General features: G+C 46.6%; 3 protein-coding genes across 24 annotated transcripts; 2 read left to right on the forward strand and 1 right to left on the reverse strand.

Moving 5' to 3' along the window:
* Positions 1-611: 611 nt before the first annotated feature.
* On the forward strand, positions 612-24,075 carry NAXD (NAD(P)HX dehydratase). 8 transcript variants are annotated; one of them, XM_024257612.3, is made up of 11 exons: positions 658-745; positions 3,348-3,454; positions 7,282-7,432; positions 9,295-9,340; positions 10,289-10,377; positions 12,547-12,655; positions 17,764-17,814; positions 17,891-17,995; positions 19,250-19,370; positions 21,229-21,349; positions 22,476-24,075. In XM_024257612.3, the coding sequence occupies exons 2-11, from the start codon at positions 3,421-3,423 to the stop codon at positions 22,624-22,626; spliced, it is 978 nt and encodes a 325-aa protein (XP_024113380.3). In that variant the 5' UTR covers positions 658-745; positions 3,348-3,420; the 3' UTR covers positions 22,627-24,075.
* Positions 24,076-25,489: 1,414 nt separating this feature from the next.
* Positions 25,490-98,227, reverse strand: CARS2 (cysteinyl-tRNA synthetase 2, mitochondrial). 6 transcript variants are annotated; one of them, XM_054529227.2, is made up of 16 exons: positions 98,021-98,227; positions 93,353-93,639; positions 91,386-91,436; positions 87,075-87,192; positions 73,568-73,639; positions 73,342-73,447; positions 68,583-68,666; positions 61,355-61,484; positions 51,732-51,865; positions 47,841-47,908; positions 35,169-35,235; positions 31,132-31,270; positions 30,045-30,168; positions 28,463-28,684; positions 26,427-26,633; positions 25,490-25,680 (listed from the first exon to the last, which is right to left on the reverse strand). In XM_054529227.2, the coding sequence occupies exons 4-16, from the start codon at positions 87,126-87,128 to the stop codon at positions 25,519-25,521; spliced, it is 1,569 nt and encodes a 522-aa protein (XP_054385202.2). In that variant the 5' UTR covers positions 87,129-87,192; positions 91,386-91,436; positions 93,353-93,639; positions 98,021-98,227; the 3' UTR covers positions 25,490-25,518. The 6 variants fall into 6 exon arrangements, with proteins under 6 accessions (XP_054385202.2, XP_054385200.2, XP_024086810.3 ...); XM_054529225.2 differs by lacking the exons at positions 93,353-93,639; positions 98,021-98,227 and adding an exon at positions 91,736-92,234; XM_024231042.3 differs by lacking the exons at positions 93,353-93,639; positions 98,021-98,227 and adding an exon at positions 91,736-92,202 and having other exon boundaries at positions 28,463-28,561.
* A 282-nt stretch (positions 98,228-98,509) lies between these two features.
* On the forward strand, positions 98,510-107,071 carry ING1 (inhibitor of growth family member 1). 10 transcript variants are annotated; one of them, XM_063715042.1, is made up of 3 exons: positions 99,936-100,297; positions 101,103-101,186; positions 105,225-107,071. In XM_063715042.1, the coding sequence occupies exons 1-3, from the start codon at positions 100,162-100,164 to the stop codon at positions 105,926-105,928; spliced, it is 924 nt and encodes a 307-aa protein (XP_063571112.1). In that variant the 5' UTR covers positions 99,936-100,161; the 3' UTR covers positions 105,929-107,071. The 10 variants fall into 10 exon arrangements, with proteins under 10 accessions (XP_009247061.1, XP_054385209.1, XP_009247060.1 ...); XM_009248786.4 differs by lacking the exons at positions 99,936-100,297; positions 101,103-101,186 and adding an exon at positions 98,510-98,989; XM_054529234.2 differs by lacking the exons at positions 99,936-100,297; positions 101,103-101,186 and adding an exon at positions 99,172-99,193.
* Positions 107,072-143,797: the final 36,726 nt, after the last annotated feature.

The raw sequence follows: 143,797 nt of genomic DNA on the forward strand, positions 1-143,797 counted from the left end.
ATGTTACCCAGGCTGGTCTCAAACTCCTGGGCTCAAATGATCCTTCCATCTTGGCCTCCCAAAGCATTGGGATCACATGCGCGAGCCACCGCACCTGGCCCCACAAGTTTCCTCTAGCACCATGAGGGTGGCTTCAAATAGGGTGGCAGTGGAGGTGAGAGGCCATCAGCCACAGGAGGAGCGTGGGTGGCAGGGCAGGAGAGGTCAGGGTGCCTTCCAGGGGTTTGGGCCTCAGCGTTGGAGTGACAGAGCTGCCATGACCTGAGACGGTGGAAAGCGAAGGGGCCTCGCAGTGAGCTGGTTTGGCCTCGTGGTGAGCTGGTTTGGGGTTCAGGGCAGAGGCTGCGCCTGGAGCAGAAAGGCACCTGACTGCTACACTGGGGGCACATGGTGGGCCTCGGCACTCCACCTGCCGGCAAAATCATTTTCTATAACGCCGCATGCCTAAAAATGGGCCGATAAACACAAACCAGACCACTCTTCAACCTGCCTTCCAGCTGAACTCTCTCAGGCCAGAGCTGGGGCCAGGCCGGCTTGGGCGTCGCGCTTGTCAATCATCTAGAACGGGGTGTGATTTGAGCGAGTTGGGATCCCACTTCCGACAGCGGGGCGGGGGCGGTCGGGAAACCGGAAAAAGCTTCCAATGGCTGCGTTTCCGGCGGCGGCGCGGGGGCAGCTGGGAATCCGGAATGCTGCCCGATGGCCCTGGGTCCTCGCTGTGGGGCAATCCGGGCTTGCGGGCGAGGTAAGGTCGACTCCATTTGGCCCGGGGATGGTCACACGCGCGGGGGCCGGGACTGCGGTCGCCGGCGCGGCCGTTGTCGCATTGCTCTCGGCCGCACTCGCGCTATACGGGCCGCTACTGGACGCAGGTACCCGACCGCTGAGCGCCTCTGCTGGCTCGCGAGGGGGAAGCGCCGCCGAGGGGCAGCCCGCGCGCGGGGCCAGGGCGCCTTGTGGCCTGCGGGGCGGAGTAGGGAGAGGCAGGAGGCCTCCTGGAACGGCGCGGCGACGGCTGGGCGCGGCTCGGGGTGACGGGAGCCTCCGCGCGGGGTGACAGAGGGGCAGAGAGTGGCGCCGGGCCGGAGCCAGTGCGCGTCCCGGGAGCGGGCGTGAGCGGCAGAACCCGCGTGGTGGCCGGGGAACGGGGGGCCGAGGGCCGGCAGGAGGACCCTGGGGCGCCGCGGGGCGCTGGTCGGATCCGTTTGCTCTGCTCTGCCCCCGCTCCCGGTCTGGGAAAGATGCTTGCCAACTCCGGGCTTGCTGTTTGGTCCGAGCTGGAGACGGGGGCCCTTCTGGGGCCCAGGGACGCGGCGGGCGTGCAGGCGAGCTGGTTGGCTGAGCGGGCTTCGCGCACACCAGGAGCAGGGCGGTGTCTGCATCCCCAACTTGAAGCCCCAGTGCGACTGGGCAAGTACAGACCCTGCACGTCCTTGGACCAGCTAGGCCTCCTTCGCCCGCCCCGTGTCAGGGTGTGTGTGTGCGTGCAGGAGGTCCCTTGGGGAGGGAGGTTCACCTGAGTCATCCCCAGAACCTGAAGCGCTGGCCAGATGTACCCGAGGGCCCTGCCCTGGCCTTGGCTGGTCCTTGCACGCTGAGATACCTTTTCAAATAGAACGGGTTAGGTAGAAAGAATTTAAACAGGAGCTGAGCAAGTGCTTGGAGCCCCATCTCTTCATAGGGTTTTTTGTCTTTCTGTTTGCCTTGTTGGTATTGGTGTATCTGACATATTTTATACAGGAAGTAGTTCGTGTATATCTCATTTCTCATTTCTCATAAGGAGAGATTGCTGTTATCCACCTTGGTATGGAAGATAAATAGAAGCTCAGAGAAAGTGACTTAGCCAGGATTCTCCAGCCAGTGAGTGGCCGAAATGGTTAAATGCACCATTTGTTGCTGTAGTCATTAGACAGATTTTACCTTGTGTGTATGTTGGGCATCGTCAGAGAGTTTTGGCTTTTTGTTTTCATCGGCACACACTGAGAATGCATTGGGTGGTGCTGAGAGAGTACCCTACACTGCACCTCACTCACACCAGCAGGGAGGCTTCTTAACACTTTATTTATTTATTTGTAGCTCTTTACCTTAAATTAACCCACCTTGATTAGTAGCAAGATTTTTCATTGCACTTGGTTGAGGATTTCTTATCAGACTGCCTAAACTTTTACGAAAAGCCAGGTAGAGTTGTATATTACTGAGGCTTTAGGGAATATTTCAGTTAACTTAGGGATTGTTGTTAGATGCTCTAAATTAGTTATACTTCACATTAACTTAAAGTATTTTTGCTTTTTTAAGTAGAATTTTCCAGTACTAAAAGCACTTTTAGCACAAAGCAGCAGTGATAGTCTTCCCCAGACATGGTTCCTTAAAACAAAAGCCAAACAAATTTAACTTGTTCTTCCAGACTCAGAATTGTCCTGAAGAGTTACTGAATGGGATACATCTTAAGTCACCTATTGTCAAGGCCTTTTTATCCTTCAGAACTTTGATGTTTATATGTAAATGTTTCTGTGTTAACATTTGAAATGTTAAGTTCAAATGGTGACGTCAGTAAGTCAGCTGGAACTTGCTTCACTGCCAAGTGCTGGGAAGTTTAGTTGACCTGCTTTGGCCCTTTTGCTAACAGAAGCTGTTTATCTTAGGTGAATGCTGGTGAGCAGCCTGGATTTTACTTTGCGTTAATACAATTCTAGTTAAGTGAAAATGCTATACTTCTTATTTTGCCTTAAAATGGCAGCATTTTACACCTACTGTGTGCCCACAAAAATAAAAACAAAAACATGGCAGCACTTTGGTAAAATAGTGTCTTACGGCCTGGCTTGTCCATTACTAACCACAGCATCTGCACAGGTTTCTCTCTGGGCCCCAGTTTCCTTATCTGTAAAAGAAAGATAAACTGGCTGTTAGTGAGGAGAGTGAATCACGATGTCTTTACTTCATCAAACATTTATCAAGTGTCTTGTTCTGTGCCAGTCTGTGTTCGAGGTGATTGAGTCCCACATGGAAGCAGTCAGTGCTGCAGCTTGCGGATGGTGCCACGTTCCCTGTGGGCAGACAGTAGTAGGTGGTGATTCTCCACCAGTCCAGACATAAGAACTTCCTTCTTATGTCCAGGTCAACCCCTACCATGTAGGTTGTCTGTGTGCTTGAAAGGTTTCAGAACCCCACATGTAATAATAGTTACTTTTGGTATCACTTTGAATTTTTAAAATTATATAGCAAAAAAGTTACTATTAATTATGTTATGACTTTAAAATAATTTTAAGCTAGCTTACATTTGAGAGCCATCTTCCTCATGTGTAAATCTTTAAATATTCAGTTTCTAGATGATGCTTCTTGTTCTCCAGGTTTCTTAGACCCAGCCCTTAGAGTAGCATCATGGCCAGGGAACTGGGAATCTGACAGTCTTGAGATTTCACAATGGAACAGGAGCAGGAGGAGGCGACTCCCACTGGTGGGTTGATCAAGTTGCTATGAAGGTGATTTGCACATTTTGGGCTCCAAAACACGACCTTCTATATAAGATAAAGGAATAGCTCAGAACAGGATTCCCCCCTCCCCATGTTTTCTTCCTAGGTATTATGAAGATTGCTATGTGAATGTAGTGTGTTTTTACACAATCAGAATTGATATTTTTGGCTTGTGGTAAATGGGACTTTAATGCTTAACCTACTGTAGATAAATCTGCCTTAGAAAGTGGCCCATATTTGTATATTGTATTTGATGTTTAAGTCCCCTGATATCTTATCATTTTAATAAAGATTACCTTGAAGTGGAGGAAAAATTGTATGTGTTCTTGTCGTTATTTGAATAACAACAAAAATTAGTATTAGCTTTAAAGCCTGTAGGTTTTAAGCGTATCCATGCCTGGACTCTAGCATATCTCCTCTTTCTCAACCAAAAAGATCAGAAAGGTGCTATCCCAATACCAAAAGTACTGGGAGGACTTTCAGCAAAGTGTGACGCAGAAGGGAAGCTTTTCCGCTCTGAGGCGCAGATGCGGAGAGGACGAGCACTTGGAACAGAGCATACCTGGGAGCTCTGGTGCTGCAGTTGTGACCCTGAGGTGGCCCTGCCGTGCCCTTCTGGGGGTGTTGGGCGACACTGGTTGCAGAGGGGCAGCAGCGCTCCCCTCCACCTGACAGGTGCTCCACCTTGACTCATGGATGCAGCTTAATTTTGTGTCAGATCCTTTCTGGCAATGTATAGGTTATTTCAACTATGAGGCAAAGTGCAAATGGGTAGTTCAATGTGGGTTTATGATATTTGCCCTTTTTGATATAGACATTAAATATTTCATACCTCACCTATAGTACTTTTTTTAAGACTTAAATCTGAAATTTAAGATACAGATGTTTATAAGATATGAATCTTGGATATTGGGAGAAAGAAGCCTCCTGGAAAATGTACAGTATTATCTGGTGGAACCATTTTATTTCTTTTCTTATTGTGAGAAATACACATTTATCAAGTATTACCATTTAGGAGTTGTTTTCATCAGGCAGGGTACATTGATATAAATGTTAATTTTTAACATCCGTAAGTTGAAGTCTGACTAAATTGTTTTTCTCTGTGATTTCATAAGTCACAATTTATATTTTATATGACCTTAAATATTTAATTTGAACTACTGGTATATTTAAAGGTGCTAAAACTACACGCATGCATCTCTACTAGTGGTTCTTAACCCAGGCTCATTTTGCCCCGCCCAGAAGACATTTGGGAGTGTTGAGATATTTCTGGTTGGCACCACTGGGTGTGTGCATGCACTGCTGACTGGGTAGAGGCCAGGGATGCTGGTCAGCATCCTTCAGTGCATAGAACAGCTCCCCACGACAAAGACAGGGTGCTGATCGATATCCATAAATGGCTTTTTTTTTTTTTTTGAGACAGAGTCTTGCTGTGTCACCCAGGCTGGAGTGCAGTGGCATAATCTTGGCTCACTGCAGCCTCCACCTTCTGGGTTCAAACAGTTCTTCTGCCTCAGCCTCCGGAGTAGCTGGAATTACAGGCGTGCATCACCACGCCCAACTAATTTTTGTATTTTTAGTAGAGATGGGGTTTCACTATGTTGGCCAGGCTGGTCTCGAATTCCTGACCTCAAGTGATCCACCCACCTTGGCCTCCCAAAGTGCTGAGATTACAGCGGTAATCTCACTGTGCCTGGCCCCATAAATGTCTCTTCTAGACAAGTGTTTTGTTTTAAAACCATAATTTAGCCCACCTGGAGGGATTTCAAGGATGGGTGCATCGGTCCCCTGCAGGTAGTGCCGCAAGCCTCATTGTGTCTGTCCTTGGCCCACAGTTTATAGTGATTCTGTGCCGGGTCTTGTGTGTGGGTCTGGAAGAAGGTGAAAAGGTTTGGGGTTGGGCTGAGCGCGGTGGCTGACGCCCGTAATCCTAGCACTTTGGGAGGCCGAGGTGGGCAGATCACAAGGTCAGGAGATCGAGACCACCCTGGCCAACGTGGTGAAACCCCGTCTCTGCTAAAAATACAAAAATTAGCTGGGTATGGTGGCATGCGCCTGTAGTCCCAGCTACTCAGGAGGCTGACGCAGGAGAATTGCTTGGACCAGGGAGTCGTAGGTTGCAGTGAGCCGAGATTGTGCCATGCACTCCAGCCTGGCGACAGAGTGAGACTCTGTTTCAAAAAAAAAAAAAAAAAAAAAGGATTTGGGTTGATGGGGATTCATAGGATCTTTTTATCTTGGGGGAATCCCAGCATCTGCTCTATCAGCTAAGGCAGTTACATCTACTCATAAAGAAAATTCCTTCAAAAATTTTGTTGAGTAAAAAGTAAAACTGTAAGAGTTAAAAGACAAAGCTCTTTTGCCGTGAAACACTCAGTCAGCTTTGGGCTGCAGTCAGTGGAACTTGTGACACTGGTTTTTCTCTGCTGCTGAGATAATTGGAAGGATAAAAATATTGAGTGCCTTGTTTGAAAAAATATTGTTTATATTTGCAAAGATCCTTTCATTCTAGGGAGAATGTATGCTTTATTCATTGAGCTCTATAGAACATACCAGCATTTCTCTCATAGCCGAGCTGTTTTAAATATTAAGGTAAAATATACAACACAGGAAGCTCTTCAAGAAAGGCCAGTTGAAGTGTAGCTGTTTAGAGACAACTCAAGATGATGAAATTACTTTAAATGCCACTTTGAACCCAATTTAAGAGGTGTGCCATATTTAGAATGCCATTTCTAGGTTATTTAATTAATACCCAGTTGAGTGTTGGAATACAGTTGGGAGTAATATGATGAATCTGTCGGACTTCTGAGCATCCCAGTGGATTACAGGTGGGAGCTTGCTTTCTAGTTTGTGAGGAGAGAAAAGACCTAATAATCCTAAAGGGAAATTGAAATGAAGTGATAGTTTATTAAGTAATCATTTTTTTACTTGATAAAACTTTCTGGAAAATTAAATGGTCTTCCAAAATTTCAGATACATTTCAAAAATAAACCTGATAGAAATAGCATATGTTGTCCTGGTGGGGTGGCTCGTGCCTGTAATCCCAGCACTTTGGGAGGCTGAGGTGGGCAGATCACTTGAGGTAAGGAATTGGAGACCAGCCTGGCCAACATGGTGAAACCCTGTCTCTACTAAGAATACAAAAATTAGCAGGGCAGTGTGGCAGGTGCCTGTAATCCCAGATACTCGGGAGGCTGAGGCAGGAGAATCGCTTGAACCCAGGAGGTGGAGGTTGCAGTGAGCAGGATCGTGCCACTGCACTCCAGTTTGGGTGACAGAACTAGACTGTCTCAAATGAATAAATAAATAGCATGTGTTACTATATGTGTTAATTACATGTGTTCAGGCTGGGCATAGTGGTTCACGCCTGTAATCCCAGCACTTTGAGAGGCTGCAGCTGGCAGATCACTTGAGGTCAGGAGTTCTAGACCAGCATGGCCAACATGATGAAACCCTATCTCTACTGAAAATACAAAAATTAGCCAAGTGTGATAGTAGACGCCTATAATCCCAGCTACTCAGGAGGCTGAGGCAGGAGAATTGCTTGAACCCGGGAGGCAGAGGTTGCAGTGAGCTGAGATCACACCACTGCACTCCAGCCTGGGTGACAGTCAGAGTTCGTCTCAAAAAAAGAAAAAAAAAAATTGCATGTGTTAATGTAATTTTGAACATCATATTTGCTTACAGAAATCCACTGGGTACAAATCTATAGCATTCATAATAACTGGAGAGGGTTTTGGCTAATGGGCTATTATGTGTACTAACAATATCTGTTTACCTTTCTGAATTATTCATTTTTCTTGTCTTTCAGTTTTAGAAAGAGCGTTTTCGCTACGTAAAGCACATTCAATAAAGGATATGGAAAATACTTTGCAGCTGGTGAGAAATATCATACCTCCTCTGTCTTCCACAAAGCACAAAGGGCAAGACGGAAGAATAGGCGTAGTTGGAGGCTGTCAGGAGTAAGTAGCTGATGTGCAGTGTTGGTGTTTAAAAAGTCAGTTGCTGGCTGGCTGCTTACCTGCCTGTTATTCACGCTGTCTAGTTTGACCTCAGTAATCATTTCCAAATGCAGCCTGATAGGACACTCAGTATTTTTCAGTGATCCACTTTTTGATTAACTAGGAAATAACTCTGAGGAGCCCTGACTGAATTACTCCCTCGTGTGTGTCAGTGTGAAGTTTTGTTGTAGTGGGGAAATGAGCCTGTTTTTTCCACTTTCTGCTTTCCGTATTTAACTGGACTTCATACCACAAGCATGTTTTTTGTGTTTAGGATAGAAACACTCAGCAACCTCTTGGTTTACTTTGTCAGTTTAAAGATGTTACTGAAAGTCATTTATGAAATTTGACAGATCCCTAGCTTGCTTCTGTTCTGTTTTGCTGCCGTGTTTGGTACGTAGCTATTTGTAAGTTGTCTTTGGGTGTGAAGGATACCTTCTGCCTCTGACGGAAAGCCTGTCGCGGCTCCTCTTTCTGTTTCTGCTTGCTTTCTGTTTGCATGTATGTGGTATCTCTCTTTACCCATCCCTCCATTTGCAGCTGTTGATCGTGCCATAGGGTGTGTTAGAGTTGTTACTGGATCAGGTATGTGTGCATTTTACATGCTGGTGATGCTGCTGAATTGTCCCCCCATTGCGTTAGTGTGTGCTGCCTCCCAAGAGCACCTGTTCCCTGCAGCCCTTGGAGGACCTTTGCTAGTCAATTCGACAAGCTTTCTTGTTGTTTTAATGCATTTCTCTTATTAGTGAGGCTTGTTTTCACATGATGGAAGAGTGTGTGCCTGTATGTTGCCTGTTCTGTACTGTCTTTTGCATTTACAACGCTTTCTATTGACACCGCTTTGCAGGAGAAGGCCATGTAACGTGACGTGTATGAGCATTTGCCCAGGTCTCTTTTTCTTGGGTTAGCAAAACATTTCACTCCTCGGAATGGACATAAAGGTTGCATTTGCCCATCTGATGCAGGGCAAGGCTCTTCCTTTCTGTGCCTGAAGTGCCCTTAGACCTGGAGAGCCAGGGATTCCAGAACAGTGAGGTGGAAGCAGCTGGGTGGTGGGTGCCATTTCTTGTTTGTTCCAAGTGGCCCCCATCTGGCCTCTGCTGACTGTTACTCTTGGAGGACCGGGTCTGCCCACTCTGGGACCCTATCCATGCCTGACTGCTCCGAACATGTGGTTGTCACTTTCTTCTCTCCAGGCAGAAGCCTGCGGTCAGCTCCTTGAACATTCACATTGCAGAGAGACTGCAGGCATTACTGCCAGAGATTCACTCTCCTGAAATGCATGAAGGTTTTATGTAAAAGATTGACATTTCTGGCTGGGTGCTGTAGCTCATGCCTGTAATCCTAGCATTTTGAGAGGCCAAGGCGGGTGGGTCACCTGAGGTTGGGAGTTTGAGACCAGCCTGACCAACATGGAGAAGCCCTGTCTCTACTAAAAATACAAAATTAGCGGGGTGTGGTGGTGCATGCCTGTAATCCCAGCTACTCAGGAGGCTGAGGCAGGAGAATCGCTTGAACCCAGGAGGCGGAGGTTGCAGTGAGCCAAGATCGCGCCATTGCACTCCAGCCTGGGCAACAAGAGTGAAACTCTGTCTCAAAAAAAAAAAGACATTTCTAGTCGAACCTGGTTCATGTTCATTGAACATTTGCTGAGCATCTTCTAGGTGTTGGATTTGTGCTGTGTGCTTCATGTCTCTGTTATTTATTGATAAACCATGTCTATATTATTTTTGCCTGTTTTTTATTGATAACCTATTTATTGATCAAGGTATGCTTGATACCTTATTCTCAGAAGTTTTTGACTCTAAATACCTTCTTTTTAGGTACACTGGAGCCCCATATTTTGCAGCAATCTCAGCTCTCAAAGTGGTATGTTTACTTAAAATTTCTTTATTGGGATTTTTCTGGTAGAGAGTTTGATTATTTAAATATGATTAAAGCAAATGTTTTCTGATAGAAATCTAAATAACATCTTAGGGTAATCATAGGCAATAGAAACACCTTTAAGTCTATCCTGACATCCTGTTCATGAACAAGATCACTTCAGTTGAAGTCCATTTTTTTTTTTTCTTTTTTTTGAGATGGAGTCTCGCTCTTGTTGCCCAGGCTGGAGTGCAATGGCGGGATCTCGGCACACAGCAACCTCCGCCTCCTGGGTTCAAGCGATTCTCCTGCCTCAGCCTCCTGAGTAGCTGGGATTACAGGCACCTGCCACCACACCCGGCTAATTTTTTTTGTATTTTTAGTAGAGACAGGTTTTCTCTCTGTTGGTCAGGCTGGTCTCGAACTCCTGACCTCACGTGATCCATGCACCTCGGCCTCCCAAAGTGCTGGGGTTACAGGTGTGAGCCACTGCACCTGGCCTCAATTGAAGCCCATTTTTAAAACCTGCAGCGTGATTTGTATTGTGCTCCACCAAAGTGCACCTGGGATGCCTTTGTAGGTCCCAGTTGAAGCAGCTGATCCTGCCGTTTCCCACGCGCTGAGCAAGTGCTAACGGCCGGCCTCTTCCTGTGACCCTTCCTCCTGGAGGGTGACCAGGCCGAGCTGGGCCATGCTGGTGTGCGTGGCTCTGGCCCTGCCTCTGCAGTGGCGGCAAAGTCTTTCTTGTTAGGTATTGTGCTCTGCGCCCTGGCCCTTTGCTGAGCCACCTGGCTGGGTGTAACCCGAGCTAGTACGTTTCTCATGCGTGTCGGTGTCACCAGGGCTGAGTAATGAGCGCTGGACGCCTGTGTCTGGCGGGTGGGCAGCGATGCCGGAGCCTTCTGGAGCCTGTGGACTGGGTCCCTGAGTCGGCCTCTTGTGCTCCTTCCTCAGGGCGCAGATTTGTCCCACGTGTTTTGTGCCAGTGCAGCCGCACCTGTGATTAAGGCCTACAGCCCGGAGCTGATCGTCCACCCAGTTCTGTGAGTTGCTCTGCGCCGGGTTCTCGTAGGTTCTCTTTGCCTCCTGCATCGTTTGGGGTTTTGGCACTGACACCGACAGCGTCCTGATGGATTTTCCATCCTCAGAGTTTGTCAGCAGGTGCTGTAGAGGAAGTAGGGAAATGAAGGAGCCCATTCTTCTGTGGTCAGAATAAGACAGACACGGAGGGGTGGAGAGGTGGGTGAGGGGAACTTGGGCCTGTTGGAGATGGCCGGGGCCCAGCTCCAGAGGCAGGGAGGCCCTGTGGGCTGTGTGTGACAGGTTTGCAGAAGGTGGAAACGAAGGGCCTCTGAGCAATAACAAGACCCTTCCTGCACTCGGCACATATGTCTGGTGCCAGGCCCTAGCCTGCGTTCCATGGGTCAGTGTGGAACTGGGCAGGCAAATACCTGCCCCTGTGGGGCTCCCCAAGACAGCCTGTGCTGTAGAGCTTGCTGTGTGGAGGTGTTCTGTGTGCCGTCCAGGATTGTGGCCACTGAGGGCTTGAAACGCAGCTGGGAGGCGCGGGAGCAGAGCTTTTGCTCTTGTTGACTTCTCATTGTGTGTGTCTGCACCGACTGGATTGGGCTGTGCTGCTCTGGAGACAGAGAGGAGGATGGCAGGTGGTGAAGGAAGCACAGAGAGTGGCAGCAGGGAGGGGCCGTGAGAGGGGGCAGAGGGGCGTTCGGGGCAGCCGCACAGTGTGATGACGCCTGGGTTGAGCCCGGCCTCTCCACACCAGGGAGGAGACGGCGCGGAGCTCCAGGTGGGGTGCTGTGATGTGTCGGGTGACCAAGAGGTGCAGGGCTGGGCCCCAGAGGGTGCGGGGCTGCTGTTAGGGCTGTGGCTCTGGCCCTGAGTGAGCAGGGCAGGGCCAGTGTGGGTCATAAAGGCTCCTTGGCGGCTGTTGGGCTGGGCCCCTGGGGCCGGGGTGGAGGCTGTGGTAAGGACCTGTGGGAGGGAAGGGTGCAGTCAGATGGTGAGAGGGGCCAGATTCTGGGTATGTTTGGAAAGTTTGGGGGCAGAATTTGCTGACAGATTGGATTGGAAAAGGCAAGTGGCATGGACTCCACCAAGGGTTTTGGTCTGAGCAAGTGGTCACTCCATGTGGTGGAAACGGGCTTGGGTGGGATGAAGATGAGGCGTTGGGTGTGGGGCGCAGTTTGGCTGCCAGTTAGACATCCAGGGAATGTGGCTAGTGGGCACTGGACAGTGGGGACATGGACTTGGGAGTCATGCACAGGTGGACGGTGCTTAAAGCTGGACGACGAGGGAGCAAGAGGCGGAGGGGGGCTGGGGTTGGGGGCAGGGGGACTTGGCACTCAGATGCTGGGAGCACGGGCTGGGGAGGAGGCAGCAGGGGCTTCCAGGAGTCAGTGAAGCCGCTGTTTCCAGACAGCTCTAGAAGGGCCTGTGTGTGCGACTCTGGGTCAGTTGGAGATGAGGCCTGAGAACAGTTGGTGCATCTCACAGTGCGGGGTGACCCTGACAAGGGAGCTTGTCGGGGAGGAAAGGGGACAGAAGCCTTAATAGTGTGCTCTAGGAGAGGTCACACCGAACAGGAAGGAGTTCTCAAAAAGCAAACCCCTGCCTTGTTCTGAATGAGAAACTGCAGCAGGATCAGTGCGTTGTGTGGGGCCTGGTCTATGAGCACACAAAGTAGGCTTTACAACCACACATGTATGTGATGGAAACAAACTGGCTAACTTTAGAGGGCAAAGATGATTTTGAAAATAGCCATCACTGTTTCTAACTTGTCTTAACTGTTGAAAGCTAGGCATCTAAATCTGGGCATTAAAAGACAGATCAGGGAGAGGCAATGGCCACATGCAGTGTGGGGCCTGGTTTGGGTCCTGAAACGGGAAGAGGACATCAAGAGGAAATGGGAAATTTGGAAAATGCTGTGGTTTAATGAATAGTATTAACCAATGTGAACTTAGTTATGCTGATCCGGAATGTGGATGTGTGAGGCGTTAACCTCAGGGGAGGCTGGGCGAAGGGTACATGGGAGCCTTTTGTACTGATTGAATAATAAATCTAAATTACAGAAATTATTTAAGAGTCATTACTATTTGTAAATTATTTTTTCAAAATAAAATGTAAACAAATACATGACAGTAAATAAATGAGAAATTGTGGGTAACCATCCTGGCCTTCCTTTCCTTCTTTAGCGACAGCCCCAGTGCTGTTCATGAGGTGGAGAAGTGGCTCCCCCGGCTCCATGCTCTTGTCGTAGGACCTGGCTTGGGTAGAGATGATGCGCTTCTCAGAAATGTCCAGGTAATGTGTATACTCACTCACTTCCCTCATGACAGGCTTAGCCCTTAGGCGTGAAGTTGGAACAGAGGCATTTCTCTTGCATTTTGTGTAGTGTTCCATGTGCCTCTTCATGGCATGATTGAGATAAGATTTGAGGGATGGAGGAGAAACTGAATGCAAAGGTGGTGAGGAACTGTGCTGAGATCTGCTTCCCTCCGGGCCCGACTGTTTTCTCACGGAGCAGCTGCAGGAGGTGTGTGTGTGGAGTTGCTCAGATGTTTTATGTCTGATGTGAGGAGAGGGTGAGCAGGACTGAGGAGCTGACAGAGGTTTGGGGTCAGGCCTGGGTGTACCTCCCAGGCCAGCTCTGTGTACCTGCCAGCTCTGTGTTCCCTGCGTCCTCTGACGCTCCCTGGGCTGGTGTGTCTCTGCTGGGGGTTGTGCTCCTGTGGAGATGCATCTCAGGGATTGCCCTCTGAGACCCTTTCTCGAGTTCCAGGGGACCCCTGTTAGAGCTCCTGGGGGAAGACACAGTGTGCCAGATGGCCTGGTGCCACAGGGTGCTCACTGTGCAAGGCGTGGTGACTGCATGGGGATCAGAGGCTGGGCATTAGTGAGGGACTACGCTTAAAGCCCTTAGAAGGTGCCTGGCCATTTTGTGTTCCCCAGATCAGCAGTCACCCTGAAAATGCCAGCCATCTGCATGGCACTCTGTTGGGTGCTTAGTTAATGGAGGAGTCTCTGAGGCTGCGGGGCTTGAAGGCGGCGAGTGACGGAGCCAGCAGTGCAGGATGAGTCCTCTGAGGGGCAGGCAGACGCAGGCTGACACTGCACAGACCAGGGAAAGCGGCGTAGAGTCGGCACGGGAGCCCGTCTTTGAGCTTTAAGGTCTTACCCGCTCACCGGGAAGTAGGAGGTGGCCATGTTTAGGAGCAGTAGAACCCTCTGTCATCCCCGGGGAGAGGCTCTCAGTGGGGAGTCCCATCTGCAGGCTGCAGGTCTGCAGTGCACGGCTGCTGCTCCCTGTCCAGCTCTGCAAGCTGGGGGTGCGGATGAATTAAAGGTGAACAAGCCAGAGTTCTCTGCTTCAGGTTATTTTCTTTGTGAATTTAAGTTCATAATTTAAAAACTGGTATCTTAAAAAACCACTCTACTGCGTGGAAGTGTGAAAGGTGGGAAGTGAGGGTGTGCGTCGCTGTCCCTGCAGCCCAGACTCCGGACCTCGCATTCTGGTTCCCGCACACTCTTGCCGTGGTCTTGAGAGCCCTCAGCTCATCTAGCGTGGGCTGCCGCCTCCTTGTCAGCTTCCAGCTCGTGTCTGGCGCGGAGCAGAGGCTTCCTACTTCGTCGACATTCCTGAATGAGGTCATCATCTGGTGTAGGCCTGAAAACAACCCGATTAGGTAGATTTCTATTCATAGCCCCATTCTTCTGATGACAGATTGAGTCCTGGCAAGGATTCAAGACGCCCGTGGGATCTTGTAGCAAAGAAACTGCAAAGATGGTTTTTTAAAAACGACTTTATTTAGCTGATTTACCTACCATACCCTTCACCCATTTAAAGTGAACTATTCGGTGGCTTCAAGTATATTCATAGTTGTGCAACCATAACCATGATTAACCTTAGAATATGTTTATTGCTTCTAGAAGCAGCCCATCCCCGTTAGCATCTGCTCCCTGTTCCCCAGTCTCCCCAGTTCCTGGCAGCCACTCAGCTAGTATGCTTTCTGTCTCTCTGGATTCGCCTGTTCAGGACATTTCATATGAATGGAATTACGCAATGTGTGCTATTTAGTGACTAGTTATGTCACTGCATAATTTTATATTTAGAGCTACCTGTGTTGTAGCATGTATCAGTATTCCATTCCTTTTTGTATCTAATATTTCACTGTACGCATACACCACCGTTGGTTTATCTGTTCATTAATTTATGGAAAATTGGTTTCCACTTTTTGTGTGGATGTTTTCACTCTCCTAGGTGTCAAGTGTTTCACATTTTGAGGCCCTGTCGCTGTTTCCTATAGCGGCTGTTTCCCATTCCCTCCAGCAGTATGCGAGGGCTCTGATTCTCCACATTGTCCCCAGCACTTGTTACTGTTGTCGTCTACTTAGCAGCCACTCTAGTGGGCGTGGAGCGACCTCATTGTGGTTTGGTTGGCGTTTTCCTGGCAGCTGATGCTGTTGAGCATCTTTGCATGTGCTCATTGGCTGTTTGGGTATCTTTTTTTGTTTTTTGTTTTTTTTTTGAGACAGATTCTCACTCTGTCACCCAGGCTGGAGTACAGTGGTGTGATCTTGGCTCACTGCAATCTCCACCTCCTGGGTTTAAGTGATTCCTTTGCCTTGGCCTCCAAGTAGCTTGGACTACAGGCGCCCACCATCACACCCAGCTAATTTTTGTATTTTTAGTAGAGATGGGGTTTCACCATGTTGGCCAGGCTGGTCTCGAACTCCTGACCTCAGGTGTCTACCCGCCTCAGCCTCCCAAAGTGCTGGGGTTACAGGCGTGAGCTACCACGCCTGGCCTGTTTGGGTATCTTCTTTGGAGAAGTGTCTGTTCATACCCTTTCCCCACTTTGAAAACTGTTTTTTGCCTTTTTATTTATTACTGACTTTTAGGAGTTCTTCATATACGTTCTAGACACAGGTTCCTTATCAGAGAGACGATTTGCCGATATCCTCTCATTCTGTAGGTTGTCTTTTCACTTCTTTGATGGTTTTGTTTACAGCACAGGTTTTTAATTTTGAAGTCCAATTTAGCTGTTTTTTCTTTTGTCCCTTGTGCTGTTGGTGTCTTATCTCAGAAGCTTCTGCCTACCCCAAGGTTTACTCCTACATGTTAAGAGCCTTATTGTTTTGGCTGTTACTTTAGCTGTGTGGTGCATGTCGAGCTGATGCTGGTGTGGTAGAAGGAGGCTCCAGCGTCAATCTTTGCTTGTGGGTGTCCAGCTGTTGCAGCACCATGTGCTGGAGAGACTCCTTTCCTCCCAACTTGTCATCCTACCTGACAGTCCGTTGACCCTAAATGTGAGGGCTTATTTCTGGACTCTTGTTTCTGTTTTGTTGATCTGTACAGCTGTACTGCAACTGCCTGGTCTTGACTGCTGTGGCTGCGTAGGAAGCCTTGACATCGGAAAGCCTGAGTCCTCCAAATTCGCTCTTTTTAAGGTTGTATTGGCTCTCCTGGGTCCCATGCATTCCAGTTTTGGATCAGCTTGCTGATTTGTGGAATAGGCAGCTGCAGTTTTGGTAGGGATGATGTTGAAACTGAAGATCAGTTGGGGGTATGTCTAACAACATTAAGTCTTCTGGTTCCTGGGCTTGCTTTGAACCCACGTTGTCTGAATCTGGAGCGCAGGCTCTTGACCAGTGCACCTGTCCTCACACTGTGCTCTTTTCACACTCATTAACAGTGTGTCCTGGGGACTTTTTCATGGAAGGATATGTGGATACTCATTATTTTTAACAGCTACATCAGAATTTATGGATCTACTACAGTGTATTTAGTTCATTTACACTGTTTTCAGCTTTTTTTTCATGTTAACATCAGTGGTGTCCTGAATCTATGTGTTTTGTCCACTCTTTTGGGTGAAGTTCCATTGCTGAATCAGAGTGAGGACGTTTAAATTTTTGAGAGATGCCCCCAGATTTCTCCTTAGTGTACCATGGTTTGCTTTCCCATGGGTGGGGACACCCTTCTACACTGGGTGCTCTCATGCTGCAGACCTTTCTAGGAGACCCATGTAACATTGCATTTTCCAGGGTTTGAATATTCACTTTTGACTACTATTTGCAAATACATTAAAAGAAAACACAGAAACAGATGAAAATGTCAGATTGTTACCAAATACTGCAACGTGAAATCAGAAACTGATCTAAAATCTGAATTAGCAGCAAAAGCCTGCCAGTTTTAGCAGTAAAGCCAAACTCAGGGCAAGCAGACAAAGAATTTTTATTGTTAATAAAGGGAATAAGCTTCCATGAAGTCTTAGTTACCTGCCTCCCTGGAAGGGGCTTCAGGACACACTGCTAATGCTCGGACCAGTGTCAGAGCCAAATACACACTTTCCTACGGCTGGAATGTGCGTCATAAACAGGCTGAAATGAGCACTTTGTTAGGCGAGCAGCTAATGCTTTGTTAGCTTTCAAATTTCATGTAATATACATGGCTTTAGTTTTCAATACTTTATTCTTAGCATGTATTTTGTTTAATGTTTTCTATCAAGTCAAGATCACTTTACATGCTACTGCAGTGTATAATCTTGTCACAATGTATTGGTTCATAATAATAAAAACCACCAAATATTGATTACATATATGTGTGTGTATCTATACATGTAGTTTTTTTTTTTTTTAATAGAAAACCTTTGAAACCTTCACAGTAATCCTATCAGGGAAAAATGATTCCCTGTTTATTATTGTTGTTATTTTAAAACATGTAAGTAAAGTGATATGAAAAATACATAATGACTAATGATTTGGGGAATTTTCAGGAATTCAGATTTCTTGCCTCCGAATGCTGCATATTAGTATCTGTTGGAGAACTGGAAGCCCTCGCTAGGGCGGGGGGTGTCTTCATGGGTTAGCCTAGGAGCCCAGCTGTTGTTTATAGTGTTTCCACTGGGCTTCGTCTTTCAGAGTTCCCCGTGTCCTGCCTTATTTAGGGGCTCTGCGAGTTCATTGGGTCTTTCTGCTTCTCTATTTTATTCATTTACTTGATTATTTTCCATTTATTGTTTGATGGCCTGATGTTGCATTTTATTAAGAGTCTGCTCAATTTTCTTTCACTCTTGGGAAAAGTGTCTTAGTCTGTTTTGTGCTGCTGTAGCAGTACCACAGACTGGGTAGTTGATAATGAACAGGCATTTACTGGCTCACGGTTCTAAAGGTGGATGTCCAACATCAAGGTGCCGGCATCTGGGGAGGGCAGAAGGGCAGGAGAGAGACCCTTATGCCCCTTTTAAAGGTCATTAAATCCACCTATGAGGACACTGCCACATCACCTTTTAAAGGCCCCACCTCCCAGGACCCTTCCATTGGCAATTAAGTTTCACCATGAGTTTTGAGGAGACACATATCCACACCATAGCAGCAGGCGTGGTGCTCAGTCTGGTTTTCTCTTCTGGCAGGGCATTTTGGAAGCGTCAAAGGCCAGGGACATCCCTGTTGTCATCGACGCGGTGAGTTGACCTCTCTCCTCCTGGCTCAGACTCCCAGAAGGCCTGTGCAGTGAGCACGGCTCCTTGTTCTGTGCAGGATGGCCTATGGCTGGTCGCTCAGCAGCCGGCCCTCATCCAAGGCTACCGGAAGGCTGTGCTCACTCCCAACCACATGGAGTTCAGCAGACTGTATGACGCTGTGGTGAGTCAGTGGACCCCCTGGAGGGTGGACGCAAGCCCCATTCATCCTGAAGAGGGTGAAGGACGAGCTCCATGCTTCTGCCCAGCCTGTCCCTGTGGGCACATATGCAAGTAATCGCTGTACCTCTCCCAGCGGATGGCGCGTCTTCCCATTAATGCGCTTGGATTGGATGAACGATGGTGTATTGGGCTTGGGACAGGCAGGGACTCGGATCAGCCAGCCCCTCCTGCAGTGCACTCTGGACAGATCACTTTGTCTGTGTCCTGAGTGCCTCATCTGTAATGTGATGATGGCATCTGCTTCACGGGGTTGTGAGGATGAGATGAGGAAACCTGTGTAAAGCCGTGAGTCCCCACATGGTAAGTGTCCCATCAGTGTTAGTGCCCAGTACGACTGGAATTTGTATTACTCCTGCAAAGCTCTCAGAACCCAGCCTTGGGTGGTCCTCCTTCAGCCTGCTCTGATCAGGTAGACGATGGGCACTGGAGCAGGCACCGTGTCAGGATTTGCTCGGAAGACTCACTGCAGGTGATAATCCTGGGCATCCTCCTACCTACGCGGCCTTTAACAGGTGCCTGGGTGATCCCGTTAGACACGAGAGCGTGAGTCTCATGGCGGATGGGACAGGTGCCTGGGTGATCCCTTTAGACACGAGAGCGTGAGTCTCATGGCGGATGGGACAGGTGCCTGGGTGATCCCGTTAGACACGAGAGCGTGAGTCTCATGGCGGATGGGACAGGTGCCTGGGTGATCCCGTTAGACACGAGAGCGTGAGTCTCATGGCGGATGGGACAGGTGCCTGGGTGATCCCGTTAGACACGAGAGCGTGAGTCTCATGGCGGATGGGACAGGTGCCTGGGTGATCCCGTTAGACACGAGAGCGTGAGTCTCATGGCGGATGGGACAGGTGCCTGGGTGATCCCGTTAGACACGAGAGCGTGAGTCTCATGGCGGATGGGACAGGTGCCTGGGTGATCCCGTTAGACACGAGAGCGTGAGTCTCATGGCGGATGGGACAGGTGCCTGGGTGATCCCGTTAGACACGAGAGCGTGAGTCTCATGGCGGATGGGACAGGTGCCTGGGTGATCCCGTTAGACACGAGAGCGTGAGTCTCATGGCGGATGGGACAGGTGCCTGGGTGATCCCGTTAGACACGAGAGCGTGAGTCTCATGGCGGATGGGACAGGGCTATCTGTCATGTCGTGTGTCTGAGGAAGACTTTGCTTTTTCTGTGTCTTCCTGTGTTGTCATAGCTCAGAGGCCCTATGGACAGCAATGATAGCCATGGATCTGTGCTAAGACTCAGCCAAGCCTTGGGCAACGTGACGGTGGTCCAGAAAGGAGAGCGCGACATCCTCTCCAATGGCCAGCAGGGTAAGTGGCGGCTGCCCTCTGTGCATGGGCCGGTGCCAGGTCAGTCAGTATGGCCACACCGAGCGTGAGCCCTGGAAGACCTCTCCCGTGCACACCCGTGTTCACACGCATTCACACAAAGGGATTCCTAATGAGCTCGTCAACCACACCTTCTTCAGAGTCCATGTTTTGACTTTTCACTGTTTTGCCAGGGGAGGTGACAGTGATGAGGGCAGGCTTTCGAGCCGTGGGCCTTACCCGTTGGTTGAATTCCCGTGCCTCAGTTATGAGAAGCAGTCTGGCAGGAGGGTGCCTGCAACAGCAGGGCACAGTGCGGGGTCCCGCGTCTCCAGCTGCCACTTTCATCTCACCTGTGGCATCCACGATCCATGCAGTTATTTGGGTATTTTATTGCATTTCATTCTCTTTTATCAAAATGACTGGAAAGTGCAGAAAAGCCCTGAAGCTGATGCTGGTAGTGGAATCTCAGGCACTTAGTGTGGCGTGTCTCAGCCGGCCAGTCCCACGGAGCCTGGGGAGGCTTCAGCAAGAGCCAAGTGAGAGCAGGGCAGAAGCCGGGCCCAGCGTTAGCGAGGCATCTGGGGAGTCATGCCCTTGTTAGCTCTGAAAATGGAAGCCCCCTCCATTCAGCTCTGAACAGATGATGAGCAGCGAATGCACTCACCTGCTGAGCTGGGGGGCTGCTGACTAGGTACCAAAATCAGGGTAGAACACTGAGGCATCTGTGGGCGGGTGTGTGCACATCCACACTTGTACACTCACGTTCACATGCACATATGTGCACACGCATGCACTTATACACATGCACAGTTGTGCTCACAGCCTCACACACGCCCTCGCACTCACACACATGCAGTTGTGCTCACAGCCTCGCCCTCGCACACTCACACGCAGTTGTGCTCACAGCCTCACGCACCCTTGCACACTCACACACACATGCAGTTGTGCTCAGCCTCACATGCGCCCTTACACACTCACACACGCAGTTGTGCTCACAGCCTCACACATGCCCTCGCACACTCACACACACATGCACAGTTGTGCTCAGCCTCACATGCGCCCTCGCACACTCACACTTACACACATGCAGTTGTGCTCACAGCCTCACGCGCCCTCGCACACTCACACATGCACAGTTGTGCTCATAGCCTCACACACCCTCGCACACTCACTTACACACATGCATGGTCATGCACACAGCCTCGCACATGCCCTTGAACACTCATCCACACACAGCTGTGCACAAGGAACACAACAGATGTTCTCAGAGGGACTCTGACACCTTTGAGATGAGAGTTTTTAATCACTGGAAGGCTCTCTTGGGTCTAACAGGTTCAGAGAATGTAACACCTGGTTTTCAAAATATTTTCCAAAGAAATAGAGAATTCCCACATACATAGGCATACGTGACATTATGAGGCCGGTGGAGGCCTCGCTCGGTGTTGCCCTGTATGGCTGAGCTGTGGTTTAAGGTGAACTCTGGAGTAGTGAGGGCTGGTTCCCCGGGAGCTGGTGGGAGGAGCTGGAGGCTGGCGCTGCCCTGCTCAGAGCTGTCTGCTTGGGCTCGTCTGAGGCGGTTCCAAGCTGCGGGTGTCTCCACCAACCTTCTGTGCTACACAGCGGGGTCTGGGGCAGCCTCACCACTGCGTGTCTTGGTTTCCCCTTCTGTAAAACAGAGGCTGCCTCCAACCCTTGGAACAAACAGGGAAGAGCCGTAGCGGGCAGGATGTGAGTGGAGCCTCAGGCTGCTCCTGGAGGGTGTGGCTCTGCCTGCCGTGTGGCCTTCCACAGCCGTGGCTACTGTCACATTCATACACATGGCCGTGCTGACACCTGCTCTCATTTCTGCCCTGTGTAGTGCTTGTGTGCAGCCAGGAAGGCAGCAGCCGCAGGTGTGGAGGGCAAGGGGACCTCCTGTCGGGCTCCCTGGGCGTCCTAGTACATTGGGCGCTCCTTGCTGGACCGGAGAAAACAAATGGGTAAGGCCACATGTCTTCATTTATTCTACTTTGAAACCGTCTGATTTTTCTAAGCTATTTCAGTAGCTCATGCGTTGAATAAGTAGCCCTGGAAACACTGAGAATGAACTCTAGGCTTCACTGGAGAGATCTCGGCACAGGTGAACCCTCTTGGCAGAAGCTTCCACCCCACACTTGGGCCTGGGCCTGTCCATCATTCACTGTGGATGGGGCCTGGGGCAGGGGTGGTCTTCAGAGCTCTCCAGAGAGTTCCGAGATGCAACCAAGGCCCAGCAGCATGCTGTTCTGGGAAGTTGAGTGGTTTACTCTCTGTAACACAGAATACTAAGATAGAAAACAGACAGGGTCAAGGCGTACTTAGACACTTGTTCTTAAAGATATGAATTTTCTTAAGAGACAGCAGAATTCTAGGACCAGGGCCCTTGGCCCAGTTCTGTAGTCAGAGAATTTTATGAATGCAAGCAGTTCCCATACCTCTAAGCATCTCCATTTCTCTTCTGTGAGCCCATCAGGGTGGTGGCTGCAGGTGCTAGGTGTGGCAGACCCGGGCTTCTGGAGGGTGGGCAGGCCTGTCATCCAGTGGCCTCATCTGTCCTCATTGCCGGGATGGCAGAGTCTGGGACCATCCCCCAAACTAGGTGTGTCCACATGAATTTGACAGCCAAGGAGGCAGGGTGTGGGCAGTAGTCTTACTGTTCATTCTGCTGGGTTCACTCTCGTTCCCTCCGCCCCCTCCCAGGAGATGGAGCCTCGTTCCTGGTAGCAGGAATCCACATTCTCAGACCTCAGAGGCCCTCCACACCCGGGCACTGAGAGCACAGTCAAACAGGGCTAAGCAGCTTGTGCCGCCTGGCTTTCCCCGGGAACACCTGGCCCGCTGTGTGCCCTGGCCCTGTCTCCGAGTACATAGACGTTTCCCGTGTGCCTCCTGCAGAGAGTAGTGGAGGGTTAATGGTGGTTTTTGCTGTGATAAACCTGCTTTCTCCTCAGAGGCCTATCAGTCTTGAAATTGACAATTTGGGGTCCTGAGATTGAAACAGGAGTCAAAACCAGAGCCCAGGGTAGCTGCAGCCCCCGGACCACGACGCCCACTTCCCCACACCTCCTGCTGTCCCCTTTTCTGCAGGTCCAGCCCTCTCCTGGTGGCTGCGTTTGGCGCCTGCTCTCTTACCAGGCAGTGCAACCACCAAGCCTTTCAGAAGCACGGTCGCTCCACCACCACCTCCGACATGATCGCCGAGGTGGGGGCCGCCTTCAGCAAGCTCTTCGAAACCTGAACCCACGCGGACCAGAAGTAAACAGGCACCTCGGATGGGGGAGAGCGTGTGTGATGGGAAAATCCGGACCCACGCGTGTGCTGAAGGCGCACGGTGCTTGCCAGATTTTCAACTTGAGCGTAAATTGGTTGCTGTTGAGAATTTAAGAATTTGGAATATTGCAGTTTTTGGCTAAACTTATTGCGTGGTTGGAGATGTTATGGTGACACTAAACAAAGTATTCCTGAACTTTCCTTAACTCCTTGGTAGTAACTGGGAAGACAGAAATGAAAATCACATGAGAATGAAGAATTCTTTAGCAGCTCAACAGAATTTCTTTTTCGGCCTGCTCCCAAATCGGCGAAGTTTCTACTTGTTACTCTCTCTGCCGACGCCCTTCATTTCTCCCCCGCTTCCCTTCCCTAGTCTTTCCTCCGGCAGGGAGCTGGGCAGGGGTCCCCAGGTGTCTCCCTGAGTCCCGACTGCACTGACTGCGTTTCCTCTGACTGGGTCCCTCAGAGGGCTGTTTCGTTCTCCAGCTCATCTTTTAAAGTGGTGACTGGCTTGGTGGTATGTGGCTGATTGACATGCTCCAGGGTAATCAGTGGTGACTTTGTTTGGAAACCCTTTTGGAGGTACCATGGGAACAGAAGGAAACATGAGTGACGCTGACCCTTGAGTGTGTGGGCAGGGAGCTCTGAGACGCTCTCCGGTGTCCGTGTCTACACAGAGGTCCCCATGACACCCACCAGCCCCAGCAGGGCAGACCGGACCAGGGATGGGCATGGTGAAAGGCTATAGCCTGGGGTCTGACGTGGCCCCTAGTGCTGTCTCAGGAGAAGGCTCTGGAGGACTTGGGGCATGCTGGGCCTGGTGCAGTGATGGTGGTAAGGAGACCCGGGGAAACACAGTATCGTGGTCATGTATGTTTAGGAAGCAGCACAGCCGTGTCCTCAGGGATATTCGCGTCCAGTAAAGACACTGGTAACTGCAGTTTCAGCAAACACGCTTCATGGCAGTGTCGACCTCGGGTTAGCTTCTGTTTGTGTGGATGGTTTTCCTGGAGCGGCCTGACATTGACGTGTTCTCTGGTCCCATGTCTTAGCGGGGTGTGGTACGGTTTCGTGCCTGACCCGCGCATTAGGGTGTTCTCTTATACTTTCAGTAGCGTCTTTCCACAGCAAGGGCCAAACCCTCCTGGTTCCCTTCAGAGTCTTTTTGGCCTGATGATGACTCTTGAGTGATACCCTGTGATGCAGACATGCCCCAGATGGATTCTACTTTCTTTAAAACTAGGAACTTTCAAGATTAAAAAAAAGACTGTCACTACTAATTTGACGCCTAACTTCAGAAGCTTCACTGTCTACACGTGAACTTTTCCAGAAAAACTGTGCCATGGGCATTTTTTCCTCTGGGGAATTAACATCTAAATTCTGGTAACTATTAAAAGACAGATCTGGTTAATTTAAATCGAGTGTTGTATTTTTTTCCTTAAACAGCTAAAGCTTACCTTTCAACTTTCTTAGGTGAGGATATTGTGAGATACCTGGGAGATAAAAATATCTAAGCCTGTCTGTGTGAGATTGGCCTTGAAGGATAAGCCCAAGGCAGCCCCTTCTTTCCTTAGGAAATACGATTCAGCAGTCACAGGAACTATTTGTATGGTTTTTGTTACTAAATTTTTGTTCTAAGTAAAACATCCCTTTGCTTAAAGGAGAGAATGAGTTTTTTACGAGCAGCTCATTGCTTCCCTGTTCTTTCTCAAACCCACGTATTTCATGCACTCGCTCCAGCCAGACACGCTCCCAGGAGCTTCCCTGGACCAGGACAGCAAGGGGAAAGTGTGTGTGGGTGGGTGGGCGGCCCGTGAGGCAGTGGCCTGGCTGTGGGGGACAGAGTGCCCCAGTACTGAGCAGCCCTGTCGAGATGCCTCATTGTAAGGAGCCCTCTGGGGACTTTTTCTATGTGGGTAGCTTTACTAGGGTGATTTTCTAGGTGAGTGACTTCTGAACTGTAGACAGGAGACCTGTACCTCAGGGTCACGGTTAAACGATGAGCAAGGCTGTATGCCCAGTCACGGGTCCCGCTGTTGCCTGTGCCCTTGGGATTCAGAGATGCCAGTGCGACAGGGAGAGGCCTGGCCCAGGGTCTGCGAGCGGGAAGAATGGAGAGGGGTCACCCTGCTGAGTCACTGACAACTGTGGCGCTGGACTTACCACAGAAAGGCGAGATCAGGGGCAAGGCGGGTGCTTCAGAAGGCCACCGGTCCTGTAACCCAGGCAGCCTGCCGTGCGCTGGCCGCCACCTCTCGCTCAGGAATCCTGTCTGTCACACCTCGCCAGCTGGCTTTCAGCCTGGCTGCCCTGACTCCTCCGGAACCAACCTTTCCCTGGCCCAGCTTGACCCCATCACTGCTCTGCACAGACCATGGCCACCAAGACGGCCTGCGGCTGTCAGGATGTTAACTGCAGTGGGACTGCAGACGGGTTCTCAGCTGCATTTTTTCTATGGTGAATACGTTACTTTTGTACCCAGAGAAAAAACATAAGATTGCGTTCTTGCTGGGGGACGGTGTCCCGGGGTTAGCATTGCCTGGCGTCCCACCTCTGCTTCAGACTGTGCTGCTGTGTGGCCCACCCACCTCACCCATCCCCAGCCCCTCCCTCAGGAGGTAACAGGCTGCATCCTGCTGCCTCCCAGGGTCCCTGCTCGTCTGTTCCTGTGTTTGTTCCCTGGGCACAGGGCCAGCAGGTCTCACGCACAGGCTCATGTGCTGCCGGATGCTACTGAATGTCTGACACCACTTCACTCAATCAACGGTGAGTCTGTAGCCACAGAACGCAGTGAGTGTTTAGGCTCAGTGACTAACAGACGCCAGTGGGACACTGTTGGTTGCCTTACTTTAATGCTGACCTAGCAGCCCCGACAGGAAGCTTTAACATAAAGCCTTGACTGTGAGGAGCATGGGTGCGTCTTGTCGTGAGCAGGTTCGTGGCTGTGCTCCATCCTCAGCCCGCTGATTTTTGTTTTTTTGTCCTTTGATCCAGCAGTTCCCACGTGGATGTTGTACTGCTTCTGTCCTGGAGAAGAAGAGTGAGGTCCAACTCTGAACAGACACCACATCACGTGGCACAGGGGGCTGATGGGCGTAATCAGGTTCAGAGTGCCTGTTCCCTCACCGGCCTGTCCCAAAAATCTTGCCGGGTGCTTAGAAAGGGCCCCGCTACCTCCAGCAGAAGGCCAGGAGCTGTGCGGCACCTGCAGGAGGTGGCGGGGGCCGAGCAGGACCCACGTCCCCGTGCTCAGCGTCCCCTCCAGCCAACTTGGCCCCTCCCTCATGCCCTCCCACCTCATTTTTCATGGGGGGGGCAGTTTCTCTACTCAGAAAGAAGCACAGGCCAGGCGCGGTGCCTCACGCCTGTAATCCCAGCACCTTGGGAGGCTGAGGCAGGAGGATCACTGGAGGTCGGCAGTTTGAGACTAGCCTGACCCACATGGAGAAAACCCGTCTCTACTAAAAATAAAAAATCAGCCGAGCGTGGGAGTGCATGCCTGTAATCCCAGCTACTCAGGAGGCTGAGGCAGGAGAATCCCTTGAACCTGGGAGACAGGCAGACGTTGTGGTGAGCCGAGATCACGCCATTGCACTCCAGCCTGGGTGACAAGAGTGAAACTCCGTCTCAAAAAAAAAAGCATGGTCACGGGGGATGTCTGGGCCTCTGACGGCCCCACGTCTGTGTGACACCTACCTGTTTGAGACCAGGTAGGTCTCATCCACTCGGCTCCTGGGGTGATGTCCCTGACCTGGGTGCGGCACTCACCTTGATGTTGATGCCGTGGGCAGTCAGGCCCCGGCGCAGGGTGTCGCATGCCTCCAGCAGGGGCTGCCTTTCTAGGAGCTGCTGCCGCCGGGCGTCCCCCGTGGCCTCGGGCATGGCCAGCACAAACTGCCGGACCTTCTGCCGGAACCGCACCAGCTCGTCCACCACACCATGCAAGGTAGCCTCGCTGCCGTCTCCTGAAACGCACTGAAGCCAGCAGGGCACGGTTACATCCCCTGCAGACTGTGGATGCCTCCCTCCCCACCCCATGGTTGGGCTCTGGGCCGAGACCCACCCAGCCCAGCTGGGCCTCTTTCTGGGTCTGGCAGGGATGGGTACAGCCCGCAAGCGCTGGGCTCTGGGCAAATCTCCACTCTCAACTCTGAGCATCTGTCGTTCAAGCAAGGCTGCGTGATGCTCACTTAGGAGTTGGAAGAAAGGGCTGGGGGCTGCACCCCACTCCGCCCTGAACACAAGCGCTCCCTGGGTTCCAGACCCCACGCAATTGTGGCCGAGGTATCAAGCAACCTGAGGATGAGGCTGAGGGGCAGCGACTGAGTGCTTGCACACGCGTGTTTCGGCAAATGGTCTGAGATTCACAGCCTCAGGTGCTGAGGACGGGATTTGCGCAGAAGGCCTCGCGCTGTCCTCCCACTGAGAATAGATCCTGGGACAGTGTGGAAGGGGCAGCTGTACCTATTTGTTAAATCCATGTGTGTAAAATAAGAAACAGACACATTTTTCCTTGGTGTCAAACTACTTAAACCTCATACACCCCTCAGTTATTGCTTCCACAATAAAAGACAATTTTTGTTATTACAAAAATGAGTCCAGAGTGGGCTCAGACATTGGGCCTTGTGGCTGGAGGAAGGTGAATGAGAGATCTTTGACAAGGGCTAGGCAGAGCTTGGCCAGATCCCACTTTTCTTACTCAAAACAGACTCTGGGAAGCCACCCCTAAAAATGAACATGTACATTGCAAAAACTTGGTCATCTCACACCAGTCGACTTTTATGTGATTGGCAACAGATGCCGGACTGCCGGAAAGGGGAGCTAAGTCTACCAGGTGATTAACAGGTATACAAATGAGCCAAACTTGGAAAAGACACTATAGTTCTCTGTTGAGAGCCAGTGAGATGTGTTTGGCCTGGAGCCAGGCCTCCAGCACACCTGCTTGGGCCCCTGTCCCAAGCAGCGGGACCCTCGGGGTGCCGGGCAGCTGGTCTAGAGTGGCATCCCCCGTCCAGGCAGCAGCAGCTGAGCCACACCCCAAAAGAGCCAGAGTGCCTTGTGCTGAGAATTCTACAAGGGTGTGCAAAGAATGACAGGGATGTTCAGGGACACAGCGCCAGCTCCAAGGGGCCTCCGTCAGCCACATACAAAGTGATGGTGGGGGACTTTAAGAATAAGGCAGGAAACCTCAAATCTGTATTGATACAATAAACGAGTTCCAGGTGAGCCTGGTAAGGAAGGGGACATTTTCATAGGATCCAAGTCTCTTTGCAAAAATGCTCTTGAGTTACAAGGGAAGAGAAGGAATGTGGAGAAGCCTGGCAGCGTCCACCTTCACTGCACAGCCAGGGTGAGCCTTGCTGGGAAGGTGCAGGTGACTCGTGCTTGTCGGGGAGCCCGTCCTGTCCGTATGAAACATGCGCCAGGCAAGGGGGCTCAGGCCGCCAACTTGCCCTCAAATGGGTCAGGAAAAAATGTTCTCTTACTGTGCCTGTGACTTCTGCACATTCTGAGAGTCTTTCAACATAAACGTGTGTGCAGAGCTGGCGACACTGTTGCTGAGATGGACTCATCTCTGGTTCTGCGCACAAGAGTTTGCCAACTGCAGATGTAGAACTGTGCAATTCCAATTAATAAGTATTGGCTCTGAGTGTGTTTATTTTTCCAGGAAAGTAACATGTTTTTAAACAGGTAAATACATTAGTGTGGCATCATAATGATCTATTCCAAGTTAAAAGGGTAAAGGTTATTGTCCCAACCTGGAGAAAATTCCAGAATTAAGCATTTAAAATAATAGGACCTACCTGTTGATTTGCCAGAGAAATTCCAACAGTTTCAAAAAACTGTTCAAAGTAAGAGATGATGGCACCAAACACAGCAGGACTTCTCGGCCCTCCGGGTTCCTGTAAGAGATCATGCCGCGGAAGCTCCTTAAAAGCAGTCTTGATGGCAGTGGGCAAACCGAATTCAATGTCAAAAGACAAAGGCTTCAGCAGGTCACTTCGGTCTGGCCTTTCTCCTGGCTTCTATGGAGGGAGGACACAGCTCTGGCATCGGCTACCTCACTGCAGACCATACAACTATAGGTGCATGAGGACTCTCTTGTGCCTCAGTTTACCCATCAGTCATGTGGGTGGTGACTAGCTCATCAGGCTTTGCGGGTGAAGCATGACTGTAGAGTATGGCAGGTGGTGCATGGTAGGTGGAGGCTGAGTGGGCACTGGGCTGGGTTTCTGAGAAAACGAGGAAATCCTGGTACGTGGCTCACGTCAGTCACCAAGCACAGAGACCCTTGTGTGACACTAGCCTTAGTTTGCAGGTGCCCCAGAATTGCAAAGGTTGGGAAGGAAAAGCGCAGGACAAAAGCCAGCCTCTTTACTTGTCCCCGCCCCTTGCCACAAGAGGCCCCTGTTGCCCTAGAGCTGGGCCAGCCTGGTAGTGCCAGCAGCAGCTGCAGTGAAGGCAGGAGGCTGCAGACGGGCTGAGGAGGAGGAGCTCCCGTGCAGGAGCAGCCTGGCTGCTGGACCTGCCCCAGCCCGGCCTGGCTGCCTTCAGTGCGGGGCAGCCTGTTCCTGCACCCAGCTGTGACTCAAGTGCCTGCTCCCCTCAGAGGCGAGCCCTACGCGTCTGCAGTATTTGGACCGAAGGCACCCGGCAAGGGCACATGGCACCCTGCCCCACCTGCTGGTGCTCTGAAACCCAACACTGCACGCAGCCAGGGATGGAGCCCTCCACAGAGATGCTCAACTAACAGAGCACGTGGCCAGAACCCACAGGTGTTTCCAGAGGTGGGAGAGGCACGAACAGCCTAGGCTTCCCGGGTCATGAAAGGTCACAGGGCTCCCGACGCAGCGCCTCCCAGGGCCTGGCAGGGAGACCCTCAGAAGTGCAGGAACCAAAGCCTGCCGCCACCTTCACGGTCTTTGTCCCACCTGCCAAACACTTTCAGTGACCCACGAATCCAGGCTCAGACCCCTGGGTGCTTGGTGTGGTCATCACACTGGGGTGCAGATTGCATTACAGTGCATTGGGGTAAATGGGTCTTTCCTTAAAAAGTTCCCCACAAAAGCTCTCTGGGAAGGTGCCACGAATGCAGTGGGGACATGAGATATGTCCCCTGAGGATCAAGCACACAGAATTTCTTAGCCTCAGGGGCTCCTGAGAGCTTGTTCCCCAGGTGGCCCTGAGGCCCAGGAGGGTCAAGCCCCAGGCTGGATGCCATCCCGTGTGTCAGTGGCAGACTCAGGTTCCATGAGTCCCTCCACAGAAGCTGTGGGAGGCGAAATCAGCAGAGATGCCACCCAGCCGACGTGAGAAAAATCCACCAGAGGACCCGACCCATGCCCCCAGCAGCGGGACCGCGAGGCCACCTGCTCGTTGAGCTACCTTCGGGGACGCCCTGAGCTGTCCATTCCCGTGGTGTGCAAGGCCCAGGATAGCATCAACCACCCTGGGTGTGTCAAAGTCATCTGCCAAGGCCGCCTTCACGGCCCTCTTGGTGCTGGAGAGCCTGAGGGAAGAGGAGAGAACAGTCGCAGCAGAGGGAGCTCCACTCTCCCCAGGAGGCCCCCACGCCAGTCCTTCCCCAGGGAGAGACGCTGGGGGCTCTAATTTGGGGACTCTCTCTAGGTCATATTCCCAAAGACTTGTGAGTTCCTGAGTAGCAGAAAATTATGTAACATCAACTGCAAACTGTCATGTTACCCCAAGAAAAAGTCCCAGAGCAGAGGTCACATGTGACACTGTATTTTAACACACAAGACACATGTGGGCATTTTCATGATGGTTTTAAAAATCAATAGATATTGAGGGGAGTGGCAAGGAAGACTCGGTGGGGGAGAGACGGCGCGGCCAACCACTCACAAAGAGGTTGGGGAGGCCCAGCCCGGGGCTCCTGGATCTCAGCCTCCTGTGGCCACTGGCTGCCTGCCCTGCTGAAGCGGCAGGGGTGGGTTATCACCAAGACCATACGGAAGACTCTGCACGCCGGGATGAATGTGCAGCGCTGCCCAGGACACCCATGCGTGGGGAGTGGAGGCGATGCTGTGGGCCCAGGCCTGTGTGTTTCATAGCTTTTGGCTCCTCACAGTCAGGAATGGGAGGGATGAGCAGCTCCGCTCCTCGCACAGGGAAGCCGAGCCCAAAGCCACTCTGAGCAGGGGGCTCAGAGCCCGAGGGCCCCAGGCACACTTCCTGCCCAGCGCTGTCTCCCTGGTACATCTCGGGAGCCCCTGACCCCACACCTCCTGTCCAGCCCCCAGTCTCCTGTGGCCTCTGGGGAGCCCCTGACCCCACACCTGCACCTCCTGCCCAGCACCCTGTCTCCTGGGGCCTCTCTGGGAAGTCCCTGACCCCAAACCTCCTGTCCAGTGCCCTGTCTCCTGGGGGCCCCTCTTCACCTTCAGGAGCCCACCAGCAGCACCCAGCAGGCCGCAGGAGGGGCGCCACGCCGGGTGCCAGGCGGGCCTCTTACCTCTCCCACAGCATCGCTTCCCTGACGGAGCCGCAGGCCAGCTGCCCCTTCATGTAGGCACGTGCGTCCTCCAGGAAAGAGCCCAGTCCCAGGAGCAGCTGCTGAGCTTGGAGCATGGCGCTGTCACTGTAGTCGATGGCTGAGGAGGAAGAGATGGTCACTGAGGCGGTGCCCACCATGCTGTGCTCCTGCCCCTGCCCTGGTCCAGCAGAATCACAGTGTTCTCTGAGGGCACTGCCACCCAGGGACCACACGGAGAGCGGGACATGTGGCCCTCACTGCCCTCCAGTGACCGCGAGTCCCTAGGCCCACTGGGCACAGACCACAGGGTCTGTCCCAGCTCAGTGGCACCTGCCCTGGGAGAACAAGGTGGCGGTGGAGACATGCTCCCAGTGCTTCCAGCCAAGAGGTGCATTTCCACTGATGGATGGATGGAGGTATGGATGAATGGCTGGCTCTGAAAAGAAGGAGCCCCGCCCTGGATGGATGGAGGTGCGGATGAATGGCTGGCTCTGGAAAGAGGGAGCCCTGCCCTGGGGTCAGAGGCACCTCTAGTGAAGCCCCCCCACCCCGGGGAAAGTACCCGTGTGTGATGGGACAGCCCAAAGTGGGAGGGAGAAGCAGTCCCCAGACCTGGCTTTAGAGTCTGTGGATGTTTCTTAGGCCACCTGGATGAGGAGCCCAAAGTGGAAGGGAGGAGCAGTCCCCAAACCTGGCTTTAGAGTCTTAGGGTGTTTCTTAGGCCACCTGGATGAGGGGCCAGTGTTTCTGTTTACATCTGTTCATTTCTTGTGGTTTCTAGTCTACTGCATTCTGATGGGTAAGACAACAGGAGTGAATCGCTTTGCAATGATCACATATCCTTGGATATCAGCAGAGCCAGCCACACATTTCTAGATCCTTCTCGTGCCTACTCTGTTTCCTAGGCTGTCTGAGTCCACAGTCCATGCTTTTGAGGAGTGCTGCTTCAAACAGCTCTTTGAAAACCACAAGAATAAAAAGAGCCTATCTGGACACATATGCTGAAAATTACATCTCAACATGCCTAGAAGTCCTGACTTCAAAACGAGAATTCCAAAATCAGACATGGCTTCAAGCTGGAAGCAACACAGTGAAAACCTCCCCCAGGGCTAATATCTTACTTAACATTTTTCCTTTTTTTCCAAATTCACTTTCAGTTTTTGCTTTGAATAGCTTGATAGAAAAGAGAAAAAGCCAGAAACCCACAAAGCGATCTGACAAAATTTAAAGATAATATTCGGGGACTGATAGAGTTGATGCATGGGAGGCTGTTAGAATAAGATTACCATTAATGATACAGCAAGATGAGGCATCCAGATGGGGAGGGGCAGACAGATGCCCAGCATGGAGACGCCCTCTGCCTCAAGGTCAAGGACAGCTGCATTTCTCCAATGAGGATTCTGCTCTACAGATGGGAGACGCTTCTCCAAAGTGTCAGTGCAACACAGACTGCACGGGATGCCGCCACCGTCCCCTTCCATCTTCCCAAAGGTGAAGAAAGCATGTCTGGGAAGATCCTGAACTCCCACACCATTCGTGGACAGAAGCTCAGACAGCAAGAGACGGCCCAGCTCCTCATGGCCACCTCCGGCCTCGGGGGGGTGGGGCAGTCGTGTCCACTGTGGGGATCCACGTCCTGACTAACCTTGTGTTCCTAGAAATCCCTCACCGGCAGATCGGTGCCTGCTGAATCCCACCCAAAATTCCCACTGGGAATGTGTTCCTGAAAGAGCTGCCCAGGCTTCAGAAAGCCTCTTTTCAGACCAAACTTTGTATTCAAAGCTCAAAAAGAACTGCACACAATTAGGACAGTCATACAAGGTGCTGCCCCTAATCCTGCCACAATCTGCGAGAAGGGGGGCAGAGGCTTCCGAGGGCAAAGAGCCCCTGGGAAGGGATCCGCAGGGAACAGCTTTGAAAGGACCACAGCCCCCAGCCACGAGGGGAGCAAGCATGAGCCGGGGAGAGAGCTCTGCGCTTGCACACGGGATTCATCTCCACTGCCTCTGCCCGTTTCCAGCAACACAGAGCCAGGCAGAAACAGTTTCTCCAGCCCATTCACCTCCCCAACTCTTCCTCTCATGGCATGGCTGGGCTGTTTTCATCGCGCGTAAGTGCACACCACACACAGATGCCTGCACGAGGCCAGGCGAGCTCAAGGCTGGCGATACTTCTTTTTCAAGCTCGTGCGCCTGTGAGCGCAGGTCCCCTGGGCCGGTGCACTGCAGTTCCACCCAGGGGAGAGGTTCAGACCACGTCTCAGAAAACCTGAGTTTGCAGTAGAAAGCCAACAACGTGGCGTCAGAGCCAGGATAAAGACATGGCCCAAGGTAGCCTTTCGGTGGTCAAAGGTGCAGATGTCTGTGTGCCCCACTCAAGCTGTCAGAGCTGCAGGCCGGGTGGGCCCTGTGCCAGGCCGCAGCCCGGGTGAAATTCTGCAGGCACAGCACAGGGGAGGGAGATGGATGGGACCAGCCCAGGGGCTCACCCAAACCCACCAAAGCTTTGTGTGTGACATAAAGTGTGCTGGCCAGATAGATTCACCGAATGGGGGAATGAGAATAAACTATGTTTCAGCTGCATGTCCCCACCCCCATCGTCTTCATTAAAAAGGTGAAATCATCAATTTGGAGCAAGAGAGCTACGTAGGAGGGACAAGAAGTGGGAGAGGGAGGTGGCATGACAACAGCAGCAGCCCAGGGCCTCAGCAGTGTCAACGGAGCAGAGGGGATACCAGAGGCCAGGACAGCAACCCTCGCTCACCAGGAAGGAACTGTCACCATCTCCAGAGGACACTGGCCCTGCTCCTGTAGCACTAGCCATACACTGGGACCTTACTGCCAGTTAGGCGGTCAAGCCAAGCAGGGCGGTACCGCTGTCCCCAGCCTTCACTCGCCACCAGGGATGCAGCTCTGGATAACAACTTTTTTTTTTCTTTTTTTGAGACAGGATCTTGCTCTGTTACCCAGGCTGGAGTGCAGTGGTGCGATCTCAGCTCACTGCACCACCGCCTCCTGGGTTGAAGTGATTCTCCTGCCTCAGCCTCCCGAGTAGCTGAGATTACAGGTGCATGCCACCAAGCCAATTTTTTGTATTTTTTTCAGATGGAGTCTTGCTCAGCTGCCCAGGCTAGAGAGCAGTGGCATGATCATGGCTCACTGCAGCCTCTGCCTCCCAGGTTCAAGCAATTCTCCTGCCTCACCCTCCTGAGTAGCTGGGATTACAGGCACACATCGCCATGCCTGGCTAATTTTTGTATTTTTAGGAGAGATGGGGTTTCACCATGCTGGCCAAACTGGTCTCGAACTCCTGACCTCAAGTGATTCACCTGCCTCAGCCTCCCAAAGTGTTGAGATCACAGGCGTGAGCCATCGTGCCAGGCCTTTTGTATTTTTTGTACAGATAAGATCTCACTATGTTGCCCAGGCAGGTCTCAAACTCCTGACTCAAAACATCTGCCAGCCTAGGCCTCCCAAAGTGCTGGGATCATACACGTGAGCCACCATGCCAGGCCAGTGCCAGACAACTCCTGGCCAAGAGCCTAGCCCGGGGCAGCAGGCAACTGTGCAGCATGGGAGGGACCGTCGTCACCCATCCAGGAGACCTCGCTCTGCTACACACTGTTCGGGGAAGTGCTGTCCCTGGGCAGGACAGGCAGGGTCACGTTTGAGGGCTCCCATGTTCAGGGGCCGTGCCAGGCTGGCCCCTTCCAATCTCCCAGTTCACACAGCAGGAAGCTAAGGTGCTGCGGGTTCACGATTTGTCCAGACCCACAGAGAAGGAGTGGAGAGGACTCGAGCTTGACGAGGAAGCCCATATCCACTACGGGCTGAGGCCGGACTGGCACTGGGAGCCCTCGTCCTCTGGGTTCGCTCTCAACCCGAACCGTAAGGCGCAAAGCAGCCTCACTCACAAGGTTCTGCTTATTCTCTGGCCTGCATTTTGCTGTTCTCAGTCCTGTCAGAATGACTGTCTCCAAGCTGGGGAGGAGTCCACTCCATGTGTGCTCAGCTCACCTGAGCGGTAGCTGCTCCGCAGGCAGAAGAACCGGAAGACATCAGGAGAAAAGGTCTTCAGAAAGTCCTGGTAAAGCGAGAGACAGGCAGTCACGAGGCTTTGCTTTTACACTTCACACTGTTCAGAGAATATGTTACTTACTATAATTACATAAGTTATCTCTACCTATCAAGAAATCAGGAATCTTGATGAAAATGAGCCCTCCAAACTCACAATTACCACCTGTTTCCTGGTGATTTCCTCACTGAACTTTCCACATTTGATGTCAGTATTCGTGGAAAGAGCAAGAAGAGAAAGCCGGTTTGCCCTGAAAATCTGCACCTGCACAGGCTCCAGGAGGAGTGTGTCCTGTGCTCAGCCTGGGCTCTCTTTCTACACGACAGGGACGTGGGACGGACAGCATGGAGCAATGCTGTGCTCAGGAAGAGACCAGGTAGGTGGCGGGAGGCACACCAGCTCTGGCTGCCTGCGGGCCCCCAGGAGAAGCTTGCAGTTAACGTCAGACCCGGCTGACCTCCCCGGCTCAGCCCAGCCAAGGGGCAACAGCATCACTCATCCTATTTGGCGGCACAGTTCTCATAAACACTGGGCTAAAGCATGCGCTAAGTCTGTCTCTTGAAGACTAAACCACCCAGCTTCTGATTAAACGTAAGTAAAACTCAGAACCCAACCGGTATCCTCCTATAGATCATTTAGAAAACGTTTGTCCAGAAAGAAGTGGAGCTTTCTACATGAGGAAGCTTAGGAGAGGCATTAGAGGCACTGCAAAAGCAGTGCAGCCCTCAGCAAAACCTCCTGTGGGGCGCTCAGGGTTCAGCTCTGGCAGCTACTTTTAAGAGATGGGATGAGATGAGTGGGGGAGAGAAGGAAGAGGGCTCTGCCCAGCTTGGGCTTCCACCGTGGCCCCAAGAAAGCAAGCCGAGCTCCGGCTGCACCCCTGGCCAGGGACGCGCTCCGACAGGAGCCCGAGTGGCTCCTTGCCTGGATCTGCAGCACATGGTGGTAGCTCTGACCAAAGCCCCCTTTCCAGCCACCACCTCAGAAGACAGAACTGGCTCACCCCATGCCTGTCCTCTGCGCAGGAAGCTGTCACCGACCTTGCTGGAGTGAGGACTGCGTTTCCGTCTCCCTCGGGTAAACCTCATCCCCTCTTCTCTAGGCTGATGGGCAGCAACACAAGCCCACAGCACAGGGGCTGACACCAACCCGCAGTCTGCACCCGCTCCTCAGAGCTCAGACACTCACTTCCTCTGCAGGGTGGTCGTGGCAGCACAGAGCTGCCAGGGAGAGTGAGCCGGAAACGGCGGAGTCCAGCTCAAAATACTGCATCACAACACATGGTATTTTATAAGGCATAAAAGACTGGTCTAAGGCCATGCTGCTCAACAGCCCTACTGAGAGCAAAACAAACACAACTGAAGAGCATCTTGGGGTAGAAGGGACTGTCCCTGCTGCAGGCTGCAGCGGCCTCGCCCACCGGGTAGGAAGGAGGGGGCTCCCTGGACTGCTGAGCTGGAAGGAGGAGGACACTGCTTCACCTGCCTCCGGGGCTCAGTCCCTTCAGAGGATGGAGCGGGTCTGGTCTGCCTTCCACCAGGAAGGAGCTCAGCCCCCACCCCACAACCCAACTCCTGTCTGCCTGTGCCTGAGGCAGTGAAGGGCATTCTCATGTGGGCTGGCATTAATCAGAAAGCTGCTGGGCCAATGTCCTAACACAGGGGTGCTCAACCTGGGGTCCACAGACCTCCTAGGGGCCTACAGAGAGAAGGCGGGAGGGCGGGGAGATCTGTGAACTGGGATGGTTACACAGTTATGTGTTTATTTCTGCCAGCCTTGCACTGAAGTGGGTATTTCCTTCGATGGTCAGTGCAGGCAGCAAACACATCGGGACGCACAGAGCCTGGCATGGTGGCCACAGCTGCCACAGGTGACCCCGCAGGGATGACATCACACGCCACAAATCACACGAGAGGACGGCAGCCATCAGACCCCACCCACGCTGAGCTAACCGCTGAGTCAAGCAGAGCCCCCGCTCCTCTACTTCAGTTATCATCCACGGCCTCTGGGATCCTATGTATTTTATGTATTTAAAGCAAATTGTAAGGCTGGGTCCACAGACTTCACCAGGCTGCCACAGGGGCCTGGGGTGGGGAGGGGGAGCTGGGGTGTGTGTGTGTGTGTGTTTGCGCACGTGCGTGCATGTGTGTGTGAAGAGCCCCTGTCCAATCCAACAGTAATTCATCAGTAATCACACTGGAATTCAATTTCCATCTGTCCATCTCCTGGGTGCTCCTTCCCAAATTGTGAAAAAAAGAATATGATTCCTGGGTCCTCTAATTCGCAACTCGCAGGCTCATTTGAGACCCTCCCTCACCCGAGGTGTGGTTCCAATTAACGCACACGCCCATGTCCTGCTCGTTTCAGTTCAGGTTGCGCCCTATTTAGGTCTCCACATTTCGGTGTGGAAACACCACTCACAAGCAGGCTCCACGCTCCCCACTTCATTCCAAAAAGGATTTCCCCTGGCTTTCTCTCAAAGGGGTTTTCCTCTCATTCAGAATGTAAACGCATGCAGAATTAGCCTCAGTGTGTTTTCACAAATCTAATAGTTCTCTGAAACTCCAACAACATTAAAGGCTTATCTTCCCTGTACTTGCGGGGGCGGGCGCTACTGCAGCGAGCTATAGTAGTTCTAACAGAAATCTGGAATCTAATCTTTCTAGAGCATTGAGTTTCTATGGACTAAAGGGGAAACATATTATAACTTCTTCATTACACAGTATTCTGACAATGATGTGAAAACTCTTGAATACTGTGGGTGCTCACGGACATTAATTTTTTAGCGTGTTCCTGCTCTGGGCCGGCTGACATCAGCAAGTTTCTATACTACTCCGGTTCCACCCTGCAACCTGCCACAGCTACCTGAGAGGCAAAATGTGGCGATGGCGGTGTAAGCTCGTGCTGGAACTCTCCAGGAGGTAAGCAATCTCCCAGAGCCCAGGCCGGAGGACCGGATCGGCCTTCAGGTGGGGACGGTAACAAGCCATGTGAGCCCCAGTGAGCTCACGAGGTAACAGGGTGCACACTCACAGGGAGCCCGCTGGGTTCACATGCCAGCTGCCGAGGGACTTCCTATGATGCCAGCACTGCACACACCCCTGGAGCCCCTGGGCAGAAGCAGGCACCAGAGCCTCTCTACTGGGCCAGGCCCTAGCTTGCTTTGAGAGGTATAATAACTAGAAAGCAGGTTTTAAACCATTATCTGAGCTCCAGGGTTGAGCTCTTTCTACATGGACTGTGGCCTCCATTACGCAGAAAGCACTGGATTTTCACCCAGGCTATTATAAAGATCTATCAATAGTCTCCAAGACAAAGAGGACTGGCGGGAAAAGGGTCTTATGCTAGAAACCAGGAATGTGGCAAGTATTTTTAAGATGTAGGGCAATAACATCTCCAAGGAACTATGGGCTGAGGGTAGGTGCGAGCTACCAAAAATATAAATGAAAAATCACCAGTAAATACATATAGACAAATCAACACAGCAAATAGACAAAGGCATAGAAATTTAAAATCTAGTTGCCATTCTTCACAAATTAACAAGAAAAATGGGCCAGGTGCCATGGGTCACACCTGTAACCCCAGCACTTTGTAAGGCTAAGGCAGGAGGATTGCTTGAGCCCAGGAGTTTGAGACCAGCCTGGGCAACACAGTGAGACTTCGTCTCTACAAAAAATACAAAATTAGCAGGTGTGGTAGTGCACGCCTGTGGTCCCAGCTCCTCAGGAGGCTGAAATGGGAGGTTTGCTGGAGCCCACGAGTTCCAGGCTGCAGTAAGCTAGGACTGCACCAGGTGCCACTGCACCAGGTGCCTGGGTGACAGCAAAACCCTCTCTCAAAAAAAAAAAAGAAAGAAAAAAAGGAAAAAAGGTAACCTGATTATAAGTCTAATTTGATGCTGGAGAGACCTGGGAAACAGACATTTTCATCTACTGCCAGTAGGAATGTAAATCATACTCATTGATAAAATCACCAGGGGCTGTATCCAAAACATACTGAATGTGCCTGTATCTCTGATATGCAATTCTACCTCAAGGCACTTTTCTCAAGTCACTAATCATTAGATGTGCACAGATACTTAGCTAAAGGATATTCATCACAGCACTGCAGCCTGCACAGTACAGGTCTCACAAACAAGCCCAACAACAGGGAAATAAAATCACGGTGCCTCACTGCCATGAGCCACTAAGCGGCTGCTAAAAATAATGCAGACATGGCAATGTCTGTGAAAATTTAAAATGCACATGCCCTAGTGGAAAATACAGTAGGATTTAAATGACCATCAATAGGGGATTCTTTAAATTAATTAAGCTGCACCCACACACTGGACTACGCAGCCATTCGAAAGAATGAACCAACTCCATATGGTAGAAAACCGACTGAGGCCGAGAGACTAATCAAGCAAGTGCAAAACTACACCACTGCGTGTGAAGAGAAGATGAGAAGCACAGCTACAGGGAGATGTGTGCACACACACACCTGCTCCGAGAAAACTAACCGCTGCTTCAGGAGAGAAGCCAGGCAACAGTGAACGTGGTCGGGCAGGAGGCCTGCTTTCCATACTTAGTACCTTTGAATTTTTCTACTGTGTGCTTCTCTGTCTTGTCTGCAGTTTTCAAACTTTCTGCAATTAAACCCATCACGTCTATAATCAAATTAAAACCTCACTTAAATTGTTAGGGAAAAGGCGGCACGCATACGACACTGCCTCATGAATGAGACAGAGGAGAAAGGTTGATGTGTATTGGCCTATCGTGTATAACGGAACACAGGAAGGTGAATCCAAAACAGAGAACACAACTGTGGCTGCTGGGGAGGGAATGGGTGCAGGCGGGCTCCAGGCCAGCCTTCTCCATGCTGTCTTTAGTGTTAATGCTGAACCCTGCAAATGTTTCACAGATACGACAAATAAAAGTAAATTGGGACCGGATGCAGTGGCTCATGCCTGTAATCCCAGCACTTTGGGAGGCCGAGGCAGATGAACCTGAGGTCAGGAGTTCAAGACCAGCCTGGCCAACATGGTGAAACCCCATCTCCACTAAAAATACAAAAATTAGCTGGGTGTGGTGGTGTAGGCCTGTAATCCCAGCTACTTGGGAGGCTGAAGCATGAGAATCGCTTGAACCTGGGAGGCAGAGGTTGCAGTGAGCTGAGATCACGCCACTGTACTCCAGCCTGGGCAACAGAGCAAGACTCTCTCAAAAAAGACAAAACAAAAAGTGAATTGGAAAGGGGAAGAGAGACCATCACACCGGAAACAAAGAGAACAAATGAACCTCTTGTGTTAATGAAAGGAGATCATTACACACTGCGAGTATATGTTCAGACCACAGAGCTTTAGTGGGATGCAGTCTACAAGAAAAAGAAATTTAAGTCCAGAATAGGTGAATCACAGAAACAGAAAGTAGATGAGTGGCTGTCAGGGGCTGGGAGGAGGTGGGAGTGAGAAGTGATGGCCCATGGATGTGGCGTTTCTTTTTGCGGTGATAAAAACGTTCTTAGAGGCTGGGCGCGGTGGCTCACGCCTGTTAGCCCAGCACTTTGGGAGGCCAAGGCGGGTGGATCACAAGGTCAGGAGATCGAGACCAGCCTGGCTAACATGGTGAAACCCTGTCTCTACTAAAAATACAAAAAATTAGCCGGGCATCGTGGCGGGCACCTGTAGTCCCAGCTACTCGGGAGGCTGAGGCAGGAGAATGGCGTGAACCCGGGAGGCGGAGCTTGCAGTGAGCCAAGATTGTGCCACTGCACTCCAGCCTGGGTGACAGAGCGAGACTCCGTCTCAAAAAGAAAAAAAAAAAATTCTTAGATAGTGGTGATGGTTTCACAACTGCGAATATCCTACAAACCACTAAGCAGTACCATTTAAATAGTATACTTATATAGTATGTGCGTTATATTTCAATAAAGCTATTAGTTTAAAAAGAAATAAAAAAGAAGGCTTAAGTTTTACTCAATAGTTTTACTGTTAATGGTAATATTAGTATTAAGTTTTAAAATTTATTGTGTGTATTTTAAGATAAAACAAAAAGTTGATATGCTCTCATAAGATGTTTAGTAAGAGAGGAAAATAAAGAGCTAAAACTAAAAAGCCCTGTGATATTAAATTTTATTTGGATATATCAAAACCTAAATAAGGAATCTATTTTGTACGTGCAGGTTTATCTCCCTCTCCCTTAGCTCTGACCCCTGACAAAGCCTAGACGCAGTGTCACTCCAGTAGCAATCAACATCGCAGTACCCAAATCTTGCCTTCAAAATCCCATTTCCCCTCAAAGGCAGGGATGCTGCTTGGAGAAACGGCAGGTCTGGGTAGGAAAGCAAAAGGCAGGCAGGTGCAGGAGCACAACAGAGGCCGAGGGGCCTGTCCCTGGGGGACCGGAGCCAGTCAGAAGAGCCCTCCCTGGCTAAATCTGGGATGATTTCAACACCCAAAAGATAATGACTGAATTGACAATATACTAAATAAATATAAATCAATGACTCTGTCTACTAAAAATAGAAAGACAAAACTCTTTTCTTTAAGAGGAATGCCAACTAATAAATGTAAAAGAAGGAACAATTAGACAACCATGACTTTGCAATAACCAATGAAATACGTGATCAAAGTGAAGCCTCTAAACCATAGGGTGGAAGGTTATTAGGAAACAAATTACCACACAGCATGCCACCTCTCAGATGCTTAATATTCATAAGAAGAAAATAAACTCTGCAGTAGAGGGATCTGATAGTCATTCCTTAACAAATGGTAAAACTCACCAACATGAATTGTAGGGCAACCTGACCTTGCAGTCCCCAGGGAATGCACTGTGAGTTCACAGCATCAACTACAAGGTATTCCTGCCAAAAAGCTTCTACCTGGATCAAACTGACCCTTTAACCCTCACTTCCCGTGAAAGGAACTACAGGAGATAGAAGAACAAGCTAAATGACAACCCAACGAAACAGACAAATCCAAAATGTGGGATGTTCAACAAGACAAGTGGCCCAATCTCATCAAAAAGTCAACACCACAGGAAAAATAAAAGGAGAAAGACTGCTGTAGATTAGATTAGAAACCTAGAAAGGACAATGAAATATAATTCAGCCTAAAGGAAGGAAATTTTGACATGGAATATAGCATAGGTGAATCTCGAGGACACCATGCTAAGTGAAATAAGCCAGTCCACTTACATGAGATCTAGAGCAGCCAAAATCATGGAAACAGAAAGTAGAAGGGTTGTTGCCAAGGCCTGGGGAAAGGGGAAATGGGAAGTTGTTCAGTGAGTCCACAGTTTTGGTTTTACAAGATGAAAAAATTCTAGAGATCTGTTGCATAACAATGTGGACATATTAACGCTACTGAACTGTATGGTTAAGATGATAACTTTTATGTTACGTGGTTTTTTTAACCACATTTTAAAAAACCCTAAAAAGACACAACATACAAATGCAACACATGAACCTTGATCAACTCCTCGTTTAAAAATAAAAGTATAAAACACATTTTGGGGATAACTGGAGAAAACAGGCCAGGTGCGGTGACTCATGCCTGTGATCCCAGCACTTTGGGAGGCTGAGGCAGGTGGATCACCTGAGGTCAGGAGTTCGAGACCAGCTTGGCCAACATGGTGAAACCCTGTCTCTACTAAACAAAACAAAACAAAAATTAGCCAGGCATGGTGGTGTGCACCTATAATCCCAGCTACTCGGGAGGCTGAGGCAGGAGGATCATTTGAACCCGGGAGGTGGAGGTTGCAGTAAGCTGAGATCACGCCACTGTACTCCAGCCTGGGTGATAGTGAGACAAACAAAAAAACAAAAAAACAACAACAAAAAAAGAAAAACAGACTACAGACTAGATAATATTAAGAAATTACTGCTAACTTTTTAGGTGTTTGGATTATGTAGGAAAGCATCCTTATTTTTAGGAGTTGGTTACAGAATAGAGAAGTGTCATGATGTCTTCAATGTATTTTCTAATGGTCAATAACAAGCATTATATACAGGCGTGCATGTACACACATGCTCACACAAATGTGCACACGCACACATGCTCACCACTCCCATAAACACAGATAAAGCCCCTGAAGGGTACCACAGCCCGCCAGCCCCGAATATGCCTCCCTGGCATACAGATTATTTTGAGCTAAAGACCACTGAGAACAAGCAGATGCAGGAAATGCTCTAAAAACAGGGTGCAAGTTTTCCTTGTAAACAAAGCTCCCAGTTGTAAAAGATGTGTCCTGCTGTAGCAGGGTAAGGACTCCCTAACAACTCTCAATAGAGAGGCTCAATCTGCAAAACAAATTTTACTCAACAATCCTTGTTTATCACTTTTCCTAGTCACCCTCCCAAAACCTGCCTGCCCCTCCTCAAGCCCAAATCTCCTTTTTTTTTTGTTTGGCCTAGCATAGTTCACAGGCAGACCTCAGACATACTGAGGGGTTGGTTCCAGACCACCACGATAAAGTGAATATCACAATAAAGCAAGGCACACGTATTTTCTGGTTTCCCAGTGCATATAAAAGTTATGTTTACACTATTATACTGCAGTCTATTAAGTATATAATAACATTATGTCTGAAAGAACAATGTACATACCTTAATGAAAAAATATTTTATTGCTAACAAAAATGCTAACAATCATGAGCCTTCAGTGAGTCATCTTTTTGCTGGTGGAAGGTTTTGATTCAATATTATGGCTGCTGACTGATCAAGGTAGTGGTTGATGAAGGCTGAGTTACTGTGGCAATTTCTTAAAACAAGACAATAATGAAGTCTGTGCCATCAATTGGACTCTTCCTTTCATGAAAGATTTCTCTGTAGCATCCAATGTTTGATAGCATTTTACCCACAGCAGAATATCTTTCAAAACTGGAGCCAATCCTCTCAAACCCTGCCATTGCTTTATCAACTAAATGTATGCAATTGTCTAAATCCTTTGTTGTCATTTCAACAACGTCCACAGCATCTTCACCAGGAGTAGATTCCATCTCAAGAAACCACTTTCTTTGCTCATTCATAAGAAGCAACTCCTCGTTTGTTCAACTTTTATCATGAGGTTGCAGCAGTTCAGTCACATCTCCAGGATCCATTTCTAATTTCAATAGTTCTCTTGCTATTCCCACCATATATGCAGTGACTTCCTCCAATGATGTCCTGAACCCCTCAAAGTCAACCATGAGAGTTGGACTTAACTTCTTTCAAACTCCTGTTAATGTTAATATTTTGGCCTATTCTCATCAATCATACATGTTCTTACTGGCATCTAGAACGGTGAATCCTTTCCAGAAGGTTTCCAATTTACTTTGCCCAGCTCCATCAGAGGAATCACTATCTACGGCAGCTATAGCCTTATGAACTATTTTTCTTAAATAGTAAGATTTAAAAGTTGAAATTATTCCTTGATCAATGGGCTGCAGAATGTTCTGTTAGCAGCATAAAAACAATATTACTCTCATTGTATGTCTCCATCAAAGCTCCTGGATGACCAGGTGCACTGTCAATATTTGGAAAGGAATCCTTTCTTCTGAGCAGTAGGTCTCAACAGTGGGCTTCAAATATTCAGTAAACCATGCTGTAAATGGATGTGCTGTCATACAGGCTTTGATATTCCACGTATACAGCATAGGAAGCGTACACTTAGCATAAATCTTTTTTTTTTTTTTGAGATGGAGTGTAGCTGTCGCCCAGGCTGGAGTGCAGTGGCACAATCTTGGCTCACTGCAACCTCCGCCTCCTGGGTTCAAGCAGTTCTCTTGCCTCAGCCTCCCAAGTAGCTGAGATTACAGGCACCCACCACCATGCCCAGCTGATTTTTGTATTTTTAGTAGAGACAGGGTTTCACTGTGTTGGCCAGGCTGGTCTCGAACTCCTGACCTCATGATATGCCCACCTGGGCCCGCCAAAGTGCTGGGATTACAAGCGTGAGCCACTGCACCCAGCCGACTTAGCATAATTCTCAAGGGCCCTAGGATTTTTTGAATTGTCAATGAGCGCTGGCTTCAACTTAAAGTCATCAGCTGCATTAGCCCCTAACAACAGTCAGCCTGTCCTTTGAAGCTCTGAAGCCAGCCATTGACTTCTTTCTAGCTACAAAAGTCCTAGACAGCATCTTCTTCCAACAGAAGGCTGTTTCATCTACATTAGAAAGATCTGCTGTTTACTGTGGCCACCTTCATCACTTATTTTAGCTAGGTCTTCTGGATAACTTGCTGCAGCTTCTCCATCGGTACTTGCTGCTTCACTTTGTAGTTTTATATTATGGACATGAATTCTTTCCTTCAACCTCACAAACCAACCCCTGCTAGCTTCCAACTTTTCTTTGCAGCTTTCTCATCTCTCTCAGCCTTCATAGAACTGAAAAAATCTAGGGCCTTGTTCCAGATTAGGCTGTGGCTTACAGGAATGTTGTGGCTGGTTTGATCTTCTCCATCCAGACCACTCAAACTTTCTCCATTATCAGCAATAAGGCTGTTTTGCTTGCTAATCATTTGTGTGTTCGCTGGAATAGCACTTTTGATTTCCTTCAAGAACTTTTCCTTTGCATTCACAACTTGGCTAAATATTTGGTGCAAGAGGCTTAGCTTTCAGCCTGTCTCAGCTTTTGACATACCCTCCTCATTAAGCTTAAGCATTTCTAGCTTTTGATGGAAAGTGAGAGATGTGTGACTCTTCCTTTCACTTGAACACTTAGAGGCCACTGTAGGGCTAGTAACTGGCCCAATTTCAATATTGTTGTGTCGCAGGGAATAGGGGAGCCCAAAGAGGGGCAGATCTAAGGGAATGGACAGTTGGTGGAGCAGTCAGAACATGCACAACACATACTAAGTTCTGTCTTCCATGGATGTGGTTCATGGAGCCCCAAAACAATTACAACAGTAACATCAGAGATCACTGGCCACAGATCACCATAACAGATTTAATAATGAGAAACTTTGAAATAATGCAAGAATTACCCAAACATGACACACAGAAACAAAGTGAGAACATGCTGTTGGCAAATTGTGCCAACAGATTTGCTCGGTGCAGGGCTGCCACAAACCTTCAATCTGTAAAGACACAGCATCTGCGAAGTGCGGTAAAGTGAAGCTCAATAAAGCAAGGTCCCTGCAGTGGCCGGGCTCCGACCCCCTCTGCACCATGCAACCCCATGGCTGGGTTCGGACCCCCCTCTGCGTCATGCAACCCCGTGGCCAGGCTCTGACCCCTCCTCTGTGTCATGCAACCCCGTAGCCGGGCTCCGACCCCCCTCTGCGTTATGCAACCCCGTGGCCAATCCCCCTCTGCGTCATGCAACCCCGTGGCCGGGCTCCGACCCCCTCTGCATCATGCAACCCCGTGGCCGGGCTCTGACCCCCACCCCGCGTCATGCAACCCTGTGGCCGGACTCCGACCCCCCCCCCCCCACATCATGCAACCCCGTGGCCGGGCTCCAGCACCCCCTGCATCATGCAACCCTGTGGCCGGGCTCTGGCCCCCTTCTGCACCATGCAACCCTGTGGCTGGGCTCTGACCCCCTTCTGCGTCATGCAACCCCATAGCTAGGCTCCGACCCCGCTCTGTACCATGCAACCCGGTGGCTGGGTTTGGACCCCCTCTGCGTCATGCAACCCCGTGGCTGGGCTCCGACCCTCCTCTGTGTCATGCAACCCTGTGCTCCACCTCCACGTGTGCCACGCACGCTCTAATACATTTCTCTTTGTTTTTCTCTTGCTAATCTGTCTTTGGCCAGTCTATTTACTAATTTAATTTAGGCTCCCCGGTGAGAGAATCTAAGCTGAGTAGGGGAAAAAGATCCTACACAGCAAATACAGCAAAATCATCACACTATTGAATCTGGGTGGAGCCATAGTGATGTTTCTTTCAACTTTTCTATAGGTTTGAAATTTTGCCTAGGGTAAAATGGAAAAATTCTACTTAAGGAAACTATATACAAATTATTTTGTGAGGAGCAGTCCCTGTTGGTGTATCCTAAATCTGACAGGTACAGCTTTCACTGGTTTGCTATTTAGGCAGTGAGATCTGGATACTATTCTTCTCCATTTATTTTGCAATTAAATTAAATCTGGCTTTAAAGACAGGCCAGAAGACAAAGGAGGAGTTCAAACTATGTCAGCCAGAGCCCTCCGCGGGTGCGCCTGTTTTTCATTCACACAGAAATTCACATTCCATGTGTCAGCACCACAGCACGATGCCATTTTTCAGGTTGGTTAAGGATCCGGCCAGCTCTGAGCCTATTAAAGGCAAACAGCAAAACCCAAACAAATCCCAAAGCCACACTAGCAGGAGGCGGTGGGTGAGGGCAGGAAGGAAGTCAGCAGATGCGCCAAGAGGGAGACAACCATTATACAAGGAAAAGGCAAAGAAGGCGGCGCCGGCCTCGAAACGCGGAAAGAGAAAGCGAAGCTCCACCGAGAAAGGGACTGCGGAAACCTGCAGGAGGCGCAGCTGAGGGAGTGCGATCAGGCGGAGAGCCAAAGTGGGAGGGAGGTGAGGCAGGTCTCGTCCTAAGAAAGGGGCCAGAGGGCACTGGGAATGGGATTCCGTGGTTCTCAAATGACACAGAAGCCTTTAAGATGGGTTCCACAAGCTATCGGCACCTCAGAGATACAATACAAAAAGCACGTTACCTTAATAGTAATGTAGTTTTTTAATGATTTGGACATTTTTTCTTCTTTGCCTTTGACGTGCAAATGCCCTGAAACAAAAACAAAAGCATTCAAGTCTGAGCTAGGTGAGGAGACTCTCTGGTCTCAGGGACACATGGCTCCCCAGGAAACGAACGGGAACCTGCACATATCCAATGTATAGGCCAGTGTATGTTGGTATAAATCTGCCCCCGAATCTTCACCCGTGCTGGGCCTTCCGGGAAGACACGACCTGCCCTTGTTCCACAGTGCAGGGACACCCAGCCCCACAGTGAGAGCGAATGGCAGGGGTGCCCCAGCTGACTCAGAAGCTAAACAAGAGCCAGCAACCGTGGTACCGACAGCAGTATTTCGTCTATTTTTTCCTCTCCTGTAATTCAGAGATACTGATTTAACAGACAGCATCTGAAGAAATGACAAAGCTCTCATTTGGCAAATCAGGCACTTGGCGGTAAAGCTTGTTGACCGTTGTCCAAAAACAGAGTGGCGCTTGTGGGTCTCTGAGTGGGAAGAATCAGAGGTCCTGTTGCAGTTGTTTTCACAGGCTTTGATGACTTGGGTATTATTTCATCCCCTATGTATGTGAAAGACAGGAGGAAAACCAAACCCATTTAAGGAACTCCTAAATGTGACCCTGAAATTCTCCCTGGCCTGTAGCTTTACAAGGCTTATCTCCAAGAGAAGAGCTTTCTGTTTCTAACAGAAGACTCTTCCTCTTTTTCTGACACAACTTCAAATAGCAGCGCTCCAGGCCGGATGCAGTGGCTCACACCCGTAATCCCAGCCCTTTGGGAGGCTAAGGTGGAAGGACCGCTTGAGCCCAGAAGTTGAAACCAGTCTGGGCAACATGGCAACACCCGGTCTCTACAAAAAAGTTAAAAATTAGCTGGGCGTGGTGGGGCACACCTGCAGTCCCAACATCCCAGCAACTCAGGAGGCTGAGGTGGGAGGATCGCTTGAGCCCAGGAGGTTGGGCCTAGAGTGAGCTATGTTCATGCCACTGCACTCCAGCCTGGGCCACAGAGCGATACTCTGCCTCAAAAATAAATAAATAAATAAACAAACCAACCAACCGATTAGAATGTGATTTCCAAAAAACATATATAACTTTGAACTTGTAATTCTATCTAATGTGATTATACCAAGAGTGATTCTGATTTTTTAAAATGGATGATAGTTGGAAAATGAAACACATTTGCTAAGGCCTGAATGTTTATGTCCTCCCAAATTCCTGTCAAAATCCTCAGCCCTCAAGTGACGGAAACTGAAGGCAGGGCCTGTGGGCGGTGATGAGGTCACAGGGGCAGAGCCAGTGTGAATGGAATCAGTGTTTTTATAACAGAGGCCCCTCGAGAGCTGACGGCCGTTTATGAATGGGAAGCAGGCCCTCCCGAGACACTGAATCTGCCAGTGCGCTGATGCAGGACTTCCAGCCAGCAGAACTGTGAGGAATTCATTGCTGTTGTTCATAAGATGCCCGCTTTTAGTATTTGGCTATAGCAGCCCTAACAGGCTGGGATAGCGTCTGCCCACTTAGCTCCTCCATCCACTGGGTACAGGAGAACAGGTGTCACTTCTCCTATGTCAGGAGACACTGATGTTTTGTTTGGGGCCAAACTAGTATGAAAAAGATTGCTGGTATCTTAATAGGTAGTAAAAAATCACTGAAAAATAGCAACAAAACTTTCCCACCAGGTGCGTGGCTCACGCCTATAATCCCAGCACTTTGGGAGGCAGAGGTGGCAGATCACTTGAGGTCAGGGGTTTGAGCCCAGCCTGGCCAACATGGTGAAACCCTGCTTCTACTAAAAATACAAAAATTAGCCGGGTGTGGTGGTATGCACCTGTAGTCCCAGTTACTAGGACAGCTGAGGCAGAAGAATTGCTTGAACCCAGGAGGCAGAGGTTGTGGTGAGCTCAGATAGTGCCACTGTACTCCCGGGCTGGGGGACGAAGCGAGATTGTCTCAACAACAACAACAACAACAACAAATGCTTTCCCATTCCCACATCAGAAGGTGAACACGACCTCCGTTTCTAGACCCCGGCCCCTCCTCATTACCTGACAGGGCAAAGTGTCAGCACAGCTAAGGCTGCCCTTCCTGCTCCCCAGCTCCACACTCGCAGAAGGGCTCACGGCAGGTCATTGTTGTCAATAACAAACCCTGACCTACTGAACAGGATAAACCTGCAGACAGAAACGCACCTGCGGAGGGAGCAACTCCAGCTCCTCAGACAGTTCAGGGGGTGCTGAACTGAGCCCTGAACGAAGTCACTGAGGAAGTGACTTTGGGGCAATCAGCCTCATCTATTTACTTTCATGAAGAAACCCAAGTGAACCCTGCTGCGGACCAGAAAACCGGAGCACTTCTGCATTTAATGTCACCTTACTGTGACATCCTAATTTCCCAATTCAAGGATTTCAAAAACTAGTATTTGTTAATTTCCTGTATTTCAGATGTCAAAGTTTGCATCTCCAAATCTATCACTACCAAACACTCTTTATCTTCCTTTATCTGGGACGAGGGACACGACTACCTCTGTGCCTGAGACACAGTGTCTCAGCCCCACCAGATGGGCTCCCAGCACGCTTCCTCTCCAAGAACACAATTCAGAAGTCCTTGGACCACGGAAGAGAGACCTCTTTCCCCATGGTCAAAAGTGGAGTGCAGGCCCCCGGCTGTGGAAATCAGTGCTGGGCTCCCCGAGGGGTGATGCCTTAAATATTCCACCACTGGGCAGTGTGCACCCCCTCCCACGTGAGCGCCAGCTGAAACGGAAGTGAGGGCGGCAGGTGTTTGTTCTGATTAGAAACTCCACCGACACCGGAATAAAGCCGATTTCAGCTAGTGCTGAGCCCTCCCCAGGGAAATGGTATGGGGTGCTGGACAACAGGTCCTAAGTCCTCAAACAGCCACGCAGCCAGCTTTGTTTCTGCTTCATTTTTAGACAAAAACTGGGGCACTGTGAGAGGCAGACACAGTAGGTAATGGTAGGGGCAGAGCCGCCTGCTGGGTCCCCCGACTCAACAGGGTAAGCCCAGGGTGAAGGACAAGCTGCAGGAAGTGACTTCGGGGCAATCAGCCTCATCTACTTTCACGAAGAAACCCAAGTGAACTCTGCTGCGGACCAGAAAACCGGAGCACTTCTGCATTTAATGTCACTTTACTGTGACATCCTAATTTCCCAATTCGAGGACTTCAAAAAATAGTATTTGTTAATTTTCTGTATTTTAGATGTCGAAGTTTGCATCTCCAAATCCTATCACTACCAAACACTCTTTATCTTTCTTCGTCTCAAATACCTTAGCTGTCCATCCCCAAAAGCTAATAAGACTAGTTAATTCTGGCCCTGTAAACTTGGAAATATAACTCTTCCAGTGTATCCAAGTGAATTCCAAAATTGCTGGGTTCGAGGTGTTGCTTAACTCATGGTGTTGCATCCACTTCTGAGAGCAGACAGCTGGGGTTCATCAGTTAGGTGTTTGAACAGTGGAAGAAAGGGCAGTGTTATTAGAAGATGGCAGAGATGTCTAGTGACAATATTATAGCTTCAGAAAGGAGTGTTCATAATTATCATTACATTGTACTACTTGAAGTTCTTTCTTAATAGTTTTACTTGAAAGAAACTTTATATAGAACAGCACTGCCAAACATTTTCCATACTCTAGTCAGTTCCAAAAAGGTATAATCATTGCTGCAATCCAAGGAAGTTCATGTCCAAATGATTGAAACTCAAAAATAATTTAAGAGGCAAATCCATTTCTTGACCTATTAGCTGATCTACTATGTATTTCCAAATGTAGCTGTTCTGCCGACAAAGACAGAACTGCCAGAATTGAAACAGAACAAATTAATCTGAAGTTATTACTTACCAGAATGCAGAAAATAATTTCCCCACTGCTTGCACTGATGAAAGACTTCACACTGTGCAATTTCGTTTTCATGATGTGGAAAAGCTAAATCTATCCCACCTGAATGGATATCCAGTTGACTTCCAAATACCATACTGCAAGACACAGTGCAAAGTAGTGAATTTATTCAATCAAGCAACAGATTTTCTTCTAACCTCATCTATTTATTCCCTCCAGCCTTTTTAATTCAGTGAATAAATGGATCTCAATTTTAAATCAATTTGCATGATAATTTAACTGATTCAAATGAAAACTGAAATCCTGTTATCACAAACCCATAATTCATGACTTTTCATCCTAGTAAAGGGACTTAATTCTTTTTGATCCAGGTTCTTTTTTTCTCTCTCTTTCTCTTTCTTTTTAACTCAAAAAATTACCTTTACTTACTTTCAATAGGTAGAGTTTAGTGGTTTTCCAATTTTAACAAGAGATGGAACTATAAAATCATGACAATGTTTCATTTGGCTTTTGCAAGCGTAACTAACAGTCACGTACCAATAACAAGGTAAGAGAGTTCAAAGCAACACAGGTTGCCATTTCTCCTACAGTGCTGTGCCATGCCTCCATAAAAACCGCATTTCTGCAAACCCACACAAAAAAATTAATGGGGTTGATGGGGGGAAATGAGGCTGGGCCAGCCCACTCGAAGCTCTGTCCCAGCTGCAGAAGCATGGCGACGCAGCAGGCCGGTGGATTTTCTTAAAATGATAGATACAGAAATTTCTAAGGTGCCAACGCCTCGCAGAGGTCCTTCCTGCTCCCACTGGTCTGGCTCCCTGTGCTCCGGGAAGGACTGCACACGGAGGTCTTGAGCCTGGGGAAACAGGCATCACAGAAACACACGTAATGTGACGTTCTAAGACTTTTACATCTTAGCTGGGCGTGGTGGCTCACGCCTGTAAACCCAGCACTTTGGGAGGCTGAGGCAGGCAGATCACGAGGTCAGGAGATCGAGACCATCCTGGCTAACACGGTGAAACCCCGTCTCCACTAAAAATACAAAAAATTAGCTGGGCGTGGTGGCGGGCGCCTGTAGTCCCAGCTGCTTGGGAAGCTGAGGCAGGAGAATGGCGTGAACCTGGGAGGCGGAGCTTGCAGTGAGCCGAGATTGCACCACTGCACTCCAGCCTGGGCGACAGAGCGAGACTCTGTCTCAAAAAAAAAAAAAAAAGATTTTTACATCTTAGCCATGGGTCGTCTCAGGGTAACTCTAACGTTCCCTGCAGTTCAAATGCTGTGAAGGAGACTGTGGGACCAGGACTAGGGAGGGGACGGGAGGGGCCTCATTTGTATTTGGATGGGCAATTCTCCCTTCCGAAGATCTGAAGCCAACACAACGATGTGCAAGTTTCACAAGCTGAACTATGGGGCCACCACCTTCACTATGCTAGTTTCGCTCCTGATCTCTACGTTACACCTAGTTTAAAATCAGAGAAGGCTCAGAAGGAACAACAGCAATGGTCTCTTCATTATTTAATCTTTCAACAAAAATAAGAATTTCACATAACATTATATTTGAAACTCACTAAATGTTTTCTACGTGCTTTAGAGAAATTATTTGAATCTAAAAAATGAATCTGCAACCCAGTTTATATGCCATAGTCTGCTATTAAGTATTGATAAACACATAGAAGTAAAGTGTGACTGGTGACTGGACATTTTTAATTTTTTAATCAAAAGTCAGGCCCATGCTTCCTACTAACAACAGAGTTTGAGGTCTGAGGAATGACGGAAGCGTTTCCAGATGAGCCACATAACCACAGTGCAAGTGGGTGGGGGCTTAGCAGAAAAGGGAATCTCTTTCTGGGTCTTAAAGAAGACCCACCAAAATTTAGATAGGCAGGTTGTGGGGGACAAGGCCTTCCCTCCTGGTAGAATGGGGCGACCCTACTCGGGGCTGAATACTCAAGCAGTCTGGGGGTCCATGAATGGAGCAGAGTCCTCGTGTGGGAGATAATTATCTCCAGCCAAACCCCCTCTACACCCAGCCAGGAAACACATCCCGGATACAATGCCCACAGGTTTTGGGGTGACTGGATTTATCCATCTGAAAATCTCTGATGTAGCTAATAGCTTAAAATGTTTACCTTAATCCTCCTTTCCTGTGTTTCTAATTTTTTAAAACTGTTCATTAAAATAAATATTGGCTATCAAGTATACTAAAATCCATGAGTTAACAGTGATTTTTTTAAAACCCGTTTCTAGTGCCGTTTCCAAGATGGCCGAATAGGAACAGCTCCAATCTACAGCTCCCAGGATGAGCGACGCAGAAGACGGGTGATTTCTGCATTTCCAACTGAGGTACTGGGTTCATCTCACTGGGGCTTGTCAGACAGTGGGTGCAGCCCACGGAGTGTGAGCCGAAGCAGGGTGGGGCATCGCCTCACCTGTGAAGTGCGAGGGGTCGGGGAATTCCCTTTCCTAGCCAAGGGAAGCTGTGACAGATGGTACCTGGAAAATCAGGACACTCCCACCCTAATACTGTGCTTTTCCAATGGTCTTAGCAAACAGCACACCAGGATTATATCCCACGCCTGGCTCGGAGAGTCCCATGCCCACGGAGCCTGGCTCACTGCTAGCACAGCAGTCTGAGATGAGCTGCAAGGCAGCAGTGAGGCTGGGGGAGGGGCGTCACCATTGCTGAGGCTTGAGTAGGTAAACAAAGTGGCCAGGAAGCTTGAACTGGGTGGAGCCCACCGCAGCTCAAGGAGGCCTGCCCACCTCTGTAGACTCCACCTCTGGGGGCAGGGCATAGCTGAACAAAAGGCAGCAGAAACTTCTGCAGACTTTGAAGAGTAGTGGTTCTCCCAGCACGGAGTTTGAGATCTGAGAATGGACAGACTGCTTCCTCAAGTGGGTCCCTGATCCCCGAGTAGACTAACTGGGAGACAACTCCCAGTAGGGGCTGACTGACACCTCATACAGCCGGGTACCCCTCTGAGACGAAGCTTCCAGAGGAAGGATCATGCAGCAACATTTGCCGTTTTGCAATATTTGCTGTTCTGCAGCCTCTGCTGGTGATACCCAGGCAAACAGGGTCTGGAGTGGACCTCCAGCAAACTCAACAGACCTGCAGCTGAGGGTCCTGACTGTTAGAAGGAAAACTAACAAACAGAAAGGACATCCACACCAAAACCCCATCTGTACGTCACCACCATCAAAGACCAAAGGTAGACAAAACCACAAAGATGGGGAGAAACCAGAGCAGAAAAGCTGAAAATTCTAAAAATCAGAGCGCCTCTTCTCCTCCAAAGAAACGCAGCTCCTCACCAGCAATGGAACAAAGCTGGACAGAGAATGACTTTGATGAGTTCAGAGAAGAAGGCTTCAGACGAGCGGTAATAACAAACTTCTCCGAGCTAAAGGAGGATGTTTGAACCCATCATAAAGAAGCTAAAAACCTTGAAAAAAGATTAGACGAATGGCTAACTGGAATAAACAGCGTACAGAAGACCTTAAATGCCCTGATGGAGCTGAAAACCATGGCACAACAACTACGTGATGCATGCACAAGCTTCAGAAGCCGATTTGATCAAGTGGAAGAAAGGGTATCAGTGATTGAAGATCAAATGAATGAAATGAAGCAGGAAGACAAGTTTAGAGAAAAAAGAGTAAAAAGAAATGAACAAAGCCTCCAAGAAATATGGGACTATGTGAAAAGACCAAATCTGTGTCTGATTGGTGTATCTGAAAGTGACAGGGAGAATGGAACCAAGTTCAAAACACTCTTCAGGATATTATCCAGCATAACTTCCCCAACCTGGCAAGGCAGGCCAACATTCACATTCAGAAAATACAGAGAACGCCACAGAGATACTCCTCGAGAAGAGCAACTCCACGACACATAATTGTCAGATTCACCAAAGTTGAAATGGAGGAAAAAATGTTAAGGGCAGCCAGAGAGAAAGGTCGGGTTACCCACAAAGGGAAGCCCATCAGACTAACAGCGAATCTCCTGGCAGAAACTCTACAAGCCAGAAGAGAGTGGGGGCCAATATTCAACATTCTTAAAGAAAAGAATTTTCAACCCAGAATTTCATATCCAGCCAAACTAAGATTCATAAGTGAAGGAGAAATAAAATCCTTTACAGACAAGCAAATGCTGAGAGATGTTGTCACCACCAGGCCTGCCTTACAAGAGCTCCTGAAGGAAGCACTAAACATGGAAAGGAACAACCAGTACCAGCCACTGCAAAAACATGCCAAATTGTAAAGACTATCAGGGCTAGGAAGAAACTGCATCAACTAACGAGCAAAATAACCAGATAACATCATAATGACAGGGTCAAATTCATACATAACAATATTAGCCTTAAATGTAAATGGGCTAAATGCTCCACTTAAAAGACAGACTAGCAAATTGGATAAAGAGTCAAGACCCATCAGTGTGCTGTATTCAGGAGACCCATCTCACGTGCAGAGACACACATAGGCTCAAAATAAAGGGATGGAGGAAGATCTACCAAGCAAAAGGAAAACAAAAAAAGAGCAGGGGTTGCAAACCTAGTGTCTGATAAAACAGACTTTAAACCAACAAAGATCAAAAGAGACAAAGAAGGCCATTACATAATGGTAAAGGGATAAATTCAACAAGAGCTAACTATCCTAAATACAGGTATGCACCTAATACAGGAGCACCCAGATTCATAAAGCAAGTCCTTAGAGACCTACAAAGAGACTTAGACTCCCACACAATAATAATGGGAGACTTTAACACCCCACTGTCAACATTAGACAGATCAACGAGACAGAAAGTTAACAAGGATATCCAGGAATTGAACTCAGCTCTGCACCAAGTGGACCTAATAGACATCTAAGAACTCTCCACCCCAAATCAACAGAATATACATTCATCTCAGCACCACATTGCACTTATTCCAAAATTGACCACATAGTTGGAAGTAAAGCACTCCTCAGCAAATGTAAAAGAACAGAAATTGTAACAAACTGTCTCTCAGACCACAGTGCAATCAAACTAGAATTCAGGATTAAGAAACTCACTCAAAACCACTCAACTACACGGAAACTGTACAACCTGCTTCTGAATGACTACTGGGTACATAACGAAATGAAGGCAGAAATAAAGATGTTCTTGGAAACCAATAAGAACAAAGACACAACATACCAGAATCTCTGGGACACATTTAAAGCAGTGTGTAGAGGGAAATTTATAGCACTAAATGCCCACAAGAGAAAGCAGGAAAGATCTAAAACTGACACCCTAACATCACAATTAAAAGAACTAGAGAAGCAAGAGCAAACACATTCAAAAGCTAGCAGAAGGCAAGAAATAACTAAGATCAGAGCAGAACTGAAGGAGATAGAGACACAAAAAACCCTTCAAAAAATCAATGAATCCAGGAGCTGGTTTTTTGAAAAGATCAACAAAATTGATAGACTGCTAGCAAGACTAATAAAGAAGACAAGAGAGAAGAATCAAATAGACGCAACAAAAAATGATAAAGGGGATATCACCACCGATCCCACAGAAATACAAACTACCATCAGAGAATACTATAACACCTCTATGCAAATAAACTAGAAAATCTAGAAGAAATGGATAAAATTTCTGGACACATACACCCTCCCAAGACTAAACCAGGAAGAAGTTGAGTCCCTGAACAGACCAATAACAGGCTCTGAAATTGAGGCAATAATTAATAGCCTACCAACCAAAAAAAGTCCAGGACCAAACAGATTCACAGCCAAATTCTACCAGAGGTACAAAGAGGAGCTGAGTACCATTCCTTCTGAACCTATTCCAATCAATAGAAAATGAGGGAATCCTCCCTAACACATTTTATGAGGCCAGCATCATCCTGATACCAAACCTGGCAGAGACACAACAAAAAAGGAGAATTTTAGACCAATATCCCTGATGAACATCGATGTAAAAATCCTCAATAAAATACTGGCAAACCAATTCCAGCAGCACATCAAAAAGCTTATCCACCACGATCAAGTGGGCTTCACCCCTGGGATGCAAGGCTGGTTCAACATACGCAAATCAATAAACGTAATCAATCACATAAACAGAACCAAAGACAAAAACCACATGATTATCTCAATAGATGCAGAAAAGGCCTTTGACAAAATTCAACAGCCCTTCATGCTAAAAAGTCTCAATAAACTAGGTATTGATGGGACATATCTCAAAATAATAAGAGCTATTTATGACAAACCCACAGCTAATATCATACTGAATGGGCAAAAACTGGAAGCATTCCCTTTGAAAACTGGCACAAGACAGGGATGCCCTCTCTCACCACTCCTATTCAACATAGTGTTGGAAGTTCTGGCCACGGCAATTAGGCAGGAGAAAGAAATAAAGGGTATCTAATTAGGAAAAGAGAAAGTCAAATTGTCCCTGTTTGCAAATGACATGATTGTATATTTAGAAAACCCCATCGTCTCAGCCCAAAATCTCCTTAAGCTAATAAGCAACTTCAGCAAAGTCTCAGGATACAAAATCAATGTGCAAAAATCACAAGCATTCCTATACACCAATAATAGACAGAGAGCCAAATCATGAGTGAACTCCCATTCACAACTGCTTCAAAGAGAATAAAATACCTAGGAATCCAACTTACAAGGGATGTGAAAGACCTCTTCAAGGAGAACTACAAACCACTGCTCAATGAAATAAAACAGGACACAAACAAATGGAAGAACATTCCATGCTCATGGATAGGAAGAATCAATATCGTGAAAATGGCCATACTGCCCAAGGTAACTTATAGATTCAATGCCATCCCCATGAAGCTACCAATGACTTTTTTCACAGAATTGGAAAAAACTACTTTAAAGTTCATATGGTTTAAAGTTCAAAAAAGAGCCCACATTGCCAAGACAATCCTAAGCCAAAAGAACAAAGCTGGAGGCATCATGCTACCTGACTTCAAACTATACTACAAGGCTACAGTAACCAAAACAGCATGGTAGTGGTACCAAAACAGAGATACAGACCAATGGAACAGAACAGAGCCCTCAGAAATAACACCACACATCTACAACCATCTGATCTTTGACAAACCTGACAAAAAAAGAAATGGGGAAAGGATTCCCTATTTAATAAACAATGCTGGGAAAACTGGCTAGCCATATGTAGAAAGCTGAAACTGGATCCCTATCCTTATACAAAAATTAATTCAAGTTGGATTAAAGACTTAAATGTTAGACCTAAAACCATAAAAACCCTAGAAGAAAACGCAGGCAATACCATTCAGGCCATAGGCATGGGCAAGGACTTCCTGACTAAAACACCAAAAGCAATGGCAACAAAAGCCAAAATTGACAAATGGGATCTAATTAAACTAAAGAGCTTCTGCAAAGCAAAAGAAACAACCATCAGAGTGAACAGGCAACCTACAGAATCGGAGAAAATTTTCACAATCCACTCATCTGACAAAGGGCTAATATCCAGAATCTACAAAGAACTTAAACAAATTTACAAGAAAAAAAATCAAACAACCCCATCAAAAAGTGGGCGAAGGATATGAACAGACACTTCTCAAAAGAAGACATTTACGCAGCCAACAGACACATGAAAAAATGCTCATCATCACTGGCCATCAGAGAAATGCAAATCAAAACCACATTGAGATACCATCTCACACCAGTTAGAATGGCGATCATTAAAAAGTCAGGAAACAACAGGTGCTGGAGAGGATGTGGAGAAATAGGAACACTTTTACACTGTTGGTGGGACTGTAAACTAGTTCAACCATTGTGGAAGATAGTGTGGCGATTCCTCAAGGATCTAGAACTAAAAATACCATTTGACCCAGCCATCCCATTACTGGATATATACCCAAAGGATTATAAATCATGCTGCTATAAAGACACATGCACACGTATGTTTACTGCGGCACTATTCACAATAGCAAAGACTTGGAACCAACCCAAATGTCCATCAATGATAGACTGGATTAAGAAAATGTGGCACATATACACCATGGAATACTATGTAGCCATAAAAAAGGATGAGTTCATGTCCTGTGCAGGGACATGGATGAAGCTGGAAACCATCATTCTGAGCAAACTATCACAAGGACAGAAAACCAAACACCACATGTTCTCACTCACAGGTGGGAATTGAACAATGAGAACACTTGGACACAGGGTGGGGAACATCACACACCGGGGCCTGTCGTGGGGTGGGGAAATGGGGACGGATAGCATTAGGAGATATACCTAATGTAGATGAGGAGTTAATGGGTGCAGCACACCAACATGGCACATGTATACAGATGTAACAAACCTGCACATTGTGCACGTGTACCCTAGAAGTTAAAGTATAATGAAAAGAAAAAAAAAACAATTCTACAAATAGGAAACATATGCACGGTTATTCACTAGGGAGATCTGTAACAGTGAAACACTAGGAACAGTCTCAATGTGCAGCCGGGTACCCTGCTGCCTGCAGAGGGTCAGGCCACACAAACCAGCACCACAGTAACAAACTAACCGTGGGCCAGGTGCGGTGGCTCACACCTGTGATCCCAGCACTTTGGGAGGCCAAGGCGGGTGGATTACCTGAGGTCAGGAGTTCAAGACCGGCCTGACCAACATGGAGAAACCCCGTCTCCACTAAAAATACAAAACTAGCTGGGGTGGTGGCGCATGCCTGTAATCCCAGCTACTCAGGAGGCTGAGGCAGGAGAATTGCTTGAACCTGGGAGGTGGAGGTTGCGGTGAGCTGAGATCGCACCATTGCACTCCAGCCTGGGCAAGAAGAGCGAACCTCCGTCTCAAAAAAAAAAAAAAAAAAAAACAACAACAAAAACACGAAACTAACTGTGGCGAGCCCCATGGGCAGCTGTGCAGCACGGGGCACGGGCGATATGGTGTCTTTCACACACCCCACCCAAGGTGCCCCTGGCTGCGGGCAGAGCCACAGGGTGTGGACACCTGAGGTTTGTCCAAAGGGGACCAGGGGGAAGGTGGAGAAAGCTCTACTGAGAGGCAGAAACCAGGACAGAGAGGGTGTTTCCAGAGTAGGGGATGCCATAGTGGGCCAGGAGAGCAGTGTCATGTGACTGAGTGGGGGCGGCAGACAGCCACAGTCCCGGGCAGACAGCGGGAAGAGGAGCTTTGGTGACAGAGGATCCACATGAGGGTGGCTGGAGGGGACTCCAGGAAGATCTGGGAGGAGCTGGAGATTTCCACCACAGAGCACCCTGGTGTGTGAGCTGCCTGAGCTAGAAGAGCTGGAGGGAAGGCGGAGAGGGATTTGGGGGCTAGAGAAGTGTGAAGCGAGGAGGGATGTAGGTGCAAGCACTCTCCTCCAGGGCCCCGAGCACCAGCCACTACAGAGAAGGGTGAGGGAACAGGGCAGCTGCAAGTGTGAACCAAAAAGCCTCTCCAGTAAACGGAGGAAGTGCCGAGGTCAGGAAAGCTTGATGTCATGGGTTTGGTTCGCCCCCTTCCATGGCCTGTCACACTCCAGCAAAAATCTCTTCCCAAAAAACCACCCATGAGCACACGTGCCAGGCTGCACCTGCTCCCATGCACATCCTCTGCTGCCCAGAGCAGGCACCAGGGGAACTTGAGCCCCAACCCCCACGAAGCAGCAGGCACCTTACCTAGCGATGGCAGAGCACTCGATGTGCCAGCCCGGCCTCCCGGGTCCCCAGGGAGAGGCCCAGAACACCTCCTGGGGTTTGGCTGCCTTCCACAGGGCGAAGTCACTGGCATGACGCTTGTCAGAGTCCGCTGCAGATGACAAATGGTACATCAGTGGGAAGAAGCTCAGTCACCCCACCACAGATGCTCAGACATTCACCCCCACCACAGAAACCCAGACAGTCACCCCCACCATGGAAACCCAGACAGTCACCCCCACCACGGAAACTCGGACAGTCACCCCCACCACAGAGACCCAGACAGTCACCCCACCATGGACACGCAGACAGTCACCCCACCACAGAAACCCAGACAATCACCCCACCATGGAAACCCAGACAGTTACCCCCACCACAGAAACCCAATCACCCCCACCATGGAAACACAATCACCCCACCACAGACATGCAGACAGTCACCCCACCACAGAAACCCAGACAGTCACCCCACCACGGAAACCCAGACAGTCACTCCACCACAGAGACCCAGACGGTCACCCCACCATGGACACGCAGACAGTCACCCCACCACGGAAACCCAGACAATCACCCCACCATGGAAACCCAGACAGTCACCCCACCACAGAAACTCACAGTCACCCCCACCACAGAGACCCAGACAGTCATCCCACCATGGACACGCAGACAGTCACCCCACCACGGAAACCCAATCACCCCCACCATGGAAACACAATCACCCCACCACAGACACGCGGACAGTCACCCCACCACAGAAACCCAGATAGTCACCCCATCACGGAAACCCAGTCACCCCACCACGGAAACCCAGACAGTCACTCCACCACAGAAACCCAGACAGTCACCCCACCATGGAAATATAATCACCCCACCACGGAAACATAATCACCCCACCACGGACACGCAGACAGTCACCCCACCACGGAAACTCAGTCACCCCCACCAGGGAAACCCAGACAGTCACACCACAGAAACTCAGACAGTTACCCCACCACGGAAACCCAGACAGTCACCCCCACCACGGAGACCCAGACAGTCACCCCACCACGGACACGCAGACAGTCACCCCACCACGGAGACCCAGACAGTCACCCCACCACGGACACGCAGACGGTCACCCCACCACGGAAACCCAGACAATTACCCCACCATGGAAACCCAGACAGTCACCCCACCACAGAAACTCAGACAGTCACCCCCACCACGGAAACCCGACAATTACCCCACCATGGAAACCCAGACAGTCACCCCCACCACAGAAACACAATCACCCCACCACGGACATGCAGACAGTCACCCCACCAAGGAAACTCAGTCACCCCCACCAGGGAAACCCAGACAGTCACACCACAGAAACTCAGACAGTTACCCCACCACGGACACGTAGACAGTCACTCCACCACGGAAACCCAGACAGTCACCCCCACCATGGAAACTCGGACAGTCACCCCCACCACGGAGACCCAGACAGCCACCCCACCACGGAAACCCAGACAATTACCCCACCATGGAAACCCAGACAGTCACCCCCACCACGGAAACATAATCACCCCACCACGGACACGCAGACAGTCACCCCACCACGGAAACTCAGTCACCCCCACCAGGGAAACCCAGACAGTCACACCACAGAAACTCAGACAATCACCCCACCACGGACACGCAGACAATCACTCCACCACGGAAACCCAGACAGTCACCCCACCACGGACACGCAGACAGTCACCCACCACAGATGCCCAGTCACCCCACCACGGAAACCCAGACAGTCACCCCCACCACGGAAACCCAGACAGTCACCCCCACCACGGAAACCCACAGTCACGCCACCACGGAAACCCACAGTCATGCCACCACAGAAACCCAGTCACCCCCACCACGGAAACCCAGACAGTCACCCCCACCACGGAAACCCACAGTCACGCCACCACGGAAACCCACAGTCATGCCACCACAGAAACCCAGTCACCCCACCACGGAAACCCAGACAGTCACCCGACCACGGAAACCCAGGCAGTCACCCCACCACAGACGCCCAGACAGTCCCCCCTACCATGAAAGCCCAGACTGTCACCCCACCAGGGAAGCCCAGGCTGTCACCACCACCTCACCCCCATCACAGAAGCCCAGATAGTCACCCCCACCAGGGAAACCCAGCCAGCCACCCCGATGGAAGCCCCTCCAGCTGCCGGTGGGCAGCACGCCCCACGCTGTGTCTCTTTGAAGGAGCCTGCACTTCTCGCTCACTCCTGTTTCACCCACGTGAGGGACAGGAGCACAGGCAACACTTTCATCTCAGATGCACCAGCGCACAGGGAGAGCTGGGTGGCCGGGAACCCTCAGAGGCTCATTTCTCAGGAATGTACTGTGGACCGGGTGGGGTTTTCCCATTTTTCCTTATTCTGTCTTACGAGAAATGCTCTGCTTATCAGTAACTGAGTTTCAGGGTTGTTTTTTCCAAAAAAAAATACTAATCACACAGAGTGAAAGGTGCGTGATCCTGTCAGGTAACGCAGCTGGTGGACCCGAGTCTCTGAGCAAGGTGCCTGTCACCGTGTGGCGAGGCTGCCAGTGGCACATGCTCACCAAAACCCGCTGTCCCATCTGCCCAGGACAGGCACATCCCTTGTGCACAACGTCCCAATATCACCCTTTCCACCCGGGAGCACAGACACAGGCGTCTATCACCTTTGATGAATTTAAAGGCATGCAGACACAGATACTTTTTCTGGGTCATACTGGACAGGCTATGTTTTCATTACTAGTCATTTTAGTAAGAATAACATCCTCTGGGCACCCAAGCAAACAGAACAATTCCTACATAGTGCGTGGCAAATGAGAGCATCAATAACACCTTATGCCGAAGGAAAATACTTAAGGACAGAAAATGCGGCCAAGGACTGTATTTCCAGACAAACTGACTTTGAAGTAGAAGGCAGCACACTATCATCCACAGGCACAAATTCAGGGAATACTGTCCCCGAGAAAGGGCTCTTCCTTCAGAAAGTGCTGGGGAATAAGCTTCAAAAACAACAGGTAAAAAGCAGACCTGCAGACGCTGGGAGCGGGGAGAGTGGACGGGGCTGCAGGAGGCAGTGCAGGCGGAGGCTGGGCACTCCGACATATGGACACGCAGGGCAGGGAGGAGGCACATGCATGGGAACCTTCTAACCGTGGTCAAGCCTCGGGCAGGGCTGGTCCATGATGGACTATAGCAGGTGGACACCCACTGGGTATCCTGTCACACCTGGTGTCCTTAAAGGATAGGACTTGCCACAGGGGAAAAGGGAACCACACATGTGAACAGACAGAGGGGTTAATGAAACCCCGTGGCCCTGAATTTGAGTATCAGTGTGACCTACGGAGCAGATGCGTTCATTACCTCAGTCTACGGGAGAGGCCAGGAAACAATGACAGATGGCAACAATGACAGATGGCAACAATGACAGATGACAACAATGAGTATCCGTGGTGCCCACGCTGTGTTCTCAAAACACCATTTCCCATTAAAAGTAAAATGGGAGCTGGCGCGGTGGCTCACACCTAGAATCCCAGGACTTTGGGAGGCTGAGGCGGGTATATCACCTGAGGTCAGGAGTTCGAGACCAGCCTGACCAATATGATGAAACCGCGTCTCTACTAAAAATACAAAAATCAGCCAGGCGTGGTGGCAGGTGCCTGTAATCCCAGCTACTGTGGAGGCTGAGGCAGGAGAATTGCTTGAGCCCGGGAGGCGGAGGTTGCAGTGAGCTGAGATCGCGCCATTGCATTCCAGCCTGAACAACAAGAGTGACATTCTATCTCAAAAAAAGAAAAGAAAGAGAAAGAAAGAAAGAAAGAAAAAGAAAAAGAAAGAAAGGGAAAGGGAAGAAAAGGGAAGAAAGAAAAGACAAGAAAAGAAAGAACAGAGAAAAATGGGGCTTCCAGGAGAAACAGCTTATTTTAAGATGAGCCAGGAATATCTTACCATATCAGATAGCCACAAAACTATCAACTACAACAGGGCTGAGTGTAAGGGACTCGGGAGTAGCTCCTACCAGCAAAAGAGGCGGCAAGCCGAGGCTCAATACGTGACGGCAGCAATAGATTAAAACGGCACGTGCACTGAAGCCCACGAGCTCTCAACAATGAAAGAACATGAACTAGTCACCGCCAGAGAAAGATATGGAAGCCAACTCCTTATTTTGAAAACTGGTAAGTTAAGGAAAAGGTCCTGCCTTTCTTATACAAACTGTACCACTGAGTAACCAGATGACAGTCTGCCTGTATAAAAGTATTCCAGCAAATGCGCCAGGCGCGGTGGCTCACACCGATAACCCCAGTACTTTAGGAGGCTGAGGGGGGTGGATCACCTGAGGTCAGGAGTTCAAGACCAGCCTGGCCAACACAGCAAAACCCCATTTCTACTAAAAATACAAAAATTAGCTGGGTGCGGTGGCGTGCCCCTGTAATCTCAGCTACTCTGGAGGCTGAGGCAGGGAGAATTGCTTGAACCTGGGAGGTGGAGGTTGCAGTGAACCGATATCATGCCACCGCACTCCAGCCTGGGCAACAGAGCGAGATTCCATCTCAAAAAACAAACAAACAAAAGGTATTCCAGCAAATAAAGCAGAATGGGAGTCGCACCACCGTGCAACCTCTTTTTGTAGTGAAGGATCTAAGCCTAGAGCGGCAAGGGCTGCTGACACACAGATAGGCAGAGCCCTTACGTGTCTCCTGGTGAGGAATACACCATCTACAAAGTAGCCTTCTCCAGAAACTGGATTAAGCCTCTACATTTTGCAGAAAACACACAGGACAGAGGGAAATGTTACAGACACTCCAAAACTCAGAGCAAGCGAAACCCCACTGGGGGAACCGTGAGACACATGACGTTTCTCCCTCAAACGAGCAACAGGGGGAAACAGCCAGGGGAGGAACACATGGACTAAAAACAAGAAGACACAAATAGAAAACAGCTAAGGCTAAGTGTCGTGTTAAGGGACACGTGTTTGGGCAATAAACCCACTCAGAAAAATGAGGAGGTGGCCGCTGTCAGAGTTAGGGCAGTAGTTGCCCCCAGGGCAGGGCAGAGAGGCTGGCAGGCAGGGCAGGGGAGGCTGGCGGCCAGGGCGTGGGACCCAGAGGACTCAGGTGCCTTCATTCCCTTGCCATTGTTGTCTCCTTCCACTAGGGGGTGACCGCAGGGTCTCCACTGAACACACATTCACTGAGCTGGGCATTTTTGTTTGTTTAGTAGAGACAGCAAGGGGTAATCACTACATTGCCCAGGCTGGTCTTGAACTCCCAGCCTCAAGCGATCCGCCCACCTTGGCCTCCTAAAGTGCTGGGATTACAGGTGTGAGCCACCATGCTCAACCAAGCTGGACATTTTTTAATGGTGTTTTCTATTGTTGCGTTATTACAACAATTTAAATTGAAAACTAAAATACAACACCATTGCTTTGGAAATAACATACACTAAGGCATTAAAATTTTTTTTCACCATATGTAAAAATGGTGGTTTTATTATCTTTGTTTTGTGTAATTCTATTTCCTAATTTTGTACCATTATAAATTATATAAATATGTTGCTTTTGTATAAGAAAATATTTTTTATTTTAAAAAGCACTGCTGTGAAGATGTGGAATGACAGGGACTCATTCCTCACTGGTGGGGATGCAAAATGGTGCAGCCACTCTGGAAGAAGCTGGGCAGTTTCTTACACAAATAAGCCTCTTTTCAGAGGACCCAGCATTGTGCTCCTTCGTATTTGCCCAAATGAGCTGAAAATCTGCACGTGGATGTTTACAGCAGCTTTATTCATAATTGTCAAAACTCAGAAGCAGCGAAGATGCCCTTCAGTAGGTGAGTGGGTAAGCTGCTGTAAATTCAGACACTGGGATGTGACTCAGTGTTACAGAGAAACGAGCTCCCAGCCATGAAAAGACATGGAGGAAAATTACTGTGTTTTCCTAAGTGAGAGAAGCCATTCTGAGAAGGGTGCACAGTGTATGACTCCAACTATATGACATTCTAGAAAAGGCAAAACTAGAGACTGTGGAAAGACCAGTGATTTCCAGGGATGGGAAAGAGGGAGGGATGAGCAGACAGACCACACAGGATTTTACAGGGCAGTGCAAGTATCCTGTGTGATGTTGTAACGGTGGAAACATGTCACTATACATTCACCCAAACCCAGAGCACACAGCGCCGAGAGTGAACTCTGATGCCAACTCCGGTCTCTGGACAAAGCTGATGCATCAATGGTGGGGGATGCTGACAGTGTGGGGGGCGGTGTGGAGGGTAGCAGGTAGACAGGAGTTCTCCGTACCTTACTCTCAAATTTGCTGCGAAGCTAAAATGGCTCTAAAAAAACAAATCTATTAAATAAATAATTTTAAAAAACCTTCCTGATGCCAGAATATACAACTCTCAGAAACCTCTCCTCCACATGTGTAAGCAAAGCCCACACGGCCTGCTGGTGGCCACGCCTCACACGTGGATGATGTGGGCGTCTGTGTTCCGGCCCGTGCGGGGAGCGGGACAGGACACCACGGCGGGGGAAGGAAAGAACCTGAGGGGTCAGTGCTACGGATGGTTAGGATTCATCGGCACAGTTCATGGGGCAGAAAGACAGTGCCTAAAACCAGAAATACCTTGAACAATCTTTGGGGTCTGTCCCTGTTATTCTTGTTTGATTCCCTTAAACAGTATCCTTTTCAAATTATTTTAAATTTAGTTCCATATACTGCGCTTACTATTTCTTCTCCATAAAAATGTTTTGACCTAATAACTCCCTGGAACAGAATAGAGCAAGGAAGAGATTCAAACAGATTGGAAGTTTAACACATAGTAAGACACGTATGGGAATTAAATGTACGGTAACAGCAAAACACAGAAGAATGCGAAAATACGACGTACGTGTATGAGGTTTTCACGTGCACTGAAAACCCTGGGGAGGAAAAAAGAGACGGTGACCAGCACTGTCTCCAGGGACTGGAGCCAGGCACGCTGGGGGTGGGGGTGGACGCCCCCCACTTGCCGTTTGAACTTTATGCCTCACAAGCTGGAGCCACCGAGAAACCACATTAAATTTAAAACACAGCTGTGACCCGGGTACGGCCAGTGTCTGAGCAAGTGGAGGGGTCTGTGCTCCAGATCTCATCTCCCCAGAGCTGAGACCCGAGGCAGAGGTCAGGGACCCACAGGGCTGAGCCCGGCCAACCCACCTGCCTCTCCGACTGGACCAGGGACCACGCTGACCAGTTTGCCATACTTGTCTCCTCTAGACTTCAGATCAAAGTAGACATTGCCTGTTTATAAAGACAATTATGAATTCATCACTTCTCAGTCTGAATATCAGCATATTAACAAGCTTAACATCTAACAAGTAATTAGAATTTAAATACAGAACATAGCATTTGGCCCCCATATACATATATAGTATTTACATTTTTATAGACAGGGTCTTGCTATGTTGCTCAAGCTGGAGTGCACTGGTACAATCACAGCTCACGATAGCCTTGAACTCCTGGGCTCAGGCAGTCTTCCCACCTCAACCTTCCCAGTAGGTGGGGCTACAGGAGTGACACCATGCCTGGCTTAATATATTTGTTAACCAGAATTAAAAACAATACTATATGATAAATGCATGATTTGGACACATCATGAATACACAGATATGAAAGTGAAAACACAAATGTAAGTTCTCTGTAAACTATTGAGACAAGTATTTAATCAGAAAAAAGAAAAGTGTTATCACTGACCTTCATTTAGATCTTGTGCTTTGTGTTACACACCAGCTAACAAAGACACTCTTTCTTTACTTTATGTTACACACCAGCTAGCAAAGACACTCTTTCTTTACCCAGTCATCTTCTAAAACTACCTTTTTACTCAGATTGAAAACATCATCTGGCTGGGTGCAGTGGCTCATGCCTCCAATGTCAGCACTTTGGGAGTCTGAGGCAGGAGGATTGTTTGAGCTGAGGAGTTCAAGACCAGCCTGGGCAACATAGTGAGACCCCATCGCTACCAAAAAAACACACAAAAAATCATCTGCATACTGAAGTGTCTGTGAGGCTGAGCGCCAAGGTCCGCTTTGCAGACTGAGGTCAGAACCTTCGCCAGAGCCTCCTGCAAGCCTGGGCTGCCCTTGCCCCTTCCACCACAAAGCCTAAGAAAGCAGAGCTGGGAAGGAGGCGCTCAGTGTGGGAGCTTTGTCAAGAAGAAAGCGCTACCAACCCATGCTCCAAGGCTGCCAGGCTGCAGCCGCTGTGTGTTCCAGGCCATGTGTCTCCCTAGGAAGGAGGCAATGCTCATCCGGGCTGTGACTATGGCCATTCTCAGTACCACAGATCCGCAGCCACCATCCAGCACCCTCCAACCACATAGCAGCATGTAGCTGTCCTCAGGGCCCAGGTGTGGGTGCAACTTTTAGCCTTTACAAAGTTTGAGTCTTCACATTCTTTTTTACTAATGCAGTTACTAATTTGCATCAGTACTGTCCTTACTGCGGACACTGGTCTCGGTAAGATCGAGGAAACTTTGCAACTGGCAAACACAAGCTGCACCCAGGACCTGCCTCATGTCCTCAGCCTGGATGTCCCCCTCCTGTCCTCTGGTTCATCCCCAGCACTGAGTGCCAACTTAGTGGTCAATCCTGAATGACCAGGGAGGACGCTGCAGGGACAGGGCAGGGTTTTCTGTTGAAACGTCACCCGGCTTTGTTTGCCCAAGCCACCCTGGCCTTTCCTCCCACCAGTGACCACTGTGCTCAGAAAACCCTGCCCTGTCCCTGCAGCGTCCTCCCTGGTCATTCAGGGTTGACCACTAAGCTGGCACTCGGTGCTGGGGATGAACCAGAGGACAGGAGGGGGACATCCAGGCCCTGGGAGCTGCTTTCTATGAAGTCAGAATACAAACAGTGCTTTAAAAGCGCTTCACTGGAGAGAAACCACTCCCTTAAATGGTGGAAACATTCCCCCTTCACTTTGGTTTATGTTATCAATTTGCTGAACAAATTGTTTTTCACCAAGAGTTCAAAGATCAAATTACAACCAAGCCCTTGTGGAACTGTCACAAAGTCCAAATTACTGGGGTTTGAGTGAATGTAAGTGTATTTTGAATTAATTATATTTATACTATCATTAAATTGTTTATAATAAAACACAATAACAAAACAACAAACAGCATTCATTCCTCAAGCCTGTGAAGATGAGAATCCCTAAAGACTCGTGAACATTCATCAGTTTATTCCTAAAATGGAAGCGCAGGCCCACATATCTTATTTCAAGTTACACGACAGCAAAAAATTAATTCCTGTGTTTTCTGGTGTAAACTCTAATTCAACCACCTAAGTCCTTTAAAAAAAGATTTTCTTGGGAGGCTGAGGCAGGAGAATTGCTTGAACCTGGGAGGCGGAGGTTGCAGTGAGCTGAGATTGCGCCACTGCACTCCAGCCTAGGCGACAGAGCAAGACTCTGTCTCAAAAAAAAAAAAAAAAAAAAAGTTTTTCTTTGAAACAAAATCTAAATATACCACATTAGAACAAGTAAAAAGCTACTTCCATACAGAGAGCCTACTGAGCAGATCCTCAGGGCCTCACGTGTTCATCTTACGCTCCAAGTAGGACCCAGGAAGGACAGGAACGTCCAGGGCAGTGCTTCATGCTTTCTGACTCATTGCAACAAACATTCAATACCTGCCTATCTTCAGCCATGGGCTGGATACTCTAAGGCATCATTCAATAAAGCAAAAGGTTTTTATGGTCTGAGAATTTATGATCTAGATGGGGAAAAAATATGAATACATTAAACAGCAAACTATGGCAGTGCAGAACCGGCTGCCAAATGGTACAGCAGAGATATCAAGGCTGAGAAAGTAAGTTCACTTTCAACTGTGCTAGGTGAAGGAGAACTTCATGGAGAGATGAGGCTGTGGTCAGGGTTTGCGGCCAGGATGGGTGGGATTTAGTTCAGATTTATGGCGATGCTTCATCACCAAAGCAGCAAAACAGCAGGACGCCAGCCTTGCCTGGGGGCCACCAGACAAAGATCAGCATCCGCAAACCAACGAAACCACCTGCAGTGAGCAACATGCAAATCTAAACACAGACTGCTCCACAGGAAAACTGACCTGTCAGAGTCTTGAAAGAGTCTACATGTGCTTACCCAGAAAAAATGAAAAAAAAAAAAAAAAAAAAAAGAAAGGAAAAAGAAAGAGGAGGGGAAAAAGTGAGGAGACTAAACCAACAAATGCCCATGCAGCACATGCCCTGGGGACAAGTGAGTATATTTAATACGCAGAGGACACGCGAAGCTAGCCAGAAAATCTTCATCGTCTTAGGTCTGACCATGACATCTGGACTCCTTTTATGCAGAGATGCATGTTGAAGTGTCACGCCTGACACGACTGAACATCTGCAACTCATGCTTTTTTTTTTTTTTTTTTTTTTTTGAGATAAGGTCTCGCTCTGTCTCCCATGCTGGTGTGCAGTGGGACAATCATGGTTCACTGCAGCCTCGAATTTCCTGGGCTCAATCTATCCTCTCACCTCAGCCTCCTGAGTAGCTGAGACTACAGGAGCACGCCACCATCCCTAGCTAATTACCTCAGCCTCCTGAGTAGCTGAGACTACAGGAGCACGCCACCATGCCTAGCTAATTTTTATATTTTATTTTTGTAGAGAAGGGGTCTCTCCATGTTGCCCAGGCTGGTCCTGAACTCCTGGACTCAAGTGATCCACCTGCCTCTGCCTCCCAAAGTGCTGGGATTATAGGTATCAGCCACCACGCCCAGCCCTGCAACTCACTTTTTTATTTTTATTTTTTGAGACAGAGTCTTGCAATGTCACCCAGGCTGGAGTACAATGGTGTCATCTTGGCTCACTGCAAACTATGCCTCCTGGGTTCAAGCAATTCTCACGCCTCAGCCTCCAGAATAGCTGGGACCACAGGCATGCGATACCAGGCCTGGCGGATTTTTTGTCATCTTAGTAGAAACAAGGTTTTAACATGTTGCCCAGGCTGGTCTCAAATTCTTGGCCTCAAGTGATCCACCCGCCTCCACCTCCCAAAGTACTGGGATTACAGGCGTTAGCCACCACGCCTGGCTCTGCAACTCACTTGTTTTTTGGGGGAGGGGTGGGTGGGGGGACGGAGTCTTGGTCTGTCACCAGGCTGGAGTGCAGTGGCATGATCTCGGCTCACTGCAACCTCCGACTCCTGCAACTCACCCTTAATGGCCTGTGAAAAAACGATAGCCAAACAGACGGGGGTGACCTGGGCTGACTTTTAATAAGAAGAGAGCAGGTCCCTGGAGGTACTGTGTTTGTCCCCAACTTTTTGTTAGGAAAATACCTAAACAAAGATGAAGTAACACCACAACAAACACCTGTACACCTACCACCTAGATTCCACGACTGTTACCAAGACTAGCTGTCCAGATGTTCCCCTCTCCCCGTGACTGGAAAAGATTTTTAGAAAGAACTAATTCAACCATTTCGCAAAGAGACACAATATTGTAGAAAACCCCACAACAGCTTTGCTGTTGGAATCGTATCAAGACAGACAGTAAATTTTAGTATGTTCCTGCAACTCATAAATACATCCAGTTTCTCCAAATCCCAGTAATGTTTTAGTTTTAAGAACATAAACCAGCTGGGCACAGTGGCTCACGCCTGTAATCCCAGCACTTTGGGAGGCTGAGGCAGGTGGATCACAAGGTCAAGAATTCGAAACCAGCTTGGCCAACATGGTGAACCCTCATCTCTACTAAAAATAAAAAAAAAAAAAAAAATGTAGCCGGGCATGGTGGCACGCACCTGTAGTCCCAGCTATTCAGGAGGCTGAGACGGGAGAATCACTTGAACCAGGGAGAATCACTTGAGCTGAGATCGCACCACTGCACTCCAGCCTGGGTGACAGAGTAAGACTCAGTCTCAAAAAAAAAAAAAAAAAAAAAAAAAAAAAGGAACATAAACCCTACCTTTTGCCGTTGAATAAGCGTGCCCACGAGCAATGATTCCTTCAATGAAAGAAATTATCTGAGGAATATTTTCGGTTACCCTCAGGTACACTGTGGGTGGGAGAACCTGCAAGGAAGTGGAGACGTGACCGTGTTTCCCTTGTGAGAAGTACAGGTCAGCCAGCACCAGCTGTCACTGCTCACGCCTGTCACCCTCATGGCAGGAACAACCAGCCCCACACTTTACCTTCAGGGCTGCCATGTCCTGCTTGAAGTCTTCCTCATAAAGACTGGCGAGGGAAGCAGGGGAAATATTCATCTGCAGAAGGATTAGATGTGCACGTTAACGAGTCTGGGGCATTCGCAACAGAACCACCCAGCCACAAGAAAGCCCACCTGCACAACACGACAGCAAATGTACCCCGGCCACCTCCGGTGCCTCGGCCTCGGTTTGCCCCTGCCCACTTGCCAAAGAGGGGGAACTCATTTTAGGTACTGAACTGTTACTAGTAGCTTAGCTAGAAAAAAAGGCTTATTGACCTTGTCTTCTGGTTAGAGAAGAAATAATGTCACAATTTCCATTATATAGTAAAAAACCAGCTGGGTGCAGCGGCTCACGCCTGTAATCCCAACACTTTGGGAGGCCAAGATGTGAGGATCGTTTGAGCCCATGAGGTTGAAGCTGCAAACAGCCATGATCGTGCCACTGCAATCCCATCCTTGGCAACAGAGCGAGACACCATCTCCGAAACAAAGATAAAAATAAAGTAAACTAGAAAACAAAACATACCAAGGATCCTCCACTTTTCTAAGACAAGGGCAAAATCATACTAGTCTAGTCTGTATGATAAGAAACTATGTTCCTATCCTATCCCTTAATCCTCAGGAGAAAAAAAAAATAGTCAAAAATATACTAAAGAGGAGGCTGGGTGTTGTGGGTCATGCCTATAAATCCCAGCACTTTGGGAGACTAAGGCAGGTGGATGACATGAGGCCGGGAGTTTGAGACCAGCCTGGCCAACATGGTGAAACCCTGTCTCTACTTAAAATACAAAAGTTAGCCAGGCATGGTGGCGCACACCTGTAATCCCAGTGACTCAGGTGGCTGAGGCAGGAGAATCGCTTGAACTCAGGCGGTGGAGGTTGCAGTCAGCCAAGAAGGTGCCACTGCACTCCAGCCTGGGCAACATAGCAAGACTCTGTTCCAAAAAAAAAGAAAGATTAAAAAGGAATCTCTAAAGAAATATTTTGAAAGTAATTTAACACACTACAACTGGGATTTAATGGAGTACTCATTCCTTTGGGTCCCATGGCTGGGTTTCTGGAGATAGATCACCAAAACAGTCCAATCAATTCCGAATGTGGGGGCCTTGGGGGCATATATCTGTAGCCCCTGCCACATTATCCAAGGAGGCTGGGACACAAGACTAGGTTTGCTCATGTTATTTCATAATTTCAATGAAAAACTCTACATGAACAGATGCACAAGATGCTGTGAAGCTCTGGAATGGAGCCGGGCATCATAACTGCCGGTCCTGCTCAAGTGGCCCTTGGGCCTCCCAAGCCCAGCACCTGCCACCTGCTAGTCTCCCCGAGCTGCTCCACGCAGCCTAGGGAACCGAGTCTCCCCATTTCACAGGTGAAGGAATTACCACTCCAGAATACTGAGAAACTTTCTCAAGCGCAACGCCACACGTGGGGCCAGGTCCCAACCATGTGACCCTGAGACCCAGGGCTCTGAATGGCACAGTCAACCCAGAAAGCCCCACCAAAGAATACTCACTGAAGAAAGCAAGCTGGTGAACTATGCATTGCTACCCAGGTGTTGTTTACGCTTTGGAGTCTTGGGCAAATCAATAATCAAACCTCTTGGCCTTCGGTTACTTTACAGCATGGAGATATTCTACCTAATAATCCCTTAGACTGCTAGAAGAACCACTGTGTATATATGGGCGGGACAGCTTTGTAAAAGAAAACATTACATAAATATCACATTAAAGAGAGAAAATACACAGCACCTAGCACATAGCTGGTACTCCAAAACATTTCAGCCCCTCTCCTGCGGTATAGCTTTGTGGCAAAGCAGACCTTTACAACAATAAATCAGTTAATGTATGTCTATTCAGGGGACAAAAGACCAAACGAAAAAACCCAAAAGTACTGTGTTTTCTTGCCGCTTCAGAAGTCTCAAATTCCATGCAATTTTGGGCCTAAAGATCAGTGGGGTGGCCGGGTGCGGTGGCTCACGCCTGTAATCCCCACACTTTGGGAGGCCGAGGTGGGCAGATCACGAGGTCAGGAGATCGAGACCATCCTGGCTAACGTGGTGAAACCCCGTTGCTACTGAAAATATAAAAAATCAGCTGAGCGTGGTGACAGGCGCCTGTAATCCCAGCTACTCGGGAGGCTGAGGCAGAATTGCTTGAACCCAGGAAGTGGAGGCTGCAGTGAGCGAACACTGCCCCACTGCACTCTACACTGGGTGACAGAGCGAGACCCTGTCTCAAAAAAATAAAAAATAAAATAATAAAGATCAGCAGGTTGCTTAATCTATATTTTTCTGCAGAGGTAATTTATTGCCAGGAGAAGTCAAATGGCATAAAGGGGTGCCCAGACTTGGCTTTCCTCCCAGAAGGAAAATACTGTGACCAGTTTTCCCACAAGCATGAACGTGGTTATATATATACATTTGCATCTTTTTCTTGGAATCCCCAAATGCAGCCCGTTCCACACTCTGCTCTGTGCTGCTGGCTTCTCTCCCTCACAGCACACAGAAGCCTGGGGGTCCGTCATGCTGGACACACTGAGCTGCCCCGCTCCCTCCAAGGTGGCCTCTACTCCCCCTTGCAGATGTGTCGCTACGTGCTTACCCGGTCCCGTCCCGATGCACATCCCATCCTCACCACTACAAACACAACTGTGCACCGGTCACTTCGCAGCAGCCCAAGTGTGCCTGTGAGCTACACTCCTAGGCGGGACACAGAGGGCACAGGCTCATGGACTTGGCCGCTCCTGCAAGCTGCCTTCCAGGAAAGCTGTGCCAGCCACACCCGACCAGCAACACCTGGAGGTGTCTGTCTTCCTCTGCCCTCACCTGCAGGGTCAGCCAACTTTCACGTGGTGTCAGTGTGACAGCTGACAAGTGCTTTGCTCTTTAAGCTTTTACCTCTTTTATTTTGAGCAAATCTGAACATCTCGCATGTTTAGGAACTATCTGCGTTAAATGTCCTGTAGTTATCCACGCCTGTGTTTCTATTGAGTGGTATAGGTCTTTTTCTTATTGGATGTTAGGAATTCTTTTTTTTTGAGACAGAGTTTTGTTCTTGTCCATGCTGGAGTGCAATGGTGTGATCTCAGCTCACTGCAACTTCCGCCTCCCGGGCTCAAGCGATTCTCCTGTCTCAGCCTCCCAAGTAGCTGGGACTACAGGCACACGCCACCATGCACGGCTAATTTTTGTATTTTTAGTAAAGACGGGGTTTTGCCTTGTTGGCCAGGCTGGTCTCGAACCCCTGACCTCAGATGATCCGCCTTCCTCGGCCTCCTAAAGTGCTGGGATTACAGATGTGAGTCACCGTGTCAGGTGAGAAGTATTTTTATATTAAAGAAATTAACATTTTATCGCTGATATAATTTCCATTTTTCCACAGTTTTTCAACTTTATGGTTGTTTCATGAAGTGTAAAAACTGTCATTTTTATACTTAGCAATCTTTCATATTTCTGAATCTTTTCTCATAAATGGCTTCTGGATTTGGAAACATACTTACAAAGCCTTCCCCAATATGAGGCTATCCAATTTGCCTTGGGGTCTCTCTTATATTTAAATCTCTGACCTGCCTTGAATGTGGCTGTGAGGCCTCTATCCACCTCTGGCTTGATTTTCTCCAGATGACCCCAGCTGCCAACACTCTATGGAATAATCCACCTCCCGCCCCCACTGATTTGAAATGCCTTCTTTTATCGTAAAACAAACTCCCATTAATTGTCAGGGCTGTTTCTGGACTTTTTGCTGTATTCCATCATCTGTTTATGCATGCTCTGTACAGGTGTTTAATTTCTGCAGGCTTTAAAGCCACAGATAACAGATCAGTGGATGCTTGGACACCAGGGGGTTAGGGGGTGCAGGGAGGAATCCCGAGGGGCACAGACACAGGGGTGATGGATGCGTCCACAGGGGCACCCCAGGCCAGCATTTGGCAAACTGCACCTTCCTGAATAATACATGCAATCTATTGTAGGTCAATCCTACCACATAAAGCTGTGCAGAAGAAAAAAATATATGATATATATGAAATATATATATATGATATATATGAAATATATATATATGATATATATGAAATATATATATATGATATATATATGAAATATATATATATGATATATATATGAAATATATATATATGATATATATATGAAATATATATATATGATATATATATGAAATATATATATATGATATATATATGAAATATATATATATGATATATATATGAAATATATATATATGATATATATGAAATATATATATATGATATATATATGAAATATATATATATGATATATATATGAAATATATATGAAATATATATATGATATATATGAAATATATATATATGATATATATATGAAATATATATATGATATATATATGAAATATATATATGATATATATATGAAATATATATGATATATATATGAAATATATATGATATATATATGAAATATATATGATATATATATCATATATATATGAAATATATGATATATATATGAAATATATATGATAATATATGAAAAATATATATGATATATATGAAAAATATATATATGATATATATATGATATATATATGAAATATATATATATATGAAAACAAAAACCTTCTATAGCTTTTAAAATGTTTTCATATTTGGTGGCCAGGGGCAGTGGCTCATGCCTGTAATCCCAGCAATTTGGGAGGCCAAGGTGAGTGGATCACCTGAGGCCGGGAGTTCAAGACCAGCCTGGCCAACATGGAGAAACCCCGTCTCTACTAAAAATACAAAAAATTAGATGGGTGTGGTGGCACATGCCTGTAATCCTGGCTACTCGGGAGGCTGAGGCAGGAGCATCACTTGAACCAGGGAGGCAGAGGATGTGGTGAGCTGACATTGTGCCATTGCACTCCAGCCTGGACATCAAGAGCAAAACTCTTGTCTCAAAAAAAAAATTAATAAATAAAATAAAATAAAAGTTTTCATATTTGATAGGGCTAGTCCCTCTCAATATTTGTCTCTTATAGACTTTTCCTATTCTTCCTTTTTTTTTTTTTTTTTTTTGCTATTCTATATGAACTTTAGAATTAATTTATCTAGACCAGCCTGAGCAACCTGGCAAAACCCTGTCTCTGCAAAAAATACAAAACAATTGGCCAGGCGTGGTGGCATATACCTGTAGTCCCAACTACTTGGGAGGCTGAGGCAGGGGGATCACTTAAGCCCGGGAGACGGAGGCCGCAATGTCCAAGACTGTGCCACCACACTCCAGCTTGGGCAACAGAGTGAAACTCTGTCTCAAAAAAGGAATTAACTGGCCGGGCGCAGTGGCTCACATCTGTAATGCCAGCACTTTGGGAGGACGAGGTGGGCAGATCATGAGGTCAGGAGTTCGAGACCAGCCTGACCAACATGGTGAAACCCCATCTCCACTAAAAATACAAAAATTAGCCAGGCGTGGTGGCGGGTGCCTGTAATCCCAGCCACTCGGGAGGCTGAGGCAGGAGAATCACTTGAACCCAGGAGGTGGAGGTTGCAGTGGGCAGAGATTGTGCCACTGCACTCCAGACTGGGTGGCAGAGCGAGACTCCGTCTTAAAAAAAAAAAAAAAAAGGAATTAATTTATCTAGTTCAGAAGGAGACAACATATAAACACACAAGCACACACACTTTAAAGGCTCATCAGGTAGGATACACCCCAAATACCCAATACTCCCTTCTCTGCACGTGGCTTCTCCAGCACCAACGGCCCAGTCCTCGAGGACATGGCTCACAAATGCTACAATGACAAGGAGTTGTAAGTGGAATACCCACCTACTACTGCTGGTGCTGGGGAGAGAAAACTTACATTCTTTTTTTTTTTTGCGACAGTCTCACTCTGTCGCCCAGGCTGGAGTACAGTTGTGCAATCTCAGCTCACTACAAGCTCTGCCTCCCGGGTTCACACCATTCTCCTGCCTCAGCCTCCCGAGTAGCTGGGACTACAAGCGCCCGCCACCACGCCCGGCTAATTTTTTGTATTTTTAGTAGAGATGGGGTTTCACCGTGTTAGCCAGGATGGTCTCAATCTCCTGACCTCGTGATCCACCCGCCTCGGCCTCCTAAAGTGCTGGGATTACAGGCGTGAGCCGCTGCGCCCAGCTGGAAACTCATATTCTAAAAGTCAAACTGCTTCCTACATTTAACCTGAAACATATGATCATTCCTCATACCGGGGTAGTGCTGCTTTCTCACTGCCATAAAACAAATAGATGAGGTAGAAAGGCACTAAAATGGGGTCCTAGTCCTATTTCAGATTATCTCAGGTAGCTCTAAGGATTGTAAATCATTTTAAGTTAGCTCTCTCTCCAGGACAGGAGCCCGTGGCTGGGCCCTGTGTCCAGCCCTTCCTCAACATTTCACCTTCTTCCAGAAAGCCAGGGTGATGCAAGCCAGTGTCCTGGCACACAAAAAGAGAGACTTTGGCTTGAATCACTTGGAGACATATATAATAATTTTTTGATTTTTTTGTTTTGTGTTGTTTTTTGTTTTTTGAGATGTAATTTCGCTCTTGTTGCCCAGGCTGGAGTGCAATGGTGCGATCTCAGCTCACCGCAACCTCCGCCTCCCAGGTTTAAGTGATTTTCTTGCCTCAGGTCCTGAGTAGCTGGGATTACAGGCATGCGCCACCATGCCCAGCTAATTCTGTATTTTTAGTAGAGACAAGGTTTCTGCATGGTGGTCAGGCTGATCTCAAACTCCCGACCTCAGGTGATCCTCCCACCTTGGCCTCCCAAAGTGCTGGGATTACAGGTGTGAGCCACCGTGCCTGGCTTAATGATTTTTCTTAATATAAAATGTTACTGGCTGGCTGTGGTAGCTCGCGCCTGTAATCCCAGCACTTGGGAGGCTGAGGCAGCTGGATCACCTGAGGTCAGGAGTTTGAGACCAGCCTGGCCAACATGGTGAAACCCCATCTCTACTAAAAATACAAAAATTAGCTGGGCGTAGTGGTGTACGCCTGTAGTCCCAGGTACTTGGGAGGCTGAGGCAGGAGAATCGCTTGAGCCTGGGAGGCGGAAGTTTCAGTGGGCCGAGATCGTACCATTGCACTCCAGCCTGGGTGACAAAGTGAGACCCTGTCTCAAAACAAAAACAAAAACAAAACAAAATGTTCCTATGTGAATATATCCTACCTCTTCTAATTCTTACCCCAGATTTATTTAAAACCTGTGCTTTTCATCTCTGACAACCTATAAAATGGTGCCAAAAATTAAAGTCAAGGGAGTGATTCAGAAAAGTGTTATTATTATAATTTAAAATATTTTAAAAACAAGTCTTGGAGTAGACGGCACGAAAGATATTGTTATCATTTTAAAAGCTTGCATGAGAAGCAACCCAATGTCCAATGGTGGAAGAATATGGATAAAGAAAAAGCAGCACAGTCGGCTCTCCGTATCCTGGGGTTCTGCATCTGTGGGTTCAATCGATCTCATACAGAAAATATTAAGAAATAATGCCAGGCACAGTGACTCACGCCTGTAATCCCAGCACTTTGCGAGGCCAAGGCAGGAGGGTTGCTTGAGCCCAGGAATTGGAGACCAGCCTGAGCAACTTAGAAGATCCTGTCTCTTCAAAAAATACAAAAATTAGCTGGGCATGGTGGCACATGCCTGTGGTCCCCGCTACTCTGGAGGGGGAGGTGGGAGGATCCCTGAGCCTGGGAGGGTGAGGCTGTAGTGAGCCGTGATTATGCCACTGCACCCCAGCCTGGGTAAGAGTGAGACCCTATCTCAAAAGTAAATAAATAATAAAAAGTAATACAAATTTTTAAAAAATACAGTACAACTATTTATAGAGCATTTACATTGTATTAGTTATTAAAAGTAATCTAGATATGATTTAAAGTATATGGGAATATGTGCATAGATTAACTGCAAATATATTTTACATCAGGGACTCGAGCATCCAAGGATTTGGTATGTGGGGAGGGGGTCCTGGAACCAAAACAAAAGCATATATATTCAGAAGATAGACAGCAAGGAGAGTGTACATGCAATGTGACATTATTCAGCCATAAAAAGGAACTTCCGGCACAGGCTACAGGTGGATGAACCCTGAGGACATTATGTGCCATTTAATGCTGTAAATGTACTTAATGCCACTGAATTGCACATTTAAAAATGTTTAAAATCGTAAATTTTATATTATAAAAAAGGTAAAGAAGAAAAATAAAAGTTTTAATTTTACCTTCAAAAAATTTACATTGGATAAAAAGAATTACCCTTTTTTTTTTTTTTAATTATACTTTAAGTTCTGGGATACATGTACAGAAAGTGCAGGTTTGTTACATAGGTATACACGTGCCATGGTGGTTTGCTGCACCCATCAACCCGTCATCTACATTAGGTATTTCTTCTAATGCTATCCCTCCCCTAGCCCCCCACCCCTCGATAGGCGCTGGGTGTGTGATGTTCCCCTCCCTGTGTCCATGTATTCTCATTGTTCAACTCCCACTTATGAGTGAGAACCATGCGGTGTTTGGTTTTCTGTTCCTGTGTTAGTTTGCTGAGAATGATGGTTTCCAGCTTCACCCATGTCCCTGCAGAGGACATGAACCCATCCTTTTTAATGGCTGCATAGTATTCCATGTGCCACATTTTCTTCATCCGGTCTATCATTGATGGGCATCTGGGTTGGTTCCAAGTCTTTGCTATTGTGGACAGTGCTGCAATAAACATACGTGTGTATGTGTCTTTATAGTAGAATGATTTATAATCCTTTGAGTATACCCAGTAATGGGATTGCTGGGTTAAATGGTATTTCTGGTTCTAGATCCTTTAGGAATCGCCACACTGTCTTCCACAATGGTTGAACTAATTTACACTCCCACCAACAGTGTAAAAGCATTCCTATTTCTCCACATCCTCGCCAGCATCTGTTGTTTCCTGACTTTTTAATGATCGCCATTCTAACTGGCGTGAGATGTTATCTCATTGAGGTTTTGATTTGCATTTCTTAAAGAATTACCTTTTCACTAAATACTAAAAAACAGACGTTTTTCATAACTATGGGTTTCAGATACATGTTTTATTACATTGAAGCCAGACATTATTTTGAGGAAAGAAACTATTCAATACCATCTTAGGATCTTGCTGTGTACCAAGTATGGAAATCCTCTGGTTCAAAAACTAAATACTCTCTACAGTTAGAATGTTTACACCAATTCTACCAAGTTTTTCATATTCTAATCATAACATTTTTTAAAAAGTTAACAACCAATCCCTCCTCATGGCATCTGTGAAATTAACTCTTGCTTCTTTCTCCCTTTACCACGCTGGCCACCTCCTCCTACCTGCAGTTCTCTCCTTCCTGGACTCGGGGCTCTTGTCCCACTTCTCTGATGGCAACGTTCCTGCCCCACCTTCCCCATTGCCCCCATGACACCCTCCGAGTACACTGTGTCCTCACCTCTCCTCCCATCCCCTGTGGGGCCCCTTCTCTGTCCCACGGGACTCCCTCCAGAATTCAGCCAGTGTCTCAGCCTCTGCCAGCTCCCTGCCACCAGGACACGGGGACTGACACAATTCTTTCTGATCTTGAAGATTCATGAGAGGCACGAAGCTACCAAGTGCCTTCGTTTCAGGCTCTGGCTGCCCCGACGGCAGGTGAAAGCCCTGAACCACTGACCTTCCTTCTTTACCAGTGGGACATTTCCAAACACCACCTCTGCTGAGGGTTACCTGGTGACTATGCATTCACGCACAGCCTTACATCACGCACCTGCCTTCTAAATCCTGCCTCTTATAGGCTGGGGTAAGGATGTGAAGAAATACGTTTAAAGTGGGAGCCGATTTCTAGCACTGCCAGTCTCTCAATGATCTGACTCTCAGTTGCAAGATATCAAATAAACTGTTCCCCCTTTAACCTAGCAATTCTGCTTTGGAAATTAATTAACTTTTTATTTAGAGACAGAGTCTCACCCTGTGGCCCAGGCTGGAGTGCAGTGGCACGATCTCAGCTCACTGCAACCTCCACCTCCCGGGTTCAAGCGATTCTCGTGTCTCAGCCTCTCGAGTAGCTGGGATTACAGGTGCACACCTCCACACCCAGATAATTTTTTGTCTTTTAGTAGAGACAGGGTTTTGCCATATTGGCCAGACTGGTCTCAAACTCCTGGGCTTCAGTGATCCAGCCTCCCAAAGTACTGGGATTACAGGCGTGAGCCACTGCACCCAGCCACAGGAAATATATTTATCAGTAAACAAAACAAAAGCATGTATGTTCATAGCAGCACTCTTTTTAATAGCCAGAAGCAATACAAACAGCAATTGGGAAAAGGCTAGAACTGCTAAACAGCCCCATGCAGTGGGAGACTACCCAGTTGTGAGAAAAACAAATCAATAGAAAATAGGAAGACAGCGACCTCAGTGAAAATGTTCCTCAAGGACCTCACACCATTCCTTTGACTCATGCCTAACAGACAAGAGAAGGGCTCTGTTCACTCAACAAATGACAAAGTTCAGCCTCTTTTCAGATAAACGCCCCAGCCCAAAGGCGGCCTCTGACTTCCAATCCAAATCTTTAGTCACTAGTTCCACCCCATTTCACAAAAGGAAGACGCATGAGTGTGACGGGAGGTTAAAGAGGAAGGGAAGCCACAATGACAGACAAATGCTATAATTCAAATCTCACTGACTTAAAAAGTATGTATATGTATATTTCTTTTCAAAAAAAGAAATCCAGGTCGGGCGTGGTGGCTCACACCTGTAATCCTAGCACTTTGGGAGGCCAAGGCAGGAGGATTGCTTGAGTTCAGGAGTTTGAGACCAGCCTGGACAACATAGTGAAACCTCATCTCTACTAAAAATAGAAAAAAAAAAAATTAGTCATGTGTGGTGGTGCACAGCTGAGTCCCAGCTACCAGGAGGGCTGAGGTGGGAGAACAGCTTGAGCCCAGGAGATCAAGGCTGCACTGAACTATGACCACACCACTGCACTCCAGCCTAGGCGACACAGTGTGACCCTGTCTCCAAAAAAAACCAAAGGACGGGTGGGGGCAGGGGCTTTTGGCAGGGGTTCTTTCTCTCCCCTTGACCTCTTGCCCTCCACCATGGGATGATGCAGTAAGAGGGCCCTTGCCAGATGCTGGCACCTTGATCTTGGTCTTCCAGCCTCCAGCACAGTGAGCAAATACATTTCTATTCATTATAAATTACCCAATCTGTGGTGTTCTGTTATAGCAGCACAAAACAGACTAAGACAAACACCGTCTAATTAGACAGACTTCAGAAAAGCACCATAGTAGAAAATGAAATGGAAAAACATGCTCTTGGAGTGTCAAACTGCCAAACAGCAGCCCACCACTGGACAATCCACAGGTGGTCTCCAAAAAAGCAGAGAGAACAGGGGTGGAACAGGTGCTGACCATGGACGCCGGTGACAGGTGCATGGGTTCATATGCTCTTCTCTCTACTTCATGTATGTTAGAACATTTCCACTGTAACACATGCTGGTAAAAGCAGTGGTAACTGGCAAAGGTATCACAAGACTACATCTCGTCTACATCAAAATTAGGTCAGCTTTACTTAAATTCCTTCACCAGATTCAGGAAAAGGAAATAGCCAGTCATCCTAACTAACACACAAATGAATAGATTGTCTTGTATGCTAAACCTCAGTGAATTGTGAAAATGGGCAAAAATGTCCAGAGAGAATGGTGATTAGAGGAAGCACCCACAATGGAGAAAGCCGACATAAGACAGCACGTGGGGCAAAGAGCGACAGTGTTTCATCAGAATGGCTTCTTTAGGAAAAGTCTTCCTTGCCAGCAGTTAAAGTCAAAGGACCCACCAAAGCCCTTCCTGTAGAAGTGATGTGCGCGGCACTGGCCCCCAGCCAACAGGGAGAGCCCAAGGAGGCGCCTCTAATGTTCCACCTGCCTGTACAACCTCATCCACTGTGTCTTCCCAAAGCTTGCCAGGCACCCCACTCCGGGTGTGGGCCAGACTCCGGTGAGGCCCTCAGCCTGCACGGGAAAGAGACTTCTGCTACCCGCCACAAGTGCGCAGGCCATTCCCACCTGGCAGGGGGACTTGCCCAGAGAGAGCTGAAGTCAGAGCCCTGGGAGTGGCCCTGCCCCTGAAAGTCTGCGCAACCTCAAGATGGGATCACCTTAACCTCTTGACTATTCTGCAAGATGGGGACACATCCAATGAACCTGAGTGGAGGGCCACCTACAAAATCAAAGTCCTACAATCCTTGACACTGTCAAGCACATGAGACAGGGAACCACTGAAGACTGAAGGAGACTGAGGAGACAACAGGATTCTGGAAGGGGTTCTAGGACAGAAAAGAAAGAGGCGCTGGGGGACAGGGACAACACCTGGGGTTGACGTCCATGTCACCCACGCCAGTGCACACTGCATCAATGTCCAGTTCCTGACTGGGAGGGCTGGGAGGGCCTCGAGAGCCAGTGACCTTGCTCTGAAGGCACACATGGCGTGTGCAGAGAGGGGAGGCGGCCTGGTGGGAAAAGTCTAGAACAGAGAGAAGACGATGGCCCAACGCAGCGCAACAAGGGCCACAAGGAAACCCAGGGTGGCTGCAGGAGATCTTTGTACTATTCTTGTCATTTTTCTGTAGATCTCAAAATTGCTTCAAATATTTTTTTAATATGGAATAAAATGTGTTTAAAAAAAGCACAATAAGGTCTGCTCTGCGCAGCACACAGGGTTGTTCTGAGACTGAAATAGTAATAGATACAAAAAGTACTTTTTAAACTATCAAGACACAGACATGAAAGGCATCATTAGCACAAATATGAATATGTCCAATCAGTGGGCCTGGTGCCCTCAGTAAAGAGAAAGTCAGTCATTTCCCTTGGAGGCCGAGGGGCCGGGGGCGGGGGTAAGATTGGAGCCAGGAGGCGACCACGGAAAGAGGTAATGACACAAGGCCACAGAAAAGGCTTCGGCGATCACAATACGATAGATGTTAACTTCCTTTACTAGGGCACCAAAGAAACCCTGCTAACCCAGCACTGTTTCATGTCTCAGATTACACCCACTGGCCACACATGGACAATAAGATGTGAGAAGAACTACTTGTAAAATGCAAACAAGAAGAACCACTTTCTTTTTTTTCTTTTTTTTTTTTTTTTTTTTGAGACAGAGTCTCCATGACCCAGGCTGGAGTGCAGTGACACAATCTCCGCTCACTGCAACCTTCGCCTCCCAGGGTCAAGCGATTCTCCTGCCTCAGCCTCCTGAGGAGCTGGGATAACAGGAGCCCGCCACCACACCTGACTAATTTTTGTATTTTTAGTAGAGACAAGGTTTCACCATGTTAGTCAGGCTGGTCTCAAACTCCTGACCTCAAGTGATCCACCTGTCTTGGCCTCCCAAAGTGCTGGGATTACAGGCGTAAGCCACCACGCCCGGCCAAGAACCACTTTCAGGAAGGGCTCAGAACACTAATCAATGGCATTATCAATAGATGTAACTCTTCTCCACTTACCTCATTGGCTCTTTTGATGATTTTGTCATCTACATCCGTAATACCCATCACCATGACTATGTTGCATCCAAAAACCTTGGTTAGGATCCTTCGAATGATATCAAATCTAACATATGAGCTGAAAGAAAAAAAGTGTCAGGATGTCTTTATTACACAAAGTCATCAGTTATCTTTGTAAAAAATCCATTACATTTTAACATGCTGCTCCATAACTTCCACTGTGTAGCACAATGGACAGGTCAGCGGAGCAGGTACAAGGAAACTCCCTCTCACTGATGACACCAGGGCCTGGGCCACAAGGGTTCTCAGGAGAAACGGACAAAGGTATTGCATCAATTTCAGGACACAATATTAGCATTTTTAATTTTGGAGTTGTTGCTTAAGTGAGTTGAAGTCTATTTAATTGTATAAAAATTCACTCATAATACAATCTCCCAGTTAAGATCATGTTTTCACCATTCTTGTTCATGTTCTAGAGTAATTCTAATTTTTCACTATGACAAAACAGAAGCAAATACCAAATCAAAACAAGTACAATCCCATTAAAGCCATATAAGATTACTCTTAAGAATGCATACACTAGTGTAGAATATTTTAAAATGCCAGCTTATTTATATACTACACTGGGGTAACTCAGACTTGTAAAACTAAAAGGGTTTAAAATCTACCTAGCATCTGAAGAATCTGTTTTCCCATGAAAGTAACCTTAAAACTCACAGTTATCTAATGTCACGCTCACCTCTGCTATCCATGTGGCCTCTCTAAATTTCAGTTCATAAAATTGTTTTCTCTTAGGGTGGTGTGGGGGAATCCTAGCCATGTTATTGTATCACTTTAACCTCCCACACACCCCCTCTCCAAACACAGCCTCTCCACAAACCCTGGAATCAAGACCAAATCTTGATTCCAGGGACAAAACTATCTCACAGTTATCTAATGTCACGCTCACCTCTGCTATCCATGTGGCCTCTCTAAATTTCAGTTCATAAAACTGTTTTCTCTTAGGGTGGTGTGGAGGAATCCTAGCCATGTTATTGTATCACTTTAACCTCCCACACACCCCCTCTCCAAACACAGCCTCTCCACAAACCCTGGAATCAAGACCAAATCTTGATTCCTGGGACAAAACTATCTCCGAAACTCCTCAACAAGATAATTAACCTCTTACAGCTCAGTTGGCTTGCTTATAAATTGGGCAAAATCCCACCACGCCACAGGACTGCTGTCCAGTCGTACCGCCTGTGCAGCATGAATTCTAAAAACACAAGCTATTATTACCATTCTCATCACCATGCTCTTCATTCACCTCAAGTTGGGAAAGAGTCTAAAAGATGTGAGATTTACAAGAAAAAAATTACAGGAACCTAAAGCAAATGAAAACAAGAGTCAAGTCCCTTGCTTGGCCCAGAGGAGCCCAGGCTGAGTCCCAGAACTGCCCTTGGAGACAGCAGAGGCTCCACAGCTTGGCAGAGCTGGCAGAATGCAGGGCCATGAGCAACTTGAGACCCTGAGACGCTGCAGGCAGGTTATGACCACAGGGGCCACTCTATACACAAACACGCACACACACGCCTTGCAAGTGCCAGGCAGCCAAGTCTGAAGAACATGGCATCAGGAGACCTCGGCTTGCTTCTGTGACTCCACCACGAACCATGCTACCGTCAGCCCGGCTCTTTCTGCCCCATTTACACCATCCACTGGGTGAGTGTGCTCATCTGGGTGATCGCTGAAATGATTCATTTGCTAAGTCTTCCCTCAAAATGCTCCAGTGTGACTCCGTCTACCATGGCATGAAATCCAAACTCTCTGGACCAGACCATGCAGCACCCTCCCCAGTCTGGCTGCAACTGACGCCCCATCCCTTCCCCTGCTCCTCCCCACTAGCACCAAACTGATCTATTTGTTTTCCCCAAACAGGGTTTCCATCCCTCTGACCTCTTCTGGAAATGGGGGAGGCTATTTTTCAGGGGGTCTCTTTCCAGTGAACTGAGTCCTACCCATTGCTCAAATTCTACTTTCTGCAGCAGGCACTGTGTGGATCCCTGTCCTGCTGGAGCTGAAATAATTACGTCATGCCAACGACATCAGATGGTTGCATAAAAAACCACTGAAGGAGTACAATGCTAGGACAGCTGAGATGGGGAGAGGGAGGTGGGGCAGGCCGGCCCAGCGAAGGCCTGGAGGGGTTGGCCAGGCTGACAGGAAGGCGGTCAAGAGGAGAGTCCCAGCTCCCACCAGCCCCTGGGAAGGCCCTGTGTGGACACAGCTTATAACAGGCATTCAGCTGCGCACTTAAGATGTGTATTCTTTTCTGTATTCATAAAGGTAAATATTATACAAATTAAAACTGCAAGACTTGATTCTCCTAGTTGGAAATGAGAAGAGATTCTCTCCCCAACAACTTTTAGGATTTCTTCCTCAGTTCTCTTCAAATGCATGTCAATCTTTTAAATGGCTAAATAAACCTCTTGGCAGTTTTACAACTCAAGAAAATTTCAAAACCTGGGACCCACCTCTGAAATGTAATCAAGGAAAATAACGCCCCATTTCCCAGTGTCCTGGGAGGAGATGGGCCTACCTTGTCATCTGACTTCACACTGTAACTCACCTGAAGCAATGGGTTATGCTATGGTCTGAATGTTTGTCTTCCCTCCAAACTCATGGTTGAAACCCTAACTCCCAAGGTGATGGTTTTAGGAGGTGGAGCCTCTGGGAGTGACGAAGTCATGGGGGCAGAGAGCTCATGACTGGGGTTAATGCCCTCATAGAAGAGACCTCAGAGAATTCCCTCTACCTTCTACCATGTGAGGACACAGCAGGCAGACGCTCGCCAGACACCAAATTTGCTGGTGCCTTCATCTTGGACTTCCTAGCCCCAGAAAGAAAGAAATTTCTGTTGTTTATAAGTCATCCATTTTAGGATATTTTGTTACAGCAGACTCATAGACTGAGACAGGCCGTATCCCCAAAGCTCTATAGAAGGATGAGATTTCTTTCTGTCTCTGCAGTTATTTTAGCTCATCCCCTTCTGGTTTAAGGCTTATTCAGTAACAGAACTGTTTTCTTTCTCTTCTGCCTTTGTGGAAAGGTTTTCCAGTGTGGGGGTTTTGTTTTTAATAATTCCCCAACATATTTTATAATTCAAGAAAGGTGTCGAAATATGCTTTTGATAATTAAAAGTATGTTAGCCCAAAGTAAAGGGGAAAAAATGTATATTTAAAGTATACAGAGTAGGCCGGGCACGGTGGTTCATGCCTGTAATCTCAACACTTTGGGAGGTCAAGGCAGGTGGATCATTTGAGGTCGGGAGTTCGAGACCAGCCTGGCTGACATGGTCAAACTCCGTCTCTACTAAAAATACAAAACTTAGCCGGGCGTGGTGGTACATGCCTGTAATCCCAGCTACTCCGGAGGCTGAGGCAGGAGAATTGCTGCCAGGAGGCGGCAACTGGACCTGGGAGGCAGAGGTTGCAGTGAGCCAAGATTGCACCACTGCACTGCAGCCTGGGCGACAGAGCAACTCCTTCTCAAGAAAAAAAAAAAGTATACAGAGTAAATGTAACTTTTTACTTTTAGTCTAGGACTGAACAATACTAAGTTTTAAAAAATCTACAATATGTCATTTTTGTACATTATATTTTGTAAACATACAAAATATTAGGAAAAGTGGTAATTTTGGCAAATGTAGGAGGCAGTACATCTTACGGTTAAGAGGTCAAGAGAGCAACCACTTGGCAGTCAGATAAACCAAGCCTCACTCCAGTTCCAATACCTCTTCAACGTGTAATCTTAGGAAAGTTACTCAATCACTATTAAGCCCCGTGACATCTCACATGTGAGGTACTGTATTAAGCAGCATTTTATGGGCATTATTTACTAAAACTGTTATAAGATCCAAATTATTATTCCTGTCTCAAAGATGAAGAAACCAGGACTCAAAGCAATAAAGTGACCTGCTCAGTGCTGTGAAGCTAAGAAGTGGTGGGGCCCAGGAATGACTGACCAGCAGGACCCTGGGACCCCGCAAAGGCCTCTTGATGTCACCAAACCCAGCAAAAAACATCTAGTTCCAAAACGGGTCATTTTTCAGTGCTCCATTGCCTCTCTGAGTTTCCTCACCTGTAAAACGGGTGTAAGTGCTCAGAATCCCTACAAGAACCAAATGAGGTTGTAACATTTCCCACAATGTCTGGAATGTAGGAATTATTCTGCATCCCTAAGTTGCCACTTAAGAGATAAAAGAAATCAGCAAAAGGCTTTCAAAAATAAATGGTCCTTTGAAGCATGAAAATTCAAATCCAGGAAACTCACCAAGCATGGCCAAGGTGCGCATGATCATATACAGTTGGTCCGCAGCTATACCTGGAAACAAAGTTAAAATCCATCGTGTGGAACATATTTGCAAGAAAGAACATTCGATTCTCACTTATAATGATCATATAATTTTTAAAGTAATCACTTCTGGGGGATGAATAGCCGGGGTTTATCATACTTGCTCAATTCATACCCAAACCTGCAAAAGCACCGCGCACCCCCAGCTTCTAAAACGGCGCCCTCCATGCAGCTTCCTAAACGCCCTCCCCGAGCCCAGATCCCGTTCACCCGTGGGAAGTCTCCGCCACTCTCGGCCCCCGCCCGTGCCCCAGTCCCGCGCGGCCCACCAGGAGGCGGCTTCGGCGTGCGCTACGATTAGGGGTTCCTTCCTCCCGGTGAGGCTGTTGTACACCTGCACGCCCGTCTCCCGGCCCGTCGGCTGCAGCCAGGCCCGCCCGCGCCCCCCGCTCGCCGCCCGGCCCGCAGGCCAGTGCCACCCAGCCCGCCCGAGGCCCAGCGCGGCCTGGAGCAGCGGGGGGCCCAGGCCTGGGCCGCGCGTCGTCCTCAACATGTCAGCAGCCAGCGCCTACAACTGGGCGGAGACGGGAGACACGCCGGGTACGCGGCCTGGCGCGCAAAAGCAGCACGGCCCCGCCCCGCCCACGGGGCCACGCCCACTCCCGGAAGCAGTCCTCAGGTAGCGCCTCCCTTTGGCCTGGCTCGAGTCGCCCGCGGCAAGGGTGGAGAACCAGGGCCCGAAGGTGTGGGGGCGGGGAAAGCACGGGGTGGAGGGAGGAGGGCGGTGCCGCGCCGGGAGGCCGTAGGAAGAGGCGGGACCGTGCCGATCTCCTCTCCTTATTAGCCCAGGTCCTGCGAGGCGTCCGTGTGCGCGCGGTACCAGCCTGGACCTGTGTCCGCCGCGCGGAGGGAGCGTTTATAGTGCAAGCTTCTGCTGCCGGGCTCTGGCCTGTTAGCGAAGCACGTGTGCATCCCAGCACACCCCACGTCAGCATGCTAATACACAGTGTCCACCCCAGAACACACGTCAGCACCCCAATACAGTGTGCACCCCAATACAGTGTGGACCCCAAACACACATCTGCACCCCAATACAGTGTGCACTGCAGCACACCGTCAGCATCCCAACACAGTGCACCCCGATACACAATGCAACCCAACACACAGTCTGCACCCCAATAAGTGTGCACCCCAATACACAGTATGCACCCCAGCACACACCACATCAGCATCCCAATAGTGTGCACCCCAGCACACTCATCTGCACCCCAATACAGTGTGCACTGCAGCACACCATCAGCATCCCAAAACAGTGCACCCCGATACACAGTGTGCAACCCAGCATACAGTCTGCACCCCAATACACAGTATGCACCCCTGCACACACCACATCAGCACACACCACATCCCAATACAGTGTGCACTCCAATACAGTGTGCACCCCAGCACACACTATGTCTGCACCCCAGTACAGTGTACACCCCAATACACAGTGTGCACCCCTAATACACTGTGCACTCTAACACACACCATGTCTGCACCCCAGTACAGTGTGCGCCCCAACACAGCACGTGTGCATCCCAGCAAACACTGTGTGCATTCCAATGCAATGTGCACCTCAATGTAGAGTGCGCCCCCACACATCTACACCCCAATACAGTGTGCACCCCAATACACAGTGTGCAACCCAACACACACCATGTCTGCACTCCAATACACAGCGTGCCTCCCCACCCACCCACCCCCCGGGACACATAGCACGTCTGCACTTCAACACTCTCCTGGGGTCTCCGGATGAAATGACCAAAGCTAGGAAACTTCATTCATCAGGTATGCGTAGCAGAAATGTCTGTTTGTGATTCATCTTAAGGTTAAAAGTTCCATGATCCGGTATCTTGAGAACAAAAACATTCTGAAAGTTACTCACATTAGCTTGACAAACGTACCTCTATCAGGCCAGGCGCAGTGGCTCACGCCTGTAATCCCAGCACTTTGGGAGGCTGAGGTGGGTAGATCACCTGAGGTCAGGCGTTCGAGACCAGCCTGACCAATATGGTGAAACCCCGTCTCTACTAAAAATACACAAATTAGCTGGGCGTGGTGGCATGCATCTGTAGTCCCAGCTACTGGGGCGGCTGAGACAGGAGAATCGCTTGAACCTGGGAGGCAGAGGTCTCAGTGAGCTGAGATCACACCACTGCACTGCAGCCTGGGCAACAGAGGGAGACACCGTCTGAAAAAAAAAAAAAAAAGTGCTTCTATTGGTGTCTTGCAATACAATGTCTCAAAAAAAACAAAAAGTCCCCTTTGCTTTCCCAGTTCTCAAAACAGGAGACATTCCTCTGGTTTTTTGTTGTTGTTTTTAGTTTGCTTTGGTGTTTTATTAAAAAGCAAAGGTTTAAGTAGAGACAAACAAGTGTGTACCTAGAGTAGTTTCTCAATATCTCGGAGTCCAACTCTGCAATTCTGTTTCAAGCTAACTGCAGTCTAATGTAATCTATGGTCTAATTTAATAAGGTTAAAATGTTAGAATTAGGAGACCATATAGCCTACATCAATGCTAACCACTCATGTTACCTAACTACTCTAAATTCTCCTGAATATTATCACTTCTTTCCTGCCTTATGTTATTTTGTAACTTTCTAGTGCTGTGTGAATATTTATCTCCCTGAGTATCTTAAATTGTACATTATTTTGAACTTCTCACTGTGCCCTGCACTAAATTCAGAAAAGGACTTGGGTTTTGTTTGTTTCGTGTTTTGTTTTGCTGTGGCTGGAAAAAAAATTTAAAAAGAAATAAAAGGGCTTGTTGAATGTTGATGAATTAATCCCTTACACAAGGGATTAACTGTGCAGGTGGGAAGAAATCTGGGTAGTAAAATACCTGATAAAGCTGATTCAGATATTAGATGTGCCAGTAAATAAAGCAAATTAACAAAAAGCTCAGCTGCAATCTGTGAGAACACACGAATTCAAGGAAATAACTGGAGCAGAGATTCTGAAAGCAGCTTAGTAACGCTGAAGATCAAATCTGCACATGAATCTGGACATGTGGTATATTTGAATTGTTCATAGAACATCATAACTTTTAAATTAACAATAGTATCTTCTGTCTTCAGAAAATTCATGTAATGTTTTTAGCCCCTCACTGGTGGTGATTCTACTATGTTTTCTTTTTTTTTTTGAGGCAGTCTTGCTCTGTCACCCAGGCTGGAGTGCAGTGGCCTGATCTGGGTTCACTGCAGCCTCTGCCTCCTGGTTCAAGCCATCCTCCTGCTTCAGCCTCCACAGTAGCTGAGATTACAAGTGCGCACCACCGTGCCCAGCTAATTTTTGCATTTTTATTTTTATGTATTTATTTTTGAGACAGAGTCTCGCTCTATCACCCAGGCTGGAGTGCAGTGGCGCGATCTCAGCTCACTGCAACCTCCACTTCCCGGGTTCAAGTAGATTCTTCTGCCTCAGCCTCCCGAGTAGCTGAGATTACAGGTGCGTGCCACCACACTCAGCTAATTTTTGTATTTTTAGTAGGGATGGGGTTTCATCATGTTGGCCAGGCTGGTCTGGGACTCTGGAACTCCTGACCTCAAGTGATCCACCCACCTCAGCCTCCCAAAGTGGTGGGTATACCGGCCTAAGCCACCACACCTGGCCAATTCTGTTTTCTCTTTTTTCTTTCTTTTTTTTTTGAGATGGAGTTTCACTCTTGTTGCCCAGGCTGGAGTGCAATGGTGTGATCTCCTGGGTTCAAGCGATTCTCCTGCCTCTTACTCACGTCTCCCGGGTTCAAGCAATTCTCCTGCCTGTCTCCCGAGTAGCTGGGATTACAGGCATGTGCCACGATGCCCAGCTAATTTTGTATTTTTAGTACAGATGGGGTTTCTCCATGTTGGTCAGGCTGGTCTTGAACTCCCGACCCCAGGTGATCCGCCCACCTCGGTCTCCCAAAATGCTGGGATTACAGGCATGAGCCACGTGCCCGGCAGCCAATTCTGTTTTCTTAAGGCTTTTGGGGATCATCAAAACAAGGAGAAACATAACTCATTACCTAATGATGGTTAGAAATGTGATCTTTTTGCATATTGAATATTTGCAGATTGAATATTAAGGTAAAGTAAAATAGACTGCTAATGCTCTTCATTACTATACCTCCCAGCCTACATCTTTCTCCCGTGCTGGGTGCTTCCTGCCCTGGAACATCGGACTCCAAGTTCTTCAGTTTCGGGACTCAGACTGGCTCTCTTTGCTCCTCAGCTTGCGGACAGTCTATTGTGGGACCTTGTGATTATGTAAGTTAGTACTTAATAAACTTATATATATGTATATACATATATATGTATATAAATATATACATATATCTCCATCCTATTATTTCTGTCCCTCTAGAGAACCCTGACTAATACACCATATATACCTAAAAAGAGGATCCGTTTAATTGAAGTCACCTCCCTCTCCAATCTAGGTTAGAACGAGGAAGTGTGTTAAAGTTAATGATTCCAAAATATCACTAATGCCGTTTCTTAGTCCTTAATGACAACAATAACAAAATCGAGTTCTCAGTATTACATTTTCTTTCAAGGCAAAATCTTGTAAATCAGAAGTAGAATTGATTATGGTAGCATATGGTTTAGGGGTTTTCAAGTTTAAGATGAATGAGTTTGCATTTATTTTTTAAGCACTTTGAAACTTAATTCTATGCTTCGCCGGGCGCGGTGGTTCACGCCTGTAATCCCAGCACTTTGGGAGGCCAAGGCAGGCGGATCACCTGAGGTCAGGAGTTCGAGACCAGCCTGGGCCAACATGACAAAACTCCGTCTCTACTAAAAATACAAAAATTAGTTGGGCGTGGTGTCGGGCACCTGTAATCCCAGCTACTCAGGAGGCTGAGGCAGGAGAATCGCTTGAACCTGGGAGGCGGAGGTTGCAGTGAGCCGAGATCACGCCACTGCACTCCAGTCTGGGCGACAAGAGCAAGACTCCGTCTCAAAAATAGAAAAAGAATTATATGTTCATCTCTTATATCTGACTCTCATAGGTTTGAGCATTTTCAGTTAGACTGGAAATATAATTTTAGAAAAAAGTTTAATTTTTAAATGTTTCTTTTTAATCCATTTGTAATTTCTGTTCTACGGAAAAGTTTTAACATCCATTTTTGCAATACACCACAGGAAACAAAACTGAAAGAGACAAGATTCTTCAACGTATCTTCAAAATTAAGCACCTTTCTTCAATGACATTTAAAATTCATTATCAAAGTTAATTATGTTTTATTGCTTGGTCTTCTAAGTTTGTTCCAAAAAAGATAAAATCTTTTTTGACTTTTTATCCCAAGGGGTGGGCTAAAAGTTTTATGGAATGTAAAGCTCCAAAAAACTTTTCACTACTGTATCCCCAGCGCACGGAACAGTAGTTGGCACATGGTAGACACTCGTCAATATTCCTTGTTGAATGCATAAGATGCCTTTTTGGTTTATGTGTATGTGAAGAGAGTACATAACGAGAGGAACAAAATCATTACTCAGATTGTATTGTATTGTGATTTTTTTTTTTTAAAAAAGACAACCTAGGTTAAACTCCATCTTATCTTTGTAAAGGGTAAATTACTTCCAACTTTATTCTTGAGTTCAGATAAACACTATTCATTCTAGAGCCAACGAATGCTAGGAATAGAAGAACCGGTCTATTTCTTACTATTGTACTTTTAAATTACTTAAATGCTTTTTGAGGGAAAGGCGTAATTTTCCTTATTCAACTTTGTACTCCTTCTATACTCTCTATTCGACATAATGTTTGTTTCCACATAATGTTATCTTGTCGGAGTCTTTTTTTCTCTTTTTTTCCGGAGATAGAGTCTTGCTCTGTCGCCCAGGCTGGAGTGCAGTGGCGCAATCTCGGCTCACTGCAACCTCCCCTCCTAGGTTCAAGTGATTCTGTCTCAGCCTCCCGAATAGCTGGGACTACAGGCACGCGCCACCATGCCCTGCTAATTTTTTGTATTTTTAGTAGATACAGGGTTTCACCATGTTGCCCAAGCTGGTCCCAAACTCCTGAGCTCAGGCAATCCGCCCGCCTCTGTCTCCCAAAGTGGTAGGATTACAGGCGTGAGCCACCGCGTCCGGCCAAGTGTTATAGTCTTTTGTGCAGACCAAGTGGTGGCCAATAAATCTTGTAGAAACTAAAGTACTCATTGCTTTTAACTAGGCCAAGACTAGAATAGCGTGATCTGTAAGTAAAATAACAGCCATTTCTCCAAATATCAAAGCAAAAGCTCTCCTGCTGTGTAGGTGAGATGAAGGGGCTTAAAAATGAAGATTAAATCCACTTCAAAGTGTAAAGAGTATCCATCCATTTAACATTGCAGCAACGTTGCAACGTGAACAATCCGATTCCAAATACAAAACAGCTCAATTCAGTCTCTTTGCCGTACTCACATCCATAGCACAAAATACCCGGCAGGGCGCTGGAATGAGCACCACTGCGGTTAATAATCTACTCTATAAATACTGGACGAATCCAAATTTTTACTGGATTACACAGAATACGTTTTAAAAAAATCCAAATAGTTTTAGATGTCACAACAGGGTTCCAACAAATACCACGTTTCCAAATCTTACCACCAGAATGTGTATCCATTTCAACTGCAATTATTTTGTCTAAAGCTGCGTACTCTGCTTTGCAACAGGATAAACCCGGTGGATAAAAGCTGAAATCCGACCTTGTCCAAATTAAGAGGCTAAGATAAATGGAGAACCGCGCTGGCGTGGAATTGATACAGAAATACTGCAAGGGCTGGGGACAGGGCTTAGTTCGTGGAATACACAGACAGCACCACCAACTCGGCTCTCCGGAAAAGAGAAAGTCCGGTGAGAAAGGTGAAAATTGACAAGGCACCGTTCTCCGACTTGGTGAAAAAAAGACAATGCAAATAGAGCAGGGTCCAAAGCGGAAGAAAATCAGAGAAAAGCAGGCAGCCAAGCGTGGCGAGCACAGCTCTCGGGGCTACCCCGGAGGGGACCCGCGGCGGCCGCAGCCGGGCGGAGGCCGAAGCCGAGGCCGCGCCGGAACCGGAGAGCCAGGCGGGAAGTGCACAAAGGCACGAGGCCACGCCCAGGAGGGGCGGGCCCTTTGGCCGGAAGGGGGCGGGCCGACGCGCGGGGCCGGTCGCCTAGGCAACGGGCTCGCGTGGCGTCCAGGCTTCTCAGAAAGCCCAAAATCCGGGGAGCTTCGGGAGGGCAGAGGGGCGACGAGGGGGAGGGTGGTCCGGGGAGCTGAATGGCCTCAGGACGCCGGCCGACCGGGTGTCTGCATACTGTGGGCGGCCTTTCCAAGTGTGGGGAGCGGCCTCCGAGAACGGCGTCCATGGCACAGGGCGGGAAGAGATAAGGCCTAGGGAAGGCGCCCCTCGGGCCTATACACCTCTTCTGGGGCTCGGCACTAGGAAGCAGCTTCCTTCTCAGGCCCCTTTGTCTCCAAGCCGTTCCAAACTGAGTACCGGCAGGCGACACAAAGGGCGGGCAGTGACGGATGGCGCAGGCGCGGGAGCCGCCTAGGCTGCTGGGAGTGGTGGTCCGGCCGCGGAATGGGTAGGTCTCCCGCGCACTCTGCGGCCGCAGCTCAAAGGACACCGAGAGGGTGCCAGTGCGCATGCGCCGCCACTTCCGTCCATGCCCGGCCCCCCCGTTCCTTCCGCCTCCCGGAGGACTTCGGTTTCTAGTAGTAAGAGTCCGGGAGGTATTACTCACGGTCTCCCCGCCTCCTCTTCATCGTGATTGGGCTGTCAAAGTGAGGTTGGCAAGTAGATTGGCTACTGCGGTTGCCAATTGTGTTTCGGGCCCTACTTATACCGCGCTGTGGGGCGGGGACGAAGAATCAGGGGCTGAAGAGTGGGCTGTGGTAGTCGCTGCGTGCCATGGTCTCGGAGGCTTCTGTCCCGCGGCCCGTTAGGTCCTGGTCGGGTTTTCAGCCAAGCAGGCCGCTCCTCTGCGTTTCCCGGCGGGCGTGCTGTGCCGCCCAACGGGCTCTGCCTCCAAGTGCCAAAAACTCCTAGTAAAGTTTGCGCCTCTCCAGCCGTCCCCACCCCAGCCGCCCTGATGCTGTCCCCTCCGCGACCCTCGCCCCTGGCAAAAGTGACAGGCAAGGCCACGCCCCCGCGAGGGCCGGCCTCGAGCCCGCAGCCCCCGGGGCCCGGGACGGTGAGGGGCGTGAATGCGGCGGGGGGCGGGGCCGTCGCCGGGGGAGGGGGCCGGGGCGCATGCGCGCTGCGCAGCGGGGCTGAATGTTTCCCAAGTGTTTGAAACTGGTATTTGGGTTTTCCACGTTGGACAAGTGCGGCTCGGCGGCCGGCGGAGCGCGCCCCTTCCCGCTGCCCGCTCCGCTCCTCTCTTCTCCCCAGCCCAGTGGGCGGGTGGGCAGCGGCGGCCGCGGCGCTGGGCCCTCTCCCGCCGGTGTGTGCGCGCTCGTACGCGCGGCCCCCGGCGCCAGCCCCGCCGCCTGAGAGGGGGCCTGCGCCGCCGGCCGGGGCGTGCGCCCGCGAGCCACCGCCACCGCGGCCCGCGCCCTCAGGCGCTGGGGTCCCCGCGGACCCGGAGGCGGCGGACGGGCTCGGCAGATGTAGCCGCCGGGCCGGAGCAGGAGCCGCCGGGGGGGCGCCGGGAGAGCGAGGGCTTTGCATTTTGCAGTGCTATTTTTTGAGGGGGGCGGGGGGTGGAGGAAGCGGAAAGCCGCGCCGAGTCGCCGGGGACCTCCGGGGTGAACCATGTTGAGTCCTGCCAACGGGGAGCAGCTCCACCTGGTGAACTATGTGGAGGACTACCTGGACTCCATCGAGTCCCTGCCTTTCGACTTGCAGAGAAATGTCTCGCTGATGCGGGAGATCGACGCGAAATACCAAGGTATGGCCGGGTGATGGATGGGCGGGGGCGGCCGTCTCCTTCCCGGCGGGTCCGGGCGCGCCGCGGAGTCGGGCCGGTCCTGCAGTGGACCGGAGGAAGCGGCCGGCTCCGCAGCGGCGGCCCTCGGCAGGGGCAGGAACAAAAGGTCTGGAGCGCCTTTGATTCGCCAAGGTCCTTGTGTGCAAAGCCCGGGACACGGAGGAGGAAGGAGGCGCGAGAGGTCTCGCTGCAAGGCTGCGCGACCAAAGCGCTCTTTGTAGTGAAGTGATGAGGCGGGTGCTGCGGGGGAGGGGGCGGCGGGTCCAAGCCGCGTCCTCTAGGAGGGGGTGCAGATTACGGCGCGAGATGGAGGGATGTGCCGGCGCCTGGGGCTGTAGGGCGCCGAGACGGGGCTGCAGGAGGAGGGCGGCTGTGGGCCGGGGTTCCCGCGGACCGGGTGCCTCGGTCCCGGGCAACGCCGTTCCTCCGGCCCTTCTTCGCCGCCCCCCACCCAGTCCCGAATCTGAGTGTTACATAAAGTACCGGGTAGTACTCCGCTCGGGGTAGGTCGGCCGCCCCCGCCCAGCCCCCTCCGGCCGTCACTTGGCGCTGGACACCGAGTAGGGGCCGACTGCGAGGGGCGACGCCGCCGGTTGTAGTTTGCGGAGGACGAGGGCTTTTCTGTGTGCCGTAGGGAAGGGAAGGGGAGGAGCGGAGGCGGGGAAGGCGCCCATCTGCGCTGCGCTGCGCTCGGGGGGGCGCGGGCAGATCGCTGGCTTGGAGAGGATCGTGGCAGGTGAGAGGACCTGTGGGTCGTTATCTGCAGACCTGGCCGCCCAGGATGTCAGAGAGAGGTGGCGAGTTCGTGTCCGCCGGGAATTGTTGGCTGTTGGGGAAACTTTCCTGCGAGGTCAGTCAAGGCTTTGGGGGCTCTGTTTTGAATGTGGATCACCACTCGGAGTTTACTAATGTTTACAAGGCTGCGCAGTAGGGAAACGGAAGAGTTGGGTGGGGGGGGGAAAAAAAAAATTGACCGCTGTCCCCGAAAGTACTAGACGCCTCTGCTGGGAAGGCGCCCCTGCGCGTTCTATCCGAAACGCAGCTTCGCAGCGACTTTTATAGGAACTTCATTAGCATATTGTGGAACGTCCCGCCTCAGCCCCCCAGTAGTTGGCTGTGACGTCCTTCGTGGAATGTCCTTATCATTCCCCTGCGGAACGATTGGTCGCTGAGGCGGATGAAGGCGGGCCTAGCGCAATAACTGGTATGTGTCTGTGTTTCCGCTGTCTTCTTTTTTCTTTTTCGGGGAGGAGCGGGGTGGAGGGTGGACGAGTTGATTTGAACGTCTTCGGGTTGCTCGGCCTCCAGCCTTGGATTGGCCCTTCTCGCTGCTGGGGCGGGCCGTGCTCGTCCGCCCTGCGGTGTGGTTGGTTCTCCTCCTGGCCTCCGCCCTCCAAATCGGCGATTCCCATAGGCGGCGGCTCTCGGGGTGCGGGGCGAGTCTCCCGCTGGCGTCCTCCCCATTGGCTGGAGGCCTGGCGGGTGTCGCCCCGGCCCCTCTCCCTACTCAGCCCGGCCACGTTCGGGCGCGGAGCTATGGCAGTAGCAGTGATCCCGGGGCTGGGGTCTCGGGGCCGGGGCTGCGGTTCGGGCCGCCTCCCGCGACCCGCGGGACCGGCTCGCAGACAGTCTCAGGCCGCATCTCTGCTGACCCGAGGGTGGGGCCGCGCGTGGCCGTGGAAACGTGAGTGACTGGGGCTGCGACCACTAGCGGGACCCTCGGCGCAGAAACTTTTCTGGAAGGTGCTGTCCTCGGGCCTGACGGGCCCCGTGGGGTGACCCCGGGGCTGCGGATGGAAGGGAGGCAGGGGCTGAGACCACTTTCATCGTTCGACGATGGAAAAAAGTAGCGCGGAGCGGGTGCAGGGTTCCAGCCGTCCAGACAGCAAAGTTCATGGAGCCACTTTGTCTTCCTGTCGTTGCTGGGGAGAGCCTGGCTTGTTGCTTGCTTCATGTTCACCTAGGATGATGAACTTTTTGGCTTCAGGAAAGATCACAGTCCCACCCCCCCGGGAGTACTGGAGCCGCGCAGCTGGGAGCGCCGAGAAGCGCGCGAATCTTTCGCGAGGGTCACAGCTCCTTGGACTTTGGTGTAAATGCTGAGCTCTGCCGCGTAGTTCTGAAAGACGAAGCTTGTCTTCACAGACCTACTCTGTAGGAAGTCAAACGTCTTTTGCTTAGTAGGCATCAGTTGTATGTTATTGCATAAACTTGGATTATAATTAGTTTATCGATTTAAAATGGTGTTTGAGGTTGCTTGAATTATTTTTCAAACATTATTATAAAAATACCCACCCACCCCCTGGGAAGTTCGCTTCATAAAGAACTTCAGTGCAACCCGTATGTAAAATTAAAATACATTTAAAATAATTGGACAAACCAATTTAAATGTTGCTACAATCCCATTTAATCTGTAAATTGCATGTGCTGCTGCTTTCCATGGTAATGTTGGTGTGGAATATGTTTGGAAGAAAGGCAGCAGTGTGTTTGAAGCTGAGTTGCTGGCATGGAAGAAGCAGAGTGTCTGGAAGGATGGCTTCCTATTTAGCAGTGGTGTTGTTCCTGTTTATAAATATTTGTACTTAGTGGCTTTGTTGATAAAATACTTTGCTTGGAGTATCAAAGAAATATTAGGTAACAGAAATACTTCTTGGTAATTTTGCGATGGGATATCTGTTTCTCTTGCCCACAAATTAGGCTTCACCTGGATGGAAGCTTGCTTGTGATGTAAAATAACCTGTGTTATTAAATTTTAAATTTATATGATACAGTTTTCTATGAAATGACAATATTGTCTTTAGAAATTTGATTACTGATGAAAAGAAGTGATACCATTTTGTAACCCTAAATCCATTTAAAAATAAATGGTACACATATGTTAACATTATGATAAATAAGTTGGATAAATTGGTATTACTTGGATACGTTGAACACAGCTATTTATTTTTGTAATTAATTACTATATGAGACTAGGGCATTCCTCCTGGTGGCAGGCAGCCTGCATTGTTCCTCTAGGAAATGTCTTCAAAGCTGTCTTTAGTTTGAGAATATACTCTGGAAAATATTACCATTTAGAGAAGCTTCAGCGTTGGCCTAAGTTCTTATGTTTACTCTAGTGTTAGGTATATGTCTTATAACTATTTGGAGATAAGATCTGGAAAGGAAGGGGGTAACATTTTAGACAATCCCTCCCACTCTCAGCCCCTCCCTTAATTTACAAGTAGTATTGTTGGCCAGGCACGGTGGCTCACTCCTGTAATCCCAGCACTGTGGGAGACCGAGGCGGGCGGATCACCTGAGGTCGAGAGTTGGGAGACCAGCCTGTCCAACATGGAGAAACCCTGTCTCTACTGAAAATACAAAATTAGCCGGGCGTGGTGTTACATGCCTGTAATCCCAGCTACTCGGGAGGCTGAGGCAAGAGAATCGCTTGAACCTGGGAGGCAGGTTGCAATGAGCCGAGATCGCGCCATTGCACTCCAGCCTGGGCAACGAGCGAAACTCCGTCTCAACAAAAAAAAGGTAGTATTGTTGCCTTGTTTAAAGAGACTGCAAAAAAGTTTTAGGAGAATAATCTGATACTGTTTAATTTAATGGTTACTGTTTGAGGAAAAAGAACTCTGGAATTTCTGTGTATTTAAGTAGCCTTTTAGCAAGACTGTTTACTTCAACTAGATTTTTTTAACAGCTTTTGTTTCTTGAGAAATTGCCTAATTACACTTGCCAAATTACACTTTAAAATCATATACACTGTCCTCTAACATGCCCAAAAAGGTTTACATTTAAATACTGAAGAGGTGTTCTTTTGTTTTTGATAACATTTTAAAGTCCATTGACTTTAATAGATGTGAAGATGTTTTTGTTTAAGCAGTAGATGCAAAAGTAAAATCTACCAGCTTCGATTTAAAGCAAGGCTAGTGCATTCACTGCAGTTAAAAAATAATAATAATGGCCCATCACAGTAGTGCTCCTGTAGTCCCAGCTACTCAGGAGGCTGAGGTGGGAGGGTCCCTTGAGCCTGGGAGGTTGAGGCTGCAGTGAGCCGAGATTGCGCCACTGCACTCCAGCCTGGGCAACAGAGACAGACCTTGTCTCTAAAATAATAACAAGTCATAATAATAATAAAGCAAAGCTAGGTTTTATGGATTATTGTGGCAGAACTGTTCTTGCTGTCACTAATACAGAGGGATAACATGCTAGAATAAATGTGGGGGCTGAAACTGAGGACCTAAGTCACAAAGTAGCCTGGACCTTTACTGTTAACCCGGTTCTTTAAATCATAGAGAGCTATTATATAAATTTATACACATTCTCTAATTTAACAGGGTATTCTAGATGTTGGTATGTTAAAATAAAGAAAGACCTTTTTTATTTGAAATATTCAAATAATTTATAATATATTTTATTAATGTTTGTATATTGTGTATAAATGTAATAAATACCATGTTTGTATAATGTTATATGTATATTAATAATTGTATTCAAATAGAAACATTTGAGTAAAAATGATGGCCATATAGACATAATCATTAATAGAAAGTATTAATAAATGTTGGGTCCCAAGCACTGCACCTCATTTAAACGTTTCCTCTTAATGGCTTCGGGCGTTGTCACCCGTGCGTGCCTGGGAACTGTTCTCAGGTTCCCTGGGGTGGCTGGAGCGGCTCCTCCCCCTGTGGGAGCTGTGCTGGCATTTGTGTTTAGTTTAGTTTAGTTTAGCACAGGAACAGATAGGCCCGGGAGGGCCTGTGGCTGGTGGGCTTTGTTCTGGGCGAGCCGTGCGCTGGCCCCTAGGCTCCCTGCCACCCCTCTCCGTTGACCCGTCTGGGGCCGTGTGGGTTGTCCCGGTGTCCTGCTCGCGAGTGACGCCTGTCCTTCTTACCCCCAGAGATCCTGAAGGAGCTGGACGAGTGCTACGAGCGCTTCAGTCGCGAGACAGACGGGGCGCAGAAGCGGCGGATGCTGCACTGTGTGCAGCGCGCGCTGATCCGCAGCCAGGAGCTTGGCGACGAGAAGATCCAGATCGTGAGCCAGATGGTGGAGCTGGTGGAGAACCGCACGCGGCAGGTGGACAGCCACGTGGAGCTGTTCGAGGCGCAGCAGGAGCTGGGCGACACAGGGGGCAACAGCGGCAAGGCTGGCGCGGACAGGCCCAAAGGCGAGGCGGCAGCGCAGGCTGACAAGCCCAACAGCAAGCGCTCACGGCGGCAGCGCAACAACGAGAACCGCGAGAACGCGTCCAGCAACCACGACCACGACGACGGCGCCTCGGGCACACCCAAGGAGAAGAAGGCCAAGACCTCCAAGAAGAAGAAGCGCTCCAAGGCCAAGGCGGAGCGAGAGGCGTCCCCTGCCGACCTCCCCATCGACCCCAACGAACCCACGTACTGTCTGTGCAACCAGGTCTCCTATGGGGAGATGATCGGCTGCGACAACGACGAGTGCCCCATCGAGTGGTTCCACTTCTCGTGCGTGGGGCTCAATCATAAACCCAAGGGCAAGTGGTACTGTCCCAAGTGCCGGGGGGAGAACGAGAAGACCATGGACAAAGCCCTGGAGAAATCCAAAAAAGAGAGGGCTTACAACAGGTAGTTTGTGGACAGGCGCTTGGTAGTGAGGAGGACAAAATAAACCGTGTATTTATTACATTGCTGCCTTTGTTGAGGTGCAAGGAGTGTAAAATGTATATTTTTAAAGAATGTTAGAAAAGGAACCATTCCTTTCATAGGGATGGCAGTGATTCTGTTTGCCTTTTGTTTTCATTGGTAGACGTGTAACAAGAAAGTGGTCTGTGGATCAGCATTTTAGAAACTACAAATATAGGTTTGATTCAACACTTAAGTCTCAGACTGATTTCTTGCGGGAGGAGGGGGACTAAACTCAACCTAACACATTAAATGTGGAAGGAAAATATTTCATTTAGCTTTTTTATTTTAATAAAAGTAATATTATTACTTTATGAACAATTTTTTTTAATTGGCCACATCGCCAAAAATACAGCCTATAGTAAATGTGTTTCTTGCTGCCATGATGTATATCCATATAACAATTCAGTAACAAAGGTTTAAAGTTTGAAGATTATTTTTTAAAAAGGTAAATGGTTAAATTTTACATGTAGATATTTTATATATTGGCCTGTTCCCCAAATGGCCATTTTAAAATGCTTGGGTACACTTCTCTTAAACAAGTGGTCTAGTCAAGGAACCTCAAGTCATGCTTTTGCTATCACCAATCATAGTGTAGCCATCTTTAATTTATATCAGGTGTATAAATGTACATTTCCAAGTGAACTTGCACTTGTTATATTATAATTGGAAGTGCAGTCAGCAGATGCTGTTGTGAAGCTAATGTCACAATTATGTGCAAAGGTGTGCTTCTTGCTGTATGTGAGCTGTAAAAATGTTACGTGAAGAAATAAATGAAACTTGGCCAGTTTTTTCCTCTAGTAGTATATTTAATTTTGACATAAGTAACTTTTAAAATTTGTCTTAAAAATTTATACACCAGCAATTTAGACAAAGCCTTAAGCAAATTTTGTATTATTGTTCTCACTTATTAATAATGAAGTAGAAGTTACTTAATTGCCAGCAAATAAATACGTGTCAAAAGAGAATCTGTATTCAGACCCTGGGTCAGGAAATTACCGCCCACTTGTCAAGTCCAGCCCACCATCTGTTTGAACATTATATGAAGTTTAAATTCTAGTGTCCATAAATAAAGTTTCAGTGGAACACAGCCGTGCTTATGTGCGTATGTATTGTCTGTGACTGCTTTTGCAAAACGGCAGAGTTCAATAGTTGCACCTGAAACCATTTGACTTGACAAGCCAAAACTATTTTCTGGCCCTCTGCAGAAAGAGTTTGCTGACCTCTGATTCAGACTAGCATCTAACATTGATTGGCCCACATATTGAAAGGGTCAGTGGAGTTTTCATTTATTTTTTATTTTTTATTTTTTTGAGATGGAGTTCCAGGCTGGAGTGCAATAGCACAATCTTGGCTCACCGCAACCTCCGCCTCCCAGGTTCAAGCGATTCTCCTGCCTCAGCCTTCCCAGTAGCTAGGATTACAGGCATGCACCACCACGCCTGGCTAATTTTGTATTTTCAGTAGAGATGGGGTTTCTCCATGTTGGTCATGGCTGGTCTCACACTCCCGACCTCAGGTGATCCACCTGCCTCGGCCTTCCAAAGTGCTAGGATTACAGGTGTGAGCCACCATGCCCGGCCGGAGTTTTCATTTTTTTTTTTTTTCTGAGATGGAGTCTCACTCTGTCTCCAGGCTGGAGTGCAGTGGCCCAATCTTGGCTCACTGCAACCTCTGCCTCTCGGGTTCAAGCAATTCTCTTGCCTCAGCCTCCTGAGTAGCTGGGACTACAGGTACCCGCCACCATGCCCAGCTAATTTTTGTGTTTTTTGTAGAGATGGGTTTTCACCATGTTGGCCAGTATGGTCTCGAGCTCTTGACCGTGATCCACCCACCTCAGCCTCCCAAAGTGCTGGGATTACAGACGTGAGCCACCATGCACTAAGTGATACGTGGTTCACTTTGACTTCGCACATGGTAAAATCCGTTTCTTTCCATGATCTGTTTCACAGTCTCTGTGAAGCTGCCTACCACAAAGAAGTAGTGAGCGATGACTTTCTAGAATCTTAAGCATATGGCATGTATTTATTATAAGTAAAACATTAAGTTTGCTGATTGTTTACTTGTGATAAACAATTATTGTGAACTTTATTTGTGCTGGACATAAGTGTCTGACTGTTTTACAGTGAAATTCCATTATAGAGGGTTACTTGGTAGAGAAATGCAAATTGTAGTTGGTCATACACTAAAATTTGAACTTTTTACATATCAATACTTACAAATAGGTGTCTACTTTCCTGCAGAACTCCAGAACATTTAAGAGTCTTGGGTGTTTAAATTTGATGAGATTTACCCAAACAAATAGTGAACAAAAAGTTTATGAAAATAAGTTATGAAACTAAAATACTTAATAAAAATCCAGTGACAATAAAAATAGCTTGAGTCTCTGCTTATATAAAATTTTATGCTAATTTTTCACTTCTATATTAATTGGAGGTAATAATGGAAATTAAGTTATAGAAATGAAGATTCAATGAAATGCAGTTGCTCATCCTGGATTTCTTCATATTCAGTTTTGGTGTAGACAACCGGTGAAGAGAGATGGCTCAGAGGCCCAGCCTTGCAGTCTAGGAACCCAGCCCTGTCCTTAAGGGCTTGATCTTGAATAAATTGCTTAACAGTTGGTCTATAGTTCTACACTTTTAAAATATGTTTCACAGAGGGTGGTTCCAATAAGTAAATGCACTGGCATATTCAAATGTTGGGTACTTTTTCTCTAGCTTTCTTCAAGTTTGTCATAAGGACGGGTGGGTAGCCACTTATTCTTTTAAAAAATTAGATACAATACAGAGTCATGTTGTGTTGGATTGGCAGTCTTAAATCACTCGTTATTTCCAGTGGACATTTAAAGAAAATCACAGATAAGTACTTAAAACACTCAAGATTTGGGATTTAGATCATAATTAGATACAATAGAAAGATCCTGGAATCCCGACATGAGGACCAAAAATGGTACTGAATTATTTTTGAAAAATAGATTACTGAAAAGCGATCTAATGTAGAACAGTTGCTTTTACTTAGACGTTCAATGCATATTTGTTGTATAATAAGTTATTACAGTTCAGATAAAGGGTCCAAAGTGTTTTTGTTATGATATAATACTTTCTATTGTAAACTGGACTAAAGAAACGTTGTATGTTCAAGGAAGTGTTGAGCAGCCATGGTGTTCCTGGGACAGGCTCCCCAGGTGCTGAGAGAGGTGCTGCAGGAGTCACAGACCTGCAGGCACGCACTTGCCGGTGACTGGGACGTTGGCTGGTGGTTCTCTTTTGGTGTGATTAGAGCTATGCGAGTTGTCTCAATACTTGAGACTATCGGTGGTTGCCAATGCTGAATAAAGCATTTATCAAAGTAAAAGCCATTTCCTCTTATTATATATTATTTTAGAAAGAGTACACATTTAGTTGTGATATCCTTTTGTAGTTCACATTTCTGTAGTGTTCCAGGTAATAAGTTACCTGGAACTTACCTGAACACTTTAATATTTCATTAAAGTATTAAATCTTTTTCTTAGGCAAAATGATTAAGAGCTTCATCTGTGCACTTCTAAAGACATGATGTGCTCTCGAGGACATCTAGCTTTTTTCCTTCTATCTAAAGTAATTTATGGCTCTAGAATCCTTGGCATATATGGAGCGAGGTTTTATTGATACTGTCTGCCTCCCTCTCCATTTTAGCGTGTAGAATGTGCCTCTTTCATCGCAGAGTCCATGCGGTTCTTAGCACCTTGGGGGCTAGATTTCTAGGGTTTTTTTAATCTGGAAAAATTGCTAGTCGGTGACTGCATTTCTTGAGGCGCTCGTGTTCTCTGCACAGGCTCTCATTCTGAACTCATGTGGAGAGCTTAGGAAGACACCGCTAATGGGAAGGAGGTGGGAGAGCAAATGTGTGTTGTGTTGCTAAGTCAAAATTGCCTCCTGAGGTTTCTTATGAGGGGCTTTGTTTCAGAGTATTTAACTATTCTGTCTTTGTTTTTTAAGCAGCTCATCAGTGAGAATCCAACTATTACATTTTTTTCTAACAAACCAAACATTAGTGAGCTGTGCCCCCTGTGCCACCAAAAGGATGAGAGGAATTCTACAACTGGAATGAAGAAAATCATTAGGCCAGTTCTCTTTCCTTATCTCAAATACTCTGTATTACCTGACTTTGTTCATAAAGATGGGGTTGGTATTTTTCCAGTTAAAACCCCCAATCTGAAAAGAAGCTACTACAAACTGAGTAACAGGTTAAATCTTTTTTTTCCTGAGACGGTGTCTTGCTCTGTCACCCAGGCTGGGGTGCAGTGGCCTGATCTTAACTCACTGCAACCTCTGCCTCCCGGGTTCAGGGATTCTCCTGCCTCAGCCTCCTGAGTTGCTGGGATTAGAGGTACGCACCACTACGCCCAGCTAATTTTTTTGTATTTTTGGTAGGGATAGAGTTGCACCATGTTGGCCAGGCGGTCACGAACTCCTGACCTCGTGCTCCGCCTGCCTCAGCCTCCTAAAGTGCTGGGATTACAGGTGTGAGCCGCCACACCCAGCCCAGGTTAAATCTTGACTGGAGCCAGTCAATGCTCCATTAAAGTAAAATTTTTCTTTTTCTTTCTTTTTTCTTTTTTTTTTTTTGAGACAGAGTCTTGCTCTTGTTGCCTAGGCTGGAGTGCAATGGCACGATCTCGGCTCACTGCAACCTTCGCCTCCTGGGTTCAAGCTGTTCTCCTGCTGCAGCCTCCCGAGTAGCTGGGATTACAGGCGTGTGCCACCATGCCCGGCTAATTTTTGTATTTTTAGTAGAGACACGGTTTTACCATGTTGGCCAGGCTGGTCCCGAATTCGACCTCAGGTGATCCACCCACCTCAGCCTCCCAAAAGTGCTGGGATTACAGGCGTGAGCTACCGCACCTAGCCCCTTAGGATATTTTTCTAAGGCATCACAAGTTACACATCCAAACTCTTCAATGGTATAATGTTTTATATTAAAGTAGAATTTTCTACGAAACAAGAAAATGCTTGTTTCAGCAGGCAACTTTAAATAAAGGTACTCAGTGTCATAGTGTATGTATATCAATATAGCCACCATTTATTGCCTCCTATATGCTAGACACTGCTAGCACTGCATACTTTATATTTTATGACAACCCTGCCGAAAAATGGCTGCTTTTCCTGATGAAGGTGCCGAGACTCCGGCCAGGGACCCGACTTGCACAAGGCCAACGCCCTGCGTCTGGCTCCAAAACCGGCATCCTCGACCACCGCCTGGCACTCGGGGGCCTCCTCATGGTCAGGACTTGGCGCTGCTGCTGGTGTTCCCTGAACGCCTAACATACCAGGAGCGTGCTGTCCTCCCAGCTCTGCGGGGCTCTTACGACTGAGAAAGCTATAGAAGGTGAAAGAAACGCTCATGGTCTCACGGGAGGAGAGAGTGAAAAAGTCCTAATTGCTGGGCTTCTTTGCCTGAATGAAGGGGTCTGCAGGAGCCACAGATATTTGCCACTACCAAGTTCTCATGCTTCTGATTTTCCTCCAGGTAAACCAGGATGCTTACTTCAAGTTTCTTGTTTTGCCCTACAGTGAATTTTAGGATTGTAATTTACCTGCAAGGTTTTTGTTTGTTTGTTTTGTTTTGTTTTTTTGAGATGGAGTTTCACCCAAGATGGAGTGCAATGGCGTAATCTCGGCTCACTGCAACCTTCGCCTCCTGGGTTCAAGCAATTCTCCTGCATTAGCCACCCAAGTAGCTAGGATTACAGGCACGCGCCACCACACCCGGCTAATTTTGTATTTTTAGTAGAGATGGGGTTTCTCCATGTTGGTGAGGCTGGTCTTGAACTCCTGACCTCAGGTGATCCGCCCACCTCGGACTCCCAAAGTGCTGGGATTACAGGCGTGAGCCACCATACCCACCCTACCTGCAAGGTTTTAAGCAATTCACCAGGAGCCATTCTCGGTGCTAGAATCAGCATGAGAGTCAAAGTCAGATTTGAATCAGGACTAGTTTATCACAGGCTAACCGCAAGGAAGTCACTCTTGTCTGCCCAATGTCCTCAGAAGCAAAATAAGGACAGATAATGCCCATTCCAGGAGTAGAGGCCCAGACTTGTTAATGTCTGAAAATACTTCAGAAATGCTAGAGCACCATACAGATAACAATTTGAGTAATATTTTTGGTTAAATTATTCTAGTTTAACACATGTATTCTTAAAAAATGGACTTGCGATTCCTTATAGCTGAAGAGAATCAAGTCCACCCTTAGCATATTAGTGGTCACTGCTAGGTTCCTGATGCACGAGGAGGAAGTCCTCCATGGCTGTTTTTCTATAAACAATTCCATTTCTCTTTGTAGAACACAGAAGTAAATATATCAAATTTTTATTTTTGGCAGCTATCAGAGCCTATTAAACTTCCTTTTGACTCACCTCTTGATTGAATTCAGAGTAGGCAGAAAATCTCATTCAATCTCTTCACTGTGTGGGTGAGGAAACTGAGGCCCAAGGGTGACGAAGCCGCTTCCTCAAAGGCACTCCGTGAGTTGGCGGTGGGGCTGCCAGCAGAATGAAGTGCTGTTACTCCAGGCCAGAGCTGCTCCCCTGCTTCATCAGCCATGCTATTTCATGGGTGCACCTGTTCTCATTTAGGTGGACGTTAGGAACCGTGGGTCTCTCGTCTTAAGCCATAGGCCTTTAATAAAGACGTGTAGAGTAAAGCCTGAATCCAATAATTGACATTTAAACATGAAACATTTTCTTTTCTAACTTGGAAACCAGTTCTAAAAACACACCTAAAAGGGAATTTCAGTTTGATTTGTGTGAAGGGAATATTTTTGGATAAATGTGTATGCCATTGGAAATGCAATATTTCTAAATGATTAATATTTGAGACATTAATGTGGTTAGATTTTAATTACCCAATTGATGTATTATTTTTATTATAAAATTTTATAAAAACGAATGTAAATAATCAATCACAGAGTTTAACAATGTATCCATTTACAAAGATGCCTGGAAACAGTTTGCTGTTTCCCGAAGTGTTTATTTAACATAAGAAATTGTTAGATCAATACTTATTTTCTATATTATTTGAGCATCTTTTGGTTGCAGGTAACAATAATTGACTATGTCTCAAGCAAAGACAGGAAAGATAAGAGAAGTGTCAGAAAATTCAGGAATCGGAAGATCAATGAGGACACCGCAGCAAGGATTTTTCTCTGCAGCACAGATGTGTTCAGACACAGTGCGGACCGGGTGGAGACCGATCCACGAGGCTCACCGTGGCCAAGGGGTAGGTGGTGTGGTGGACACTGAGCTGCTGGAGCCTGATGTGGACAGTCAGGTGCTATGTTAGAGCAAATCTTTCCATTTTAAAAACACTTCCCCGGCCAGGTGCGGTGGCTCAAGCCTGTAATCCCAGCATTTAGGGAGGCTGAGGCTGGTGGATCACAAGGTCAGAAGGTCGAGACCATCCTGGCTGACATGGTGAAACCCCGTTTCTACTAAAAATACCAAAAATTAGCCGGGCATGGTGGCACTTGCCTGTAGTCCCAGCTACTCGGGAGGCTGAGGCAGGAGAATCACTTGAACCCGGGAGTCGGAGGTTGCAGTGAGCCGAGATTGCGCCACTGCACTCCAACCTGGGTGACAGAGCGAGTCTCCGTCTCAAAAACAAAAAAAACCACTTGCCCTGATAGATGCTGTGTTTAATAGACACTTATGCCCCCCTGACAACTACTGGCTCTGGCTTCATTCTTTTCCCTTTAATTGGGACGTGATCAGGGAATGGAAATTAATTTTTGTATTTTAAAGTAAGTAAAAGTTAGATGGAAGAGGGGAAATTATAGTTTTCCATGGCCAATATACACAATTTTGAAAATATTTATGACTCTTTGCACCATCAATCTGTTCCATAAACATGAGAAATTAGAAGTCAACTAACAATGAAATACTTTTATGACACAAAGATCTTCAATAATATGAGGTAGTTGAAAGGCAAGATATATAAGGATGACCTTCCTTGGCATCTTGGAAGGCTGGTAAGAACCATTTCACTCTGCAAATTTTGAAACCTTCCACACTCGACCAAGAAGTTTAATTCTTTTTTTTTTTTTTGAGATGGAGTCTTGCTCTGTCGCCCAGGCTGGAGTGCAATGGCTCGATCTCAGCTCACTGCAACCTCCGCCTCCCGGGTTCAAACTATTCTCATGTCTCAGCCTCCTGAGTAGCTGGGATTACAGGTGCCTGCCACCACTCCCTGCTAATTTTTGTATTTTTAGTAGAAACGGCATTTTGCCATGTTGGTCAAGTTGGCCTCGAACTCCTGACCTCAGGTGATCCACCCACCTCAGCCTCCCAAAGTGCTGGGATTACAGGCGTGAGCCACTGTGCCCGGCCAAGACATTCATTCTTTAGAAAGTGCCAGGCCGGATGTGGAGAATAAAAAGATGAGCAGCTAAGAACCCAGTCTACAGAAGTAAAAGCTAGACTGCAGTGCGGGGGAGGAATGGGAACAGAATGTGTGAGGATAATTAGGAAACAGCTTGTGAGGCTTACTGCACATGGCTCCGTATTTCAGGAATGATCTAGAAAGGTCAAAGGAAAGCAGCACAGGACTGTGATAAGCTCTCACAGGACACTGGTATGAGGCAGATCTTACATGAGATTATAACTCCTGCCACTGAGGTTGCAGTGCAACCTAAATTTTGAAAAATATAAGACATAAATAGACCATAGAAGAAGAAATTTAATAATACCAGGAATACTGTTTCTTGAACCAAAATACATGGACAGATTTACTAATTTTATTTCCTCTTATATTTCTATAATGTTATTTTGTAGAATGACTCTTATGACAGTTTTATTTATATTCTTAATATCCAGCATAGGGAAGAAGCTAATGAATGACATTTCTGGCTTTACTGTGAAATTATGTCACTGGAGTGTGTTCATGGGATAAAATATTGTTCCATTACCAAAGGTGTTGTGTTCCTCTCTTCAGTGATGGGGCGACTTGAAATCTTTTTATAGGGTGCCAGGCCAACATTCCTCTAGTGCAGAGAAAGCAGAGGGTCAACCCTAGAAACAAAGATCTGGAGACTCATGGCTATCAAACAGACAGCAGGAAGTCAGTTGGTACGATCAATCTTTTTTTTTTCTTTTTTGGAGACAGGGTCTCATTCTGTCGCCCAAGCTATGGAACAGTGGCAAGTTTTCGACTCACTGCAGCTTCCACTTCCCAGGCTCCGGTGATCCTCTCACCTCAGCTTCCTTGGTAGCTGGGACCACAGGCGTGACCACCCTGCCAAGCTAATTAGTTTTTTGTATTTTTTGTAGAGACAGTGTTTTACCACGTTGCCCAGGCTGGTCTGCTCAATCTTGTAGAAGCCATGAAGAGCGTCTTTTCAATATGGTGGACTAGGCTAGTCCCCAAACACATACAAATTTTGTATGAAATATGGGGGAAGGGAAAGGTTTTAAATGCATACCCAAGAGTAAACACAAGAGAATTCTCCCTGTGTCAACACAAAAGAAATCAGAGCAAAAATGGCAAGCAGTTGCTGAAGAGGTGGGCATGTGACCAAGGTCTGTCCACCAAGGTGCCCCGCCCTGCTGCTCACAGTGACCAGGGTATGAATGGACAGGTACCCCACATCCATCACTACCTATCTTTCCTGGGACTTTTCTTCTGGAGCCACCAGCAAAAATACCTTTTGTCTTTTCACTGTTGCTGCTAAACCGTGAGGATGTATGCCTGGACATCTGGTGGTATCTTACCCAGCACACAGAGAGTCAGCCTGGAAAATGGAGAGAAATACAGTGTCCTGATGGCATTGTTGAAACCCCTGAAGCCACGTGAACCCTGGAACTGCCAGTTATGGAGGTCAATAAATCCTTTTGTTCTTAAGCTAGTTCAAGCTGGGTTTGCATACTAACCATTTCACCCACCACCTCTACTTCCCAATCCTCCCAACTTCTCCAAGTCAACAGTCATCAGCAGTTGGTGGGCATCTATCTCTCCAGCTCTTTTTCTTTTTTCTTTCTTTTTTTTTTTGAGGCAGAGTCTCACTCTGTTGCCCAGGCTGGATCTCGGCTCGCTGCAACCTCCACCTCCCGGGTTCGAGCATTTCTACTCCCTCAGCCTCCTTAGTAGCTGGGATTATGGGTGTGCACCACCATGCCTGGCTAATTTTTGTATTTTTAGTAGAAACGGGGTTTCACCATATTGGCCAGTCTGGTCTCGAACTCCTGACCTCAGGCGATCTGCCCGTCTTGGCCTCCCAAAATGCTGGGATTGCAGGCTTGAGCCACCACGCCCAGCCTACAGCTCTTTTTCTATGAAATGATACACACACTTTTAGGGTGGTTTTGAAACGTGCACAAACCTCACACTCCTCCCATCAGAGTGGAGCCTGGTTTCCCTCCCTTAACTGCAGATGAGCCTGTATGCCTGCGTTAATGTGGAGAATGCATGGGATGTGACACCGTGAGACTTCCAAGGCAGCGCAACAATCACAGTTTCTGACTGATCCCTTCCTTTCTGTGGATGCTCACACTTGGGACTCTGCCTCCTGGAAGGGCTGCACACAGGTGTTCCAGCCACTTTTTCAGCTGATGTCCCAGCTGGTAGCTAGTGCCAACCATCAGATACATGGGCAAGCCAGCTTGAAGGCACTACCAGCCCCAGCTTCCAGCTGACACCCAGTGGAGCAGAAACAAACTGTCCCTTCCCAGCCCTGCCCAAATGGCAGATTCATGAGCAAATTAAATGTCATTGTGTTAAGCCATTACATTGTGGGGTGAATTGTTATATTGCAGTAGATAACCAGAACAATACCTATGTAAACATACAGTTTTGCTTTACTTTTTCTTTTACAGAAATGCGATCATACCCTATGTATTGATTTACAATAAGCAATTTTTTTTCCCTGTGTAATACTTTGCCCTGTTGGTCATTCCATATCAATACATACAAATTAATTGACATGTTATTATCTACCACAAACAATTATGTCCTATGGATATGCTATAATTGAAACATTCCTTTATTGATCAATGATTAGAGTGTTTCAAATTTTTCTTTATGGCAAACCATTCTGAGATAAATATCTGTGTATCGGTTTCATCCTGCACATGAATATTTCTCTATGATTGATACATAGAAATAAAATTTTAGCAAAAAAGGTTTTCACACCATCTGTAGAGGCTAAGGCAACTCCATTCTTAGATGCTAATCCACCATGTTGACATCTGATTAAGCCCAGTTCCAGGAAGGCCTCTAAGATTTCTATGTTATCTACTTTAAGATACATCCCACCAGCATCTGTGAGTACTTACTTCTCCTTACCTTTGCTGTCATTGGATATTAACCAAATAGAATTTTTCCTGTCTTGAGAAAAAACATTTATACATAGTTATATAATACATTATATTTATAATCAAAATATTACATATATAGTACATACATATATAATATATCCATATTGTATATTTTATTATTATTATTATTTGAGACAGAGTCTCACTCTGTCACCCAGGCTGGAGTGCAGTGGCACAACCTTGGCTCACTGCAACCTCTACCTCCCAGGTTCAAGCAATTCCCTTGCCTCAGCCTCCCAAGTAGCTGGGACTATGGATTCCTGCCACCATGCCCGGCTAAATTTTGTATTTTATTTTATTTTTTTAGTAGAAACAGGGTTTCGCCATGTTGGCCAGGCTGGTCTCAAACTCCTGACCTCAGGTGATCCACCCGCCTCAGCCTCCCAAAGTGCTGGATTGCAGGCGTGAGCCACCACACCTGGCTCATATTGTATATTTTAGGTATATAAACATATGTATTAAGAATATATAATTTGCACTTCCCTTGTTTCTGTTGCCTTTGTACAACTTTTCAGATGGTATTGGCCATTTGTATTTATTCTAAAATGATTCATTTTTCTATTTATTACAGACAAACATTTTCTCCAAGTCTGTTATTTTATATTTGTTTATGGCATCTTTGTCATAACAAAGCTTTAAATTTTGAGGTCATCATCTCTGAGCTCTCTTCTTTATAGAATTTATATTATATTTTGCTTAAGAAAGTCGTTCCCACCCCCAAAATTATAAAATATTCTCTTACAGTCTTTACATTTTTTTCAAATATCTCTTTTATCCATCTGGACTTTATTTTGGTTTTTAGGGTGGGGAGTCTCTGAAATTCTCTGACGAAATGGAAGAATGTGAGGGATGCCGTGTGGTGTAGGGAAAGAGTGCTGGCCCTGAAGCCAGAGGACCTGGTTTCAGTCTCTGGCACGTACCAGCTGTGTGATCTGGGTGGAATTTCTTCATTTCCTTGACCCTTAGTTCCTCATTTATAAAACAAGTAATGATGCCTACCCCTCAGAGTGTTAATTTATATGAAGTTCAAATGTGATAATGTATTTGTCCATTTTCACACTGCTGTAAAGAACTGCCTAAGACTGGGTAATTCATGAAGAAAAGGGATTTAGTTGCCTCACAGTTCTGCATGGCGGGGGAGGCCTCAGGAAACTTACAATCATGGCGGAAGATGAAGGGGAAGCAAGGCACATCTTAATGGTGGAAGAAGAGAGAGAGAGAAAGCAAAGGGTAAGTGCTGCACTTTTAAACCATCAGAGCTCGTCAGAACGAACTCACTATAACAAGAACAGCATGGGGAAAATCCACCCTCATGACTTACCCAGGTCCCTCCCTTGACATGTGGGGATTACAATTCGAGATGAGATTTGGGTGGGGACACAGAGCCAAACCAGATCAGATAATATATGTAAAAGTGGCCGTAACTTAGTGATGTATATTAACCCCTCTAAGTATTTCCTCAAATAGATGGTCATTGTCTCAAGCCAATATTGAATACTCATTACCTTCTCATTCATGAAATGTCAGCTCTATGATATATTAAATTTTCATAGACACATGGGTGTCTCAATTAGTTTTCACTGATTTATTCATTTATGTCAGTGAAAAATCTTCACTGTTTTCATTTCACTAGCTTTATAGTATTTTTTAATATTTAATAAGGCAAGCACTCTGTTTGCTTCCTGTATAGTTCATTTTTGCATTGCTATAAAGAACTACATGAGACTGGGTAATTTGTAAAAAGTGGTTTAATTGGCCCATGGTTCTGCAGGCTGTACAGGAAGCATGGCTGGGGAGGCCTCAGGAAACTTACAATCATGGTGAAAGGCAAAGGGGAAGCAGGTATGTCCTTCATGGCCGGAGAAGGAGAAAGAGAGTGAAGGGGGAGGTGCTACACACTTTTAAACAACCAGATCTCGTGAGAACTCACTATCACAAGAACAGCAAGGAGGGAAATCCACCCCCATGACGCAGTCACTTCCCACCAGGCCCCTCCTCCAACAATGGAGATTACAATTTGACCTGCGATTTGGGCAGGGACACAGATCCTAACCATATCACTTCCATTAATGATTGTAGATTAACTTGGAGAACACCTATACATTTGGAACATGAATCTTCTCATGCAGGATATGAAGTATTTCCATTTATTCATGCTATCTATGATAGCCTTCAGTTATATTTTACGGTTTTCTTCACGTTTCTTTCTGGTGTGTTGTGTTTTAGTTGCTACCACACATGGAACATTTTTTCCATGACTTTGATCTATTGGTTCCTATTTACATGTAATAACAAGTTAATTTTTGTAGGTTGATCTCAGATCTGGCCACCTTGCTGATATTTCTCATTTGTTCTAGAAGTTTGTCAGTTGACTCTTGTAGACTTTCTAGGTAGAGGACTGTCAGTACAACATTGCTGGTGCCATGCCCGTGACTGATAGTTGGCATCCGTGCTTTCTTTCCTTTCCTCCTTTAATTCCCTCTTACTGAATGAGCTGGGACTTCAATGAAAAGTTAAGTACAGTTGGCAATAGCAGGCATCAGAGTCTTGTTCTGATTCAAATGGAAATGCTTTGAATATGTCACCATTATTCTGATGTGCTAGGTATTTCCAAAAAATATTGTTTTGTCAGGTACAGGCAAGTTTCTTCTATGATTTTTGGTATTTTTAGAGTATTGCCAGAAGTTAATGCTGAATTCTGTCAAATACCTTTTTGGGGTTGAGGCTGGGGATAGCTATGTGAGCTATGTGTGGATCTTCTCCATTTATTTATTTATTTTAGAGACAGGGTCTCATTGTGTCACCCAGACTAGAGTGCAGTGCTACGATCAAAGCTCACGGCAGCCTTGAACTCCTAGACTTAAGCAATCCTCCTGCCTCAGCCTCCTGAGTAGTTGTGATTACAGACATGAGACACCATACTGGCCTTTTTTTTTTTTTCAATTCAATAAATTTTGATCCGATTCCAGCAGATGTAGCTTAAAAAATAATAATAATAAATGAATTTTGAAAAATCTTGGCATTATTGGGATGGACTCTTCATGGCTGTGATGAATTATTCTTTTAGTCACCACTGTATTTGATTTGATAATTTTTTGAGACAGAGTCTTGCTCGACATGTCACCCAGACTGGAGTGTAGTGACACAATCTTGACTCACTGCAACCTCCACCTGCCGGGTTCAAGTGATTCTCCTGCCTCAGCCACCCGAGTAACTGGGATTATAGTCACCCGCCACCACACCTGGCTAATTTTTATATTTTTAGTAGAGACAAGGTTTTGCCATGTTGTCCAGGTTGGTCTTGAGCTCCTGACCTCAAGTGATCTGGCCCCCTCAGCTTCCCAAAGTGCTGGTATGACAGGCATGAGCCATCACAGCCGGCCTGATTTGATAATATTTTATTAGTAAGTTTGTGTCTCTGAGATGGGGCTTTTTAAAAAGCTATTCTTGTAGTGTGTGTGTGTGTGTGTGTGTGTGTGTATGTGTGTGTCAGGAGTATATTAACCTTATGGAATGAATTTAGGAGGTTTACCCTTTTTTTTAATGCCCTGGAAGCATTTATTTATTCTTCAAGGGCAAATTCCTCTTCAAGGAATTATTTGTCCCTTGAATATTTGTTAGAAATAACAGGCAAACAATAATTTTTGCAGTAAGTCTTTGACTGCCTTTTCAATTTCTTCTCTTCAGGGTCTGTATCTCTCTGTTTTTTTTTTTTTTTTTTTTTTGAGACAGAGTTTTGCTCTGTCGCCTGGGCTGGAGTGCAGTGGCACAATCTCGGCTCACTGCAACCTCCGCCTCCAGGGTTCAAACGATTCTCCTGCCTCAGCCTCCCCTGTAGGTGGGATTACAGGTGTATGCCACTGCGCCTGGCTAATGTTTGTATTTTTAGTAGAGACACAGTTTCGCCTTGTTGACCAGGCTGGTCTTGAACTCCTGGCCTCAGATGATCTGCCCGCCTCAGCCTCCCAAAGTGCTGGGATTACAGGCATGAGCCACTGTGCCTGGCCTCTATCTCTTCTTGACTCAGTGTTATCACTTTCTATTTTCTTTATTCCATATTATATTTTCCATGAAAATGTTCTATTTCATCTAGGTCTTAAAATGCATTGGCCTACTATTGAACATATCACTTACTTTTTCATCACTTTGATGACTCTGGTTGTATCACCTTTCTCATTTCTAATATTATCGATTGTATCTTCTCTCTTATTTCTTAAATTGTCTTGTCACATACTAGTCCATTTAATTGATCTTTACAATAAACCAGTATTTGGTTTTATTGATTAAATCTATTCTTTTTTTTTTTTTTATTTGAGATGGAATCTTGCTCTGTTACCCAGGCTAGAGTGTGATGGTGATATCTTGGCTCACTGCAGCCTCTTCCTCCCAAGCTCAAGCAATTCTCCTGCCTCAGCCTCCCAAGTAGCTGAGATTACAGGCACACGCCACCATCCCTGGCTAATTTTTGTATTTTTAGTAGAGATGGGGTTTCACCATGTTGGCCAGGCTGGTCTCGAACTCCTGACCTGAGGTAATCCACCTGCCTTGGCCTCCACAGTGCTGGGATTACAGGCATGAGCCACTGTGCCCGGCTTGTTATTATTTTTCTTTTATTGATTTATTATATTATCAGCCTGATTTTTATCTTTCTTTCAGTTTTTTTTCATAGCTTCTTGAGTTAAAAGCCCTTGTATTTTCAGTCTTTCTGGTTTTCTAATACATGAATTTAACACCATAAAATTTCATCCAAATACTCCTTTGCTTGCATCCTGCATATTTATAATGTCATTCATTTCTAATAGCCTGTATTTTTAATTTTATATTTTCTGTGATTGAGTAGTTACTTAGAAGCACGTTTTAAATTTTTCATAGGTATAATACTCTCCTTCAGCTATCCTATTAATTTTATCATTGATTTTATGATGCTGTGGCCAGACATTCTCTGGTCCTCATGATTTCTCCTTTTTTTTTTTTTTTTTTTTTGAGATGGAGTCTCACTCTGTCACCAGGCTGGAGTGCAGTGGCACGATCTCAGCTCACTGCAACCTCTGCCTCCCAGGTTCAAGTGATCTTCCTACCTCAGCCTCCAGTGTAGCTGGGACTACAGGCGCATGCTACCACGCCCAGCTAATTTTTGTATTTTTAGTAGTGACGGGGTTTCACCATGTTGGCCAGGATGGCCTCGATCTCTTGACCTCATAATCTGCCCCCCTTGGCCTCCCAAAGTGCTGGGATTACAGGCATAAGCCACCACACTTGGCCTGATTTCTGCTTTTTAGAAATCTTTTTGTTCCTCTGATATTCTTGCACATGGTCAATCTCCTATTATTTAGACATTGTGTAGCCACATTTATTTAATCTGTCAATTTCTAAGAAAAGTGTATTCATGTAATTTACTATGGTTGTGGATTTGTTAGTTTCTTTTATTTCTACAAGTTTTCACTTTTGTGTGTGTCCTATATATATACATGTACATATATATTACTCTATGTGTATATATGTGCTATATGCATATACATATATGTATATATACGTATATACCCACATTTTATACATGTATGTACGTATATGCATCTGTGTATATATATGGTATATGGTGTGTATATATGTATATGCTATATGTATATGATGGATATAGTTTGGCTCTGTGTCCCCCCCCAAATCTCATCTCCAATTGTAATCCCCGTGTGTTTGGGAAGGGGCCTGGTGGGAGGTGATTGAATCATGGGGGCAGACTTCCCCCTTGCTCTTCTCATGATAGTGAGTTCTCACAAGATCAGGTTGTTTGAAAATGTGGGGCACCTCCCCCATTGCTCACTCTCTCTCCTGCTCCACCATGTAAGACATGCTTGGTTCGCCTTCACCTTCTGCTATGATTGTAAGTTTCCTGAGGCCTCCTCAGTTGTGCTGACCTGTGAGTCAATTAAACCTCTTTTCTTCATAAATTACCCAGCCTCAGGTAGTTCTTTATAACCCTATGAAAATGGACTAATATGGATTATGGTACCTGGAGTGGGATACTGCTATAAAGAAACTCGAAAATGTGGAGGCTACTTTGGAACTGGGTAATGGGCAGTTTGAATAGTTTGGAGGGCTCAGAAGAAGACAGAAAGATGTGGGAAAGTTCGGAACTTCCTAGAGACTCGTTGAATGGTTTTGACCAAAATGCTGGTAATGATATGTATAATGAAGTCCAGGTTGAGGTGGTCTCAGATGGAGATGAGGAATTTATTGGGAACTGGAGTACAGCTCACTCTTGCTATGCTTTAGTAGAGTCTGGTGGCATTGTGCCTCTGCCTTAGAGATATGTAGAACTCTGAACTTGAGAGAGATAATTTAGGGTATCTGGCAGAAGAAATTCCTAAGCAGCAAAGCATTCAAGAAATAACCTGGCTGCTCCTGACAGCAGTCATATGTGTTCACAAAGAGATGGTCTGAAATTGGAACTTTTGTTTAAAAGGGAAGCAAAGCATAAAACATTTGGAAAATTTGCGGCCTGTACAATGTGGCAGAAAAGAGAAATCCATTTTCTGGGAAGAAATTCAAGCCAGCTGCAGAAATTTACGTAAGTAAAGAGAAGCCAAATGTTAATAGCCAAGACAATGGGGAAAATGTCTGCATGGGATTTCAGAGAGCTTCATGGCAGCCCCTCCCATCACAGGTCCAGAGGCCTAGAAGGAAAAAATGATTTCATGGGCTCGGACCAGGGTCCCACTGCTCTATGCAGCCTTGGGGCATGGCACCCTGTGTCCCAGCCACTCCAGCTCTATCTGTGGCTAAAAGGGTCCAAGGTACAGCTTGGGCTGTGGCTTCAGAGGGTGTAAGTCCCAAGCCTTGGTGGTTTCTATGTGATGTTGGGCTTGCGGGTGAGAAGAAGGCAAGAATTGAGGCTTGGGAATCTCTGTGCAGATTTCAGAGGATGTATGGAAATGTCTGGATGTCCAGGCAGAAGTCTGCTGCAGGGACAGAGCCTCATGGAGAACTTTGAAGGGAAACGTGGGGCTGGAACCCTCACAAAAAGTCCCCACTGGGGCACTGGCTAGTGGAGCTGTGAGAAGAAGGACACTGTCCTCCAGACCCCAGAATGGTAGATCCACCAACAGTTTGCACCATGTGCCTGGAAAAGCCACAGGCACTCCACACCAGCCTGTGAAGGCAGCCAAGGGGACTGTATCCTGCAGAACCACAGGGGAGGAGCTGCCCAAGGTCTTGGGAGCCCACCCCTTGCATCAGCATGCCCTGAATGTGAGACATGGAGTCAAAGGAGATTATTTCGGAGCTTTGAGATTTAATGACTACCCTGCTGGATTTCAGACTTGTATGGGGCCTATAGCCCTTTGTTTTAGCCAATTTCTCCATTTTGGAATAGGAGCATTTACCCAATGTCTGTACCCCCATTCTATCTTGGAAGTACTAACTTGCTTTTGATTTCACAGGCTCATAGGCAGAAGGGACTTGCCTTGTCTCAGATGAGACTTTGGACTTGAACTTTTAAGTTAATGTTGGAATGAATTAAGACTTTTTAGGGGACTGTTGGGGAGGCATAATTGGTTTTGAAATGTGACAAGGACAGGAGATTTGGGAGGGGCAAGGGGCAGAATGATATGGTTTGGTTCTGTGTCACCACCCAAATCTCATCTTGAATTTTAATCTCCATGTGTCAGGGGAGGGGTCTGGTGGGAGGAGATTGGATCATGGGAGTAGATTTCCTCCTTGCTGTTCTCATGAGAGTGACTGAGTTCTCACAAGATTTGGTTGTTTGAAAGTGTGTGGCACTTTCCCCTTTGTTCTCTCCCTCTCTTTTGCTCCACCATGGTAAGATGTGCCTGCCTCCTCTTTATCTTCTGCCATGATTGTAAGTTTCCTGAGGCCTCCTAGCCATGCTTTCTGTTAAGCCTGTGGAACTGTGAGTCAATTAAACCTCTTTTCTTCATGAATTACCCAGTCTCAGGTAGTTCTCTATAGCAGTGTGAAAATGGACTAATACAATGGTGTATATATGTATATGGTGTACACACACACATATATTTATAGAATGTAAAATGTGTGTGTGTGTGTGTGTGCAAGGTGCTTAACTGTTCATTATTGTTTTATCTTTTTGGGAGATTGTAACTTTTTCTCCATAGGCAAATATCCATAAAAATTATTTAGACTTCATTCTAAATGGTCATTCTGTTCTGGGTTCTGTTGAAGTTAAATAAAATATGTAGTGACAAATCTTATTTAATGCTTTACTTGGGATACAAGCATTGCAATTTGGGGCATACACACAGATGGGTGGTCCTCCACATGTCTGAAGAATAAAAAGGAGATTGGAGGTTTTATAAAAAGGAGAAATGTTGTGTATTCCTCTTTGAGAAAGTTCATTGGCACCAGCAAAGTTTGGGGCAGCTGGCAAGCTCTGATTGGTGAGTGAAAATGGTAGTCATTAGCCTTACAGTTGTAGCAGGTTGTTTCAGTAGCGGTTAGATAAAACTGGTCTCAGGCTATAGCAGGCAGCTTCAGCAGGAAAGCTTGCAGAAAATTACATTCTTGGAGCAATGTTATGTTCCCTGAGTCTCTTTTCCTCTGGCTTCTTGATTTATTTTAGTTGGTTATGACAAGAGTGACCCAATTCATGTGATCAACTTTCACACTTCCCCCTTTTGATCAAAATCTTTCTCTGAAAGCAGCACTGATCAACCATTTTGAAGTTAGGCTTAATTTTCCTTCAGTGCCAGGATGGAACTGCCACAATTGTCTCTGTCCCATGTCAGGGGGAATATAGTGAGGGCTATATAAGGGTCCCAGGCCACATTTGAATAACAAAGAGGCCAGAAGGAAAACTCACAGGACAGGTTTGTTTGGAATCCAGCATCAAGTTCCATATGGTCAGCTCCATAGGCATCAGCAATCATCTTGAAGCACTGGGCTAATATTATTCTATTAAGAGAGTTGGCTTTACAGGGATTAGACAGGCTATAAGAGCAAAGCTTAAAGACTATGCTACAAAAAATAATCAGCAACTATATAATAAATCCAGTTTGCATAATAGTTCAAAGTCATGAATCTAATTTTGAAGGTAACCAACTGTAAAGATTAAAAAGTCCAGGCATATCTGGTGAGACTTGCTGTAGCTACTGAGTAGCATTTTATGACTGGGTTGAATCAATGCAGAGAATGTCAATATTACAAAAAAGACCACCAGTACATTTAGAACAAAAAGTTGTGTTAGGGATATTTTTAAAGTTTCCCACTATATGGACTAAAATAATTTTTTTTTTTTGGAGGTAGAGTCTTAGTCTTGCTCAGTCACCCAGACTAGGGTGCAGTGGTGCAAGCTCGGCTCACTGCAACCTCTACCTCCTGGGTTCTAGCGACTCTTGTGCCTCAGCCTCCCAAGTAGCTGGGATTACAGGTGTGTGCCACCACACCCAGCTAACTGTTGTATTTTGGTAGAGATGGGTTTTCGCCATGTTGGGCAGGCTGGTCTCTAACTCCTGGCCTCAAGTGATCTGTCTGCCTTGGCCTCCTAAAGTGCTGGGATTACAGGCATGAGCCACCATGCCCAGCATAATAATTTTTTAGGTCAGATTTTGTCAAGTTACCAGCAGAAGTTACTGATTGTGAAACTTTAATTATACCATTATACTGTCAAATGAAAAAGATAGTATTAAGGTGGATAAAAGTCTCATTATGACACAGAGTCTTGTTCTGAAGTCTTAGGAGAAGCTGTTTACAGTGTGGAAAATGTCAACTTCTCACTCTGATTTACAGTTTGAATGTCTCTTGGTATAGCATTGGCAGTTTGGTGAACTTTCTTTGTGGCTCATACATCAAGCATGAGACTTGTTCCTTAAAATTCATCTTGTTTTAGTTAATAGGGCTTTAGGAACACAGAAGTTCCCATTTTACTACCTTTATAGAAGAAAGTTGGAATAGAGGAACATAACAGAATTTGGAAAATGTACAGAGCTACAATTTAATAACAGTTGTATTATAGCTCTCCTTTAGAGACATGACTTTTTCCCCCTACATTGATCTTATAGGAATCTCAGATTTAAAAACCTCTTGAAATTAGGAAGCCAAACAGAGGCAAACTTTAGATTTTACTTATAGTCGTAAGGTTCCTGGGCCTGCTGGGAAGTGAGTGATCGTTTTTATTTACTCACTGTAAGGCTGAGAACCATTGAAGTCAGATGGCATATGTATATTTTGTTTTTATTTATTTTTTTAGAGACAGAGGCTCACTCTGTCACCTAGGATGGAGTACAGTGACACAATCATAGTTCACTGAAGCCTTGAATTCCTGTGCTCAAGTGATCCTCCCACCTCAGAATCTGAAGTAGATAAGACTATGGGTGTGCGCCACCATGCCTGGCTAATTATTATTATTATTACTTTTTAGAGACAGTATCTAGCTATGTTGCTCAGGTTGGTCTTGAACTCCTGGCCTCAAGTTATCCTCCCACTTCAGTTTCCCAAAATGCTGGGATTACAGGTATAAGCCACCACAACTGACCTATATTTTCAAATATGACATTTCAGTTGAAGCCTTGGCAATATAACAAATATTTTGTATTGTATTCTGCTATAAAGAGAGAGCAGATTTTTCTTGGACTTAGGTAAATAATCATATTGCCATAAAAATACTCAGAAATAGTTCTTGAATTCTGGGAATCAAGTAGGAAGGAAACAAAAACAAATGCTTTTATCTGTGTTTACAAAAGTACACGTGTATTAGTCCATTCTCACACTGCTAATAAAGACATACCTGAGACTGGGTAATTTATAAAGGAAAGGGTTTTATTGACTCACAGTTCCACATTGCTGGGAAGGCCTCAGGAAACTTACAATCATGGCAGAAGGGGAAGCAAACATGCCCTTCTAGCAGGAGGGAGAAATGCAGAGTGAAGGTTGGGGGAAAGTCCCTTATAAAAACCATCAGAGCTCATGAGAACTCACTTTCACAAGAACAGCATGAGAGTAACAGCCCTCATGATTCAATTACCTCTCACCAGGTCCCTCCCACTACACATGGGAATTATGGGAACTACAAGATGAGATTTGGGTGGGGACATAGCCAAACCATTTCATTCTGCCCCTTGCCCCTCCCAAATCTCATGTCCTCACATTTCAAAGCACAATCATGCCTTCCCAACAGTCCCCCAAAGTCTTAGCTTATTCCAGCATTAACCCAAAAGTCCAAGTCCAAAGTCTCATCTAAGACAAGGCACCTCCCTTCTACCTATGAGCTTGTAAAATCAAAATCAATTTAGTTACTTCCTAGACACAATCAGAGTATAGGCATTAGGTAGACACACCCAATCCAAAGGGAGAAATTGGCCAAAACAAAGGGGCTACAGGCCCCATGCAAGTCCAAAATCCAATTGGGCAGTCATTAAACCTTAAAGTTCCAAAATGATCTCCTTTGATTCCATGTCTCACATCCAGACCCTGCTGATGCAAGAGGTAGGCTCCCATGGCCTTGGGCAGCTCTGCCTTGGTGGCTTTGCAGGGCCCCCTCCTAGCTGCTTTCATCAGCTGATGTGCTGATGCTGAGTGTCTGTGGCTTTTCCAGGTGCATCGTGCAAGCTGTTGGTGGATCTACTATTCTGGGGTCTGGCAGACAGTGGCCCTCTTCTCACAGCTCCATTAGGCAGTGCCCCAGTGGGGACTCTGTGTGGGGGCTCCAACCCTACATTTTCCTTCTGCACTGCTCTAGCAGAGGTTCTCTATGAGGGCTCCACTCCTGCAGCAAACTTCTGCCTGGACATTCAGGTGTTTCCATACATCCTCTGAAATCTAGGTGGAGGTTCCCAAACCTCAGTTCTTGACTTTTGTGTACCCACAGGTCCAATACCATATGTAAGCCACCCAGGCTTGAGGCTTACATCCTCTGAAGCAATGGCCCAAGCTGTACATTGTCCCCTTTTAGCCACAGCTGGAGCTGAAGCAATTGGGACTTAGGGCACCAAGTCCCTAGGCTGCACAGAGCAGAGGGGCCCTGGGCCCAGCCCATGAAACCATTTTTGCCTCCTAGGCCTTGAGGCCTGTGATGAGAGGGACTGCTGTGAATGTCTCTGACATGCCTTGGAAGCATTTTCCACATTGTCTTGGTGATTAACATTCAGCTCCTCATTACTTATGCAAATTTCTGCAGCTGGCTTGAATTTCCCCCCAGAAAATTGTTTTTTCTTTTCCAGCACATCATCAGGCTGCAAATTTTCCAAAATTTTTGCTCTGCTTCCTTTTGGGTGCTTTACTGCTTAGGAATTTCTTCTGCCAGATATCCTAAATCATCTCTCTCAAGTTCAAAGTTCCACAGATCTCTATGGCAGGGGCAAAATGCTGCCAGTGTCTTAGCTCAAACATAGCAAGAGTCACCTTTATTTCAGTTCCCAAAAAGTTCCTTATCTCCATTAGAGACCACCTTAGTCTGGACTTTATTGTCCATATCACTATCAGCATTTTGGTCAAAGCCATCCATCAGGTCTCTAGGAAGTTCCTAACTTTCTCATATCTTCTTTTCTTCTTCTGAGCCCTCCAAACTGTTCCAGCCTCTGCCTGTTACCTAGTTTCAAAGTCATTTCCACATTTTTGGGTATCTTTATAGCAGTGCCCCACTACCCAGCACCAATGTACTGTATTAGTCCATTCTCATGCTGCTAATAAAGACATTCCTGAGACTGGGTAATTTATAAAAGAAAGAGGTTTAATTGACTCACAGTTCAGCATGGCTGGGGAGGCCTCAGAAAACACAATCATGTCAGAAGGGGAAGCAAACACACCTTTCTTTACATGGCGGCAAGAAGGAGAAGTGCAGAGCGAAGTGGGGGAAAGCCCCTTATAAAACCATTAGATCTTGTGATAACTCATTATCATGAGAACAGCATGAGGGTAACTGCCCCCTTGATTCAATTACCTTCCACTGGGTCCCTCCCATGACGTGTGGGGATTATGGAAACTAAAATTCAAGATGAAATTTGAGTGGGGACACAGCCAAATAATATCAATACTTCACCAAATTGCTATAAATTATAGACAGTTTAAGAGAGAAAATTCTCTGAAATCCGTAAAAGAAAACATTTCAGTAGAGAACAATGTTTCAAATAACACTTGTAAAGGCATTATCTTCATCAGTTATTCAATCTCGTGTAGTCAACTTTTGTTCTGCTTGATCTCCATTAGTAGTTTCATGAGTTCTTCATCTCTTTATTAAAGTTCTGGAAATCTTTATTTATCTTAGGTGTGTCAGAAACCTGTATTTAACAGTACTTGCTGGAGTCTTTTCCACAAATCTGATTATAAAATTTTTTGAGCAGAATTTTATTTATTTATTTATTTTTTTGAGACAGAGTCTTGCTCTGTCTCCCAGGCTAGAGTGCAGTGGCGTGATATCAGCTCAATGCAACCTTTGCCTCCTGGGTTCAAGCATTCTCCAGCCTCAGCCTCTTGAGTAGCTGGGATTGCAGGTGTGTGCCACCACATCTGGCTAATTTTTCTATTTTTGGTAGAGATGGGGTTTTGCCATGTTGGCCAGGTTGGTCTCGAACTCCTGACCTCAGGTGATCCACCCACCTTGGCCTCCCAAAGTGCTAGGATTACAGGTGTGAGCCACTACACCCAGCCGAGAAGAATTTTAAAGAATAACTGTGGATGACAAAAACTTAGAGTAGTCATGGTTAAAAATCTGATAAACATTTATAATCAACAAGGAAATTTAGTTATTTCTATTATGTATAGTATTTCAAGATAACCAGAATTATGACTGATAGCATATTAGATTTCTATGACTATATAATTTTAGAAACATATAAACAGCGTACCTGTAAATGTAACTAAAAGATCTAGTATCATGTATCATTTGACAATGTTTTTCACACAATTTACCAAATAAGCCTAATCATTTAATATCTCTACAAGATGAGAAATATATCTTTCAAAGCTTTCCATAGGTCTGACTGGAAAATCTCAGAGTTAATTCAAGGTGAAAAAAACTTGTTAGGATTTGATATTAGGGACATTTGTCAAAGATGTCAAAAGGTGCAAAACAGGTCATGCATAGTGGCTCACGCCTGCAATCTCAGCATTTTTGGAGGCAAAGGCGGGCAGATCACTTGAGCCTGGGAGTTTGAGACCAGCTTGGGCAACATAATGAAACCCTGTCTCTACAAATAACTAAAAAATTAGCCCGGTGTGGTGGTACATGTCTGTGGTCCCAGCTACTAGGGAGGCCGAGGTGGGAAGGTCACTTGACCCCAGGAATTTGAGGCTACATTGAGCCATGACTGTGCTACTGCACTCTGGCCTGGGCGACAAAGTGGGACCCTGTCTCAAAAAGGAAAAAAAAAGAGGCCCAAAACACTTGATCAAAACAGAGTCAGAGGTCACTATAAAATAATAGTCATTCATTTAACCAGAGTGACAATTGAAAGACTTCAAAAGAAATATGGAAAGTTACACGATGGTAAAAATATTAACCCTTCCAAGCTCACTTTTCCTAAGTAATCAAAAACCTACAAAAGGCAACACAGGAAATTATCTTGGTAAAGCATAAAATCTTTGTTTCTTAGGTCAGCTACCAAAAAGGCAAAGAACCTTGCACAGTGTGATGATTTCTCCTTATGAAAAGTTCATTTAGATAACCTGGAAGTCAAACCTGATAAAGAAAAAAAAAAGGGTCCTTGAATTTAATTAGACAGGAAAAATGTGTCCAAGATTATGAGTGTACACTGCATCATAAAGGAATGTAAACAAAAAAACTAGCAGCTTAAGCAGAGGAATATATGGCTTTTAGTAACAGCATGGGAAGTTTCTTGGTTACATGGAACAATTCAGACATATTAAGAAAAGCCAGGAGTACAGAATCAAGTTATGCTAAACAAAACATTGCTTTTCTAGGTCTTCAGGATAAACATTTCAGTGTCAGACCATAGCAGCAGAGTTAGAACAGAGGGGGAAAAAGTTTCAGGAGTGTGCAAGAAAGTTGAAGGAAAGAGTTACAATCCCAGGATTTTCAAGGGGAGAATAAGTTGGAGGCAATGATGTATGACTGCAAATTATGTGCAGCAAATACAGCAAAAGTTAGACTTCTGAGATACAAATTTGAAAAATTTCTAAAACAAACTCTAGCTCAAGAAAAAAATTATGTTAAATGAAGAGGACAGCATTTAAAATCTAAAACTAGGGAAATTAATCTCAAAAAGCAGATCGCTGTTAAAGAAACAGATTTTTAAAATTAAAAATCGAAACCTCTTGCAATTTAATTCAGAGCAGATCAATACCTTAAGAAAACTTTCATTTTAAATATAGAGGTATAGACTCTGGTCCTGTATCACTGTACCACTGACACCAATGTTTAATTTTTAGAAAAATACATAATTTATTTCCAATCCCAGACAACCTGATTACACATGTAACTTACTTCATTAGGCCCATCTTTTATAAATCCTCTTTGACTTGTTTAGACGTTTTATCATTTTCTTAAAGCTTCCAGTCTTAGTCGCATAATTTTATTTTTAAACAACAAATTATTTTGTCATAGGACAAAGATTTACCACATAAAATTCTCATGCAAAATTATTTTTTCCTAAATTCATATTTTAATTAATAGATCTAAATATATTTACTTTTTATAAAATTTAAGAAGCCAAAAATGATGTTGTTTATTTAGCAATTTGTTTCAGTTTTAAGAAATCTTATTTAGCTACAATCCAGATATTTAATGAGTATTATTTAATTTTACATAACATAATTTTAACATTTACATGAAAAGTTTATTTATACACATTTATTTTTATTTACAATTATCTAATTTCTTTATTTTTTAACAGTTACATTTTATGGGTGCTCTAGTTTAATGCCAAATACACAAAGCCAATTAAATGCAAGCACTGAATATGCAGAGACCAACTAAATGCAAGTGTAGATGGAAAATAAAGTGTGTACCTCCCAGGAAGGATGATAGGCCTTCTCCAAATGAAGGAGAAAATCCCTTCATCCAAACCTTGGAGCTGAGGTCAACAGGAGGAAAATAACTTTCCCCAACAGGAGATCTTTCCAACAGGAGTGGGACAAACCCTCCCAACCAAATCACGAATAAAATGGAACTCGAACAAAATTGAGGGGGAGAAGAGGCCACTTGCAGATGCAGTGGGGTTCAAAAGGCTCCACTGTGGGTACCTCACACCGCTGTTCCAAGAACCAGTACTTCTTCCTGAGGTGAGTCAGCTTTGGATTTTAGTAATGACGCTGTGTATGATAAGGTCACATAAAATCTGTAGAGAAAAATCTCTAAATTTAACATTTTATTTGGGATATGAGAATTGCAGTTTGGGGCATACACACACAGACCAGGTTGTCTTTGGGATGTCCAAAGAATAAAGTTGAGGTTGGAGATTTTATGAAAAGGAGAAATGCTATGTATCACTCTTTGATCATTGGCACTAGTTAAGTTTTGGGGAGCTGGCAAGTTCTGATTGGTGAGTGACAGAAGTGGGTAAAGCTAGTCTTAGAGGTGCAGCATGTTGCTTCAGAAGTGATTAGGTAAAACTGGTTTCAGGTTACAGCAGAAGTTCAGCAGCCAGGCATGTGAAGAGTTCAACTCTTGGAGCAATGTTGTGTGTGCTTAGAGCTGCCCTCTGGGCTTCTTGACTCTCGGTTAGTTGGGCATGACAGGAATGATCCAATTCATAAGAACCACTTTCCCAGTTGCATCTATTAATTCAGAATAGATGATTGCTGGGTGGTTCAATTTGTTGCATGTCTGAACTTGTTTATTCTCCTCCATTAAAAAATATATTCCTTCTGGAATTCCTATTCCTATTTTCTTGTTTAATTCCTATTTTCTTTCTTTCAGGGCTTGCTATGTTACCCAGTTATTTACTATTTCATATACATTTTATATGTTTTTTTTCTTCTTCCAGGTTGGTCCCATAATTCTTTAGGCCTCTCTCAGGCCTTCGAGTGGATGTTGTTTTATATTTCATCCAGCCTGGGAGTTAGAGACCTGATCTGCATTACCTAATCCACTGTTATCAGAAGCCAATAATAATAATAATGATAATTCTTTTTTGTTTAACTTATCTTTTATATCTTCTCTTATTTCTGCTCTATATCTTCTGGAAGATTTCTCCAATTATATTTTCCATATCCCCTACTTATTCTTTACCTTTACCTACCGTAATATTGTAACTTAAAATTTTTTTTTTAAATAATAAATAGAGACAGGATCTCGCTCTTTTGCCAAGGCTGGAGTGCAATGGTGTGATCATAGCTCATTGCAGCCTTGAACTCCTGGGCTTAAGCAATCCTTCCACCTCAGTCTCCCAAGTAGCTGGCATATGCCACCATGCTCGGCCAATATTTTATTTTTAAATTTTTTTGTAGAGACAGGGTTACACTATGTTGCCCAGGCTGGTCTCAAACTCTTGGCCTCAAGTGATCTTTCCACCTTGGCCTCCCAAAATGCTGGTACTACAGGCATGAGCCACTGCACCCGGCCAGCTTTTACTTTTATTTTATTTTTTAAATGGAGTCTCGCTCTTCACTCAGGCTGGAGTGCAGTAGCCAGTCTTGGCTCACTGCAACCTTTGCCCCCTGGGTCCAAGCAATTTTCCTGCCTCAGCCTCCAAAGTAGCTGGGACTACAGGCATGTGCCACCACGCCCACTAATTTTTGTAGTTTTAGTAGACAGGGTTTCGTCATTTTGACCAGGCTGGTCTCGAACCCCTGACCTCAAGTGATCTGCCAGCCTCGGCCTTCCAAAGTGCTGGGATTACAGGCATGAGCCACCATGCCTGGCAGCTTTTACATTTTTAATGTAAAATGTAAAATGGCTGCACCTGGCCAGCTTTTACATTTTTAATAATGTAAATGTAATGAAGGATTATGTATTACATTATAAATGTAATGAGAGATGTATTCGAGGAGTTTTGGGGACAAATCTGGTGTCTTTCTAATCTTGCCTTGGCTATGTTCCTTTGTAGGTATTTGAAGTTAACATGCTTTATTTGTTCTCTGTTAAGATCCTGCACCCACCCTGTGAGTCTCCGCATACAGGTGGCTCACTTTTTTCTATGAATTAATTGAAACATATCAGAGGTAGAGGAAGTAATGTGTTAAACAGCATATGTCTTCCACCTAACTCAGAAATACAAGTTTACAGATTTAATGTGGTCAAATTTATTTACAGTTTGTGCTCTTTTGTCTTACATGAGAAATTTTTTTTCCACGTTCAAAAAAAAATCTTGATATTTAGATATTTTATTGTCTTCTCTTTGTTCCATTCCTTCCTTCCTTCATTTCTTTCTTTCCTTTCTTTCTCTCTTTTCTTTTCTTTCTTTCAGGGCTTGCTATGTCACCTGGTTATTGACTGTTTTATATACATTTTTGAATCTCTTATCATAGTCCATGAAAAGCCCTGTCGAGATTTTACCCGCGATTGTATTCAATGTACACATAAATTGGACAAACATTCTTAACACATGTCTGTTAATTTACTTTGGTCTTCTATCAATTTTCTAGTTCCCCCTCGCCCCCGCAATAGACTAGTACATATTTTGTTAGCTTTGTTCCTAGAGTTTTATGTTTTACCTTTTCAAAATTAATACATTTGGCTGGGAGTGGTGACTCATGCCTGTAATCCCAGCACTTTGGGAGGCAGGGACGGGTGGATCGCTTGAGCTCAGGAGTTCAAGACCAGCCTGGGCAACATGGCAAAAACCCATCTCCACACACACACAAAAAACAACAACAACAAAAAAACCCCCAAAAATTAGCCAGATATGGTGGCACACGCCTGTGGTCCCAGCTACTTGCAAGGCTGAGGTGAGAGGATGGAGCCATAGTTATAGAGACATTGTTATAGAGACATTACATTGCCAGAATTGTGTTGCTGAAGCAGGCTGGAAATGGAGGATGTATTCTGACCTTTCTATTTCTCCATTCTCTGACCATCTACTAGTGACTCCCCTTGGCTGATTTCAATATGGAAGCAGAGCTTAATGAAATCTGGGTGATGCCATCTGTGGAGTTAGCATCCCCAGGACACAGAGCATGGAAGGAAGGGCAGAAAACCGATCTGAGATTGAAGAACAGAGAATAACCAGCAAGTGTGCAACTTTCTCATATATCCACTGGATTAAATTTGTTGTTTAAGCTGTTCAATTATTTTATATCATTACTATTTTTTGAGGGGGCTTATCATTTACTAAGAGATATAAAAATTCCTCACTATGTTTGTGGATTTGTTTATTTCTATTTTGTTTTAAAATTATGCTTTTTACTTTTTTTTTTTTTTTTGAGACGGAGTCTCGCTCTGTCACCCAGGCTGGAGTGCAGTGGCGTGATCTTTGCTCACTGCAACCTCCGCCTCCCGGGTTCAAGCGATTCTCCTGCCTCATCCTCCTGAGTAGCTGAGATTACAGGAGTGTGCCACCACGCCTGGCTAATTTTTTTGTATTTTTAGTAGAGACGGGGTTTCACTGTGTTAGCCAGAATGGTCTCGATCTCCTGACCTTGTGATCCACCCACCTCGGCCTCCCAAAGTGCTGGGATTACAGGCATGAGTCACCGTGCCAAGCCTCAATGGAAACTTTTATCATTAGGTGTCAACCCTATTCATCTCTGTACTTTTATTGCCTTGAAGTCAATTTTCTCTGATATTAATATAAGTAGCTGAGTTTCTTTCAATTTCTGTTTTTCTATTATATGATTTACCATCCTATACTTATTAATATTTCTCTATCTTCTTGTTTTAGTTTTTGAGATTTATTTATTTTTTGAGATAGGATCTCACTTCATCTCCCAGGCTGGAGTGTAGTGGCACAATCATGGCTCATTGCAGCCTTGACCTCTGGAACTCAGGTGATCCTCCCACCTCAGCTTCCTGAGTAGCTGAGACTATAGGCATGCACCACCATGCCTGGTTAATTTTTTAAATCATGTTTTTTTGTAGAGACAGGCTCTCACTATGTTGCCCAGGCTGGTCTCAACCTCCTGGGCTCCAGTGATACTCCCATTTTGGCCTCCCAAAGTGCTGGGATTACAGGTGTGAGCCACCATGCCCAGACTTTTCTTGTTTTAGGTATGTCTCTCCTTAACAGCATATAGCTACATGTTCTTTCTTTATTTTTTTAAAATCCAGTCTAGCATTGTCTTTTAACTTGAGAGTTTAGTCCATTTATATTTGTTGTGATTTCTTATTTGTATTTATGTATGCCATCTGCTTATGTGCTATTTATCCTGCCCGTTCTGTTTTGTTTTTTTCTTTCTTACTATATCATTTAAATGTCCGGTCAAGAAAACAGAAAATACCATACATATTTCACATAAAGGGAAATTATTGTAAAAGTATTAGAAGTACTGGAGCAGAAAAGGAGTATGACGTTACCCAAAAATTAGTAACTAAAAATGATTATTGTTATTCCTAGAGCTAAAGAGGCCAAAGAGAAAATGAAGTTGAAACCATGCTGCCTGCTACACTTGACAGTTGCCACTCTTTTTTTTTTTTTTTTTTCAGACGGAGTCTTGTTCTGTTACCCAGGCTGGAGTACAGTGGTGCGATCTCCTCACTCCAACCTTCTCCTCTTGGGTTCAAGTGATTCTCCTGCCTCATCTCCCAAGTAGCTGGAACTACAGGCATGCACCATCATACCTGGCTAATTTTTGTGTTTTTAGTAGAGATGGGGTTTCACCATGTTGGCCAGGCTGGTCTTGAACTCCTGACCTCTGGTGATCCACCCACCTTGGCCTCCCAAAATGCTGGAATTATAGGCATGAGCCACCTAGCTGACAGTTGCCACCAAACACTAGGGGGAAAATGAATTCTCCCTCCTGCTCTTCAATCCCCACAAGTGCTTTCCACTGGCAAAATTTAGCAGAAAGCCAGATAGCAAGGAGCCTGGCTTCCCACTTCTATACTCAGAGAGGAGTATAGAAGGAAAAAATGTTGCCAAACAAATATTATCTATCACTCCTGCTTTGTTTCAAAAAATTAAAAATATTTTATTATTCAATTTTTATTGTTTAGAAGTTACACATAATCTTTGTTTTTCTGATGGTTACTGTAGCCATTGACCTTGCAAGACCTGAAGTTAATATCTTTACCCTCCCCAATAATATAAAGAGCAATTTGTATGCATTGTTATCCAGTATTTTGATATTTTTTTCTCACAAATTAGACATTGTTTTATAGAGTCAATTTTTTGGCTTTCATTAAAACATATTATAATAATATCTTTACTTACCATGCCTTCTTTTATCTCAGAAGTGCTTTTTTTGCCTTAAGTACTGACTTCAGGATTTTCTTTAATGAAAATCTATCAGTTTACCCTTAAAGATTCAGTCTAAAAATATATATATTTTTTACCTTCATTTTTATAAGGCAATTGCTTGAGGCAAAGATTTCCAGAGTGACATATTTTATTTCTTTCAACACTTTGAGAGACTCTTCCACTGACTTTTGACTTCCATTGCCACTGTACAGAAGTCAATAGTTCATTCAATTGCCCTTCCTTTATGCTGATCTATTTTTTCTTTCTGCCAGCTTTTGAGAACTATCTACCTTTTGAATTCTGTAATTTTACTTTTATTGGTCTATTTCGTTTTTAAATTTTTCTAAGGATCCACTGAGCTTCATTGATCTGAAGATTGGAAGCTGTCAACAGTATTAGAAAATACTCATCCACCTGCCTCGGCCTCCCAAAGTGCTGAGATTATAGGTGTGAGCCACTGGACCCGGCCAATTTAAAATTTTCAATTATGTTTTTTATTTCTAAAGCTTACTTGGTTATTTTTAAGATTTCCTGCTTCTTTGATCATATTGTTGAGCTTCTAATATTTAAAAATCCTATTAAACATAGTATTCTATAATCCTTGCTAGTTCTAATTTCTGAAGTCTTTGAGGATTTTACGTTACTGTCCATCTGGTTCTCAGCTGTAGTACCTTGTTCCCTTGTATGCTTTGCAATTTTTAAAATGCATTTACTTATTTCTTTTTATTGTGAGAAGCTAATATCTTTGGAATTTCACCTGTAGGAATTCTTAATGCCTCAGTTGAAAGTGAATTTCTTCACTGGGGATTTGCTTTTATTCTACCAACTGACCGAGATCACTAACAATCTGGAAACCAAGTTAAAATCTCAGCTTGGGGTTTTTCAATAAGTGGTATAAATGCAGACTATAAACACACATAAAAGCTGGCTGTGTCTTAAAATTTCCCATATCACACAGTATGTTGTGACGAGGTTGAGAAAGACAAAGCTTCCTTGTTGTTCTTTTCTGCATGGCAAATTTATTCTCATTTTCTTTATATTGAAGTAAAGTTTTAGCTTTGTGAGCATGGGCTACCATAGACTTTCCAACTGATGCAGGATCTGGGCCACATCCTTGCAAGTGATGTTCCTCAGTCTTTGTGAACCATGAGAAAAGGTGGGAAGCTCTGCCTGGGGCTCGACCTCTTCTCCATTCCCCTTGGCACCTTGGGCCCCACATAGCCATCCAGGAAGGAGCCCAGGAGCTCTGGCTTTGGACTAAGATAAAAGATACTTTTGGTACTAACAAGGATTTCTGTTTTCATTAAAGTTTCAGCCTCTATGGATTTTTTTTAACCTCCTGCCATCTCAGCAATGCATTAAAAAACATATTTTAGCATATTAAGCACTTAATATTTAGCATATTAAGCACTTCAGTCTGAGAGTTGTTCAGGAGATGTAGCCTGCTATATTGCTGGATATAGAAGTCTTTTATGAACTCCCTCCTGCCGATAAACATTGAGTTCCTAGAGACAAGGGACTGTGATTGACTCATCTTTATACCCTAGGACCTGACACACATTAATGGATGCACAGGTATTATTTGAATAAATGCCAAAACCAATCATTTCAAGTTCAAGAAATTGGTTTGAATTTTTTTTTTTTTTCTTGAGACAGAGTTTTGCTCTTGTTGCCCAGGCTGGAGTACAATGGCACAATCTTGGCTCACTGCAACGTCTGCCTCCTGGGTTCAGGCAATTCTCCTGCCTCAGCCTCCCAGGTAGCTAGGACTACAGGCATGTGCCACCACTCCCGGCTAATTTTTGCGTTTTTAGTGGAGACTGGGTTTCACCATGTTGGTCAGGCTGGTCTCGAACTCCTGACCTCAGGTGATCCACCTGCCCTGGCCTCCCAAAGTGCTGGGATTACAGGTGTGAGCCACCACACCCAGCCATTGGTTTGAAATTCTAAACACAATCAAAGCAATTTCCTTTCTGAAAACTCTCAAGGCTTTAACTCAACACCATAATGTAGATTAGAGAATTCCTTGGGAAGCTGGTTATCCTTATGAGCTATCTGTTTTAGTTAAATTAACTGGGAATATGCCCACTTTGTACTTTAATTTGAATCACATGGGTTCACTCCAATAGGACAGTAGAAAAGTTTATGTTGCAGCTAAATTGCCCAATTACATGAATCAGATTGCAAAGGGTAGAAAAGTATTTGTGGCATAATTTTTTTTTTTTTTTTTTACTTCTTCTACTTTCCAATGATATTTTACATTTCATCCTTGGTGTTGATATTTGCCATGATCATTGGATTATCCCATTGGTCCATTCCTTCATAATTCAGTGTTCATTTCTTCAATCAAATTTTATGGAGTGTGCATCACATGTACTGTGCTAAACACTGGGCCTGCAAAGGTCATGCATATTCCCTGCCTTCAGTGTTCTCCCAGTCAGAGGCTCACGTTCATAATCGCAATACCATTAAAAAAACAACAGTAGAAGTACGTATTGGGCACAACAGTGGCACAAAGGAGAGAGTGGGCTGCTGTATTTAGGAGCAGCTGGGAAGGTTTCCCTGGAGAAGAGAGTCCTTTGTTGAAGCTGGAGAGATGTGAAACCAGGGAGGCAGGAAGCAGTGTCTGGCCCAGTCTCCCCATCAGGGGTCCCAGGTTGCCTTCCTGTGATGGACAAGGTTGCTCAATGCTCATGCATGCCCAGATGTTCTTTTTTAAAATTTATTTGAGATGGGAGTCTCACTCTGTCACCGAGGCTAGAATGCAGTGGTGCGATCTTGGCTCACTGCACCCTCCGCCTCCCAGGCTCAAGCAATCTTCCCATCTCAGCCTCTGAAGTAGCTGGGACCACAGGTGCATGCCACCACACTCACCAAATTTTTGTATTTATAGTAGAGATGGGGTTTCACTATGTTGCCCACGCTGGTCTTGAACTCCTGAGCTCTAGTGATTGGCTCACCTCAGCCTCCCAAAGTGACTGTGCCCGGCCAGTGCTCCAATGTTCTTGACCACTCAAGAAGTCCTAATTTTTCTTGACCATTTCCTAGGGCTATGTTCATTGGCCTTCTGAGGTGACAGTTGCTTAACAGATGGCCTGCCGCCTGTCTTTGCTCTTCCTAGACAGTGTGCATTTTCACATACCTCTGGCCTCAGTGTCCTTTCTTCTCCTACTTCTTCTTCCTCCCTCCCTTTCTCTCTTAATATCACATAGAATTTTAATTTATTCTTTGCTATAGCTCTCTTCTTATGAGAGCTAAGTTGAAATTTAATATCTTAAATAAATGTAAATTCAAATTGCCCTGTCTCAATTTAGAAACATAAGTGATAAAATTTAATACAAACCAAGAGAAAACACAATACAAATGTCCAGTCTACAGGGTCTCCAACCAGAAACATGTTTCTAGTCCCTCAAGAGCATGCTTCCTGTTTTCACTTATCCATCCTCTCTTCAACTCGCATTTCTTATATTCTGAATTAAAATGCAGTCTGCATATATTTTTCCATTAATTCCTACAGTATTTTAGTAGACTCTCCAAAATTATACATTTGCATGCAGGAAGAAAATATTAGAACTAATATTTGTAATGTATTTTTTAAATCTTATCCTTCTAGAATGGCTATTGTGCATGTTTTCTAATATATGTTAGCATATTTCATGGCCATAATTTATAAGCAAATATGCTAAGCTAGGGTGCATGCTCAGACATTACTTGCTGTGGGGTGGACTGGTTTGTTTAATCCTGTTCTCAAGCCAAATGCTTCTGGTTTTACCAGGCAACTGCCCCCATTTCCTAATCCTCTCAGCAGCTCTGCCTAACGTAAGATTTAAAGGGGTGAAAAATCTGAATCATAAACATAGTCTTATCTTGCTAATGTTTTGTTCAGTGATAAGAGTTTTGCTGTCTTTCTGAATTTGTTTTCTAATGCCAAGAATTTCTGAGCTGCTTAGTAAGGATGGAGGTTCCGGGGGGTGGTGGGGGAGATACTTTGAGAACAGCATAAATTGGCAGTTCCTCCCTCAGATCATGTCATCTGAGCATTTACTGACGTGGACACCTTGTGGCCTTGGAACTGAAGTGTCTTTCCTGACTAACAGAACTCAGGGGTGAAGCCTTTTTCTGCCCTGATAATTAGTTCTAGTGAATCAAGTGCCCCTTTGAAAACCTCACAAATGCCTGCACCATCATTTCATGGGCTTAGAAGTTTTAAAATCCCACCTCTACTTTAAAACAAAGTTTGAACAATTTTAAAGCCTAGTTTGCTTTTCTTTGCCAATTCAGTGGGAAATGAACAACATTTTACAAGTTTAATATCAAGTTTAATTTTTTATTACGTGTACCTGATTCAGAATTCAGAATGAGTTTTGTGGCTCCTTATACATTCCAGCATGGGTGATGGAGGCTCACTTCATCCAAAGGGTCACAGGTCTCTTGTGTTTCTTGTGAAGTTCTCTTCATCACATTTTAAAATGGGCTCAACACTGAAACGTCTGCTGAAGCCCATCACACTGCTGTTCTGAGGAAAAGACGTCTTGGAATCTTGGCCCTTTGATAATTTATGGTTTGGAATCTGCATCAAATTAAGAAAAGTTGGCTAGGTTCAGGTGCCTTTCTAACACAAGTCATTCGTAAATAAGGCTTTTGATCTTTCGAAAGTAGCTTGAATGTTTCCACATTTTTTATTTTACAAGTAAGAAAGTGTGGCCACCCAAGGACGTGGCAAACTCTACGAGCCCTGTGACTGCCTGTTCCTCTGCCCCGTGCCCCTTCGTCTTCTTGCCTAATCCCCAGCTCCTTGCTAACACCCGCAGGTGCCAGTGTGCCTCCAGGAAGGAGCTCCTTGGCTTTCACCGCCTGTGATTCTCTCCGCTCTCATTTCACCATTGCTAGGTCCTTCAATGAAGCCAGAGCAATTTTCCAGCCAACCCAGGAGTGTCTCTTTATGGCTCGGCCATGAGGCCTGACCTTTGGGTAGGAGTGGCTGGTCCTGACAGTGGGATGCAGGAGCCTGGAGGCGCTGGCCGCCAGTCGCTGTGACTAGTCAGGCTGTGAGTCTCCATCAGATCCACTCAGAATGGTTTTCTGAAGCAGTCGCCCTTCTGTGAAGTACTGCAGCGTGAAGTCTGAAACCAGCTGACGGGGTTGGGTCTCTGCCACTTCCCAGAGGGCCTTCTTGCCCAAGACTTCGTGTTTTAACCTGAGAATGGGT

The sequence above is a fragment of the Pongo abelii genome, chromosome 14, assembly GCF_028885655.2.
Source record: "Pongo abelii isolate AG06213 chromosome 14, NHGRI_mPonAbe1-v2.0_pri, whole genome shotgun sequence".
Classification (NCBI taxonomy): Eukaryota; Metazoa; Chordata; class Mammalia; order Primates; family Hominidae; genus Pongo; species Pongo abelii.

Coding starts and splice junctions, on each gene's coding strand:
- NAXD (XM_063714686.1), top strand. CDS start 644: ATGGCTGCGTTTCCGGCGGCGGCGCGGGGGCAGCTGGGAATCCGGAAT. Junction 873..7,281: donor CGGGCCGCTACTGGACGCAG/GTACCCGACCGC, acceptor CTTGTCTTTCAG/TTTTAGAAAGAGCGTTTTCG. Junction 21,350..22,339: donor GGACCGGAGAAAACAAATGG/GTAAGGCCACAT, acceptor CTTTCTCCTCAG/AGGCCTATCAGTCTTGAAAT.
- CARS2 (XM_054529225.2), bottom strand. CDS start 91,959: ATGTTGAGGACGACGCGCGGCCCAGGCCTGGGCCCCCCGCTGCTCCAG. Junction 91,437..91,735: donor CACGCCGAAGCCGCCTCCTG/GTGGGCCGCGCG, acceptor CTTTGTTTCCAG/GTATAGCTGCGGACCAACTG. Junction 25,681..26,426: donor CCCACGGCATCAACATCAAG/GTGAGTGCCGCA, acceptor TCTCCAGGACAG/AAGCAGTACAACATCCACGT.
- ING1 (XM_002824429.6), top strand. CDS start 101,543: ATGTGTCTGTGTTTCCGCTGTCTTCTTTTTTCTTTTTCGGGGAGGAGC. Junction 102,021..105,224: donor CCGCGCGTGGCCGTGGAAAC/GTGAGTGACTGG, acceptor TCTTACCCCCAG/AGATCCTGAAGGAGCTGGAC.